Source organism: Strongylocentrotus purpuratus, unplaced genomic scaffold (assembly GCF_000002235.5).
Source record: "Strongylocentrotus purpuratus isolate Spur 01 unplaced genomic scaffold, Spur_5.0 spur5_scaffold_21, whole genome shotgun sequence".
In the NCBI taxonomy this organism is placed as follows: Eukaryota; Metazoa; Echinodermata; class Echinoidea; order Camarodonta; family Strongylocentrotidae; genus Strongylocentrotus; species Strongylocentrotus purpuratus.
In genome coordinates this window covers 10,252,523-10,396,701 of record NW_022145607.1, presented here as the reverse complement: position 1 = coordinate 10,396,701, position 144,179 = coordinate 10,252,523, and the positions used below count along the sequence as shown (strand labels likewise).

The 144,179-nt window shown below is 36.8% G+C and overlaps 2 protein-coding genes across 6 annotated transcripts in view; both read left to right on the top strand.

The window, feature by feature from the left end:
• LOC100890048 overlaps nucleotides 1-47,684 on the top strand; it is a 57,125-nt gene extending 9,441 nt beyond the window's left edge. Inside the window, exons 2-7 of the mRNA XM_030994919.1 lie at nucleotides 12,421-12,607; nucleotides 14,113-14,218; nucleotides 20,089-20,179; nucleotides 31,456-31,501; nucleotides 32,026-32,095; nucleotides 47,353-47,684. Coding sequence (XP_030850779.1) covers nucleotides 12,421-12,607; nucleotides 14,113-14,218; nucleotides 20,089-20,179; nucleotides 31,456-31,501; nucleotides 32,026-32,095; nucleotides 47,353-47,605 — 753 coding nt within the window. The 3' untranslated portion in view covers nucleotides 47,606-47,684. The remainder of the gene's footprint in view (nucleotides 1-12,420; nucleotides 12,608-14,112; nucleotides 14,219-20,088; nucleotides 20,180-31,455; nucleotides 31,502-32,025; nucleotides 32,096-47,352) is intronic.
• Nucleotides 47,685-83,428: 35,744 nt separating this feature from the next.
• LOC582570 lies at nucleotides 83,429-143,090 on the top strand. Of its 5 annotated transcripts, none has more exons than XM_030994913.1 (14): nucleotides 83,429-84,260; nucleotides 103,104-103,226; nucleotides 108,227-108,352; nucleotides 122,279-122,382; nucleotides 130,172-130,411; nucleotides 130,908-131,099; nucleotides 133,268-133,355; nucleotides 134,659-134,806; nucleotides 135,293-135,469; nucleotides 135,876-136,002; nucleotides 136,410-136,632; nucleotides 137,563-137,672; nucleotides 138,156-138,327; nucleotides 138,995-143,090. In XM_030994913.1, exons 1-14 carry the CDS (start codon nucleotides 84,195-84,197, stop codon nucleotides 141,239-141,241), a joined length of 4,143 nt encoding a protein of 1,380 aa, XP_030850773.1. In that variant the 5' UTR covers nucleotides 83,429-84,194; the 3' UTR covers nucleotides 141,242-143,090. The 5 variants fall into 5 exon arrangements, with proteins under 5 accessions (XP_030850773.1, XP_011679665.2, XP_003727558.2 ...); XM_011681363.2 differs by lacking the exon at nucleotides 83,429-84,260 and adding an exon at nucleotides 86,956-87,492; XM_003727510.3 differs by lacking the exon at nucleotides 83,429-84,260 and adding an exon at nucleotides 93,938-94,493.
• The last annotated feature ends 1,089 nt before the right edge of the window (nucleotides 143,091-144,179 follow it).

Genomic DNA, 144,179 nt, shown 5'->3' with positions numbered 1-144,179 from the left:
AATATTGCAATAGCAGGTGCATCCGGTCGAGCTGCCCGGGTATGGAAAAAGTTAACCAAATAACTGTGATCCGCAGACCTTCCTCCCCACAAATGTACAGAATGTACAGAACTGCAAGTTGCGTTGCAGATTTGCAGTACATGCAAACAGGGTCATATACATGGATGACAAACTCTCAATGCACTGGTCCATGAAACTGTTTTTATTCCAAAACCCCAAATCCAGCCTACTCCCAATATTCTTACAATAGCAGCATTAGGCCTTTTGTTTATTACATGGGTTTTAACAACTTTTATGGATGAATTCCTGTTCGGGTTTTCTCACGCCCCTCCCATCCTTTCTTGTGCCCAGTTTCCTTTAGAATTTTAAAGTTAGATGGCTGCATAGGATAAGTAGTGCATGATATTGCAATGTTATTTAATTTCAACTACCGGTATTTCTTTATTTTATGTTAAAGTTTAATGGAATATAAAGGTTTGTATTGTATTCCTCTTTATTGGCCATTATTTCGTCTGGTTTTATGAACCAAAGATCCACCTAATTCGGTTGATGGCAATCAGTCAGCAATGAATAGTGAGCAGAGCACTACATGTAAGTGCCTTGTAGACACAAGTATGAGAAAGCTAAAGGTATTTGTGTCATATTTTGTGTTGGCCAAACAGGCAAGGAAAACAAAGAAATACAAGAGGCAAATTCTTCCTATTCCATGTACATGTACATGTATGTATCTGCTGGAAGCCAGAAGTTTTACCTCACACCTGTAACACAGAGTTAACACCCTTCTACATCTACCTTTTAAATACCATGTTACCCCCCTCCCCCCCCCCCCCCCCCCTCCTCCATCTTTTTTGTTGTTGCTTGAAACCTTCAAAGAAGATTTTAGAAGACATTTCAGGCAAGCCTGAGATATTTTATACTTTCATTTTATATTGAAACCCTGTAACAGTGCCTCTTTAATTTCTTTGTGCAAACATTGTCTGTGAAGAGTCAGAAGGGTATTAACTCATGTAATTTATCAAAGTTACATTACTTCAATGTACATGTACATGTATACACCCTTGAACCTTCTGGTTTTCAGCAGGTGACATTATCAGCCTGTAACTTGCATTCGAGTGTGAACTGCAAACTACAGTAGACAATCATTATTATATGCCTACCGGTTCATGTTATTTTAATGCTAATTACATCCCAGCTAAAATATGCTCGTGATTACATTTATGTTAATACTTTATAGCTTACATTTACATGTAGTACACTACACCAGTCTGTCCTCATCATCCCATTGTAAGGCCTCTTTCCTGCTTTTATTCAATCTCTAGGAAAAGAAGGTTATTCCAATCAAATACTATCAATGGCCAATGGTTGCTCCCCTATCCTCTGCTACATTACCCTGTGCATCTCAACAAGTACACGCTGTTTACAATTGAATAAGCGAACCCTAATTAATAGCCGAAATTGGATCTCTCTGTTCTCATACAATGATCAAATATTCTTATTTTGTGGTTAAAATTCTGAGGCATTGAAGTGACCATTTGATATAGAAATTGAGAAGAAGGCAGGTGCAATTAGGTAGTTGCAGTGTAGTTGTGTTGGTAGATATTTTAATTGATTGCACTTGGGTTGGTCATTGGGGTCAGGTGTATTGTGTGTGCTTCGCTGCTAGCCTGCTACAGAGTGAGCGTCATGATGTCAGGGAGGATGTTTTCATTGGTTGTCATTATCAACAATCGAGTTGTGGCTGGGTGATCATGAATGGCGCATTATGAAATGTTGCTCTACATGTATCTATGTTTTGGTGATGGATGTTCAAGAGTACATCTACTTTATGGGCCCATTTGTAAATGCACAGTGGTGGATTTATTTATTTATTTATTTATTTATTATTATTATTATTTTTTTTTGGGGGGGGGGGGGAGGGGGGGGGGCACAGAGTGTGTCCTCTGGCATGAATTCTTCCTGAGATTGATGCATGTGTTTGGCCCCTCCCCTCAAACACACATACAGCAACAAATTATTTGCCTTTAAATCTTATTTGTTGTATTTGTAAAATTTGTGACACATTAAAATATGAAAATGGGCAACACTGACTGATCAATATATTATGAGGACACCTATGCATTCAATTTGTGTTTCTAAGACTAAATGTTACACAGCTTATATTTTTCTTATTCTGGTAAAGACTGATGGTTAAAATAAAACTGACTGAAATCTACAATGTCCATTTCCTTGCCATAGCTTATCTTAGTCTGACCTGGAGCTTTGAAGGGGTTTGTTATATTTACTTGCAGTCGGCCAAATGCTTTGCTTAAACATTGGCAGCGTGTAAACATTTATCTGGCCCGTTTTTGTTGTTGGTGAAGATGTCCCAAAATAGAAAGAAGCCATTTTTGGACCTTTGTGGACCAGGCGTTGTATCTGTTGTTCTTTCAACCGAGTATATAAATTGCTTGGCAGGCTCTATGGTGGGGATGTTTTTGTACTTTCTCAATGGAAATAACTCAATTCTAATTGAGTTCTGAGTGCATCTATTCTATCCTTCTGCCACTTGATGTGAGAGAGAGAGGGAGAGAAAGAGATAGAGAGGGAGGAAGAGAAAGAGAGGGAGGAAGAGAAAGAGAAAGGGAAAAGGAAAGAGAGAGAGAGAGAGAGAGAACAAAGTCTGTACACCTATACATGTGTACGTGTACAGTATGGCTTCACATATATTGTACATGTAGTCTACTCCTGCCAGGCTTGGTTGAATTTTTCTTCATTGCATGTATTGTGTGTTTTGAGACAGTATGAAAATGTAGCCTGGAATGGAGACTGTCATTGTACATTGTACATGTAAATATACAGTGTAGCCTTTTGACAGTCTTATAAATAGCTGCCTTTTCATACAAACCTCTTTTTTTCTTGCTGTTTACCGTCTGAAGAAAGCTAGAAAGAAAAGGCTTTGGGCTATTTGATTTTGACAATTCTTAAGTTTGCACATGAATTAGAATAGGAGTGGAAAGATTGATATCGTACTGTGAGAAAATAATTTGATTTTGAAGATAACATGCACTTGTGAAGAAAAACCTGGGGTTCAAGCAAAATAGTGAATATGGTTTATTTATTTAAGAATGTATTGTTAAGTGAAAATGTTAACATTCTGATCAATGATTAAATCCATGTTTTTGGGTTGAACTCTTGGAAAGAATGTTGCATTCAGGGGCAAGATACAAAATAGTGAACTACAGTATGTACTTTCTTGAATTGTTCTTTTATGTTCCACACACTTTAATGTTTTCTTTCTTATGTTAGTTCTGTGTGATTCTGTTTTCATACTCCAAATTATATGTTAAATGTAGTTCTCTTTTTAAAGTAATACAGTTATATTTATTAGCACTCACATATTGCTCATGCATCATATTTAGTTGTAGACATACTGTATGCTCACTGAGGAAAAACTCATTCTATTATACTCATAGAGATGACGGAATCATCTTCTCTTATTCAAATTGCCAACACTATCACTTTCTTCTCACAGTACATGCATCATTCTTTCATAGCATACTTAAAGAGATTACTATTTCGTAGGATACTGTGCCAGAACAATCCACTGACTCACTCTTTTAATAGTTGTAATCTCCTTTATACCAATTCTTAGGTGAATTTCCTTGTTTTTGTGAATTTAGATTAAAATTCCACACCAAGGAAACTATTGCTACATGTAACTCGCTAAATTACATTGCATGCAATCGTAATTTTATACAAAGAATAACAATTGAATTCCATCAAAGTGTTTATGCAATTATTGTCAAAAGAAGTTTTTAAAGGGTATTTATATTCAAGAATTGGATTTTATTCCCTTTGTTGATGACATGCAGATCAATATATTCTGGGCAGTGACCCCCAATCAATCACGATACTCCACCCCCCCCCCCTCAATAAAAATAGGGGAGGGGGATGAAAATGAATAAAAAAACTTACACCATGTTAATGTAAGACAAAATACACACAAACATAAACACAGGTACATCCTGTATTACTGAAATTTGTAAATATTTTCTGCTCTTTTTCAATAGTTACACTTGTCAAAGAGATATTAAATATAAGGTAAAATGTCATGTCATGTCATGTCATATCATGTCATGTAAATAAAAACCATCAATTGTATTTAACAAGTTTGAACACCAATTATTTCATTACAAAATACAAGTGCTCTTTTATGTATAATATTTCTTTACAAAATTGTACTTTCTTAGGGATGTCTTTTATTTCAATTTTATACCAAAATTCTTTTCAAATTTCTGAAAACAAAGTGACTCTTTGTTTCTATACAATCTATTTTTTTGGAAGGAAAGGGAATGTCCAATATTAAGAGGAAATCATCAGCGATTGAAAGGAATGGGATGGGATAGGAATGCGTGATGATGAAAGTGACTTCCTCATTCTTTATTTGGTCATGTCAGAGAATGTGACGTACATTTCTTTTTGTATGTTGCAGAATCAAAGTGTGTTCTTCGGGGGGGGGGGGGGGGGGCTGCGTTTCAGCCAAACTGAAGACTTGGCGAGCACTTTCAGGAATTCTACACCTGTATGCACTTTATAATTCAGCTCATTGACCAAATGGGTGGTGAGGGAAGGGGGAGTAGAGGGGAGGGGGGGGGGGTCATTTTATGTACAGAAGCTGTTTGAAATTGAGAGTTTTGTTGATAAATCATCCTGTCTTGAGAATTCACAAATGCCACTCACCTAGTTTTGTTTTATGCAAGCTTCAAGGCCCACCTACTGTAATGATAACGATAAGTAGGCCTACTTTATACAATTAACAACTAAATTATTCATAACCCTTAAAAATTTGATATTTTTGCTGTTTTTAAAATATACAAGGGTTATGAATAATGTGGTTAAATATGAAGGTACCATGATGTAAGGTGCGGATCAAGTGGGTACATGTACATGTGTAGCTAGCGCTACAGAGACTAGGTACGGACCCGATTCTCTCAGCAGTGAATATTTAAACGGTATTTAAGTCCTACTCTGAAGTTCTGGATGAGTGAGATCCTGTGTGTACAGCTCTCTGGTTAAGAAGCTTTATAAACTAAAGACCTGAGGGAACGCAGGCTTTCACTATGGTGGAACAAAGAGAGAGAAGAAGAAAAAAAAAATTGATTTTCCTCAAGAGTTGTTCTCCAGCCAGCTGAATTAGCTCGCTCCCAACCCCGAGGGATAATGGTCCCACAAACGAGGCTTGGGAAGGAGGGCTATCACTCTATGGTGGGCCCATTCATAGTGTTCAGAATCCACATTGATTAAAATAAATTAGAACTTATTAAAATACCTTGGAAGAATTCTTGCTCAACCTAGCAAGACTGTTGTTTGCCCATACAACGTTTCATTGTCAAGAAATGACAGTTGAAGCGTTTGTCACAAAACACTTGTTTGTATTACAGTGTTACAGTAATAGTGTTCTTCTGTATAGGCAGAAGTCATGAATTTATTCTTTTACATTCTGTATGTTTTCCTGCAAATGGTCAATTACTCAATTAGCACATGTTTAATAATAATATTCTGCTGTTAAATAGCACTTTAATACAATGTCTCTAAGTGCATTACAGATATACAGTAATATCAGCCCGGCCATTGGATTCAATGCTTGCCCGCACACAAAGTTTCTCAAGTCTTCTTTAAACTTTTATGATAATTGCAATTTTATACCAAATCGAATGATGCCTATGAAAAGATACATGGTTGAGCTACATTATACGTGTTTGCCGATGTGGATAAAAAGAAGAGAAAAAGTACAAACAAACAAATGAAAATAAATGACTAAACCATATATGATGAATTGACATTGCAAGTTTGCAACATTGTTATTGTCGATTTCTCTGCAATCCTTTTGAAATGGTTGGGATGCTTTATTTTCCATTGTTTGTTTGTTTGTTTCCACATATTTGTTATTGTGAGGTTTACATACCGGTATATGTACATGTAGTTTCAAACTAGTAAATTACTGTTACACCAGAGGGTTTCATTGTTTTGCTTTTTGTGTTAACATATCTACATGTACAGTGTACATATACATAAACAGTGTAATATTTATGAAAAAAGTTCCTGCTTTCGAGGTTTCTCCTCTTCCTCTCGTTCCATTCATCGTGTTGTATTGCCCCTGGTGACTTTGAGTGGTGGAGTTCCTCAGCTACTCGCTGTGTGAAAGGTCAGACCCTCGGTGTGACCTGTCACAAGTCATTCCCACTTTGTCCTAACAATTGACCATGCACTCCGGAGTCTTCATTCAAAAAGTGGGAAAAAGTGCTTGGTTTCTGTGAGCTTGTACCAGGAATGCCCTGCATTTACATGCACCGGACTAGAACTTGACAAATCATATTTGAAAGGGGGGAGTAAACACAAAGAATGTCATTCCATTCCCTTTCCTCTCCAGCATAGACCATGCACTCTTGATTCTTGATTCTTGATTCTTGTTTCAGAAATTGGACAAAAGTACTTGATTTTTTTGAGCCTGTAAACCCGTGAAGTTTAATGTACACTGTATAACATGTTCATAGGCCTACACACTGAAATGGGAAGTAAAGGACAAAGAAATTGAATAGATGGTTCTCTCTATACTTTTTGATAGCCCTGGGGTTAGCTCTGTGTTAGAGTGTGGGCTAATGCCCTTTTGGCTCCAAAGTCCGAACAGATGCTGTTATCTTTAATAAATGGAGGTTGTTTTCATGAGACCTGGGCCTTATACTCAGTCGGTAGCCATTTGTTGTATGATTGATTATAAACTGAAAATTCATATTAATTTCATTGAGGGTAGGTTCTCTAGATTTCTTATCATATGGCATTAATCCCTACAATGCTGTGATGCAATGAATGTACATACATCAAGGAGGGGATGGGGTGAGCTTGTGTCAAAGGGAGGGGGCAGCAACCTTTCTTATTGAACCATTGACCTCTCCATTGGTTGTAAGGAAGGGGAGGGGAGGGTAGTGTGTGATGATGGGAGGTGGGAGGGGGCAAATGATACAATCATATCTCATTCAAACATGTAGGTTACACCCACTACAAGTGAGCAGTCAACTCCTCTGTACACACAGGATATAGAGGAGGGGGACGCTTAGATGAGGGGAGGGTAGCCATCCAACCACTATCCCAAAGCTTTCATACACCCATTGCATACAGGAGGGAGGGGGAAGCTTACGACGGAGGAGGGGGGCAAGCTCGGGGGACCCTTGTGTATACCCCATTGATTTACCTGAATGCACAAAGCGTGGGTATTGATTTGTACTGACCCCACTGGTGTGAACTTTTGTACCTCTTTTCTTACCTACTCTGCTCATCCGTGGACATTGTAGGCATATAATATATTGTACGTTACCCTATACCCTAGGGCTATTCCACTCTTCTTCTTTATTATAATACAAGCAGTCCATACTGCGTCTTTCTTCTACAAATGTTGCTTCATGTGCCTTATTCAATGAATAATTAAAACTCAGACAAACTACATGTATAGTCAGATTAACTTGTCTGTCATCTGTGGAATTAGGTCACATTAACATATTGGTATCAAAATTATTTCATGGTCATACAGGTATATTATTTCAAGGTCTATCGGCACATATGCCTATTCTTTTATGATCACATTTTGCAGTAGTCACACAATGATATGCAAGGCTCAATTTCACATCAGGAAAATTCCCTATTTCTGTCAAACATTATAGGATGATGTGATGTCAGTCAGTCCTTTGGAGGCTGAGGTGTAATAAGATTTATATGACATAGCAAAAATCTCAGAGATATCCAGTAATAAATCAGAACTTTTATGTGACAATTGATTATTCATACATTGTATCTACACATATAAAATAATACCTATATTGTATTAGTAACATAATGGTAGTCTACAAATGTTTATTTAGGAGAGACTTGTTTGCATGGTGATTATGAATTATTACTTAACTTTCCAAGTTTCCTAAGGGATACAATTAGCCACACTAATGATATATCTTGCATTGAACCACAAGCATTAGGTCTCTCTGTAGGCTTATAATAAAGATTACTATTTTACATTTTGACATGGGTAGGTACAAGTTGAATACTGTAAGTCATGTACCGGTATTGATATCGTAACGATTGTAAGGCATTCCCTAAATATTTGCAGAAAAATGGTCCATGCAACCATGTATTTGCAATCAGAAATCAATCATAATGAGATTTTGCTGGGTCTTTGGGCATGTTTACCTGTAAATGGTTGTACTTCATTCAAGGCCTCTCAAGTATTCACGCTAATCCGTTTGCGGTCATTTCAATTCCGAGACCTTTATTGTTTTTCTCTATTGTGCTTCGTAAAGATCTAGGGACCAAGATTTTTGCATGACTGAACCACCTTACATCTTCTGATTGATTTCAGTTGATATAATTTGTGGTATGGTCCATGGTATAATCAACAGTTTGATGTTGTTCTTTGATCTGCCTTCTTGAAGGTAATACAAAGTTTTGGGAAATTTTGAAAATTGGCTGGATAGTGATTCTTTACAATTTTGATATATTTGGATGCCCCTGTGGATGTATTATAAGCACTAGAATATGTAGCCCCTTTTAAATTTCAAGTAGTGCCTACGGCTGTACAATGGTAGCTGCGACCATGAAAATTTCAGAATATGTAGTTTTTATATATTATTTCCAAACAGGAATAGCTAATTGGTCGATTTTAGTCAAGAAACATTGTTTTATAGCTTAATTAATATCTTGACCTTGAGAGGGAGCTACATGTATACAACTTAAAGAGTTTATTATTTACAATTTCTAGACTTGATTTCAACCGCGACAACGATCATTGAATATTGTAGGATCGCATATGCTTCCAATATGTTCATTGAACCAAATTCATGACCCCATACCAAAACTTTGTATTACCTTTAACCAGTTAATTACTACTTGATGGCCTCTGAATCTAACTTGCAATTAAACACATGAGAACAATTGCTCCCAAGAGGTTAATTTAGCTGGGTTTCAAGGGAAGCTTTCTGCTTTTGCTGTGTTAATGTACATGTTGCCGGTAAAAATAGTCCAGGGACCGGACTCACAACTTAGCACCTTCCTCACCTAATGGTGCTACATGCTATTGCTGCACCCTGATGAAAATTACTTGAATATATACAGACCTGTCCAGAGAAAATATGAAAAGTAGTCCGTAGCCATAGCCAACATATTCTACAACACACTTTTCTATTTATTTGGAGAAACATTTGTGCCTGAAAAGACTTTAAAAAGTCAACCTGAGGCGATTCCAGTAGCCTTGTGCAAATATACAATGACACATCACATATTCTGAACACGATTTTTTATTGGCAGTACAAATGTTTTTTTAAATTATTGCCCTTTGGTTGATTTCTCGAAAGTCTTTGCGATCGTTCTAAGAAATGATCGCAAGAAAGAAGTGGCTACTACCACGGAACTGACAGGTGCTCATAAGTCATTGACAGTCTAATAGACAACAGATGACATTGAAGTACTCCTTCTGTTGACATAATACATGTAATCATCATGTATGTTGAAGAAGATGAAAAAATGTAGTTCCGCTCGACTCTGAATGCAAATACCACTTTAGTACAGTGTCCGCATGTAAAGTAAATCATCAGATGTGTACAAACATGTACACAGGGATATTGACATTCCGTATAAGAGACCATAATCTTGGCTCGATAATATTTGACTTGATTTTGTCTTCTCTTGAAAGATGAAGAATTAACCTTGAAAAGCGAGAAGGAAGTCATGTGACCATATTGTCAATATGCTGCAGTCATGGGCCCATACATGTAAAGTGTATTTTCTACTATTAATTTAATCTGACGCCAGTTAAACATTTATTCAAATTTCAAAATCAGGTTTAAGAAAGACAGTTAGTCTAAGTTTTTGTTGTTTTAAATGTTTTCTTAGACCCAGGATCAGGTTTAACTGATTTACATATGTAGTACGGTAGATTCTCTTGCTAACTGGTGTTTGCATGAAGTCAGAGACTTAGCAAAATAGATGTTACATTCTCTGCTAAACAGTGCTGATTACAATCTACAGAGTGAGATATATTTGTATGTAAGATCTTTAAAAACATGGATCTTCTGTAATTTGATGTATGAATAATGCATAAATGGAATTTTGTTATCAGTCCAATACAAATTTTAAAGAGAGAGAGAGACAAAGCCTAATGTACTTGTACTAAAGCAAGTGTCTACTATGTCTACTATGAAACTATTAAAAAGCTTCTAGCGTTTCTTTCACTTTTAAATTGTGCAATTTCACTTAAACGATTATAACAATTATGGATATAATTATGTCAACATACCAAGGATATATGTATGTCTTTAGGCTTCAGGAAAATAACATTTCATTAAAACCAGGAGTCTTATATTAAAGAGCCTATAAATGCTCATGAATAATGGAATTAGACTGAGATAAATCACCTTATTTACTGTCTGATAACCGCAAAATAGAGTGTTTCTCGTCCACCTCCAGCGACAGATAATCCCTCACTCACTTCACGTTTGGTGCGGCCCACAACCTTTGTGTTTCTATCAATTTCACTTTCTATGAAATAGAAATACTAACCAATTTAATGCTTTTGTATTGCCTTTTGAGATGTAAATTTGAATGGCCTGAGTGAATAGAATGGTAGATTACGTTAGATAGTCATCCATCATTACGTTAAAAAAATAGAAAGTCATTGTATTTTTTTAGCATACACGGAGTAGTTGGAACTCGCGGCACAACAAAAGGCTGTGGTGAATGTAGAAATATAAGTTTATATACCCATGGAAAGACTAATAATTGTTTTTTGATAACTGGTAAGAAGAAAAAGGTAACCATTACAAGATGAAAAATATCGTTATGGGAGTATAATATGTCTATCCACAAAAAAAAGGAAAAGGAGTGTTTTGAATTATACTTGTTTCTTTTTCTCCTGCCTGTCTGCATTATTTTACCGATATCTTGATTTTCTTCTTTTACACCTTATTTCCACGAACGTTTTTGTGCTACCAAAGTACATTGCAAATTATTGCGAGAAGGTCTCTGTCCCCCAAGCAGATAAACACCTGTATTTACAATGAATTTGAATTGAGATCAGCATCTCATTAATTATGCTTTTCTCATGGAGGCGCAATGGCTCAGTGGTAGAGCAGTGGCCTCGTAACTCTTGAGCTCCTGGGTTTGAAAGCAAATTGATGTGCTAGTGTCCTTTGGTAAGGCATTAATCCTCATTGCCAAGTCCCTCAGAGAGGACCTAAAGCTGTCAGTCCTCTGGTGGCTTACTTGCAAGCACAAGCACACACATTCTTTCTTAGCAGTCGGGTAAAACAAACAAACCAATGGCAAAAAGTGAGATTATACATGTATGATTATGAATCCAAAATAAATTCAATTTTTGATCTCACTAATTGCTCCCTGTGTGAATGGTACAGAATGTTCATGTAACTGGTTGCCCTTGGGGTGAATATGAAAACCAAAGCCGTTGCAAATATTCTTGAGCCCCAAGCTCTCGAATTATGCATTCCTTTCTCCTTTCTATGCCAGCAAAGTTGATTTACTTACCTTTAGATAATGTTTACTTTACTGGATGTATTTATACACCCTTAGCTTTCTAAAGCTCTTCTCAGAAACTTTGGAAGGAAGTGAACTTTTGGAGACTTTTGTTGAAATTCTACGGTATTTGACCTAATAGCAATTTTAATCTTGAAATTTGTACTCAATGCTAGACAGAAAATTCAAGACTTATTTAACCTGAGACGATATTACAGTGTTTGTTATTGAAATTGCTTAATGGCTAAGTCAAGAAAGACTGAGACAATTCTGAGGTTACTTGTCTGAACTCTTGTTAGGTATCAATCTTCACAATTTAGTTGTTAAAACACCATTATTACTGCATTTCTCAACATTGCTGTGCCTAGAATGTATACTTGTTAGACCTTCCTGTGCTCGCAAATGTGAATGCATCTTTTTTCTATAGAGAATGGGAAGAGGAGGGATATTTGGGGCAGGGTTGAAGCTTGGCTGAGAGTTTTGCTAAGACCCAAAAGATGATAGCTCACATACTTTTACAAAGAGTTGATTCCCTGCTATGGCTCTCATCAAACCTTACACCTGTACATGTATATGAGAGCAAATGTACTTGAGTTTGAGTAAAATAATAACAACTAAAACATAATGTATCAAGCATGATAACATAGATATAACAATACAACAAAAGATGAATAACATTACACATGCCTAAGATAAACAGTGATTTAATTATGAAGTTATACTATTAAAAATCTGATAAGTTTTTGAAGGAAAGTCAAGATAGTGATGCTTCTTTGTAAATCCTAATCTGGAAACTGTTGATGTTGAAATCAAGATGATCCATCAAACTATATGCTCTAAAATTCCACTCATCCTTTTGTTTTATTGCAACAGCTGCAGTGTGTGGACGGCATGCGGGTGCGAGACCTGTTGGCAGCGGCCATCATGGAATACAAGCTTCCAGACTGCAGGGTCCGTCTAGCCTCAACGAGAGCGCTACTCAACGAGGATGCAGAGGCTTTTTTACTCAGGAATAGAGAGATCGAGTTTGAGGAGAGGCTGCTAGAAATACCTGTAGAAGGTAGGTTGTTGTTAAATATTATTAATATCTATAAAGGCTTCTAAGGGGTGCAATAAATCAGTGTATTCAATGTCTGTAGCGCAGTACCCGGATGACTGACCAATATTGTTTTCGTATTGCTCAGTCATCCGGGACCTTCAACTAACGATATCGATATCATATCGATATCACATGAAAACAAAGCCATATTTACATTTTGTTATTTCGCTAGTCAGCCTGATATAGTCTTTTTATAGATAATAATAATAATATAATATGGCTTTGTTTTTGTGTGATAAGAGAATATATTGCTCTCGCTATGACAATATTGGACTTGTCTCCGACTCGTTTAATATTGTCCTAGCTCGAGCAATATATTCTTGTATCACACTCATAGCCATTCTATATAATATAATTATTGCTTGTAAAATATGGTTATCATAATAGGATAGTGACGTAATGAAACAGGTGCTTAATGCCACTTGATCACTGTTGAGTACAAGCTCTAATGATTTTCCATGCACTTGTTAAAAAAAAATTACAAACGAAAAAAACGCCCATTGATCATTATTTTGTTCAAGAATATAAATCATTTTGAGCACATATCAGCATGCTTTATGTGGCCATTTTCGTAATAGTTACAAAATTTAATGCATACTTCTTTGTAAAGTGCCTCGATATAAATGATTTCATCCCACTGTTACAAATAATTGCATCTCAATAGTCAGAACGCGAATTGCATACGTCAGTTGTTGCTAAGTAGAAAAAACATTATGCGTGCAGCCTTGTTCTAATTAACAAAACGTTATATATGCACTTTGTATTCTGAGTACCGAGTATTGAAATACAATTATTCATAAGAGACGACTGAAATACTTGGAATTTGTATTGAGGCAATTCACATACGGTACATGTACTGTATGCATCAAATTTGGTTACATTACGAAAATGGCCTTGTTGTTGAATATATAAATGCCTTAATCATTATTGTTGTTTTTGTTGCTATTTTTATCATCACAATTTTCATGATCCTTTTCTTTGTTGTCATCATGAATAATATTATTTTTCATTGTCCTCCTGCCGTGTTTAAAGGCATCGTTTAACAATGTTAAATCAGAGATGCATGGCCCTACGTGTTATCAGTGTCTGTGATATAGTGTTATATTGAAGCTCTAAAAAAATTGCGCTTCAAAATGATCATGAAGTGCCTCAAAGTAAAAATCTTTGAGCAACTGGTTTTACCATACTCATTTTCCCCAATAGACTGTACAACTGTAGTGTGATAAAAAACCGTTGAAAAAACATTTTTAAATTTAGATTTGCAATCGTAAATATAATGATAATCAGACAGGAGATCGGCTTTTAAAAGTCACTGGGTTCCTGACTTTAATACCTAAAGGTTTATAACTCATTGCAGCATGAGCTAAATCCAGGATTAAGTTAATGCTGTATAAATGTATAGGCCTATATTCTGGAGTAATCATGGATATACACTCAATGTCTCTCTCACTCTCTCTCTCTCCCAGGTACCACCGACCGCTGTCTAGCTCTCCTCCTCAACTTTGTCATCTCTCAACGGGATTACTGTGATCTCCTACGCAGCTACTTCAATACCTATGAAGAACCACTAAGGTGAGCTCCCCATAATTCAGTATTCAATATTGGCCAATTTTGTCTTTGTTATTGTAGGATTACAGTGTATAGTAATATAATCCCAGGTTTTTATTGCCTCTTCTCATTCAGTTTGAGATATTTACACCATTAAAGGCTTTTAAGCCCATTTATGCAAAAAAACAAACTGAAGGTGAGCTCATTGACATTTCATATATTCATTGGCCTATTTTGTCATTGTGATTGTCATTATTATCTGTAGGGTTGCAGTGTAGATTCATAGTAAAGTTATCCCTGTTTTTATCACGGCTTATCACTTATTTAGAGATATTCATTCTACTACCGGTACACTGTATTAAGCCCATTCTTATTAAATGATCCCAGCTTTGCTTCGAGGACAAATGAATTTTTTCTCAAACACAAATTTTTTGAAATAAAAAGAGAGTTTACCTGAAGTCTTAGTCATGTAGACTAAGGGAAGATTCAGTGAGAAAAAAAGAAAGAATTTACTGCATAGTTAAATGCACTAGGAAACTCATTGATAGAGGTTTTAAAGTGGCACTTTTTATTAAAAGGGGCTATTTTAAGAGTTTAGGGGCTAAGTAGTTTGTTGCTTACAGGGTTTACTCCAGTAAATAATGGGATGAAACCAAGTGTTGGTAATAGCTAATATCCAGGGTTATAATGGAAGCACATAAAAAAAGACAAATATATATGCACCTAATGAAATCTATATATTATCAGGCGCGATAGCTCAGTTGGTAGAGCAGTGGTCTCGTAATCCGGTGACCCAGGTTCGAAACCAAGGCGATGCGCTAGTGCCCTATGGTAAGGCATTAATCCTCATTACCAGGTCCCTCGGAGAGGATCTTAAGCCGTCGGCCGTCTGGTTACTTACATGTACTTACAAGCATTTATGCTTTCTTAGCAGTCAGGTAAAATAACCACCACCACCATCATCATTGTTAGTCTACCGTTTGCTACTATATATTCTTTGCTCAATTTGATATTTAATACAAATTCGGTTCCAAAATGTGGCCAATGAAAAGCGTCAAAGTCCATTTTGGTGATAACAACCATGAATTTCTTGACTTTATACTCATATTGTAGACCACTCTTATAAACATATGAGACGTGCATATGAGACGGACAATGAACTCGACAAGTCTCGTTCCTAATGTGACTTAACCTGCGTGCAGTGCATATTCACTAAATGTACTCGCAAACATGTATTATTTATATACTATTAAATAAGGAGAAAATGATTCTTAAGAGAGACTACATGTATAAGAATCAGATTATGTTTTCTCCTGGGTCCACTCTAGGTCTATATACAGAATTCAACAGAAATTCTTAGTTAAAACATATTTAGATTATATCTTTGTCAAAGATTCATAACTCTAGGACCTGAAAAAATGTTGGATTAATACAAGAACACTCTTTCATCTATACACTTCTCGTCCAAATTTGATCAGAAAAAAATAACTGCTGAGAATCAGAATATGAAATTGTTAGCCCTAGGACCTAAAAAAAAGGGTCTAGAATTAATACAAGAATGCTCTTTCATCTATAAACTTCTTGTCAGAATTTGATCAGAAAAAATAACTGCTGAAAATCAAAAGTACTTCAAATGTACATAATGCGTTTGTGGGAAATGAAAACATTGCATTATGGTGCCAGGAATCTGTCATTTCTGATTGGAATGTGATAACTCTACTATAAGTGGAGCTACGATAACATCTCAATAATAAATGGAGCATATAATCTGATGATTTATGATTCAAAAGGAGTGATTTTATAGTTAGTCAATTATATTTATCGGTACAATGTTTGCATTTGATAAAAAACTAATGAGCCAATGTGACAAGTTGTGGTGTTTAGGAGTTAGAGGTGTGGGTTGTTGTTACTTTAAAAGTGGCGGATTATTTTTTATTTCTTATATTGCAAAATTCATGCAGTTTTCTTCATGTCAGGTGAAAGAATTGGCTATAGACTTGGCAGGAAAGCTTTTGAAGGAGTTATTGATACTGCATTTTACAGTCAATGTGAAAAGAATATATTTGATGTTTTACCAGGAAATATGGGAAATAAGTTGTTGATGTTTGGTGTATCATTCAAGTAAATTACAGTTTTTTTTTTATTTTTTTATGTGTTTTATTGGTTTTCAAGATACAAATCAACACATGAATCAAAGAAATCAATTTGAAAAAAAAAAAAAAAAAAAAAAAAAAAAGCAGCAATACAAAAATGTTAACATAGAATTGTCGCCAGAAGAATAAGACAAAATGATTTTCATTCATAAAAAAAGACATGTTAGGTGTTTTCCGCGTTACTTATATAACAAACATGGTACATAGTACATTGTACAGGGTATTTTTTTTTTTTTTTAAAGCATGTTAAAAGCAAAAATACAATTTGCAAAGGAGCTCAAAGGTAACATATTCAAATGTTAAATCTCCATTTCCGAAAATGAATAGGGAGTTTGTTATTTTTTTTGGCAATACAATACTCGAGTTCTTTATTGGCCGTAATATAGCATTTATAACCTTCGAAGTTTGGTGGTTTGCTTTGGAATTTGCATATATAAATATAATATTTAAGTAAAAGAAACAAATATGTAAGGAACCTATCAGATTCGCAACCGAACATTTTTTCAAATGTTGAGACATTTAGAGGTTTATTAGTTTTCTGAATAATAGCTTTAACAGTTTCATCCCAAATAGGCTTAACATTAGGACATTCAACAAAAATGTGACTATATGTCTCAGGGTCAGTATTACAAAATGAACAATTGGGGAGACCTTCCTTTTAATTTTATACAAAAACTCATTCAAACCTATAGCTCTATGAAATAACTTAAAGTAGAAAGAGCGAATACGAGTACTTATAGTGCATTTAAAGTTATTCACATGAGTCTTTTCCCAATCAACTTCGTCAGGTTCTTGGAGGTCATTCCAAAATAAGATTTGACGTTCTGGAGAACATGACTCTAGCATTGTACTGTATGCATATTTTGGAATTTTTAGAGTTTTCAAGAGCTTAGTTTTAACGTCATCAAATATTTTGTCAGGGGTTAAGTCAGAAGTGACTAGCAAGTCATTTGGTATATTTCTCAATAAAAAATTGTATTTCCGCCTGTCTTTTTTACCAATATCATAATCCAGAATAAGCTCTTCAAAAAGTTTATTACCTGGGTGGGGAGGGTTGAGTAAATCACTGATATAGACAATTCCTTTGTCCAACCAATCTTCATATAAAAAATAATGTTTTGATTTTGAACAGATATTTCTGTTAAACCAAATACACTGACAAGAGCCAATTGCGGAAAAGACTGTACCGAACTCAGTTTTAGCAAAATTTTCTCTAAATATATACCATGTTTGAAGGGATTCAGCTAATTGACATGAACCTAATTTGTTTAAAGTAAATTACAGTTAGGATTTCAGCATACATGTAGGACATGTACACTGACATGTATTTTTCAAAGAAGTGTTTTGATCTTCCTTTCAACAAATAATGAAAAAAATGAAGCAATGGAAATTTGCTATTGTACTCTAATCTTTGTACCGTATTTGATCTTAGAGAAATCATTGGCTTGAATTTTGTCGGAGGGGTGAAGAATTATTTTTCTTTCTTCAAGCATGTTTTTTGGTCTTTTTTCTCAAAAATTCAGATATAGTTACATAATTGATTTCTTCCTCTAGCACTCAGATACTAGAAAGGTCTGATATCTGGCAATTCACTGAATGCAGGGCATAATTACAAATACTTTATATAGTTTGTCTGACAGCGTGTCCACACACAAAACAATTTATCCCGAAACTCTATAACGATACGTCGTATAAAGAATCATCGTATAAATTCCAGGATGTCCACACACAGGAAACGTCGTCACTAAAGAATCATCGTATAAAATGCCCCCTGTCCACACACAACATTTTCCGTGATTCTTTATAGAGTTTCGCGATAGTGATAAGAGGTCTGGTCTCATTTCGCTCGAGGTCACGTTAAGCCCCGCCCAGTTAGTTACACTAGTTACACTCCCCCTGTCCACACACAACATTTTCCGTGATTAGGCGTGATTCTTTATCGAGTTTCAGTTCGAAACGATGCCCAAACCTGCGTTTCGTTAGACTAGTTTCGTTATACGACGTATCGTTAGTGAGCGTCCATACCTACAATTTTGGTCGTAAAACTATCGCGAAACGGTATCACTATCGCGAAACGGTATAGCTAATCATGATTAGTCACGGAAAATGTTGTGTGTGGACAGGGGGTAAATTATAGCAGATTTAGTTACAGTACTTTAAATTCTTTCACGTCCCATCCAAACTGTGCTTGACATACATAATGTATCTCTTTCCTATACTGTCAAGTACCACTTGTTAAAGTTTTCACCAAAATATCTCAAAAAGACTTCTTTGTCCCTTGTCCTTCCTCTAAGATAGTTTTCAGATATCAAATGTGACATTTACTCCCAGAATACCACTATTTTTGTTCAGAATTCAAATTTACGAGCGTGGGTCACAGCAAGGAGTGTAGCAAATTAACTTTCCCTGAAACCAAAACCAAGCTGGATGACTCAAAAAGCTGAATCACGATATTAATGTGGAGGAATTCACCAACAATACTCTTCTTTCATGATTTGGGTTCCTTTTCTGGCGCACCAGCTCATCCCTCCTGTAGATATCCACATGCCTTTCAAATGCAGAAATAGGAATGCTTTGTTATGCTTCTTTTGAGTTTTCTCCTTTTGACCCCCTCTCCTTTTGACCCCCTCTCCTTTTGAGCCCTCTCGATCCATACAGCATAGGAAGGGTATGGACATGTAAATTATCTGTCTTTTTTCTTTACAGACTCCATGCTCTCTATTGCGTGTCTGATTCTTTTTATAGAAAATCCTATTGAATATGTAGGTAATGAAAATATCAGTTAACAAACTGGTTGTAAAGTAAATGGGATACACGTCTGCAGATTTGTATTAACTTCTTATTAGTTAAACCTCGATCCCCTCCCCTTGTGACCCTTCTCCATGCAGTATGTGTGTGTATGTGTGTGTGTTTGGGGGGGGGGGTGAATTCTCAATTCTGTGTCTTTTGCTGTAGATACTGCATCCTCTTTTGTGTATCTGATTCTTTTTTCTTTTTTAAAAACTGAATATATCAGTTAACAAACTGGTTCTCAAGCTGATGGAATACAATGCTGAAGACATGCCTTTTTTTTCTCTTTCTCCCTCCTCTTTTGTCCTGCCCTTCCTCTCTCTCGCTCCCTCTCTCTCTCTCTCTTCCTATCTTCATTTTTCTCTCTTCCTCCTTTGCTTTCTCACTCCTTTTCTTTCTCACTCTTTCTCCTGTATTAAATCATGTTAATATCATGGTATGAAGAAAGATATTTTTGAACAAACAAAGATAAACATTTGTTATCTCTGATGTGCTGAATTTCATACTCCTTATCAAAGGCCTAAGTAAAAACCAGTAAGCATCAAACTGTCTGCTAAAGCCAGAAGGGTGTTAACTCATATATAATTTAACACACAATTAATGCCCTTCTGCTTTTGAACAGACAGCATATTATATTTATTTACTATAGACACTATGAACATGACAGACAAAGAAAGCGGACAAAATATACAGTTCCTCAGGTAGACAAAGGAACATCCCTTCACTGCTATTATGTTAAAAGGTGAATATGCATGTGACACCTGTTCTACACATTTTTAAATAATAACAGTGAAGGGATGTTCCTTTGTCTACCTGAGGAACTGTATATTTTGTCCACTTTCTTTGTCAGTCATGTTCATAGTGAGATTTTATGTGCCTGATCTGAGAATGTTTTTTTAAACATGTTTTTAACATTTAACCATTTCATTTTTCATTTGTTCTTCTTTGCAGTCAACTACCTTCATTATCATCGTACCATAAACGATTGTTGTTCTCTAATCTCAGGCCTATTCTACGCTACAGCACACGGTTATTAGCACAGGTGAGTCCAAATTGTAATGCCTACCATTCAACATTTAGTGTTAAATCAGTGGAATAAAGTGAGAAATATGTATAAAAGTCAAAGGAGCCAAAAAGGAGCCAAAAACACAAACCTTAAACAGTAACATATAAGGATAAAAGGAACCACATACATGTAATAGCATGAATGCTAATCGATCCTGGTACCTTCAAACATATGTAAAACACTGTAAGGGTACATGGAATTAAAACAAATTAAAAATGTTTGACATGTGGTAAAGCTAGTCACAAACATAACTACAATACAATTGTATAAATGGATGTAAAGTCAAATATCAAAATTTGATACATACAAGTTTATAATTAAATTTTTACTCTTTTAAGATCTAACTAATCGATCTTGAGGGCACTTATAACAAAAGAAGAAATGTTGTAAATGGTTTGAGGCAGTTGGTACCAATGGTAAGGTCCAGCTTTTGCCAATGACTCTATTTTCTCAAGGAGCAAACACTGAGAATGCACAGTTATTTCCAAAAGTTGTGTGTGCTATTCTTATATAAAATTCATACACACCTGGCAAGTACTCTGTCTTTCATGTGAAGTATACTGCAATACTGCCATCTTGTGTTCAGAGTATACAACTTTCTATTCACCTATGTGCAATGTGTAGGGTGTCTCTGTTTTGAACAGCGCCACCTACTGTTGGTAATCTCTTCATGTTTGAGAGCTCTGCTTTTGATCCGGCTCTTTTAGGTTTTTAGTTATTTTCCAGTGGGTCTGTCATGTAGTGAGTTTTAATCTCACTGATTGTGAAAAGAAAATCAAAATGCCAAATCTGTTATTTCTTTAAACTTGCTTATAAAACCTCAGTCTTTCGACTGATTTTCTTGCGAGGAACCAGTGTTTTATCACATATTGATATTAAAAAGTGAAGAAAAGAAGAAAACACTCTATTACTATTTTTAATATCCATGTAGCATTATTATTCATATCAATTGTCCATCATATCCAATTAATTGTTATACTTCTTTGACCATGTCCTATTTATTGTACCCTGTCTTTTTATCATCCTCCTACATGTAAAAAATTTCATGAGGGTCTTTTGTGTTACATTGGGTCTTTTTATTTGGCTTCTATTATTTCTCTTTATATCTCTTTATTGCTTGGTAACTTGAACTTCACGTAGTGCTTGTTTTTGGTTTTATTCTGTCTTCTGTTTCACTCCTCTCATCCCTGTAACCTGATCATGATAGGAGTGATGTTTGGCACAATGCCAGCTGATGAGGAATGAGATGAAATCGTTTGGATGATGACAGATAATGTAATGATTGGTCTCTAGAGAGATAGGCTCTTATTTATCTCACTGTCTGACATCAAACCAAGCTTGAATTCTAGTCAGTAGGCCATTTACATTTCAGAAAAAACAAGTTGAAAAAACATAAGTTTTATAATTTACCATCTACTGGGTGTTTGATTATTATTATTTTGTGTGTGTGTGTGTGTGTGTGTGTGTGTGAGCTGTGCGCATGCACCACTTTTCCGCTGCTCTGCATGCGATAGCATGGCAGTGAGGACAATTATGTGAGCAAAACCTGAATAATTCATCACTTATATAAAAGAGAACCAGCATTTACACCTTAAAAACTGGCGAGTTTAGGCCGGCACTTTAAAAAAAAAAAAACCCAGAGGTTGATTTGTTTATCCATGTTTTGTTGTGGTGTTTATGGTTAGTTGAGCAACTTCTGACGAAACTCAGGAATGCAGGGAAAACCCTGTGTTTTTTCTTGCAGTGTGAATGCCCACAGTGTGCATGAACTCTATGATGAGATGGCTAAAAATGGCATAAGGGTTATCATGTAGAATACCAAGCACCTGTTGGTGATGAACGTGACACTATTATAGGAGTGTGATAAGAGTTTCTGTACCTGCACAGTATTGAAATTGGTGAAATTAAATTTCAATAAAATCCATGGTTGTGTATATTTTTTTTCAGGATGTGGGGTCAGTTTACATTTAGAGTATAACTTTTTTGACGATTTGATCTTGGCCTAATCAGATGCACCAAGAAAAGTACCAATTTTCTCAATTCCATTTCACTCACCAAGACTGTGTATTACCTCATTTTCATGATGGAACTAGCTACTTGCCAATTCTGTTGTAAACTGGCCAAGTAAGCATTTTCCAAAGGATTTCCAAATGAAGAAGTGACGTACATAAGATCAAAGAAACGAGATGGGAGGTATTATCTATTCCCGCTTTCCTTCTCTTTGTACAAACGAGGAAGTGCATCTTGAGAAGAGCCAATTAGTTGAGATTTGTTGAACTCTTGCCAATTGATTCTTAGCATTCTGAAATACTCTAGATTCTGAATCCAGCATTACTGGCATATTTCCCTCTGCTTACAGTAATCCTAATCCTTGTATTTAAAGCCCCAATACTGGTACTTAAGACCGGATCACTTGCTGAATATCATTGCCATCTCCTTTGTCACTAATGATTAAAGGTGAAGCCCACCTCGTGGTCCCATCCTATTGATTTCACGTCATCTTTGAGTGTTGATAGTGGACACATCTTACCTAATTACAGAAAGGGGTCACGTTTTGATGCAAGGTGGTCGATATCTGCTTGTATCTCAAAATACAAACGACCAGAGGTTCTTTTATCTTGCAATGATAATGAAATGGGTGTTTAGTAGTCTTAAGTGAAAATCAATGAAAAAGTGCAAATACTTGAAAGTCGTGACCCGAATGTGTGTGATCCCTTGGAGTGTTGTCAGCTTCCTTGATCTACTGTAACCTCCATCTTTTAAAGCCCCATTGCACTACTTATAGCTACTTGCGCCCTCTATATAGCAAAGTATGCCTAATCGGTGCCTGTTGGTCCCCCATGGTCCTCTTTTTCTTATGTTAAGTGAGAGCTGATTTGATGAAATAACCACCTGTCAGTGACCTTGTAGGGTGGTCTAATCCCTCCTGTAAACTAGTACAGATGGGCTTTAAGTTCCCTAAATGGTGCTCAATTGCATGGTCTTAAATTACTAGTAGACAATATGTAGAGTACGGTATCTTTTATCTTGTCAACCAAGAAAACGTTTTTCTGATTCAATGAAATTTATTGCTAAAACAGAGGCTGAAACATGCATGTGTTTCAGGAGAATTAGACCTATCATGTATTCTATCTGTTTGGAACCAGAAGGGCATTAAACCTCGTACTTTAACACAGAGTTGATGCCCTTCTGCATGGCTCTGAACAGACCATCTGTCCAATTTGGTGTCTTAATTGGTCCTTATCTATACAAAAAATATGCATGTACACTAGGCTTAATGTACACTAATTTGTAGATACTGTAAATACCCTTTGATTAATGATTTTCTGTAAGATATCTTCAAACCACTTCAGACATACCGGTACATGTATACTCAGACTAGCAGGGATGCCCTCACCATGGGATAGTGCTCTTATAGGAGACACTCTGCCCTCTTCTTCTATAAAAGATATTCTTGGCTTTGTCATCTTCCATAGAACACATGACAATGCTTCAGTACAAGTGAAAGCTGATCCCAACTTGAAAATTGTACATGTACGATGATATGGATTTTTGCTTGTAAAAGCTGAAGAAAGTGAGAGTTTAAGCACCCATTTCTATCTTTTTCTAAAGACCTGTAGACTATCTGTCTCCTGTACTCTTGGCACATGCTGGTCCATGTGGGAAAGATCCAAGATGGGACTTAGACCTAGGACCATTGAGTTTTGCTCACTCAGCATAGAAATAGAATTACCTCCAATGTGGACTTTCACTGAATAGCACCCCTAACGGTCCACCTACCGGTATTCGCGTTTGTAACGGTCTCGCCTTTTCAGGTGCTTTTGATACAAATGACCTGAGGCGACACAATGTCCGTTTCTCAGCAATCTACCTATTTATAAACTAAGTATCTTCAGAGTTTTCCAATAGATATGAACTTTTCAACTGCTTTATAGCTGCATGAGTTTCATTAAAGACACCATTTAACTTTTGTCAGGTAATTCCATACCACCCAAATCGGTTGAACAGACAGTTCATGAATATACACAGAGTTTATGATAGTTTAGAAGGCCTATACCGGTAATATACATTGGAGTTGGCCTTTTTAAACGGAACAATGAATCTTACTCATATGGGAATATATAAGGCAGTCGAAGTCTGAAATCCCAGGCACCAGGCTATAGGGTCATAATCAATTATTTGATTCCATCTCTGCAGTTCTGGTACCTTGTGCACATCACCAGACGTGCCAGTGAACCACTTGTTGGGTTTTAAATCATGGCATGGTTATCGCCAGACATCCTGATAACTATCGTCTTGTAGTTATACCAAGGATCCTTGCATCCCTGGAGAAGTCTTTCAAAGGATGATTTCCTAGAAACCAAGTGCACAACCTTCTTCCAGGCAAGGAGTTAAACATGAGGGCGTGTTTACACGACAGGGAAAATTATTGTATTGAAGAAACGTAAATGAAGAAACAATGGCCGATATGATGATAGTCAGTCATATATTGGCCTACAGTACAGGATGAATATTGTTATATTAAATGCAATCTAGGACAAAAGCATGACAGGGCTCAACACTGGATAATTTAAAAATATGTTTTTAATTTTTTTTTTTTTTTTTTTTTTTGGGGGGGGGGATGTGGATTAAAAAAAAACAAATCTGCTTTAACAGTGTACATGTACAGAGTACATGATACATGTATATTTATTATGGGCATTTAAAATATAAATAATGATTTTGATAATTTCTGTTGCCTACTGTTCATATCCTCTTGATAATCCTTGATCACAGGTGGTTTTCAAAATATGATATCTGCAGAAATTTGACAGAAAGTGCCAGGTGTACTGGGGCCTACAGTATAATGTTTAAAACAAACAAACAAAACAAAATCCCTTTCAATTATAGGAGTCTTCTGTTTAAAGGTAAAGACCAGTATTGGCAACGCCCCAATTTCAAAAAATGAAATGGAAGCTCTCATTACCAATCATGTGAAAGAATATGTTTTGACTAATACATGATGATAAAAAATTTGCCGGGAAACCGCCTACTAATTCATATATTTGGTAAATTTATTTCTCTCATGGTCTGGTGAGAGAGATAGGGTAGTCCCATATACATCTTTCTGTGTATAGTGCTTGTAACTTTACGAAGAATGGGCCAAATTTCTTATCATTTTGATGATTCCAGAACCTTGCAGATGCTAGATGCTAGATGATCAACCTTTTCTGATCGATTCCACAACGTTTCTTTCACAATGCAATCGCATGACCATTACTGGTCTTTACCTTTAATACATATATCAAGATGATGATGCAACCACCAACATAACAGGTTCTCTTGAAAGTATCCTATAGGGAAGGAAAAGTTTTCAACTTCAAAGACCTTCTGGAAGACCTTCTGGAAGCTCCTGTGTTTGTAAATATTGTGATGGACAAGGATGGGCTTGTGTTTAGATTTCTGTGTTGGTTGTAAACATTCCAAGGAAAGGATACAGAAGGATGATAAATTTGAATATGGAAGACTTCAGAATAATACCCCTTTCCCCTGTAGGTACTGGGTGGCAAATCCAAAGATTGGCAATGTTCACCTGTAAGCTTTTGGAAAAAAGGGCCATCTTCTCTTCCTGGAAAAAACCTGGGACCTGTTGCATAAAACTTACCATTATGGTTACTCTGCCATCAATGGTAACTACCATGGTAACATTGCTCAACAGCCAATCAAAATAAAATATTCCATGGAAGTTACCTTTAATAGCAAAGTTATCATCAATGATAAGTCTTTAATATGCAACATACCCCAGATGCAGAATGTTCACCATGAAGGTTGTTTCCAATTAACATACTCAAAGCCAAAGTGAACAGAAAAACAAAGGTTGCAATTTAAGTTTTCACTCTGTCCTCTTTCCTTTTTTCTGATTTAAATATTTGTTTAAATTTGATTTTATTAATTTTGTCCCTCATGGTTTCGGATACAACTTTCCTGTTCTGTTGATGAACTTAGGTCCTCATTGTGATAATAAAAGAATCAAAATGTTTTTTTTTTAAATATCTTTATTGCAATGGTCTTTCCGGTTTTTAAATAAAGGAGTAATCATTTCCTACATGACAACCCCCCCCCCCCCCCCCCCCCCCCCCCGCTCCCACAAATTCTTGACCAATCAGTGGTTAACGCAGGGGTCAAAGAAGAATATGATTAATTCAAAATGAGGTGATAGAATAATGGTGATATATCACATTTCAATATTTCTTTCTTATTGGACTAAATGCCTAAATTGTAGGTCACTTTTCCTACCCCCCCCCCCCCCAAAAAAAAAAAAGAAAAAAAAAAAAGAAAATGAAAATGATAATGAAAATGGAAAAAAATATTGGATGAAAAATCCCAAATCTAATGGCTAAATTATTTGAAAATCATGCTTCTCAGCACCAGTCAAAAAATAATTTTGATTGTGTATGCCTTCTTTATACAAAGAAGTGTCTTGAGAATCTCTTGGAATGAATAAATGCATAAAAGAAGTTAGGTTCTGATTTTCATGAATTTCAGGCAAAAACCGGTGTATTGTATGTTAAGGGACAGAAGGGCGTTGATTCTGTGTTAAAGTAATGCCCTTCTGTCTCAGAACAGATGATACCAAAAGCTAAGTTGACCTCCATTCCACAGCATACTTTTTTTATTTTACAAAAATATCTAAACTAAAGAAACAGCATCAGGAGTTAAGAAATGACAAGATTTCTTGAATTTTGTGCAATAATAGTATTTAAAAAAGTTTGTTGGATTACCGTAGGCACATTCTGGATGATTCGGAGAGGCTTTATGAAAGGAGATTACATATTTTCAGGGTTCCAAGCAGCTACTTTGAATCCCTGTAAAGGTTACAAAACGCCTTAAAACAAAGCAAAACAAGGAATTAGACTTGATACCCCAAAGGTGTAACAAAGGCCATCTTTTGACGTCATAGACCAGACGACCTCCCATCTGAAAGATATGAACTTGGTAGTTGTCTTTGGCCAATAAAGTGCATTGGGAGGTCTTAGAAAGTAACCTTTAAATCACTCCTAAATCAGTGCCATGGGCAGGACGTGCTCCTGGGTATCTAGAGTTCAAGGAGACTGGGTTAAACCCACCTGACTTGGTTGGCTTAAAAGAAAGTGTTTTGTAAGATCTTCTGTGGATTTTTTTGTTTCTTTGTTGATTGAGCTATTTTGATTTGACAGAAAGAATTCAGGTGAAGGATTTCTTTCCCCTCAACTACATGTACCTCTTTCACCATCTTCTTCTCCACCTGCAACACTACTACCACCACCACCACTACCACCACCACCACTACCACCACCACTACCACCACCACCACCACCACCACCACCACCACCACCACCACCAGCATCACTACCATCATTACCACCACTACCACCTGTCCCTGGCCATGTTTCTTCACCCCACCCCTCCTCCAGTCTTCCGCAGGCACCATTACAGATTGACAGTAATATAACTTAAAGGGCTTTTAGCCTTTTACACACATACAGCAACAAGCAAACCACTTAAGCTGGAAATTCAAATTAGAATGGTCATCTACATCACAATAATTATTGTCATCATCTTAATCTTCAATGTTAATGATTTGTTGTCCTGTTCCTTTCCTTTTTCTGAATAGTCTGTCTTATTTTCTGAGCATTTTTTTCTATTCCTAACTGCAAACACAACACTTTACCTTTATAATTACACAGGCCTTGAAAGTTTATCTATACATCGATTAACATACTAATCATCAAAGCAGTGAAACCCAAAATAAAAGTCATTCACACTTCACTTAATAATCAATTAATTTACTTGTCACCTCACCCCTTCCTTAATCGTTTTGTCCTTCTCTCATTGATTCATGTAAAACTGATACCAATACCATCATGGATCCTAGTCTCTAAGCACAACTCTAATTTTCCACCTTATAAAAATTCCTAAAGCCTTGAACAGAGCTTAGATCTGGCCGTTTTTAGCTGTACCAGGAGTAGCTAATGCACAGAGACCAGTGTAGTCTCATATTGCAGACACTGTTAAGCATAACGACTGACAAGGGTTTGTGCAGGCTTGCAAACTACATGGACCCACACCATCCAAATCGATCGTTCAGACCCAGAATGGCGTTAACTGTCTCTAAGTATATTTAATAGTTAACGCCCTTATGGCTCTCAACAGACTGAACCAGGTCACCGGTAGAGCGAAGTTCACCCAATGGTCATTATAGTTCACTCACCTGATTGCCTGATTGGTCCCATATACCCTGATGACCCTTGACCTATTGATTTATGGATCTTTGATTGGTCAGGAGGAACGAACCAGCCCATTGGGTGTCGTAATAGGCACAGATTGCAAATGAAGTGTAATAAAGCTTAGCCAAAGTACCAGATGAAGCAGAAATAATACATGGGCGTTAAGAAATATAGATCACGCAGAGAGAGAGAGAGAGAGAGAGAGAGACAGAGAGAGAGAGAGAGAGAGACAGACAGAGAGAGAGACACAGAGAGAGAGAGTAAGAGAGAGAGAGAGAGAGAGAGAGAGAGAGCAGAGGTCAAATATGAAACAAATTGTACTGTACATGTAGTTACTGTTTCAATTTTATGAATGAACTTTATGAATAAAACAAATGAATAATTTTCTTTTTGTAATACCAGTAAATGGATACCACTATAAAATGTAATCATTGATTTAGATTTTAGAGGTATATTATCATCAGTCATCAATCGTTGTTTCTATACTTCTATACTAGCAGAGATGTTGAGAAGGGCTGTAAGCTTTATTCATAGATGGGAGGGGGGGGGGGTGGATATTCACTTCCTGAAAGTTAATTCAAATAGAAATTTCATATTTTGTTGTTATCTCTGTCATATCAATACAGAATATTCAGACATCAACAGGAAGAAGATGATCAAAATAAAACCTAGATAACATCAGGAAAATGTTTTGGGGAAAATGATAAATGGGTTGTCTTGTCTTTTAGTCCAAAAGGGCATTCCCTCATTGTTGAGGTACATTAGTTATTGACCTTCTGGCGCCAAACAAGTGAAATGTCAGTAACTGATTGCAGAAAGGTTGTACACCTGTTATATGAAGTGTTATCTTACAGGATACTAAAATTTGATCTCTGGCAAATGTGCTTATTTTTTTGTTGAGGAATTGGATTTCTCTTGTGTGCCGTATGTTGCATGTTCATGTACTTCAGCTGGGCAGCTGCATGATTTTGAAGTTTATCCTGATGTGATTCCTTCCAAAGTCGGTTCATGATCAGGTCATGTTCTCGGCTTTGTTACAGCTGCAGGGATATACGAGGGAAATACTCTAAACATAGAAACATATATAGTACATATATGTGCTTGAATGTTTGAACAATAATGTAAGTTAAAAGTTAGCTCCCCAATAGTCACAGGTATCTGACTTGGTTCTTAAACTTCTGGTTTGAAAGACCAGAGATGTTCAACAAAAATCTGGAAAAGGGGAGGAGAATCGTGATTGTTTCCTTAGTCTGTTTTCATGTAGGCTTCCATTTTCTTGTTTTGACGGTGTGTATGGATGGAATGGAGTGCTATAGATTGAAAAATAAAGAACCAATGAACGACAACTATGAGAACTTGAGAAGAACAGAAAAGAAAAGGAATGAGAGAAAGAAAGGAACATATGAATGACATTTATGAGAAGACAATTATGAGAAGAACAGAAAGAAAAGAAACAGTAGAAAGAAAGGAAAGAAGAGAGGAACCTGTAAAGCTGCCAGCACAAAAGTCAACCACTTACAGATGTAGGGATTTGAAAGAGTAAACATTTGTAAAATGGGCCAGTTGAGTTGAACTGCAGGAATACCTAAAATGCATTCCACGAAGCTTCACATTACATCTAATAATGTACATGATGACAGCTTTCAAATGTAGGCATGCTTAGGTTACCATACTCAAGAAGCGTAACCTTGGGGAATTTCTTACAAATATCCACAATTTTTTTGTTTACTTCATAAGAGTCAAATGCCTGTGTATAACTCCATTCATTTTTCTCCAAGTTCACATAAATTAATAGATGAAAAAATGTAGAAAAAAAGGAGTATGTAGTCTTGAAATAGCAGCATAAATCAATGATTTAGGGTTGAAAAGAAGGCAGTCCAGGCTACCAAATGGTAGCCTGAAATGCAGCTTTTCAAGAAATACTACACTGTTGAGTAATATTTGAAATTATATACCTCACTTAAGAAATCCAGCCATCTGATTGGTCGAATTGCATTCATAAACTTCAACTGTTCCTGTAAAATTCCCGGTAACCATGCATAAAACATTTCAATATTTTTAATAACCATGGTTATTAAAAAAATAGGTCAGTCTCCATGGTTACCCCATAGGTTTACATGTTAAAAAATGGTTTGAGCGATGGAGGATACCATACGTGTGCGAAAAATTGGTCGGCAATTTCAATACAATTGAATCTCGATCGATCTTACCGACAATTTTATCTTGCATTGTTGACATGAAGACGAAAATTAACTCTCAAAAACAAAAAAACAACATCTGCCGATAGATCTTGATCTAAGTTCGTGCCAATATGCATTGCAAAAGTAAAAGAAGAGTCCGTATATGGAGCTTTTGCGAAGCATTCATCACACGCGAAGCCGGTTTCAATCCATTTTAATGTATATATAGTACAAAACTGCCAAGCATTTTGATAGCGCGCGATGGCCGAGAGGTCTGAGGCGCTGACTGAAGATACAACACCTTCTGTACGCAAGAGTTCGAATCTCATCTTAGACCAAAAAAAAAGTATTTTTTATTTTTTATTTTTTAGTCTATTTTTTTTCGGCATATAAAAGTATTAATGACTGCTTTAATATTCGAGAAATAGTTGTTTTCATACGCTCTCGGGAAGGTTACAATTGGGCTATTCCCCTCGGCAAGCCTCGGGGAATAGCACAATTCTAACCTTCCCTTGAGCGTAATAAAACAACTATTTCTCTCAAAGCAGTCATTAATACTATATTATTTTTCTGCTTGAATTAGATTTGCGAGTCTGGAATACATCCTTACAAAAGTCATTTACCCGTAAATTTTGTGCATATGAAGTTAATATGTGGAACTGAATGTTTAGGGAAAAAACCAGACACTGATTAGTTGTGAGTTGTGAATCATAATAAAATGTATTTTTATATTGTACATTTCTCATGGAGATTATCAGGGTTAATTGTACCTAATCATTATTGACATTTTCTCTCTACTTTCTTCCCTTTTTTTCTTGCCCCACAGTTAGAGGAGTTAGTCACTAGCTGGAATACGAGGCACAAACCTATAGGTGAGAACAAGTTATTAGTTCTTTTTAGAATATTTTTTAATCTTAATTGTTTTTAATAAACTATATCCCTATTTTGTTATCTTTAAATTTGCTTCTGTACATGCATGAACTCTCTATGAAGTATTTAGTTGGAATTAAAGATAGAATTTCATTAAAAATTGAGGATTTCTCTAATCATAAAGCATTGATAAAAGCAAAATATAAATCTACTCATGCTTTTGACATTGCATAGAGTCATTGTTACTGGCTATTAATAGTGATATGCCTTCTTCAAAACAAAGTACTATCATTATCTAAGCAAATATTGGCAAATCATGTATGTTTTCCACAAATAAGAATAATCCATGCCTGATAATTTCCTGATTTAGATCAATATAAATCCGGTTTAAAATTAGGGGGGGGGGGGGGGGGGGGGGGGGGGGGGTGAGGTGCTGTTTTTCCATGACTTTTTTTAACGTCTCGCTTCATTTGTATTTTTGAATTCTTTTGAATAATCTTTCAATTCTTTACTTTTCTATCAACAGGTGTCATCTTTTCACGTGAGCTGTGGCAGGAACACAGAAAGTATTATAATACCTACAATGAAATCAGGAAGTAAGTCTCTCTTTCATTTCTTTCCCATACTGCCTGTAAGAACACCGGAACTATACTGCTTTATTATATACCAGTCACTGTTAATAATGTTCATGAAGAGAAAAGTGAGGGCAAGATAAATATAATAGCAGTACAAACACAGATATAGTACTGTAGCATGTCAAATTGCAACCCTGAAAAATTGGTGAATTTTTGCAGTGAAAAAGGGAACTTACATGTATGCATCATATTATGCTACATTTCCACTGTAAAAGCATTTTCATAACCTTAATTCTAACCATAATATAATTTTTTTTTGTATCCAATTTTTTTTTTTTTGGGGGGGGGGGGGGAGGGGGGTAAATTTTGAAAAATTAGTAAACCACATCAACATCAATTCGTCCTTGTTTTCACGAAGTGACGGTAGTGAGGAAAATCGTAACGCAAAGTGAATGCAATTTTTTTTTCACTACCGTCACTTCGTGAAAACAGCGACGAATTGTGTACTAAAAACATTTGTTTATCAAAGATAAATTATAGTTTGTTTGCCTTTGGAAAGACCTTTTGACCAGTAATATTCTTTCGAATTGACACAAGAAACAGCTTGGTCCAAAGACTTCTTGGTAGCATTTCAGCCTTCTCTTGAAGTAACTTTTTTATTTTCAAGTTTTGTGCTCCAGGAATCTCCTCTGTAAAGCCATCTTTGCAGGCCATTGACCTGTGGATATTACAGCCTTGTTCACCAGCCCTGGTTGATGTTGAGTAGTTTTAGATGATGTAGCAATGACATTAATTGCGGCTGCGAAGTAGCGACCCTCTAGGGGGAGCTATTCATCATGATATTTCAACACTCTTAATTCCAGCCAATGACATTTACATTTATTGGTAATTTGTTGGATTAGGATTTAATGCCTACAAGAAATTGAAAACCATTTGCAAATGGTTTTCAATTTCTGGTTTAGTGGTTAGAAAATGGTGCTTAAAGATTTGATGGACTGCATTACTACTCCATGAATTACATCTACATTTGTCTCTCCAAAATTAGCTTCAGAATCAAGTAAATAATGATGAGAGTTATAATGATGTTTAGTACCCCATGATCAAAAGTTTGTTTAGAAAATAAAAATCTGCAGGATGGTTTATGAGTTGGTAGAGTAACTCACAAAGAACTGGTGGAGAATTTCAAACCCTTGCCCAGTGCTAAGCTTTAGACTCCTTACACAATGCATTTAATATTTTACTGTTTCTCTCAGCTAAGGTCATTAATAGGTAGAATTCATAAATCAGTTCCTTATTCAGTTATTTGAAGTAGATTTGAATGTAATGAAGGAATCCAATACTTTTGATTTTCATTATCATAATGCATAATGGGATATATTGAGAGCACTATTGCTTCACAGTCATTTGTAGATTGATCTCTTACTTTAACCATGGACCTACCTTTAACCAACCTTAAAATCGTCAAGGTGAATGCATCAGTCATCTATTCATTGACATCAGTCATGAGGTTCAATGAGATTTAAAGACAGAAATTGATGGAGACCATTGAGTTTGTAAAGCGGCAATGTACTCAAGAGAATGCTGGCTATGCACATGACTATCACCTTACATTCTTGGTCTGGCCCTCTATGACGACGATCATCCATCATTTGTGTCTTACCTGGAGGACTTGAGCCTCTTTTACATTAGAGGTAGAAGAGGGTTGAATCCGGACTAAGTCCAGACTCATAAGCTAATATGAATTGGTGTCAGCTAGCATCAGACTGATCCACAATCCACATTCAGTATGGAATTTCTCAACCTGCTTGGAGAGGATGATTGATTCTGGACTGGAAATGGATGCTTTGTTATATGAATGATGTAGGGTATGTGCACTACTCGATGCGGATCGGATCAAGATACCTTCTTGTCATATGCTGTATCTTTTCCCCTCACAATGGCAAGGAAATAAAGCATGGAAATCATCTGTTAAGAGCCAGAAGGGCGTTAAAGAGAAGGTTGAGTTCTGGGAAGATGTAAAAAATAATTTGTGAGCGTTATCATTATTATTATGCAAGGGTAGAAGAACATCAGATTAAACATGTTCCCTGAAAAGCATGGCTCTTCAAATGCCTTCATATTCTAAATACGACATGAAACATCGAAAAACTCGGGGGTAGGTTTTTTTTGCCATGTGCTTGTGTAGTCCCATATACATCATTCTGTGTACAGTGCTTGTAACTTTGCCAAGATTTTGAAAAATTTCTTATAATTTTGATGATTCCAGAACCTTGCAATACACACAAATACTTAGATGATCAACCTTTTCTGATAGATTCCACACCGTTTTTTTCACAATGCAATCACATGACCAGAACTCAACTTTATCTTTAACTCTGTTTCAAGTTGAGTTGGCACCCTTTTGGGTCTCAGTAAATGAAGTATCAATCATAAGATTGAGTGTAACCATGGAACGAAATGCCCATACTTCATATGGCTGCTATGGGTATGAAAGGGAGCATGATTGAATTGGTAGCTATCTCTCAGGACCAAGTCCGGATTCAACCCTCTTTGGCTGTGAATATGAAAACAGCTTATGATGACGATCATTCATCATTCATGCCCTTACCTCTACCTGTGTATAGCTCTGGGACTTTGGATGCTGTCTTCTAGACATGTCTATTTATGGAGACGAATACCGTCTATAATGACTTACAGTGATGTATAGGGGCCATTAGGCCTATTTCATCATCATATCTATCATGATTATCTAGATTGAGACCTGGGGGATATTCTTATGATGATCACATTATTCATTCTTAGACATGAATGTGCCATGAAGATCTCCATCATCACTTAAGTCATTTCTGTGAACATCTAGTCTTCAAGTACAGACTTGAACTGGATACTTAAAAAAAAGCAACTACCACTACCCCCAGTTTCTTCTACCACCTAAACTTTACCATCTGTACCACCCCTTTCACCCCTCCCACCCCCACCACTATAACTACCACATATCATTGGAGCCAACAACCTTTCTTAATGTGCAACAATGACTATCATACGTTCAATTTTGTAATATCAACTTTTGAGGCAATAATTATCTCCAATCGATCATCTTATGCTGATATTATATGACGAGTGACTTCATAAAGATATCTGTCATCTTCTCCAAGTAAATGATTGAAAACTTATGCCCCCCACCAAACAAGTAGTCAACATAAATACAACTGAGAGTTTTAGATTTCCTATGCAATCCCCCCCCCCCCCAAAAAAAAAAAAACCAACAACAAAAAACCCAACAACAACCACCACCAGACTGAAGAAAGAAAAAAAATACATCACATGCATGATTCATGCAAAAAACCTTTGTAGAATTAATTGGTAGACAGTTTGAATTTCTGTTTGACCTCATTATCTCATCCCCTTGCTCCAGTCTGCTTTCTATAATCCAAACAATTTCATACAGCTTAATTTGAAAAACCCTTTCTCAGGAGAAGAACAAAAATCAAAGACAAAGGAGACCAGACATCTCATCTTGATTTTTCACAAGTCTTGGGAGTGCATCTCCTTTCCTCATCTCTCCCGGGGGTGCAAAGGACCGGTTTCATTATGAAGCAGGTGAACGAGGGGGGTATACGTGCTCCGGGAGCGCGATGATGGATCACTCTGTTTTCAGCTCTGATCGGAGAACAAAGCAATATCGTACTCAAATTATCCAATTAGGACAAACAAAACCAATTTGATGATCAGTCTGAATGAAATAAAGATGAACAACATAAAGATGTAGATGACGGCTGCCCAATCCTGCATGCCGCATCATCTGTCCATCCGAAACCCCAAGTTTGTCGGCAAGTTGCCCTTGATGTCTTTATCTGAAAACCAGACAAGAGCGAAGAGAACGTCTCGAAGTTGAACTTGTTTTGTGTTAAAACCGTGTCAAGGAATTTGGAGTAATTTGATCTGGAGGGGTGCGGTGGTGATCGGTGGTTGGTACATGTAAAGGTTTTATAACTTTATGTCTTGACAGAAGAATTATGAGGTTTTTTTATCCATTTTTAAGGATGGAAGGAGAATGCAGGGAGCGTGATTGGCAGAGGTATTTTATTTGTAGCGATGAAAAGCTTAGAAGGATTTATGAAATCATAGAGAGATGACCTTTACAAGGAATCTTTGAGTATCAGATCTAGGTCTCCACATTTAGGCCTTTATGTTGGCCTACTACTAGATAGTCCACCTTAAAGATATTTACTATTATTTCGTAAACAATAACTGTTGAGGTATAGAACTCAATAATCAATTTTGATGGTATAGAAGCATTTTTATATATCTGGTAGGATCCTTTCTTACATGTATACCAATACCAGATTGGCAAATCTTTAAGGTCATGTGGGGAACTTACATGTATAAGGAAAAAATTAAAGTGTCAATTGGGAATTAAGTGGACAGATTTCAAAACTATATTTGGTTCCATTCTTTGCAAACTATCTGTATAAGAAAGTTAGATCTTTTAACTTCTTATTTGATACGCAGGGTCATTAAATTACTTACTGGTAACCTTATTCTTGGGGTTATATTTTCAGAAACAAAATGAAATATTTTGGAGGAGGAGGCCTCGAAAAGTTACTTTTCATCTTTATAGAAGGAAAACAAAAACAAGTCAAACTTTATAATCATATCGTCGCTGTTTTCACGAAGTGACGGTAGTGAAAAAAAATTGCATTCACTTTGCGTTACGATTTTCCTCACTACCGTCACTTCGTGAAAACAAGGACGATATTTGTAAGCATTTGAGGTCATCACAACACAAAAGTCAGTCACTTTGTAGGAAAGGAGGGCATCTATTGGTGGCTGTTTTACCTGTTTTTAGAACTGCTCATACAAGCATGATTTACACCTGTAGCAGGCTACCTTTCAACACATACCTTTACTTCAGGCTTAAACAAACTTGACTTTCAAACTTCATGTTCTTTCTAAGCTCCGCTTTTATTCTTGGGCATTTCCGCCGCTTTTGTGCATTTCCGATGCGTCTGAGCACCACTGGAGGCTTGTTTGGATATGAAACACTTTCGGGAGCCCAGTCAACAAGAATAGAACAATTTTTCAACAGCATTCATGATCCAGGAAGTGGCTTGACATTCTCTTTGTGTAGAAATATTCCCTTTATGTTGCATGTTTGGAGCCAGAAGGGCATTAACTTATATGTTACACAGAGTTAACACCATTCTGGCGCTGAACTAACAATTTTGATGAATGTTCAGCTTTGATGAAAAGTCATAATAAATTTTATGATTGATAAATGGGAAATAAGAGAGCATATGATTGTGACAATTGCATCCATTTGTGGTAAGAATACTACATCATTTGTCATAACTTTTTCTTTCAGACAAGAAAGTAGTTATATTGTAGTATACTATAGGGGAGCCATCCATATATGTAGACTATTTCCATTATATTTTCATGATCCCTAATACTCTACTTTTGATGGACGTTGATCAGCCAAATAAATACAAATCTGATGATAAGAAAAACAAAAAGTAACATTCATATTGGGTTTATTGGACTGTAAAGCTTTCATGTCCATTATTAAAGATGAAGTTGAGTTCTGGTCATGCGATTGCATTGTGAAAGAAACAGTGTGGAACCGACCAGAAAAGGTTGATCATCTAGCATAAGAATTTGTGTGTATTGCAAGGTTTTGGAATCATCAAAATGATAAGAAATTTGGCCAAGTCTTGGTAAAGTTACAAACACTGTACACAGAAAGATGTATATGGGACTACACGAACACGTGGTGTAAAAAGCCGCCCCCCCCCCCCCCGATGTTTACGATGTTACATGCATATTTAGAATATGAAGGCATTTGAAGAGCCATGCTTTTCAGGGAACATGTCTTATCTGATGTTTTTCCACACTTCCATAATAAGAATTAGTAACGCTCACAAATTATTTTTCACCTCTTCCCAGAACTCAACCTTCTCTTTAAGCAGTGATGTTCCTGGCCACCATTCACACACATTTCTCTCAACCAGGGCCCCATTTCACAAAACTTGTCATCAGTGACAAATGACAGTTTTTGTTATAAGCTAGTGAAATCCTTAATTGCTTCTAATTGGTTATCAGCAGATTTGTCACTGATTTTTGTCATTTGTCATTGAAAAAAGGCTTTGTGAAATGTGTCCCTGATATTCCTTCACTATCACTGGGTAGAGAGAAGCAACTAGGATATTTAGCAAGGACTCAAACGTTGAAGATTTTGATTGAAAGTCTGGTCAATGAACCCCCATACCATAGGCATAACAACTATAAAACAGTTGATTTGTATTGTCTTTTAGCTTTGTCTTATGAAGATATCAAAGTAGGTCATTTAAGAACATCAAATGCACATTCTTGTCAAGTTCAGGACCATTATCCTCAATAAATCTTTTTGAATCACCCTCCGACTCACAATAGGGAGGATCAATCAGGTGTGTTGAGAGAAATACAACCTGTATTAGTGAAACAGAGTCTAGATGTTGTCCTATCATGTTTGTTGTAATCCATAAATTGATCATTCAGCTTACTTGATTGATGGTTTCGTACAGTGATCTTTAGTAGAATATAATGAGAATTTAACTTCTGAATTATGAGCTATTGATATGTTGCTGCTGGAACATGATCTTGTTGGAATGATTTATGTGATAATTTGTGAGTAAAATAAAAGATGATATCCCCAAGTTTGTGCTATATCGTCTAGAAAACAGTTTGTAGAAGAATTCAAAACAAATCTGAGCATACCATTATCAGTTGTTGAATGTCAACATATCATATTTTGTGCTTACAACTCTTAAAGAATTTGTAAGGATGTGTAAAACTGTAAAGCAATTTAGTGAAAAGAAAGAAGATCATTTAGAGTACTTGATTGATGGTGCACAGTTTTTATATTTTATTCAATATAATAGAATTTAACTTCTGAATTATGAGCTATTTGTGCCTTGCTGCTTGAACATGATCTTATCAGAATGATTTACGTGATAACTTGTGAGCAAAATAAAAAGATGCATTAACCGAGTTTGCTTTGAGGTAAAGCATATCACCTAGAAAACACATAGAAGGAATCCAATCATATAGAAAATTCAAAACAAATCTTTGCATATCAATAACAGTTGGTGAATCTTAAACCACCCACATTTGTGCTTATAGCTCATACAAAGAATATGTAAGGATTTGTAAATCAATTTATTACAAATACAGAAGTTGTTTTCTATAAAGAGCCAGAAAAGTATTAAACTAATTTTACTGTCTAGTACTATTTAATCAGATTTATGATTATATTTATTTTTATTCTTTGATATTGAGAATAATTATTGGAAGTGGATTAAAGAACATCAACCCGATGAAACAAAAAGAACTTTATATAATCAAATAAATAGATACTATTATATGTTGAAAGGAGTGCTAAGTAATAGAAGGCCAAATCAACATTTATTTATACAACTGTGCTATACTTGAGTCATAAGTTCTGCAAGTGATAGACCAAACTAGGAGTTTATTTGGTGTATAGAGTTGTACAGGGGTTGAATGAAACTGCAGTTTTCAAACACTCTTAAGCTATCAACCATATTCCTATAATATTAATGAGACACCAAGATCCGGCTAAGCTCTGATGAAAAGAAATCATTTGAGACATTTGTGGGTAAACCTGTGACAAACATGATTTGTGCTAAACTGGACTGCCAATATTGAGCGGGAAAGGGAGAGGGAGACTGGAATTATTTTTATTTGGGGGTTGAGCCGTAGTGGAAATCATTCATTACTGGTGGGAAGGAATAGGAATCAACATCTGATCGGCATGACTGACAAAATATTCGGCCAGCTCTGAAGATTTGTAAAGAGGAAAGCTTCGACATTAACTGCCCCCATTCAGGTTTCATCCTATGCTGTAGGTCTGGACGAGGCTGGGCTAGCCAGTTTTATTTCAATGACTAAATATAAATGAATTATTTTCAACATATCAACAATTAAAAATAGATACATGTTCACATTACAGCAGAAGAAGGCTGTCAAAAATATTAGATATTTAGATAAATATTGGTAACCACTCTGTAATAAATCACCATTAAAAAAAAAGAAATATTAAACTTGCGTAATATGGGGCCGATCTTCTGATGGCATCTAGAGGCATGTGTATGTTGTAACTTCTCCTCTCAATGTATTGAGACAGATAGCCTAGTCATCAAAACATCATCTGAGTATGCAAACACTAAGTAAATTATTGCTCCCATATTTGAATACATGATGTACATATAGGTCCAGAAAAGCTCCCCAATTTATTAGATCTGCTTTCAAGTTTCAACATATCAAATGCTCATCTGTTTATTTAAAACCTTGTTCATGTCTTTCGATCGCATCCTCGGAGTAAAGTCCCCATGACAGAAATAAGTGTATGCACACCCACATGTACATGTAGACTCCTTAGGAATCTAAATTCATGGAAAGGGGAAGGGGGAGAAGGGGGGGGGGGGAGGGTGGGCTCCCTTAGCTATAGGATAATGATATTAGAGCGATGGATCTGGGGTTATACATGTATCAGTGAAAGCTCCATCCATACATCATAACAGGAAACCAAACGTTCCATCTTACTGGGGTGCGATGACAAGATAATCTCTGGAAAAGGGGCCGCAGTTTCTACCATTTCTTTACCAGTCTGTACAGCAGATTGAAGCCAACAGTCATCTTTTTGCCTTTATTACCTCTGTAGCTGTCAATACCCATCTTGGTAGAGGTGTTGTATAATCTTTTGAGAGACAGAAGAACAATTACATTAAATCTGCCCAAAATGATATGATTTAATGCCTTTTTGGCACTAAGTGGAGTATTTTTTCTCTCTATTTATTATCTTTTGCTGGGCTGTGAATTAAATGATCCTGGTTTATATCCAGTAGATCAAACCTTTTCCACCATCAAGCTTAATTCATATAGCCACTCCATACCCAGGAGAGAATATGGAAACCATTCAGTCAGGATATATGGAAGTCGTTCTGAAAATATTCTTATAGTGCTTTAATTGCAGGCTAATTGACCTGCAGTGAAAAAAATACACGGGGGCTCGGGCGAATTAGCTCCCAAAATGCCTAAAAGAGCCCCTGAAAATCAGAAAAGAGCCCCTGTAAATTTGCATAGAGTTCAATGCAAAACAAATTTTAGAATTTTATTTTCATGCAGGCAAGCTTGAAAAGTAGCCCCCGAAAATAAATATTAATCTTTTCCCTGTTGACCTGGAATGTTCCTAGGGTGTAGAGATGGTGCGCAACTGCATCTCTATTTAAATAGTGCTTAATGATACCGTGAAGTGTCTCAATCGATGTGGTATTCTATTTGAAGCCAGAAGGGCATTGAACTTATTTGAAGCAGAAATAATGCCTCCTTGCTCTAATCAGACAAAACAGTAAATTGTACATATATACATATTGATGATACAGGAGTGACAATCACTATCACTTTCCTAGGCATGCCACTGAAATATATTTACAATAATTGATGCAAGCCCCAATAATTGCATGTGTATGAATACGAACATGATGAATCACTATGTTTAGTTCACTCCAAGTTCAGGTCTATACCCATTGCATACTATAAGCCTCATTGTAATCTCTCTTGTAACATTTGCTGTGTGCTCTGTTGGTATATATTTGGCATTTGCACAGGTGTTAATATCCTCTTTGACAGCCATTCCCTGGCATTGAATATGCTTTTTGACAATGTTTCCTGAACATGTGAGAGAAAAGCGAACAAGTTTCCAACATCATCAATTATTTTGTCTTTCTGACAAAAACTTATATTAGACAAGTGTTCAAAATTCTAGCTGTGTTGTCTCTCCAGGATGCAACATTTGCCACTGTTTGCATTTATCATTTATGACTTTCTATTTCTGTTTGTAAGCAAAAAAGCTTGGAAACCTTCTATTTCATCAAAGTGTAATTCTCCAAAGACAAGACAAGTTTGTCTAAACTTGTTTCATCAATTTTGTGTGTGAAAGTGTTTAATATGAAAAGGGTGACTAAAAACAGCTGACTGTTCAATCCTGCTTGAATGTTTTTTTTCTGAGATGGTTACACTTAAAAGAGATTCAATGAAATTTAAGCTTCTGTTTGACTATACATGTGCTTAAACCAATTTCAGATTTCTATCAACTCTTTTAGTTTTGATGATTTTCCATATCTGACTAAAAGAGGACTGATTTCACTATCATTCAAAATTTAACTATTTTCATTTTATTTTCAGTTTATGTTTGACTTTTTGAACATTTGGAGTCCAACCAAGACCAATTCCTTTCACATAATCTGAAGAATGAATCCCTGTTTGGAATGATGTCTCACTCAATGTGATCCAGATGTGACATGAAGTTATAAAATATTGGCAGTCCAAGATCAAGCTAATAAACCTTGCCAAGCCATTGCAATGTGCAGTAATCTACAGAAAACAAATGACAGAATCACATGAAATAAACAAAGCATGAGTTTAATGTATTTCTTTAGTCTCCCACTATGTTTGTACTTGATTGCTTTTTCAAGACCACCAGTCTGCCAGGCTGTCATAAAAGTGGTCTCCTGGCAAGGTTTGTGATGTAAGTAGGAATCAAGAGAAAAGGGATGGGAGAACAAAGATATTACAGAGATATACACAAGTCTTTTTCACTGAAAATTTTGTTTGCAATCATTTGTTGTTGTTGCTGTTGTTGTTGTTATTGTAATGAGTAATTTTTCCACTTTCTGTTCCAAGCCAGAAGGTCTGTTTTAAGCTGTATTAGTCATTAACGGCCTTCTGGCTCCAAACAAACGATTTAGAACCTTACAAAAAAGAAAATGTAGAATTTAGAAAAAAGTTGCTAAAGCAATTGCAGTGTAGGAAAAAGGAAACAAAGGGATGACATTACAAAATGTTGACAGGAGATTGAAAAGCCATGTTCAGTGAAAAAACAAAATTTCAGTCATTTTTGGGAGGTATACTCAATGAAAGAGGATGCCATATATGCAACTGTTCCACATAATTGTGTGTGTTAAGAGCCAAAAGGGCAGTACAACCGTGTGTAAGTATATGAGTTAATGCTTTTCTCGCTCCTAACATGATTTAGAGGGACAAAATATGTAGACAAAATTATTGCTTAAGCCATTACAAGGGGGAAAAATAAAACAACTAGAAGCACAAACATCTCAATGTATCATACCAAAATTTGATGCTCAGTGATTTCCTACAAATTTATGGATCTGATTAAAGAAGCGGTCATTTATTTCTTTCTGCTCCAGTTCAACTCCTGGTTCAACCACTTTCCTACCAGAGACCTTATCAAGATCATTATTTAGTAGGCCAAGGCCAACAGTTTCTTATTTACATTCTGGTTTGAAATCTTGGATGACATCCAAGAGATACAGCGGCGTTCTTTCTTTTTCATTAAGCTTGACCTAAATAAGAAAAATGTATGACATAGACCTTTGTAGGAATCTTTTGCATATTTGGAAATATTCACATTACAGCATATTTCACAATTTTGGGGAACTTTTATAAGCTTTTGTATCTTCAAGAAAATTCTTTATTTTCTTGTTTGTTTTCTATCTTCTGGAAGACTCTGGATCTTTTGAAAGATTTTGTATTTCTTGAAAATACTGAAACTTTGGTAGATTCTGTATCTGACTTATGAAGATTTTGTGTTGGATAGTTTGAGAAGATATTGTGATAGTTCACAGATGTAATTCCCTTTTCACATTATGAAATGTTCCAGAAATTGAAATGATGCAGCATATTTGTGGAGTGGCCATGACCACAAGACCTAACTGTGATCTTGTATTACTTCAAGTGCTTCAAGTGTCTGTACTACAGATGTCACACAAGCTGGACACTTGTCCTTAGGAAGTTGGAAACTCATTTTCAGACATTTTCAGAAAACATCCCTCAATATTTTGCTTGGATCTTCTTTAAAATTCTTGTCCACACTTCTCCTTTCTAAAACTTTTTTTTCTTGAACTAAACTTTGGTATAAATGTAAATGCTAGTAGGAGCAGTAGCATAACTAGCATTCCTCATGTTTCAAATTTTTGACCTAGATAGACCTTCAATGTTATACAAGAGATGCCACTGGATCATTGCAAAGAATTCCATATCAAGTTTGACATTAATCTTACTTCTATCCAAGCGATATCCTGGCACCGATTCAATGTTTTTTGCTGGAGGGTAATCACTCCGCATATTTCCATTCTATGAAATAATGACTTTTGACACAACTGTCCATCTTTATGGCTTCTTTCAAAATTAATGTAAATTTGGGTTTTGAGTAGAAGCAGATTGGCACATTGGGTCAAATCGCATCTTATCCTTGATATGTCTAAATGCAATTTGTTCGGCAAATTTGTTTATATTACGGAAAACATACATGCATCATTTGAAGTTAAAGGAGTTAATGATGAAGAAGAGCTGAGACAAGAAAGAGACTGGGATGAGAAGAAGATTGGAAAGAGGAGGAGAAACAAAGAAGAACTTGGAATCTGAGATGAAACGATGAAGAAGAGTAGAAAAATTAAGATTAGAGGAATTTTAATCACAAAACAGACTATATTTTAATGTGAATATAATCAATAGGAATTCTAATCATATTGAACTTTTTGCTAATTGCTTTGTTTTGTAACATTGTTTGTATAGAGCCAGAAGGGCATTAGCTCTTTGTAATAGTCCTTGAGTTGATGGCCTTTTTACTCTCCATACCCCCTGTCCACACACAACATTTTCCGTGATTAGCTATACCGTTTCGCGATAGTGATACCATTTCGCGATAGTTTGTGTGTGTGTGTGTGGACGCTCACTAACGATACATCGTATAACGAAACTAGTCTAACGAAACGCAGGTTTGGGCATCGTTTCGAACTGAAACTCAATAAAGAATCACGCCTAATCACGGAAAATGTTGTGTGTGGACAGGGGGAGTGTAACTAGTGTAACTAACTGGGCGGGGCTTTACGTGACCTCGAGCGAAAGGAGACCAGACTGTAGAGTTTCAGGATTACTTTCTGCTGTTTATGGACATCCTTGAATTTATACGATGATTATTTATATGACGTTTCTTGTGTGTGGACACTTTGAAATTTATACTATGATTCTATATACGACGTTTCGTTATAGAGTTTCGGGATAAATTGTTTTGTGTGTGGACACGCTGAGAGTCTCAAGAGAAAACATGTCAAGTTCGTCATATATACTACCATCATCTTCTGATATGTGACAACAAGATAAATGTTTAAAATCCTCCCAAACCTATCCAATCAAACGGATGACCCTATTATTTTGGCATCCCTGCATTTTAGAGGTGAAAAGGTGATAGAAAGAAAAATTGGGCTTGGCTCCTTGTTTGTAAAGATTTGGGGTTCGTTGTTGACATCAAACTGTTAAACTTCACTGGTCTGTTGCAATAAATAAACCCTGATTATGGAGAGAGGATTTGGAAAAATGACATTAAGTGAAGAGATGATTTATGAAATGCCTTGTCCTAACGAAAGATTTACCTTGCTCTATCTGGGTATGTTTATAAACTGAGAGGAGTGGAAGATGTCTGAAAGTTATGCTAAAACAAGGCAGACCCCAACATTTGTTTTCAGAAAATTGATACAGTCGGTCTCTGATGTGCGCATGCGCCAATCTCTGGTTTATTTTCCAAGCTAGTTTGTGATGAGCGTATATTGGTCTGGTGAAGACGCTATTTTGAGCTACGGAAAAATCTCCCGAGTCTGAAAATAGCGGTTTATTTGGCAAACTCAAGCTGATGAAGACAGGCCTACTTTAGAAAAATTAATTTGAGCTGTATAGTGTGGATATGATGAATTCTTGCAAATATCAGCAGCACACAGACATAATTCCTCCTCCCCCTGCCAAATTCTATGCCAACTTTACCTTTGAAATCTAATGGAGCAGTAATGTTTGTAAAATTGAAATTGTGTATTTCAGATGTGAAAGAATGGTTGTTTTGTAGTTTGATGAGTTTCTGAGCACACAACAACATCACATATAGTTCGGGTTTCTTGACCTCCGGAATGAACGTCTTGTGACGTGGAATGAAGGGCATGGGTCAAAGCGAAGGCTGACCATCCCTTGACCATTCCAGCACAGGTCATTTACCCCCAGCAAGCCTTGCATCAAATCAGACCGATGACAGATTTATCTATGACCAAAGATGGGGAGACTTCAGTTTGCATTACGACTGAAAAATATAAGATAACAAGTATATATCAGGACATAATGGTTTGAAAGACGTGTATATGACTTTGACCGAGATAAGAATTACCTGTGAAATTGTTGAGTGTACCATGTACACGTTTTTGACCCAAATTGACAATGATACAAGGTTGATTTTGTTATTATTTTCTTCATCAGTTGATATATGAATTGGTCAGTGTATTCTGTCAGATAATTGGATTCATTATCTCCCTCGCCCTGTTTTTTGTTATAAACTTATAAATATTTTTACTTTATCTGTTTTCAGCACCTGTTTGGATAGTTCCAAAACCAAAACAAATTTGGAGGATTTTGTTGAAATTTGATAAAATCTGTTGATAAATATTGGATATGAAGCTAATTGGAAAAGAAAGATATAAAAATTAAATTAACAATTAAGGTCTAGGTGATCCAGTTCTGGTAGCTTTTAATCCAACTGGTTCCCATCAGCTTGTAGAGTACACTGTCACTGTCAGCATCTTTATGGATTTTATATCGTCCTTGTTTTCACGAAGTGACGGTAGTGAGGAAAATCGTAACGCAAAGTGAATGCAATTTTGTTCACTACCGTCACTTCGTGAAAACAGCGACGATATCTTTCCTCAGTCTATATTGTACATGATGCATTGATTGAGAGCCAGAAGGGCGTTATTGTATATTTCTATTAATGAATGCCCTTCTTCCTCTCAAAGGGACATCAAGTGACCTGTAGACAACTATACATCAACATTTCCTTTTTTAATTAAAAAAAAACTTGAAAACATAGCATTTGCCTTTTAAAGTAGTTTTTAATGTATTAAAGCTGTTTGAATTGATCCACAAACTACAAGCACTGCTTTTTAGTGGACCCCCCCCCCCCCATTTCTTCATAAATTAAGAATTTCTTGCAATAATTTTATTATGTGCAAAGTGTATTAGTATAATTCCCAGAAAAAAATAATTATGTATGGAAAAATGTAATATCTTTGTTTACCTTTCTGTTGGAAATGAAATAAATATAAATATGAATATGAATATATATGTTCTTATCATTTTCTTTAATTTCACTTCATATTTTTCTTTAGACTTACACATTATCTTCGCCAACACAACCCAGAGTTTATTGAACTATGCCAAGAGCTACGAGGTGCTGCAAGACACTCTTTTGATTCACTCATTCTACTACCGGTAAGTCACGTGATGGTGATGATGATGAAGAATAGCAGGGGTATGGTGGTGGAGGTGATGATGAGGGTGAATGATGGTCTTGAATATAATGATGGTGGTGGTATTGTTGACAATAGTCTTGATGGTGGTGGTAGTTATCTTAGTGAATGATTGGTTAATAGTGTGGTGATGGTGATGATTGTGAAGAAGATGATTACAATGATGGTGATGATAATTACTATAGGAAGACTTGTTTTAAAGGTACTATGTCCCTTTTGCAGCCAACCTCAAATTCTGTAGAACTTTGCAGGAATTATGAATATGTCATGTAAGTCCTATCTGTGAAATTTAAACCTTAGCAGAATCCTCATATTCAAATTATGCAAGGAAACCCGTTTACTTGCTAGACTTAACTGTCAGACACTATAGAGTGACTGACTGGCTTTTTTTTCTTCTTTGGTAATAACATCCATGAAAAGAGTTTTAAAGGGTACATGAGCATTTGTCTACATCAATAAACCACTTCTTGTGATGGCCAAGATTAAACTGATTGAATCTTTGCGCAGCATAAAACGTATGACCATTCGGTACAATTGTCTGAAAATCAAGACTATTACTTTTGGGCTCTATAGCCCTAAAGTCGATTTGACAACTAATAGTCGTTATTTTCCCACTTGAAGACATTTTCAAGCCCCAACTTTTTTAGGGAAGTTCTAAATTAGTATTATCTTTCAAATGCAGTTGGAATTTAACTTTTTCATTTTTTTTTGGCCTGCAAATGGGACATATAGTACCTTTAACTTATAGTTATCAAGATTGTCTATTCAGGTAACTTCATCCTCTTTTACATTACAAACAACTTTTACACCAAATTATCAATTTGTCAGTTTTCCAAACTGAATTTTTAAATTCCATATAAGATTGCTTTAAATCTACTTTTACCAGAAAGTCCATCTTCTAATCTAGAAACAACCAATCTAGATCAGTATGTAACGTTTTGCACGTGCATGAAGCGTGCTTTTTAGGGCGTACTTGATCAAGTTCAACTTCACGACAAAACCGTTTTCAGTCCCAATAAATCTCTGGGAATTGGCTCGTCTACATCGCAAGTTAATTGGGCGGCTTGAAGCTGGACTCTCGTAAAACCCATTCGAATCGAGAGCAGGACTTGGCCCACTTAGCAAAGTCTGGTGACTTTATGACTCCCTCATCTAGCCCAATTCCAAATGAACCTACACGCAATCCTCTACTTAAAAAGACATAATTTCTCTCTGAACAAACTATCGGAAGACGGTCTATGGGATGTTCAGTATGTCAAAGAAGAATGACGTGTGCTGTGAATTTCTGGAATGTTATGACGTAATTATGAGGTGAATTACTACATATGCCTAATTGAAAGTAGTATAAGAATTTCTCTAGAATTTTACAATTTATGAATAGAGTTGTCACTTTCGGGTCAAAGTTCCTTAAAAAACATCTCTTTTAGAAAAAAAATGATATCAATATAGTTGAATGATCAGGACTAGGGTTTGTTAGTGAAGGGACTACCGGTATTTAGATTTAATTTTATAATTGGCATGATGCCGAGCTACAGTGTATACATTTATCAACAAAAATAGTGTTGTGTAATACAGAAAAAAATCTTTAGTTATCCAACTTAAGTTGTTGTTGTAAATTATAGGCATGAAAAGACTGGATATGTTTAAAATATAATCAAGTTGTATATTAAAACAGAACCTAAATATTAAGGTTTTAAGCAATAAATTAAGGTGGTTGTGACCTCTTTATTCTTGATACTGGTTGAGGTCGATGACCCTGTACCTGGTCTTGGTCATTCTGACCTCATTTTACATGTCCAAAGTTGACCTGATTTTGAGTGTTTGATGTTGTCCAGTTCTGTTTTTCATTTCTATTTCCTGCTGTTTGGGAGGGATGTTCATTTATCCTCTAAAAAGCAAATATCACTTTTAAACAAACATGTAGGAAGAAATGTTTGAGACATTCTAGGAGCTCATTCGCACAAAGGTGCATGTCTTAGTGGAGCCAGAAGAGCAACTAGTCATTATACAGTCAAACCTGTCTATAGCGACACCTGTCTAAATCGACCGCCAAAGGGAAACACAAAAAGTGGTCTTTGTAGACAGGTTGCTTTAGTACATGTTTCAATGTGAAACCCTTTTCAAGTGAATCAAAAAATGTGGTTGTTGTAGACAGGTGGTCTTTGTAGACAGATGGTCACTAAAGCAGGCATTAAACAGACGATTTGTTCATTTCATTACACTTTGAGGTATTTAAATTTTCCATTTTCAGGTGTTGGTCAATCGAACAAATAATAAATACAAGATTGAAAGAGTTTTTTTTAATTTTTATATTGGGGAAGTGTCTAGTTCCCTGCTTAATTACAAATCTGATATTTGAAGCCGGACCCATTCCTGTGGTTTGCACTCCCTTGTCCCCGTTCTCATTGACCCAGACTGATTTCCCTTTTTGAAAGTGATGCAAATCCTTCGAAAATCAACCAACATCCTTGCTTTTCTTTGCTTCGAGCCTCTCTATTTCCTTTTCCCTGTTACACCCTTTTCATTATTTTTGTATATTGTAATTTCCTCGTAAAATCAAGCAATGTCCTTGCTTTTCTTTGCTTCGAGCCTCTCTATTTCCCCTCCCCTGCTACACCCTTTCATTTATTAAAAGGTATTTGTAACAGTTTTGCCTTTGATCACAAATTTAAAGGAACTCAAAGTGATGTTTTAGACAGATATGGTGAAAAGATCTTTTAAGGTTTTATTTCAGTTTTTTCATTGAAAATATGATTAGTTCTTGCAGCCAATTATCCACAATATCAAAAGCGAATCTTTTATCTGGTGCCATACTGAAAAAAATGAATAAAGTTGGAAATGACAATGACAATGACAGATCTTGTAATAGGATTATGAATGTCGGTGACAATGACTCTGATTCGATATTCTGTATCATGTTATTTTCATATTGAAGGAAATGGAATGGCTCAACCAGGGAAATGTTCTAGTGGCTCAACAAATGAATGGGCTTCCTCTTACATTTGAAGCGCAAACTGTTAAAAAACATGTGCATATTAGTATACTTCTGTTTGAAAGGGTCATTATATCACTTGATTCTATGTCTTTGTCTTCAAATTATTGTGTGAATGGGGCCTAGTGTGTTCTCCACAGGTTTACGCAGGTTTACTTGAACCCAGTGAACTCATCTTATTAACCACCTGGCTCGTGTGTAAATCGGGCCTCGTGTTTATCAGATGTTCTCCACAGGTTTATACGCAGGTTTACTTGAGCCAAGTAAACTCATCTCATTAAACACCAGGCTCGTGTGTAAATGGGGCCTAGTGTTTATCAGGTATTCTCCACAAGTTTACTTGAACCCAGTGAACTCATCTTATGAAACATCAGGCTTGTGTGTAAATGGGGCCTAGCCTAGTGTTTATAAGGTGTTCTCCACAGGTTTCACACAAGTTTACTTGAAGTCTTGAACCCAGTGAACTTGTCTTATTAAACACCAGGCTTGTGTGTGAATGTGGCCTAGTGTTTATCAGGTGTTCTCCACAGGTTCACACAAGTTTACTTGAACCCAGTGAACTCGTCTTATCAAACACCAGGCTCATGTGTGAATGTGGCCTAGTGTTTATCGGGTGTTCTCCACACATTTACTTGAACCCTGTGAACTCATCTTATTAAGCACCAGGCTTGCATGTGAATGGGGCCTAGTGTTTATCAGGTGTTCTCCACACATTTACTTGAACCCTGTGAACTCATCTTATTAAGCACCAGGCTTGTATGTGAATGGGGCCTAGTGTTTATCAGGTGTTCTCCACAAGTTTACTTGAACCCAGTGAACTCATCTTATTAAGCACCAAGCTTGTGTCATACCTTGACACATCATCTATGTAGGTCAGCTTATGTTCAAGTTTGTCTGTAACACCACATACAATCCCGTGGTGATGAGAGATACAACATACGTGCTAGATTGATGGAGAAATAAAGAAATGCTTCATATAGTGGGAGAGAGTGCAGATTGAGTTTACGAGAGAGGAAAGTTTGATCAGGTGTAGTTACTTTCATACTTGTATTTAGTACTTAGTAGTAATAGGAGAAATATATCTTTTTGAGATGTTGTTTGTAACGAAAAACAATGACACTCACACTGAGGCCCTTTTAGCTCTTAACAGATGATAAAGTGACATTGTTGTCTTCCACCTTGCCCCCATAATGTTTAATTTTCTGTCGTTGTGAGGTCCCTTTTGGACTAGTAACAAAACCCAATATATCCCAACCTCCATTATAGTTGAGCTGTACCCCCTCCCCCCCCCCCCCCCCCAATGAATATGATTCGATACATACCTCAGAGTGTATAACAGATAAGAGTAATATGCTTTATGTAGACGATGAGGAATTGGGATTGGAGAGGGAAGGGGTATGAATTCTTCATGTAACCCAAGTAAAGAAGTCAATGTCAAATCTCAAGTATAGAGGAGGGGTAATACCAGAAGCAAAGAGGTACAATTTCTTTGTAACAGGTACCATTTAGGTTACAACCATAGCAGGTGTGTTGATATACTCACAAATCTGTTTGTTGACAAGCAGTATTGATTTCATAGTAAGATTTTAGCATTGTTTAGAGCAAGTTTAATCAGCTTGAACTACATGTACATGGAGGTTGGGATAGGTTCATGGAAAGGACAGAGTTCATAGGTCAAGTGTAAAGACAAGTTTCAGATGTGGCATTAGTGAAAGTTTTTTTGGGAAAATGACAGCAAATGGAAGCAATAATAGTTGATTTGAAGTTACCAAGAAATAGTTTATTGGATAAGCGAATATTACATATCTAGAAGTGAATGAATCAAACTTATTTACCACTCAAAAATTTGCAAATTGTTTCTTTTTGTAGGTATCAATTAATGCTTTCATGTTTCATTTTGTTTGTACTGAGGTAAATGTCAATAAAGCGATCTTTTAACAGATGGGAAGGGTAAAAATATAAAGTCACAAGATTTTGGCATTTTATATGTGAGTAGTGACACAAATGTCAATTACAATCTGATATGTAGAGAAATGGGCGGGGCTATGAATATCAAGGGTTATTATTGTAAAGACGTGATCATTAATCATTTCGTCATGGGAGAGATCTGATGATGAAAAGTCAGATTGTCGCCAAGAAAATGGCTTTTGTTTGATTTCTTCTTTATCAAAATCCTTGGTCTTATCACAAACAATAAGAATCTCTGCATGTGCTGCATTCCATAACTTGTTGAAATATATTTGATTTGCAGTGTTTTGTTCTTATTGTTGACAAAACCCTTTACTGGTTAGGTGGAAGCGCCTGAATACCAGACAAATAATGCCTTACAGAATTTGGAAAAGATGAACCGCGTTTGTTCAATATATCTTTCTCAAATCGAATTCACCTAGTACCTGAAATATTAGGTTGATGGAGACATCAAATTAATCCATCTTTAGCGATCTAAAATTATTACAAATTTCATTCAAGCTGTACTTTTGATGTGTACCGGTACTTGTTTGGTAGTATTTCGAGGTTAGTCTTTTATGTAAATATGTATTCATTACGGAATGAAATATCCATTTTAGAGGACCTTGAATATTTCCCAGGTCAGCAGATACCCATTAACATCCATTGGTCAATACCTTCATTTTCACATAAAATATTTGGAATTTTTTTACTAATTTGGTCTAGAGTTGACCATTACAGTGTCCTTGTATGGGTTCAAATAGAAATAAATAGTGTAACTAATATGTCCACATATTGTAGGTATTGTCAAATGAAACGCTGCCTATAATCATCAACAAGGGAATCTAAATCTATTAGTCCGAACAATGTACACGACTAATAATAATATGGGGTTTCATTGACATATTTTATGGCCGATTTTGGTAATCTGTTTTTAGAACATCTGTAAAAGTACAGGTCCAATTTTTTGGTTGGTGTGGACAGGTTGTGTAGAATTAGATTTGTAATAATATACTCCAAATCTGGATAATACCAAATACCCAGTGACTGAGTGAAAATGTATCATTATTGGATTAGTAGATGACATAATCCAACTGACCCTACCATTAAGCCTAATCCCAGATTATGTGACCCTTAATTTGCCTATCATCATCAATTCACTTTCCAAACATTCTGTTGAATTTTTTTATTTTATCGCTGTCATGTTTTTGCACCTTCACAATCGGATTTATTTACCTGTAATTTGTTGATGCTTGTCAGATTTATCGTTGTGTATATGTTCCTCTCCTCCCCCACCCCTCCTACCCTGAACAGAAATGACGGCAGCCTTTTATCTGACCTGATCGATTATGTAAGATGAAGTTATTAATGTCCAGTATGTACTATGTTATGACACATGACCTAGGCTAGTAAAAATTGCATCATTATTGGATTTGGGGAGGCGTTAATCCAGCTGATTCCACCCTTCTATGATACATAATCCAGGATTAGTCATAATCTGAGGTTATGTTGCACTTTCATGTTGCCAGATTATATACACATCCCAATGTAAACATCCTGTTGTATTTAAAGACGTATCCTTTTTAATACGTCACTGGAATAATTGCTAGCCTGGCGCTCTATATTGTCCTTTGGCAACACATCAATTCAAATTTGTCATCTTAAACCCAGGTATAGACGGGTACCTGGCAATAAGCGAGTTCGTAATTAGGATTTGCGCATGGGCAGATAAGGTCATTCGGACCCAAATTGTAAAACCATTGAGACGAGTACTCGTATCGTGCTCATGAAAGTTATGTAATTAGAATTCATTTATGTACCGACAGTATCTGATACACAGGTGGAAGTATTCTTCTCAAGAGGCAAACAAAAGGTATTCATGAAGCACCTCCATCACTTTGGCAGGGATTATTGTAAAATGCAAAGGTGGGAAGTATCCATCGTGTCTAAGATCCGTGGATATTTTGGGGTCATGCGGTCCAGAGCTATTTACGAACTCGCTTATTTGATGAGGGTAATAATAAATGCAGGGCTCTCAGGAAGTACAGCATTGTTGCTGATGAAGCATACCTAAGTAAACAAACTATTAGAAGTAGTACTTTTGTAACTATTCTGAGACTGATGTATGAGACCAACTTCTGAAAAATTATTTTATGGTTCAAAAGACTGACAGCCCACAGATCAGACGTGTCATTCTCACGGGCCCTCTGACAACTTTCTCAGGTTCATTCGGCCTATATTGTAAGTCTTTTGGGTTGTTGGTTTACTAAAGGATGTCCCCCCAAAAAAGCACTTTCTTGGCAGTTTACTTCATCACCTGGATGTGTCCTATACACAACGACTAGATTCATTGACCTTGAAAGCACATTACCGCCCTATCAGTGCTGAATTTTATAAAGGGGATACAATGAATTTCCCTTTTTCTTGCTTTCTACCTTCCATCTGAGGAAATGTATCCTTATGTCTCACTTTCGTTTCTTTCTTGAAATCTGTTACGCTTAAATGCTTGACAATGGCCAATCAAACTCTTGGGTCATTGTATCAGCAATATAACTCCTTGGTCTGATAAGCAGGGAGACCGGTGAGACTGCTTTATGTCTCACCTCCCTGGTATAAGCTTCACTGACTGGCGACTGTATAACCACAGAGAGGCAGACGTGGTATTGATGCTATGGGACTACCGGTAAAGGAATGCATTTTTATCCCTTATTGATCCGCTTTCTGTGAGCTGATTAATTAAAAGTTGATTGAGCATGTCAAAGGTTTGTGAAATACTAACAAAGTAACATTTTTTCTTCTTTTACTTATTTGCTTTTTGTCATATATTGACCAGTTATTTCCAGGCTCTCTTCTTACCCATCAATATGGCTTGCCTGTTGCTGTTTTGAAGGATTGGTGATGATGGCCTCTTTCTTGGCCAGTCATGTGCCTAGATATCCAGTTTTGATCACCATACATTTACAGGTTATAGATGATGATAGAAGAAAGCATGAATATGCTTGTACGTAAATAACTAGGGAACCTACAGCTGCAAGACCTATCCGAGGGACTCTGTAATAAGGATTGACGCCTTACTAAAGGGCACAAGCGCATTGACTTGGTTTCAAACGTATGAGCACTGAGCCATCGCGCCTCGTCAATGTTTTGGTTGTATTATATATTCCATTGATCAGTATTGGTCAGTTTTGAAATAACCTCTGTGAAGATATTCAATGACCCCAAGATCCAACGGGCGACTGTCGGGCTTACTTGGTCTGGTGACCATTGCCGCTACATGGGTATGCTATGGGACATGACTTGGCCACAGACAAGATGATGAGTCAGAGATGTTCCCACATACCCACTTTTGCATGGAGCTGATGCATTGCAGACCTGTTCACCCTGTCTTCATAATTTTTAATTTTTTTTTAAGATTGGAAAGTATCTCATTGCTGAAGGCAGTCCAAACATGCCATAAATGTGGCATGAACAGTCAACAGAGCTGGTTTTCTGTTCGAGATAGGATTTAAATCCTGAACCTTTCAGTTCTTCTTGCACCTAGATGAGTGAGGCAACTATAGACTATGGTCACAATCTATCCATTGATTTAAAAATACCTCCCATATCACACATGAATAAGATTACAAAGTGGCGTGGAATCCCTTTCATTTAATTTGGTTCCTTAGGGATAGAGTAGGTGCCTTCTTAGGCCCGCCATGCATTGAAGGAGCCAGCTTAGGACCAATAGGGGGCACTGGGGTGTGGCAGTGTTTGACAACAGTTAGAAAGGGGACAATGGAGATTGGAAAAAGAGGTGTTATTTGGCGCCCCAACAAGGGATTGTTCCACAGACTAGATAATGGGATAGAGAGGATTAGGTCATCAGCTTAGTCTATCAGGCGCTTCTTTAAATATAGTCTGTCTGATGAGGTTAAATAGTCTGATGTAGGTGAGTGGAGATGGGTAGAAAAGAGAGGGGCATTCTTACACCTATCTTGGCTTCAAGTATCTGAACTATGGTCCTTAGAGACCTCTGTCAACTGGTACTGACTATCTACTTTCTGTTTGTGTGTTGTTGTTTTTTTTTGCCAGTGAATTTCTCAAAAGATATCAAAGAATAAGTCATTTGATTGATTTAAGCCGCTGCTGATGGATATTAAAATTAATAAGCTTCTTTAAAAGAAAAGAAAAACAGAATATTTTACTCCTTTCATGTACAGTGATTGTCATGCTCACAATACCAATGTGTGATATTTCTGTGTTTACAGCCTTCTTACCTAGGCTGACTACAAAGGAAGAAACTCTGAGATTTTGTAGGATCATGCGGAATATGTAAGGCTACCCTCCCCCTCCCCCCTCCCCCCCCCCTCCCCCCAAAAAAGGGGAAGAAGGAAGAAAATAAAGCAGGTGGATGTGAATATGTCATATGTTGATAGCCAGATAGGCACTGACACTGTTCTAAAGCGTATCATCTGTTTGGAGCGAGAAGGGCATACACACTTTGACGCAAAGTTAAGCACTTTTGGCTCTGAACACACGATATGACATAACCCCCTTCTTGATCCAAACAGACGATGTGTACACAGTAATGAGGGGTGATCAATGCAAGGAAAGTGAGATTGACAGAAAAGAGGAAGAGGATCGCTCCTCGTTTCCCACCTCTGGTTACCCCTTTCAGGAAGGGTGCCTTGTTGACCCCCTATCATACCAGTGACCTTCACCTTGTACCCCTCTTGAACTCTTGAACCCTCTTCATGCCAAAGCTTAAAGAGGCACTGCCTGCAGTTTCTTTCCACATTGACATTTTGTGACATATCAACCTTTATTCTATTGATTTAATTAATAGAATACCTGTGAGGTCTTTGTTTTATAATTGTTAGAGTTATTTGATTCTGTTACTAGATCTTCTATAGTTTGGACCTTATAGACAACTTTTGTCCCTATTGTATAGATCACCTGTATGGAGCCAAAAAGACATTAAATTATATGCTTGAACACATAGCTAATGCCTATGTAGCTCCAAACACACAATATACTCTAGGTACTGTTAAACTGCTTAAATAGCATTTGAAAAGTTTAATGACAGAGATAAGTCTTTAAATCTCTTATAAATCTCTTGAAAATGTATGGATAAAATTATCCTCGAAAATATATTGGCTACCGTAATAATATTTACACTGCTGTGCATAATGGTTTCAGATAAGATCCTCTAATTCTGAGGTTTTACACAGACAGGGACATATATACATACAAATTATTTTGGGGAAAAGTTTTATGGCACACCAATTTATCTTCATATCTGTGCTTATCTGAACCCACCCTAAAAATAAGAATCAATTCTTTACTTTGATATCTTAGGTAAATCTAAGGATTATGAGAGATGTGAAGGTTCTATCTAATCTTCTATTTCGAGATGCCAATTCAGGACCCTCTTTCAGCTTGTCGGCAGCAGACCATAATCAAAGGCCCGACCTTCTTATCAAATATCTATTGAATGTAAAATAGGAAATCCTACTTGCCTAATCGGATGCACATTATCCTTTACATCCACTCTAGTTTGATATGAAGGCGTGGAAGGATAAATCTAAAAGAGGCATAGCATAAATAAAGAGCTTCTTGACTGATTTTGTAAAAGCTAGAAATGTGAAGGCCTGGAAAAAAAAAGGAAATGAATGGGTTTAGATATCAAATACTTAGCATTCATGAAAGGAATCTAAATATAGTAATATACAGCATTAAACATTATTTTTCTTTCTTCAAACAGGATGTCAGAATTTCTCAGAAATTAAATTAATTGTACAAGTTCATTCATTCATTCAATTGGTTATTTTCCTTTTCACTGGAAGGATCCCCCTCCCCCCCCCCCCTCTCCCTCTCCCTCTCTGAAGCAAAAGCTGACTTCAATAGGGGTCCAAGATCATAATAATTTTACCACAGATATAAATGCATTTGAACATTGAAAAATCACTAATAATTTTTTTTGCTTGATCTGTTTCCTTCTGTTAGAAAAGCACACATATGTATTTATGACCTTGCATTAACCTTTTACTGATCAATTTATTGAAGCATTTGCTTAGATACTGAAGGTTATAAGTGATGTTTACTCTCTTGTTTACCTGTTAAATGTTGACATGAGTGTAATGAATGTTTAATGTCATCGAATTAAAGGATACCATAAATGAATAAGAGTAATCTGTTTGTATCAAGCTCTCGTTAGCAGAGAATGAATGTGAGAGACAACTCGCAAAAACAAAAACAAAGTTTGATACCGGTACCTATTTGTACGTCATTAGGGATTAATTTTGTACTATTTGCATGTCAGACGTAAATGAATCATACCTATGGTTTGGAAAGTATACCGTTGATAAGTAATCAGGCTTAGTTGGTATTTGATGACGAAGTTGTTGCATAATTGTTCTCATTTAATCAACGAGTTCCATATCCTGTTTCTGTAGCTCCAGTTTGTGTAATGGAGAGTGAGAGATGGAAGAGAAAAGGGAAGAGAGCAGAGAGAGAGAGAGAGAAGTGGAAGGAGGAGGAGGAAGAAGAGAATAGAATAGAGAGAGAGAGAGAGAGAGAAAGAGAGAGAAAGAGAGAGCTAGGGAGAGAAGAGGGAAGAGGGGGAATAAAAATTGTTCCAACATACAGAAATAAAACATACTGAGAAAACATATCCATATTAGGGTGCTTAAAAATGTATAGGTTCGGATGGAAGTTTTACTTTCAGGAATGTCAGGGAAATCTTGCTCTTACATGTAAATATCAAAGTCAATAAAGCTTAATGTCACGTTATCATGTTAACGTTGACCCAAGACCAAAGAGGTTAAAATGGATTAGTGGAAAAACCTTACTATTCGGATCCAAATCTCTGCTTGCCCTAAACCTTCAAACGTATCCCCATCCTAATTTCCTTCATAGTCTATCGTCAACATATGTTATTAGCAACCAATTCACACATCAATTCTTTGTTTTGGAAGCTGGCTGATCTGTTTGATTAAGGAGAAAGTGCAATGATGACATCATCAGGTCTCGCACTCATCAACTTCCTCACTCAATGAAAAGATGGACCTCTGACATCCTCAGTGCAGTGGAACCTTTTCCAGTTAAGATACACACTACCTTGTGCCTGTCATCAACGACGGACTGTCCGTCACCGAATGACTATATGCAGCTGTTAGTCAGTGCATGAGGATGGTACCGAGTCCCTCTTGGCGTCATTTATCAGTCTGAGCTGGAGAGGATCACTAGTGCATCTAGAGAGCTCTCACTCTGGCTAGGGAAAGTGCACATCCTGACTGAGTGTGTGTGTGTTCGTGGAAAAGAGTATTATGTGCCCCTGTTACCAGAACTGTGAGCTTATTTTGTTTATTTGCTGCAAAATCAGCCGAGTGCAACATTTGACTTGAAACTCTCTGATCACTTGGTACATTTGTCATTAAATTGTGGAGCTTTTAGGTAGTAGTTTTCTTTTATGCTGAGATCCAAACTTGATGGACATTACAGATTTAGGAACCTAATATGCAGATGATGTTGATTGCAACATTGTTGAAAGTTTGAAATCATCCTAGCTGAACCACCAATGCTGGTGTCTTCTTCTGCTCATCTGAAAGACTGTATCTCCTGCTGGTCCACTCTGTTAGCTTGAGTCTTTATTCTTGTAACTTCTCCAATCCGCAAGACTCACCAGCCTTTTGTTCAGATTACCTTAAATCCCTCAAATTTAGCGGGCTTAGTGGTTTTATATTGCCTTAAATTATTTCAAGCATTTCTAAACGGCCCAAACAACGTGGTGTAGTGTGACTTTGGGAGAGTGAAGTAGAAAGTTTGTTTAACAACACTATTAGTCACAGAAGAGCTTTGAACTTTCCTGAGATTTGCATGTGATTGTGAAATACATCATCTCTAAGTGGTTGATACATTCAATCTCTTTCATTTTAAAGTAACTACTTGAAATACATCATGGACATCTGAAGTGCTTCCAGCAACTCTTTGAATTTTTTTTCCTGTGTGTCTGAGAGTGTTACCGATAACCGACGGGACCGTTCTGTCTGTTCGGGTGACAACATGTTTGGACGTAGGCGGTCGCGACGCTCGCGCTCTCTGGAGCGCAAGCCCCGTCGAAAGTCGGTCCAGGTTCGGTTTGCCGATACCGAGAGCATTCCAGCGAAGATTGAAATCTCTCGTCCGATGCAAGTTCGCAGGCTGAAATCATACTCTGGAGATGGATCTGACTTCATGCAAATACATCCAATCAGAGACGGTGCTGAAGACAATGCTTCGGAGGGTGTCTTCAGTACAGGATCGTGTAATGCAAAGAATGATAAACTTGTGAAGGAGCCAAAGGATAGTAAGAATTTACAGAGGAATAACGAAAGGAGAGGTAGCAAGAATATGGTGAGTTCGATCTTCCCAGATCATTAGTACCGCCTGACAATGCCCGAGGAAGGGACATGATAATGACATATCTCTAAATCAGTCACTTGTCAAAACACAAATATTAACGTTTTTTTCTGTAGAAAAATTGGAAATAGTTGTTTCTTATTTGTACAATTACTTTATCAAAGAACTGCAAATAATTTCATTTCCAAAAATACCCACTATTTGTTTTTGTGGTTTATGTGTTTTCAGCATGACTTTTCCTTAAAGAAAGAAATCCAAATGTTTTCATGTTCAAAATCTTATTTGTATTCTTTTTAATTTGTGGTTTACCGGTAGTGGTTGTTGGGTATTTTTAGCATGACATCTCCTTGAGCAAATTTTTGGAAGAATGTTGTTAATTTTAGTCCAATGTATCACAATTACCCGGATACTGTTCTGTAGGAAGTGCCAATGTTTCTTTGAATGATATGAAACTAATTACATTAGTTTTTACGACTTAATCAAACAAGTAGCATTATAACTCGTTGTAAATTGTGTTTGTACAGTATCGTATCGGATCATTAGTCTTGGGGGAAATCAGTCTTGGAAATCAGTCTTGGTTTCACAATGGCTGTGTTCCTACTACTGCTATCATCTGGAACTGAGTTTATCTAAAGAAATTTCCAGAAGTTGTAAACAGATAGTAAGAGATTCATACAGTACTTTGTTGATTAGCAAGTACTTTTCCAGAACAGGAACAGTAACTAATGGTTTTTCAAATTTTTGTGAGAAAATGTGTTCTTCTGGAGAAGGAACAATCATTTTCATATGTACATGTACATGTATGTTTTGTTTCTGGGAATATTCTACAGTTATGAATTTACCACAATATTTGGCAATGCAAAGATTCAGGAAATTTCTGTAACCACATTTGTAATATTGTATGTTATGTAGGCCTAAAGAACAACTTCCTCATACTCTATAGATTCAAAATATATGTAAAATCATGCAAGTAAACATTAACCTAATAACTTTCTGATTTATTATTTAAAGTTCCTCTTTGCTTATGATATTGCAACATATCCTTCAGTTTTGTATATCATTTGGTTGTGTATTTCCTGTAATGCAACCGGGGACGGTTTTGCGGTAGTGCATATAGCATCCTGGAGTGCTTGAATGCAGGATTTCCCTTCGCACTGAACACGATACAAAGATGGAAAAAGGAAATCAGGAAAATGGCACTTTTCACCGTCACATGGGAAGAAACTTGATCGTTGCCTTGTTAGGGAATGAATCCGTCGAGCGGATTACTGTCGCTCTGATCCCATTCCGAGTGGGCTCCAATCTTAAGCTTTTCTTCTCTTCGCTCAAAAACAATAACAGAAATGACTTTAAAATGTAGGAGAGATGGTCTGTTTGGAGCCAGAAGGGCATTTACCCACACATGTAATGGAGATTGAAGGCCCTTTTGGCCCTGAACAGACGAAATATATCTGAAAGGAATAGGTTTTGGCCATTGCTAATCTCTTAATGTTTGACACCATTAGAAAGACAAAGATTGGTGGTGTCAAACAATTGAAGAAAATTGAAATTCTAAGTTTTGACAATCTGAAACAAAGTGGAATGAAACTGCTAGAAGAAAATGATGTTCACACAAGACACTTGTGTGTAAGAAAACCCTTTTTGGTTTAAATGTTTCTCTTCCAAAGAGGAGAGACTATAAAGAAGTTGATTTATTCTTCCTTATTCTCTAGAATCAAATGAAAACTTGAACGAAACAGCTAGTCCCCTCATCCAATCAATTCAGCTCTCAGTCATTTTTCCATACATTGTTTTGAGTTTCATATCTTATCTCATGTATCATCCCATATGAGTGAGATAAGGAACGGAGGACTCTTCTGAAATGACATTAGCTGAATCCAAAATTCAATTTATTCTGTGAGGCCTCTGTTTCATGGTGGTGTCTATGCATGATGTGAGATAGAAAGCTTGTTGCCAAGAAGTGAATCATATAGGCCTATATTGACAATACAGTGGGATGCTATATTTCTAGCTTTTTTATATTTATTTATGGAGATTATTTAATAACCCAAGTTAGATTCAGAGGAGCCAAGACATATAATTTAGGAATGTAGATAGACTTCGATATAGGTCAATAGCAATTTAGTAAGTGAGTATTATAATGGGTTTGGGCCTTTGGGGATACAAAATAATGCATTCTGATGAAAGAAGAGTCATTGGTATGATTTGTTCATATTTTAACCACTGCTGTTCTGCACAGTAATTACATTAAGGAATATATTTGTGTGAATAAGTAGGCCTAAAATGCTTGATTATAATCCTGTCTTGAATAGTCTTGCTGTAGGCAAATCAAGTTCAGCCTGTTCAGGTATCATTTCATGTTTCTAATAAACTCCCTGTATAAATAGAAGTGGTCAATACTAAGCTTGGTCCAAACAGTATCCTTTTACAGTTTAGTCTATGTTGACTTCCCGTGTTACCATAGCTTATGGATGTGAGGTCTGGCTAGGTGCCTGTCCTGTCTTATCCATCTTGAGTGGCCAGGAAAGTGAAGAATCAAACTTTACACCACCTACATGTGCAATTGAAGAATTCCATTTATTGAATTTCATCTCGTTTTCTATACCAAGTTAGATTATATACAGTTAGAAAGAACTTGTCACAATCAAAGTAAATTACCTTTTTAATTCTTGATCATGCAGTCTATATAATAGACATGGAAGAATCTACTTTTCTTTTTTTGGACTGGAAAATGTAGGCATGTACATCTTGAAAAATTTGCTGAAACCATGAACCATCAACGCTGAAACACACCAAATCTTCACAATTTGTATAAGGAAGCAGACAGTAAAAAACCTTTTTTCTCCCTTTGTAATTAGGCCTACTTAGCATTATTAATTTGGTATCAAATCCATTCTAAGTGGATAGTCATCTATCAATCATATTCCTGTTACATTCACTGTAAAGTTCCATTGGATTCTGGGAATTACTACATGTAGCCAACCAAAAATTTCTTTCAAATCTCATGATCATCTTGTATTCCAGGAGTTTGGGTGTAGTGTGAACGCATGAACCTACTGGTGAAAGTGTCTTGGCCATGGGACAGTTGTAACCAGGTGTGAAACGTAAACATAGGGAGTGTCAAAGTCTGTCTGCTTCGTTACCCCTTCCTTCCCCTTCCTCCTCCTCCTCCTGTTTCATGACCAGTCTGCCTGTCGAGGTTCAGTTTTCATTAGTTTTCAAACTATCCTGCAAATTCTGAACGAGGCAAAAACAACATGATCACAAGTAGTTTGAGCCATTTTGCAATGAAGATGCGGATGGTACACTTTTCAAATTATCTCACTAATTTTGAACAAGGCAAATTAGCTTGATTTCGACTAGTTCAAGCTTATTAGGGCTTGTTTTGAACACAGAAGCCAACCCTTAATTTAGCCAGTCAGGAGACTCATTTTTTGGTGAAGATGCACTCAGACAGTAATTTCAAGCTGGTCCCTGGAGCGAATGGAGATTACTGCCTTTAGGGAACTTTAAATCTCAAACTTGAACTGTTTCCTTGAGAGGTGCTAATTGGTTGAAAATTTAAACTTGAGGTTGCTTGGGCTAATGAGAAGGCATCTTCTGTTTACCTGCCTTGAATAGAATGCAGAATTTGTCCTACTTCCAAGTAATGGATATGCCCCCTGTCTAATGGGAAATTCTTGAACTAGGGGATAATCTTTTAAAACTGGCTATTCTGAACTTGCCCTAGAGGCACAGGATTTGTAAGTGCCTCTTTGCAAAGTATTATGACTTTTTAAAAACTTAGTATTGAGCCTCAATCTTTGACGAAAATGGAATATATTTGGGGTAAAATGATTGGAACCTAGACTAGTTTTCATATAATGAAGTCATGGGAAATTGCAAGATATCTAGTCTTTCTATCTGAACTCAGTCCTCTTGTAATCATTGAGTGAGTATGTTTTAGAATTTTAAAAATTTTATTACTACAAATCAAATTCTGTTGGACATTTCTGAATCCATATTCGTAACTCGAAAATTCCTTTACTTGGGTGCCATTACCAAGTTCAAAGTGCTTGCAGCTTCGCCTAGATTCTATTCTTTAGAAGTTAGTATGAGGGATCAGGGACAAGCAAGCTCTGTCTGTAAGATCCAGACTAGTTTGCCTCTGCAATATTAATTTTCATTAGCTGATGCCCATCCTTGCAGTGAGGTAACAGCTGGGAGCACCCAAACCTAATGGTCCCAGACATGGGCTGTAAATTAAAAAGTCTGGAGGTATGGTTATGTTTCATCATGAATTCCTTTGAGTAACAACAGCCTTCCAGCATTATACACAAAGGCCCCATTCACATTAATGGTCTATCGAAATCACCTTCAAGATGAGTGAGCTGCATGTGCCAGAAACTGTTCCAGGTTGTCTGTCTATTGGCGTAGTTCACATCTGAACGTGGTCCAACATATTGTTTGCTGGGAGCAAGAAGGGAGTTAATTCCCACACTTTAACATGGAGTTAACACCCTTCTGCCTCTCAGCAGATGAATCAAAACAAACAAACTAAAAAGTAATGGACAAGTAACCCACATGAAAAAGTGGGAACAAAGTCCCAAAATATTGCATTTTACCATGGACCTCTGTTACAGGTGCAATTTGGAAAGACAGCATTACTCACTTGTTTTCACCAGAAATGGTTTCATTATTTGAGGACTTAAAGGGACTTCTGGCATTGTCCCAATTACGGACATTATTTTTAGAAGTAGAGGGTAAAAGCAAAAACTGCATTTGTGAAAGCTGAATATTAAAGTCGGCTTATAGTTATAGTTATGACTAGCTTATAGTTATAGCAGCAGCAGTCAGCAGGTGTATGCATGACTGGACATACGTGGTGTATGTTCATTAGGATAAACTGAATGGAAAATTGAATAGATATATCATGAAGATAACAATCATTACATGAGTGAAATCTGCCCATTCCATTTTTTTCTGAAAGTGGATAAAACGCTTGGGAGTCTTTAGGAAGTCTGGATTTTTCGGCTCTAGTGGATGGGCTTCTCTAGTGCTAAATATGATTTTCTACCACCCTGCAATAAATCTTGAAAATGCTTCAAACATGAGACCTTTGACCATGGTTATTAGGATTGAAGCGCTCAGAAACACAGCTTAGAATAGCTGTGGGGATTGCATCACACACAGCAAGGACATGTGACATCTGCCCAACCCATCTCCTGTAAATCTTCTTCCAAGAATCCCATTCCTGAGTGGATCCAGCCTGATTGCTTGATAGCTTTGCCTGTGATTGGGCCAAAGTGCATGGCATGGATGATAAACCGAATCATTGTTTTGGACAAGAGGTTGCAAGGAGAACATTACATTCTTATCCAAGCATGCAAGCCCAAAGCCTGTATGATCTGTATTCTGTAGATACATGAAAGCCATGCTTTCAGGCTACTCATTGATTCGAATCTAAATTAGGCATGAACATCTGTCAAACCAAAAACATTTCTATGTGCAAGAAATCTTTGTAAATTTTGTGAAGAGTCATTCAAATAAATGGTTGAATCACAACTGACGTAACTCCAGAGTTTTTGCAAAATGTATTTTTTTGTGTAAGCGGCCATTGTTGAAATCCTGTAAGTGTCTGGTTACAGTGAAAAACTGCCCCCGCCCCAATTAAAGTACATGTATGCAATGTATTATAGTCTGGAGTAAGAAGTGTCAGAGCCTCAGAGGTGATTCAGGTTTATCTACAAATGGAAAGATACTTCTTCTGATAATACATGAATATGAATTTGTATTGCCTCATTGTGAATACAGCTTTTGAAATACGCTTATGTCAGCATTTTAGGCCTATTCATCAATTTAAAGGGGAAGTACAGATGAGGAATGTGGGAAATTCTACTTTTGTTGTTTCTCAGTAAGATGTTATTGTTTAGACAGCTTGTATGTAGTGAGAGATGTTCCCGATCAATGTTTAGCCAAAAACCTGCTGTAGGTTTTCTTTGATCTTCAGACTGCTTTTCTTTGATAAGAGCCAGATAAGAAATGAATTTGTTATGCAAGGAATGCTACCACTTACCAGAACAAGTCTTTTTGTATCTCCACAATAACATGAAGTGTAATTTAGCATCAAGTTGGCTTTAGTAAAATGAAAGGAAACAAATGAAGAAGAAACAAAACCACAACGGAGCTTTGAAAATGTGAGGATTTTCTATTTTAAGGATTAGAAAATCTAACATTGTTATGAAACTCAGAACCTGATTTCTGCTCTGATGTTAACAATAGTACGGTATGATATTGATATTATACTGTACAAAATACAGTTTTCTTTTTACTCCAGATATGGGTCACACTTCATATAACATAGTTTCCTTGGTCACTAGAAAAGCTATAAAAGATTGAAACCATGTGATTAATGTAATTTCTGTTTATGTTTCAGAAAAATAGCCAGGCTTTTCACTCCATTCTTTTTTATGAAGGGCTTGTTTGGGATAGATTTGACCTTTGATGATATTCTACAACTTACAAAGTACCTGGTAAGCTGGACGGCATTCGGTAAAAATAGGCCTGTAGATGAAATTGATAATTAATCCGGTCAATAAACTAATGGTCAGATGAAAATATGATGGACAGACAAAATTTTGACCAGCTTGACCAGTCCAAGGTGGTAGTAGTGTTCATTCACGCAAAAATGTTTCCATTCATATTTCACAAATTATATCCGATAGGATTTCTGATGGATAAACTCAACTTCATTGAATTTATTCTGACCTTATTTTTTGCTTCATTAAGAAATCTATCCATTGGCTTTAAGTAGTAGTGTTTTAAGTAACAAGAAAACCCTGAGCTTGAGGCATTTTCACATCATTCCTCGTAATAAGCCTGCTGCTGCCACTCCTTGAGAAAAAAATCCTTGAAGCGAGATGGAATCCTGGTTTTCCATCAGATGTCCATCCGGTCAATGTCCCCTCAAACGCTTTATAGATCATGGTGGTCAAGTCAAACTATTATCTTTTCATTTTTATTCTTTGTGGTTGTTCACCATTGCTGTTGTTTGTCCTTCTCAATAAAAGAAGATGGCTGTTCTCCTTATTTAATCACTCTGGTTTGTGGGTTTGGAGAGACAATCCAATCCTCCAGATTTTCTTTGGCAGTGAGGGTAGGCCTATATAGAAAGGGTCTGTTTGGAGCCAGAAGGGCCTTAACTCATACTGTTACACTGAGTTAACTCCCTTCCGGCTCCATACATATGAAAGTCAAAGCATTTTATTAAGGTGGTTAACATTGCTCATTGATATTGAAACTTAGGTTTACAGGAGGTAGATCGAGAAGCAGGAATGACCGTCACATTCAAGCATCAGTCGTTCCTTCAAGTACTGGTGTGTTAACTTTGGCTACTTATAAAGTACAGTAACCCCAGTCTCATTATTCTCATATCATCTGTTTGGAGCTAGAAGGGCATTACCACTGTGTTAAAGTTTGAGTTAATGCCCTTCTGGCTCCAGATGGACGATATACTGGTATGTAAAGCTCTATCAGTAATTTATGACATGACAACCCATAATACTTTGCAAGAATGCCCTAATGAGTTGTCATACTTCTGCATGGATCTCCATGTCATGTGTACGGTAGCTATAAATGTCTGCTGATGGTTTGCTATATATACTAGTAGTGAGTATAGCGGTCAGTTGCAAGTCAAGTTGAATGGCTAATTAGCAGGATGCTAAGATAATGAATGGGGGAAGCCCAGCTCTAATTAGACAACTAAACAAATTTCCTTTCTTCCACAACAGGCTGTCAAGCAACTTTAGCCTACATTTACTCCAACCCCTCCTTATCTCCTCCTCTTCCCTTCGTTAATGAGTCCTAGCTAGTCTCGGTCAGGACATATATATATATATGCCTGCTTATTATACTCTGTGTGTAATTGTGTGTAATGTCTGTAGGATCAGCAATTTCATGTAGCCTAGAGAAGTCATGTCACAACTCACAATAAAATTCTATGGATTAATTCTTCAGAAAAACTTGGCTTGGTGTATTAATATTAGACAAGGACAGGGCTAAGTCTTTGAAATATATGAATTTGCTTCTTAATTAGAATACAAATTACATGTATATTGCACTTTAGGAATACCAGTGAGAGTGGAGATGGTGCACATAAATGCACCGAAACTGCACAGGTGTTGTAAATTGAAGTATTCATACTGTGCGGTTTGTGAGTGCAAAATATCAAGTATTATAGAGACTGTGTATGACAGGATTTTCCTGTATTATGATGCTTGAAGATTAACCCCAACACCCTAGCTGTTTGGAGTAGGATGAGTGTATATCTATGAGTCAGGTTCGTGTCTGATCCTTTCTAGCTTACCTGTGTGTTATGTCGATCATGCTTCTACCCTGACTCATTCTAACAACCTACGTTCACCTCCGCAACAACAACGTTAAAGAGACAGTTGTTAAATTTTTCCTATAGAATAAAGATCAAAATTTATTTATAAGTCTTCTTTTTAGGGCAGTGAAAAAATACACGGGGGCTCTGGGTGAAATAGCCCCTAAAATGCCCAAAAGAGCCCCCGAAAATCAGAAAAGAGCCCCCGTAAATTTGCATAGAGTTCAATGCAAAACAAATTTTAGAATGTTATTTTCATGCAGGCAAGCTTGAAAAGTAGCCCCCGAAAAATAAATATTAATTTTTTTTCCCTGCAGTTTAGGGTATGTCATTTTGGAAGAATATCATGGTAGAAATATCCCCTTAAAAAAATTGCTCTTTGAATGACATTGTGTTGTGAAGTATGATGAGAAATAGCCAAAAAGTAGGACCAAACTCCATAAAAACAAAAAAATTATGTGTGCAGTGGAAGTGACTTTCAAAAAGATTGAGTCGTGTTCATTTTGAGGATCCTAAAACCTCACAGTATACAGTATAGCGGGTATACACACATTTATATGTAATAAAAAATCATCTTCCTCAGTTGCTCTCAGATAGTTTTCTTTCACAATGTAATCACTTATTACCCATAAACCCAATTTTTCTTTTAACCTTGACAGCAAAGTTATGAAAGTTCAACAAAATAGGGGGAGGGGGAGCTGGGGGTGGGGGGATATCCCCTCAATGAGAAATATGCACCCATGTTGGGAAAGGAGGAGGGGGGGGGGGAGTGATATCCCTTGATGAGAAACATGTACCCATGCTCCCTAGCAACCAATCCCTAGATTTGTACCTCATGAAATCCCACTAAGCACCAAACTTCCCCTCTCTCCACCAAAAAAGTGAAAAATGGAAGAAAAATGGGGAGAAGATTACCAAACACGTCATGTGACGTGTGTTTTACAGAAATTGATATATGTTTTCAAACCCTGCATTTTGAGGAATAAGAATGCTATAAAATAAAAAAGCTTCTGAAGTGTTATTAATTTCTAAATCTGCGTACTGTACCATGCAAATAATCTGTCTTTAATTTTTCTCCTATAATTTCCTTAAATCAGATTGAACAATTTTCTTTATTTTATATAAAAATGTGATCTTATTGTTGATTTAATTCCAAATCTAACTAACCTTCGTAAAGTCAGTTTCCAACCTCAACATTCTAAGGAAGTTCCTGTAAACATTATTTAATCTTGTTTCAGTTTCTGCTTTATATAGACACCTACATGTACGCCTGTAAAAGGTGGACACATATCATGTGCTATTTTAAGTACTCCCTGTGTTCGGCATTTGGTCAAATTTGCGGTGAACAGGAATGAAAGGGTATGAAGGTGGAATTAATTTCTAAAGCTGCCCATTTGAATCATTTAATCACATAATCTGTCTGGAAACCTATATTGCCTCAATCAGATCAAACCACAATATCCTCTACCAGAGCCATGGAAACGTACTAATCTAACAGTTTGAAACAGTTTTACAATAATTAGCTTCATGATGTGTGAAATTAAATTCTATTTTCAGAATGGGTTTCTGATTTATATAGATTGCTGACCTGTTTATGTTTGAAATATTATGAAATTAGGGCACTTGTATCTGTTTCTATCTGACATGTATTTTAAATAAATTATATGGACAGAACAAGAATAGATATTTGTTTCCCCCTAGACTACTCTACTGGTTATGTTTGTTTAAAGACAAGGACCTCTGAGTTGAGTTTAATTCCGCTTAAAAGGGTTACAAATAATAGTACATTATCTTCTTCTTCTTTAAAAAAAAAATCTTGTTCAAATTCATAAATTTTATTTTGAATGTCCTGATTTTTGTGCATATGGTCGCATCTTATCCAGAAATCATTTACAGAGAGTCACCCACAAAACTATATCAAAATTTAAAACCCTGTGACAGGACTTCAAACAGAAGGAAACAAGACTTTTTGAGGATGATTTCCGATTTGAATTGATAAAAATCTACATTCAGAAGTATGAAGAAGTATGATAAGGGGGATCATACTTCTTGCACATGCTTTTCACGTGCAAAAATGATGGCTGAGTGGTGTGGGTTCAGACTCGTGTCAAATGAAATTACCAGTCCCTGGGTCTAAATCCAAATTTATGACATATCTGTCTGTTTTATGCCTCAAATTGATATATTTCATCTTCTCTTATGGCACTGCAGAGACACTCAAATATAATGTAGATGTATTTTATTAAAATCATGCACTAGGGAGTATGGTTTTGAAAATGTTTGATGTAACAGTCAGATATTAGTGTCAGGGAAAAGTGAGGGATTTTTCGCTATTCTACCCCTGAGCAGAGTTTTATAGTTCGGATTGAGATAAAATGATCTGCAAGCATGTACATTTGTGAGACATATATCATACTCTATCACATGGCCCATCTTTACTATTCTTGTTTCAGACAAACTGCAGGCCAATTTCGCAAGTATTTTTTAACACTCTCAAGAGAGCATGCACATACTGGTATTTTGAAGTTTTGCTGGTTTAAAAATGCATTAATACTTATGAGAATGATTATCAGGTACACTATGATGCATTTACTACACCTGGGTAAGGAGCTACAATTATGAATAAAATGCTTGACTTGTATAGGGCATGGTTATTGGACCAAGATATGAACCCGCCACGGTACGATTAAGATTGTTAAAACAAAGTGAAAACAAATGACAAAGTGGTGTCCAATTTGTAAATACGTCATACTTTTTCATTTAAGAGAAATTAAGAACGGTACTGATAATTCCACAATGGTCTCGGGATCTTAAATATTGATTCCCAATATATGCTGCAAATAGATGTATGGTCTTGCTGGTCTAAAATAAGCTCTTGGGGGTACGATCAAAAGCATTTATTGGGCTAATTTGCCGGTAGGATTCTCATTGTTGTGAACTTCAATCAATAATTAAGAACCCATATTGAAAGGTCACTGAACTATTGGGCCAGTATCGAGCACTTTCTTCTTTTAATCTGTGACGTATCTTAACCATCCTTAATGCACTGTGGTTTCATCGGTTTAATGTGAGATATATGAGATAATTAAGAACCTGTTTTGGAAGGTCACTGAACTATTAGGCCAGTATCGATCACTTTCTTCTTTTAAACGGTGACGTATCTTAACCATCCGTAATGCACTGTGGTTTCATCGGTTTATCGTGAGATATATGAGTGAAAGGGATGCTTGTAGTTGTAGTTGTATTTGTGAGTCACTAAGTGACACCCTTTGCAAAAACAAATATAAAACAAGGATACATTTGTTTCTTCCTTTGTTTGTGGTAGTAGGATAAGAAAGTGTGAGAATTTATTTTGGTGAGCTCTTTGTCTAAGAGGTAGTGACATTTATTTGTCTGGGATATGTCACTCACAACTGTAAGGTATTAGCAGACAGGAATAGATGAGAAGAAAATAGATACATAACAAGTTCCAAACTATGGACTGTGGACAAGAATACCAGATGAGATATTGAGCGCAGTATTTTGACCCCAGTTCATTTGTTGGTACTAATTGTCTTAGCAATTTGCTGCATCCGATTTATGCTTTCTGATAAGAAACCATCATCACTAAATTTTCTGAATGCTTTTGTTAGCTCTTTGACTATTATTTCAGTAGGTTAATATTACATGACCATTTCATAATTAAATAAAAGATTCAATTTAAGACACAATAACAATCAAATCTTCCGTTTGGAGCCAGAAGGTTGTTAACTCATATACCTTAATACAGTTAGTACCCTTCTGGCTCTGAACAGATAATATTTTTCCATTCTGTGATTGTTGCCTTGAAAAGTCATGAGGAGGCCATATCAGTTGGCATACAAGCCCCCCCCCCCCCTCCCCCCTCCCCCCCCCCCCCCAAAAAATGCTTCATAAGTATTTTTCATCCAAATTTGATATGATTAAATTGGCTTTGAGGGAAGAGCAGGTGCATGTGATTCATTATATTATTCACATTCAGACATTTCAAGGAGGAGTGGAATTTGTTCTCCTTCAATCAAGTTTGTGCTACCAAAGGTTTGTTGGTGTAAGTTTTCAAATTAAAGATATAGGGAAGGGCAGGGAATAGGTACACAAAAGTGTGTGTGTGTTTTTTTTCCTCTATAAGGATTTAAACAAGTCTCAACAGAATAGAATATTTGATTTATCAACAATTTTTTAATAACGAACAATTAAGACAGAACAGGAGAGATCTGAAGAAAAAAATGAATGATAATAGAAAGAAAATAAAACATGCTTGTTGAAATTTAATGAACTAATTGCACATGTAATGATATGCAGCTGAGTGAAATGTTAAATCACAATTATCAATTATCATTTTTTTCATTTTATGATACATGAAAAGTCATAATGGTACCCTGCATGTAGGTGTTAGAATTCCTCATATTCTTGTAATGTCTATGTTTCAATTTTGAACTAAATTGAGAGACACTTTGTAACAGTTGGAGCTCTTTAATATATCAACCACAATGTTGTTGTAGAAGATGTATGATATTTTCTTGGAAGTACAGCTTACAGTTCTTCAAGAGGCAACAAACCACATCAATTTCTAGGGTTTCACTCTCAAATTAGTTTCACTTTACTGAGGGGAATCGATGCCATTCACCTTCCACCGTGTCCCTACCATAGAAACCACCTCCAGGTCTTCCCATTGTTGTCCTGAAATCACTTAATTGTTTCTTTTGTTTCTTTTGTTTCTTGAGGTTAACAGGTGGAATGCCCAAGAAATGATACATCTGTGAGCTTACCAATACGAGTAGAAAGTCTGTCAAACTGTTGACCTTCCAATGTCTTACTTTGATGAATCATCTTGTATTTTAGTATAAATATTCAAGTAAAATACAAATTTGTGGTTTTGTGAATTTTGGGTGAATAGAATCTATTCATGGAGAAGTACTTTAAACTGTTGCACCTGGGGATAGAAAGTAAGATAAGTTTAGACTTTCATCTATTCACAACTGACAGTCTGGGTTTTTCTAATAACATGATTCAAAAGAACTACACAGAGCACAGACACACAGACAGTAACTAAACATAATAAAATAGCCATTCACAAAAAAGTTAAGTCTCATTTTTTTGTGTGAACTTTTTGTTATCTTTTTCAATTCTCAGAAACTTATTTTATTACCACAAACTGATATAATGACTATGCTTAATGTGAAGAATAACAGTTTAGACATGGCTGGAGACTCGCACGTGAATCCCCATGTGCTGCATTTTATGTCTTATTTGTTTCCTTCGCTTCGTCACGGTTAAGAGACGAAAGGAATTGGAACGTGACAGAAATGAAGCCCTACTCCACGCCTGCCTCTCTCCTCTAATTGAATATGTGCCTTATCATGGCCGTAAACACTGTCTTTCGTGTAAACGTCTCTGTCTATGCCTGTCCTATCTGTGCTAAATTAGTTTAGCGACATCCTCGGCTGTGACATGTAAGATCAAGGTCTCGGCATTTCACCAGGTATTCACCAGGCACGGATGGCAACGACTTGACCTATATGTCACTAATAGGGGCCTATAAAATGACAGCTAGACGTGGCAATGTCAGAATTTAGGTTTATTATCCAAGATTTCACTGTAACTGCACATACAAACTGGATTCTCTTCTTTTTTTTCTTTTTCTTTTTTTGGGGGAGGGGTAAATATCAGGCCTAACTGTTTGCCGTTCTACCAATAAACTCTCCCCCCCCCCCCTGACTTTCCCGGTGGTAGACTGGTATAAATTACAAAAGGGGTCAAAAAAGTGCTCTTGCAATGATCATATTTCCCAGGTTCTTCAACAGAAACATAAAGGAGACCCTGGATGGAAGATAGATCTTATATCAAAGCTCTATCCAGGATTGTAGGAGATTGATAAGGCTTACTTCAGCTTGAGATGGATGAAGGACAGAAACGTGAGGATATAGAGGGGGGAGGGATGTTACTCAGGCAAGTCAAGAGCCTGTTACACCAAGATGTAGGGACTAGGGGTAGGGCTTACTGCTTACGAACATTCCCAGGTTCCTTGAGTAGTTCCCAGATTTTCCAACTGACTGATTTAATAACTGGTTCTAGGTCTGGTCTGGTGATTTTGATCTCTTTCTTGACCACTCTTCCAAGGGGTCTTTTGTTCTGAAGGGATCGGTCCAATCGGACTAGTCTCTCCTCGTTGACTCTTCGCACATTTTGAAAAGCAAGGGATTAAACGGATACTATATTGCTTGGTGAGCCAAGGAGCTATTGGCTGTCATCCTGTCATCTAGAAGATGAGCTATTTATCTCATTCCTTAGTTTTTCAAACTACCGTCAGCCACTTAGATGATAAAGAAACATTTAATGTAATTGCTCCTGTTGTAATTTCATTACCGTTGAGTTGCAGTATTATCCCATTAAAAAATGATTCTATATATTAATACTGAAGTCTTGCAGATTAATTCATTAGGATTATTTTAATCCATGTATTAGAGATTTTGAGATTTTCACTCACAGAAATTGATTTCCATTTTTGTTTAAATCTTTAAGAAAAAGGAAAAGCTTATTCTGTGGTCTTCACAGCTTCTTATATTCTGAGAAAGTTAGGCCTAATAGTGATTTATTCTATGAAGGAGCAGTTATATCCCACCATAAGCATTCTTTTATTGTTACGGGAAGCTTATCCTCTCCTTATCTTTTGTGCAGAGTGCAGCAATCTTGAAGTCACACTTGATTTTGTTTGGTTTACAGTCCGGTTCCATTGTATGTTGCATAACAGATATAGCTCAAGATTGTTAACCTCCTTGTAGGGTAGAAAGAGTGTAAGATTTCCTTGTTTGATATGTGTTAACAAGACAGGTAGTATGGAGACATTATTATGTCATTAAAAATAGGTTATTCAGTACATGGCCAGGATTTTAGGAACCAATGACTTAGACAAAATATACTTTTTTTGATATTTTGTTGGCTGTAAGCAAAAGCCGTCTTCTATTCTACAGTCAACCAGTTCGTGTATTCCTTACATGAGCATTTTTTCCTCATCTGTTCCGTTTCTCTTCCCCTTTCCCATTTTACTTCCTTTCCATACTCATCTCTTCTCTCTCCCTTCTCTGTCTCCCCCTCCCCTCTCCTTCCTCTATCCCTCTTTCTATCTCCTCTTTCTATATCCTCTGTCATTCTCTCTCTCTCTCTCTCTCTCTCTCTCTCTCTCTCCTCTCTCTCTCTCTCTCTATCTCTATCTCTCTCTCCTTCTCTCTCTCCCTCTTTCTCTCTCTCTCCCTCTCTCTCTTTCCCCCTCTCTCTCTCTCTCTCTCTCTGTGCATATCTGTAACTATTAAGTAACTTTCTTCTGACCTATTTAACTCATCTTCTCTATAGCCGCTGTATTTGTCATGTTGCCCGTTGTCTCATGTTAAGTCAAACTGAAAAGACCCGTCTTTTTCAGATTCCTTGCCGATTCCCCAAGAAGCCTACATACAACATGGCACCCTACATTAAGCAATCCCATTGGACCGAATACTAGAAAAGTATAACATATTAGTCAAATTAGAAACCAAACCATGGCAATTTTGAAACCTTACGACCTTGACAAGCTTGGTTATTTTTAGTCTGTATATTTAAAAGAAACATCCCAAGAGATGAAAGGAAAGACATTTTGGAGATATAAGGATTCCCTTCCTTCTACTATCATTGTGAATGGATTATAAAGATCTCATGGTGAATACGTTTTATGTTATCGGCTTGGTTGTCATGTGTTCTGTGTATATATATACAAACTGTTGAGTAAATCTTATGTCAATTCTTAGCGACATGATCCTATTTTAAGTCTCAACATTTAATTGGTTCAGTTTTCTTTCACTTTCGCTCCCTTTATGTGAAGTCTATACAAAGCTTTTCATGTGAAAGTCTTCACAAAGATTACTTTTTTATAAATTAATGACCATTCCTAATTTTCTTATACACCTCACTTCAATGGATGAATGTTGTGCAAACCTCATTATAGGGATAAGAATTTGATGATAAGTTTACTAGATCTAGGCCTGAAATGTTTTGTAACTCGGGGGAAAGATGCCCCCCTGTTCAGTCAACCAACATTCATTGGATAGCTATACCAAAATCACATAGTTATGTGATAGGTTATTATTTTGAATACCATAGTCTAAATGTTGAATAACATAATGCAGTATAGCGAAATACATGATTGAGCATTATTTCAAACAAAAACTATTTAAAAAATGAATCAGAGTCCCATTCTTGCCTGAACTTAAAGGAAACTTTGAAGTTCAGCAGGGCTTTAAATATAAATGATATGCACCAATCATTGGCCACCTGTTGCGTTATTTGATCTCTTCAAAATTAGTTTTCTTATATATATTTATAGGCCAATGTTTCATTATGTTATCCAGTGTTTATGATAATAAGATATTTCTATACCGCAAATTGCATATTGCCTCTGAGTCTGAGCGGTTTAGGCTCGCTTTGCTACAGCTAATTCTCTATACAAGTTCCCTATAAATTTTATCTACCGGTAATGTGAACAGACTTCATCCTCTCACTGAGTGTCCTATGTATCATCATCTATCTAAAGCTGTTTGGATCATGGATTATAATTTGGCTGGAATGACAGATATCCTGCCAGGTTTTGTCCAGCACCTAGAGCTAGATCAGTGAGTTATGAACGGCACCATGTGCCAGGACAGGTGGACAGACGTACACCTTGACTAAAGATAGTAGTCTTTAATCTAACCCCATTGACCATTTTGAGTAAATTAACAAGAATTTTAGCTACAGGACGGTAGTTCACTTAATTGGTAAGACAATGATTGCAATTGAATTCATCCTCTTGTGTATATGAATTTCAAATATTACGGACATTCATGAATCCTTTCTTACTTGCCTCTGCACTTTCCAATGAGCTACATGTAAGAACTAACTGTAATTTTATTCATCTTTTATATGAGATGATGTTGATGATTGGCATTTTTTGAGTGACCTACTTGACCGTTTTCAAATAAGCTACCGAATCAGCCACCACTATCCCATGCCTCTTCAGCTTATGTTGACTCTTTACTTCAAATGTTTTCATAGCGTATTGTTTCTTTGAGCTAGATGCTTGTGTTCAGACATATCTTGTCCATTATTAGCACCAAGCTAACATCTTGTTAATTATTAAGTTCTTGACCATTGTGAAGTGGAAGCTGGGTCCGGTCATTTATTCTCCATTTTTGTTTCTCTTTTCACCCAGACTTGACCCTTGAGGAAATATTGAAGGATGTACATATTTGCTAAATGATAAAAGGTGTTAGTTTTCCCTCCTGCTCATTCCAAATATTTGTCCAAGCTTTTTCCATTTTTTATGACTACCCCATCTGGACTCAAAATGTGTGATGTCCCAAAAGGACTTTGAAAATAATAGAAATTATGGAAGTTAGTGACAAAATATGAAATGCAGAAGCTTCATCATTCATGAATAAATGATCTGGATTTTTAAATTATAAACTTGAACAAGTCATTGTCTTTAATACTGAAAAACTAGTCAAAGAAGTCCTTTCAATTCACTTAAACTCTCTTTCTTTGCAATCCACCAGCCTATGCAATTACATTGCCTCGCACATTTATTTCTCTAATATTGACTACAGTACATCACAATTTTGTACTCTTGATCCTTTCTTTTATTGAGATTATTTCAGTGTAACTGATTCGAACCTGTATAGAAATTTTTTGGAGTGAATTTCATTGTGCCAGACGGGATTGCTAAAGCCATTAACCCAAAATGCTCATATTACAGATGAAACATAAAAGCATGGTTAGCAATGCCAGAAGCCAACCAGCCTTTGGTATTAAATCCTGTTGTTTGCCGTCATATTATTGGATTAAACACACTTATCCATTTATCAGGGCATATCGATATAAGAAGGTCAAAAATCACTTGTTCCTGGGTTCCAAAACAGAAAGAAAAAAAAAAAACGGTTGCCCTGCTAAGCTTTCTGAATGTTTAATGGGGCAAAGGTATGTCACTGAACCCCATAATCATGGATTATAAAAGGATTGTAAGTGTTAATTGACTGCATTTTTTTTACCAGCAAAAAAGAAGGACATCATATTGGTCATTTAGAGCGACAATGGTCATAAATATGAATATAACTGTAACCACAAATTGTTTGTTATTGAAAGCTCTTGGACACTTGATAAACAAGCATTAAATAACTTCATTCAGAGATCCGGGCAATTTTGGCTGATTGGAGAAGAAAAAAAACTTTCTATTCTGCAACTTTCATGGTAATATACATCATGAATGTGTGTATTATGATCAACTAAAGTATGAATGCATTTCATCTGATTGGAGGTAGGAGGATGTTAATTCATATTAATTTCCACATAGTTCATGCCCTTCTGGTTCCAAACGGACAATTTATTCAATCCTAATTGAAGAAGAAAAAAGTGTACCAGGTGAAAGTTGATCAGTTTGAATGATGTTAAAAAGATTTGTCAATACTAAAACCATTAATTCTCACCAGAATCCCAGTAAAATCCAACCAATCTGAAATCCAAATGTTTATACACTCATTGTAATGAGAATAGATCTTGAAGTCCTTTCCACATCCTTTCTTCTCTCAAGATGCTTTCCAGTTTACACAAGACAAACTCTTGATTCAACAAATCTCACTTTATAAAATGCTTTCTCATCGGTAGTAGGTCCAATACCGGCACCTGTCTCTATGTCACTCTTTTCTTCAAGTACAATGTGTTTTTTTATCACTGCCCCCCCCCCCCCCCCTCCCTCCTTATTCACTAATCTTTAGCATTTAATTTCAATGACTTAAGAAAGTAAGACAAGCAGGCTATTCAGCAAATTTTTCTGTTTGGAGCATATACTTTCACAGACAAACTCCTGTGTAGTAATGTGTGAGCACTTTTAGGCAATAGTGAGGTCTTGTCTAATTCTGCATTCTTTACAGATTTTCGTAAAACAGAATAATTCTATTTGATGAGTTACAGGTCTACTTGTGTTTGTATGTGATCCTGAGTCAATTTGTGGATCAACTCTGCGACAAGTATAGGTCATCCTATGGCTTTAGGTCAGTTTGCGTAGCTGCACCAGACATTATAAAGGACTTGGATTATACTGGACTTCATGACCTCCATACTTTATATCCACTTCCCATTGTCCCGTTCCTGCCAAAATTACTCACCATTTATCACAATTTCAATGTTTTATTTGGGATGTAGATTACGCAACGTAAATGTACTGATATGAAATGAATTCATGAAGTTTCACATGATTGATACAGCAAAACAAAATCTAACTGAAATATAGGCTATTGATACAATTTTCCTTCCTTGAACTCTGATATGGCACTAAAATACAATTTTGTTTTCACCTTATTTAGGTTAATCATTAAATGATAACCAAAAAACATAACTTTCGCTTGGAAATGGTGAATATCTTCAGTAGTATACAATTATCTAATTGTCTGTGTGGATTTTTTTCTTCAAATTGATAGCTTTCTAGAGCTGAATTATATTATAAAGTGCAGATTGAAAACTGAAAACTATTTATTTTCAATTGAAATTAGATTTTAGGAATTTGTGCTACATCAAATCATATTAAAGTGATGCTGCAGTTGGAAAACAAATTTCCCTTTTGTTTAAAATTTGTTTTCCTTCCTATCAGTTAATTATTTAAACATTCTGAAGTGTTTACATGGTACTACAACAAGGCAACCTTCTTAGAAAAGTCATTACTGGCAAAGTTTTCTGTGTTTTTTCCCCACTGCATTCATTTCATTCTGACTAAAATCAATTAGTTCATCCAAAGTGGGCTATACTCCTGACCATGAAAGTTGACAAGGGTGGAAGAGGTTCGGTGGAAAAGCCAAATCCTTTAGAATCTCAATCAGGCAGAAAATGACTGTGAAAAGGCTAATTCAATGACCTTTCTGTCCTCCCTCCATCAATGAGAAGAATACGTTCAAAGAAAAGTTATGATAACACAGGCCTTCCTAAACTTAAAGGGCTTCAATTGCCCTTCCCTGCCCCCCCCCCTTCCTCCCATAAAAAAAACAAATCAGAACATGATTGATACATGCTATTATAAGACATTGAATCATCCCCAAAACTGTTGTGAGAGATGTATATTTCTAAGGATTAAAGGGTATGAGGGGAAAATAATTTCATATAATAAATATTACACATCAGTCAATTTGAAATCAACCGATTATGCACTATGCACTGGTGTTCTCATACAAGTGTATTGACTGATATACCTTGGAAATTTTAGTATTCAAACTTGCATTATCTCTTTACAGAAGTGGTATTATAAAAGGATATTTTGTATGTAGTATACTGATATAAAACCCTTAAAAAATTCATACGGAGCATAATTTCAATTGACGATAGTTGCCCTTTAACCAAAGTATGAAGTCTCAAGCATTATTGATTGGTACCAAACGGTTCTTGTCACACCTCAAAAGACATTCCCACCTCCAACTTTTAGCGAGCCATGGTGACGAACCTGGGGTCATTTGACGGACACTTGTTTGCGTTCGGAGATCAATTTCCGTATTCCGAGAAACGGAAAGGAAAGGCGTGTTTGTAAGTGGCTTGAATGATCGAGATGAATGTCAAGTTTTTAAACTTTTTTTTCTTTAGTAAAGCTTAAGAGGATAGTATAAGAAGGTCACAGGTGTGTCTTATCTCATTATGTGTCATTGTACTTCCTATTTCTCACATTGTGCTCTCTCTCTCTCTCTTCCTCTCTCCCTTTCTTTCTTAATCTTCTATTTTCTAACTCACTGCATCTTTAACTATTCCAAGAATATGGACCCTCATGATTCAGAGAAGGAAGTAAACCTATTGATTTTGACATTCCAAATAGATTTAAAATTTTAAGAAAACTGCTTTCTACAACATACAAAAAAACAAAAACAAATATGGTACGTGCTCATGTTGGGGCTGACAGGCTTACATGTATATCCTGTGAACAATAATAAACTTATTTATTTTGATTATTCTCTTAAAAGAAACAGAGAATATCCAACAAATATGTCAGATTAGTTATCAATCAGGACAGGACAGGACAATTCATTCAGCATGTCCATGATGTGTAGATAAATTTATATTAAATTCTTTCGAGAAGTTCTTAAACTTTTTGTATTATTGTTTTAATTAAACTTTTTTTTTTTATATCATTGCCAGAGTCAAAGAATTATTTCTGTCAAATTCTTTGAAGGATACATTAAATTTGATTGATTCTGTCCAAAATTTAGATCAGTAGATTCATCTTTGATCATTTCATTTCCTCTCCACTCCCTGATTTCATTGTATCATTGTCTCCATATCAAAAGAAAATAAATAGTGAAGAGTATTCTCAAACATTATGTCTTTTGATTTGAAGGCCAGAGTTACCCCCTTTACAATTGCATCATTATAGGACCCTTTTCAGCAGCGAAACTGTACTATTGTAGTTAGATGTGACGTCAACCGCAGATAACAATGGAGACTTACAATGAATGGACTGTGGCTAGTCTTCAAAACAGACTTGTCATAAGCATGATATTCTGGTTTGTTCGATAGAATAATTTTATTTCCAATGTCAACTGAATAGCTTCATTCATCAGATTGAAAGCTTAGACATATCAGCAGCAGCATAGGAGAGGTTGAAGAAAAATTATTTTCTATCTTTTGAAAGTTGTGTGAAAGTTGGAGAAATGATGAAGTGTAGCTGAATAATGAGACTACATTCTGAGATGGAGTGGCTGGAGTTTGTACTCATCTTTTGTACTCAGGTGAGCAATAGTGTGGAAGAGTTGACTCTGAGAAAAGGGGTGCATAGCGTCTGATTGCCAAAATATAGAATCGTCAGCTGTAAATTGATAATCAAGATTGTTGTAAATAGTAGGTTGTGAAAGAAGGGATGAATAAGGTTGGTAAAATCAAGGATGAAACTAATCAATATGACACTGAAATTGTTTATTAAGCAAATAGAGCATTAATTTCGAGCTATATTTGTTTTCATATTCATGGAATGAATGAGGAATGACGTAAATCTCAATTCAGAATTTTTTGGGAAAATTTTCTTCTGCAGTTCCTCTTTCAAGACCTTTCATAATCGCAACCCATCCATTTATTTTATTTGCCATTGATATCGATGTGTAGTATCTTATTGATTACAATGTCAAAAAAGTTGTGTCAATAGACTTTTCACAACAGAGGTTGATTCCTTCGATTCGATAAATTCAATATTAAAATAAAGAACATGGCTTGAGTAGTCATGCAGTTATTGCAACACCTCTATTTGTAGAATGGACCCATCCAGCTACTGTTATGCTGATGGAGTTAAATGGGCAGTAGCACATGGTTGAAAGGAGTCAATGTAGTATAGGATCTACCATTCAGTTGAATAGTGCATCTATCTACGAAAGTGGCATGGATGAGTGGTTCATAATAACACTTTGCTTGGAAGGATCCACTGGAGCATGTCCCTCTACATAATCAGACCAAAACAGAAAACAGAAATTTTCTCAGCTACTGGAAATGGAATCATGATTTCTTGAAAACATAGTGGGTAGAAACATCCACTAGGCTCTTGGATAGATCAAGACTTGAATGGTGCGAACTGAAGATGCCACAGACTCTGCGGGTGACTTGTTCAACAGATTTCTTAGCGGAATGTGTTCTATTTTGGATCATTTCTTAAATCTGTAAAACTTGCATATGAAATATTGACTACTCAACATTTTAACCTGTGAAGTTTGGACTTTCTGATTTGTAATTTGAATGTTTGGATGGACTCCCCTCAAACTGATGAGAATCTGACAACTCCTATAGAACATTCTTCTGTAATAACTCCTTTGCCGGACAGTGCTGAGTGCTCAACTTTCAACTCTTTCCTGGACAGAGTCAATTCTGAAATAGAAAACTTGAACCCTAACTGATGAGGATGCAATCACCTAGTGATTGTGAATGATTTGAGTAGTTTGATCTGGTGAAATCTGTGGGATATTGACTGCTCTTGATCAGCTAGATATGCGTGAATATCTTCCAACTATGCTTCATGCCAAAGATGAGTTTTTTGGCGGGTTGTCCTCAAAGGTAAAAAAGCATGTTCATCTTATTTATCTTTTTGTGACTTAAAAAGGCAATAAATATCCCATTTATATTATGATGATAATCATGATATTAAAGTTTCAAATGATAGTTTATGCTATAACATGGTGTAATTTCTCATTACCAGTAGTATTTAGGTTTCACTTCTAGTGTTTTGCAGGGGAAACCCTATACGACACTAAAGTAAAAGAAAACATACAATGTCTGTCCAGTTGAGGGTGTGATTACAAACGTGACTAAGAACGTCTTGTATAACGGAAGAAAATTACAGTACTACACTGTAGTAAGGTCTCTTTGCGTAGTTAATTGTATTCTTTTCTACAAGGACTGCTTTGTGTATTATCAGACTATGCCTATAAATAGTTAACTTTAATTATTCTGGTGTTGATGGGAGAAAGCAGAAGTAGGTCTTCCTCTTGTAAAATAATATAGGCCTACCCGTTTTGCATCTATCTTTAGATTTTCACTTTTATTTATGTATATGGGGGTGTGTTTGTCTTGTCCATGGTCAGATGTTTTTTGCTGGGAAAAACTGAACTGGACTCCTCTCAGCCCAGGAATCGTTTTCATGCAAGACACTACTGTAATTTATGGAGACCCTAGATGTTCTCTGATCAGAAAGGTTTGAACAAATATTAGGATATTCTTTTGAAACAGCATTCTTTGCCATCTCGAATAATCTTGAACACTCAATGCAATGAAAAATCATCTTTAGCAATTAGCACTAAGTCCAAGAGAAGCTGAAATAAAGGATAATTGATTGATGGATATTTACCTCTGTACAGAGTAAAATGACTGTATATTGCTCCCAACATTTTTTTTTTAAACTTTTTTTTTAGGGGGGGGGGGGGAGGTATTTTAATATTGCCTATTGTTTATCTAATGTAATTAGGACCTAGGGTTTATAGTGCTTGCTGCTGTTCTTGATTAGATTATGCAGTGATAATTACTTGAACTGGTCCTCCATTATGTGTCTATTTTTAGCCGCTAAATTGTAGGTACCTTCAGAAGCAGCCTTTTGTCAGTTGATTTGTTTGTTGGTGAACATGTTTTATGATGTGTATTCATGCTATCATGGTCCTTATAAAACAAACCTTGTTTGGACTACACTATTATGCCTGATGTTCAAACAGATACCCACACTGGTCAGCAGAGAGAGAGGTTGCTTGTTTTAATAGAGGGGGGGGGGGGGGCAACCCCCATATATTTTATATTTCTCTGTTGGGCTCTTTCACATTTTCTTCAACAAACAAAATGTATTCTCAAGATGGAGCACTTTGGGGCTACTCCATTTAATAATTACCTTGAGCAGAAAGCAGACTGTGCAGACCCTACCCCTTTCAAGATTCCTTGAGCAAAAATCAGGTTGAGCAGCCCCCCCCCCCCCCCACCCCCTCTGCGTCCTTATGACATTAATTTGATTTAAGCTTTGAGGGAAACAGAACATGATTTATCACCCTGTCCCTGCATATAACTTCAGTTGAATCATAGCATCTGTGGCAGGCAGGATCCCTTTCGAAAATTTGTGATCCTTATGGTGAAGCCCTTTGATGTATGTGTTATCTTGTTTGCAATGCTGCATCACAATGCCCTCATTGATAACATTCAAGATCCTGTATATTCATGGGGTAATATTACTTGCTCTATTATGTAATGTAGACCCCTGTTACCAAATAGGCTGATCCATGTGAATTGAAAGGAAAGGGGCTGATTCAATATCTTCTTCTAAAAGGTCCTTAAGAAATGATAAGATTATAAGATAGCCTTCATTAACGAGATCAGACTTCAGTTATGTTAGCATAGGTTTGGATTGAATGGTACATGAAGCTCTGTTTAGTTGATAAATAATGAGATTAATGAAAGGGAGTCGTAAAATGTGTAAATCCCTGACAAAAAGATTTGAAATCCCAATGAGATTGTAAACATTCCTCCTCCTCCTCTCTCTCTCTCCGTTCTTTGTATTCTCATCTTTCACTTTTTCAATCTATCCTTCCATCAACTGAGGTTATTGTAATATCAGGAAGAACACGATTATGTTGTTATTAAGCCAAAAGACATCCTTTTTATTATCTAGGACTTGATTTTATTAGATGTGTAACCAGCCCTGCAAAGTGCAAGTCTTTTAATTAGTATTCTTGCCAAGATCACATCCTTTCCCTGTAAACCAGATGAACCTGCAGGAAGTGTTAAAGAGTTGTATGTCCATCTAAATCATCCATTCAAAGCCAGAAGGATGGTTAACCCTGTGAGTCAGCATCCTTCTGGCTCTGAACAAGTGATCAGGGAAAAAATACACGAGGGCTAGGGCGAAGTAGCCCCCTAAATGCCAAAAAGAGCCCCCGAAAGTAAAAAAAGAGCCCCCAAAATGTGCAAAGAGTTCAATGCAAAACATATTAAAAATGTTATTTTCATGCATGGTGTAGACACTTTGTCATGACAGGAACTCTGAGGAACTTATGTCTAAGATCTGTAGGAAAATTGGCATCATATGCAGTCCCCTGCAGAATACCATCTGATGAATATCTGTAAAGCATTATTTTGCACAGTGATTTATGTATTGATTTTAGAATATCATCTCATCAATATCTGTAAAGCATTATTTTGCACAGTGATCTATATATTGATTTTAGATCAGCATTGAACTTGAAGCTCTGCTCTGAAGCCAACATGGGTGAAACCCCTTCCCGCCTTGTTAGCACCTGATGACGAAAGATCCAAAGGAATCGTTTAATTATATCCTGTTTGCTTGCCCACTTGTTATTGAAACCCACAGGGCTTGTGTATTGTCCACTCACTTCCACTGGTCAAGTTTATTGTCCACTGGTCATTCATTGACCAAACCTCATTCATGATATGAATAATAGATGGTTTTACAGTGGTCATTGAATGGTCAAATATTACCTAAGGGTGTGGATTCAAGCACAGAGTATTCCATAAGGTTCCCAGACGGTCGGTCCCTTTGATTTGGTTTGAGATGCGGACATTCCCGATGTCCACTACTGGTCGGTCAAAGGATATTGTGTGGTTTGTGACTAGACATCATGTGAGGTAACTGACCATGTCACATGGTGTTACTGACTACAGTCACGGAGGCCCATATTGCTATTTGGCCGCGATATTCATTTTTAAATGATCATCCTTTGGTGAGGGTTAAAGCTGTTTGTTGGGATCATCTTCAAATTTACAATTTTCTCAGGATTGGCTTTGGCAGAAAATGGTATGCTAACAGTAATATTGATAACCTTTGTTTTTTTGTATAATGGTGTACATAGGCCTACATGAAAGTATTTGTTTTTAGCTATATAGTATACTTTTGTACTTTGAGCTACAAGGGTAATTAAGCAAATTATTATGTAAAATGATCTTTTAGCCTCCAGCAAATGACCATTATGTTGAAATGCAATGATTATTTAATTATGTTATTTATGGTGATTGAAATCGTTCATGTTCAAAGCTAATCTAATATTATAAGTGATGTACATGTAAATGTATTTGGTAATGAAATCTGGAAAATGCTTTTTTACACAAAGTTTCGAATGAAATTAGATAAATAGGGGCGGACCAATACGTTCACATTGTGAGAGCCTTTTCATATTTGGTTATATCTGAGTCACCAAAGACATACAAACTACCCTACGGTAGTAGAACAACATAGTTATCCCTGAACTTGAATAAGGTTTGCTTTAGTAGTTTGTTTTCACAGACAACTTTTGCACAATCGCTCTTTCATTGGAACTCTGTCTGGTCACGTAGAAGTCGTCCATTCATGGGAGAAAGTTCCAGATCTTCAAAGAAATGAACACAGTTGTAAAGAATATGTGGTTTGACTGTGTTAGTATGTGAGAAAGTCATGTGTGTTCATATGGTTAATTGTGTTGATTTTCAGTGGTATAGTTTCACACCTTGAGAAACATATTTTTGTTTTCAAACAAAAAATTGAGTCTCTTGGTACATTTGTAATATGGGCAGTTGGGCACAGACATAAACTTCAGTATAGCAATAATTGTGTGTTACCATTACCGTATTTACAATTATTAGTGTATCGCTCTATCTATTAGGAGATTTAACCATCTTGGGTATGAAACAAGTGTCAAGAAGAGCATACCAATGTCATGTAAATTATGCAATGATATTGATTAAGAAATATAAAATATGTATACAAGATACCTTGGCAAGCAATTTGCCATTAATATGTAATGTTCTCGTATTCCAAATCCTGCATCAATCAAGCATGCCCTTTATGATATACCTGAACAGCCCTTTTTGTGAATGTGAAGGTGACACTTGGAGAATGTCAATATGTCATCATAGCTTGTATTAGACAATAGAACATGGATGTGACTCCATTCAAATAAAGAATGTGTCCTTCCCTTTTCCTCAGAAAGCGGAAGACGAGCCTTATTTACTTTCCTTTTTTTTTCATTCAACATTTCTTCTGTGCATGCTGGTGATATGGTTCTTGATTAGGGTTGTATTTACCCATGGCATGTATGTATTGGCAATGTCAACAACAGGTACCATCCCACGCATTCCTCTTGGCAGTCAAGACAGTTCAGTTTCTCAGAAAATAGACAACTTCCTTTCTTATCTGGTTCAAACCCAACGTGTGTGTGTGTGTGTGTGTGCGTAATTGGGTTTTTACAGACATGTATCAATCAGATATGATTAATTACATCTGTAAGGTTTAGTTAGCTTTGACTCAAGGAATGTGTAATTTTCACACTTGACAGTATGCTAGACAGAAAATGGGAAGTGATTGAAATATTGTTCTTAGATTGATGGGGATTTATTTATAATTTCGTACAATCTTTATCATATACTGCTTGGTCATAATTTGTCCCCGTTTTCACGAAGTGACGGTAGTGAAAAAAAATTGCATTCACTTTGCGTTACGATTTTCCTCACTACCGTCACTTCGTGAAAATAGGGACGATATAGTATACGGTCTCTTGTAAAGCGAATATAATCTGTTGACTTGAAAATTTAGGAGGTTTATTTTAACCAAAAAATTAAAAGGATTCAAGCTGAGCAGGAGACTAGCACAGTTATCCCGTTCACATGACAATGACCAATTTTACTTTTTTTCTGAAGACTTTTTTTTGTTGTACGTCATCCCCTTTTCTTAAGTCATGTACAATATACAGTAGTTCTCCATGTCCAACAAGTCTGGAATTTAACCTGACAATCTGGTCCTATTGTCCCGTGTTAAAGACCTCTGAAAACCTCTCAGAAATCCTCCCACATAATAGAGATTATCTTGAAGCTTGTTAGACTGAATTGATCAAGTTCAACAGAGCGGCAATCCCACAAGGTCCAGTTTGATGGTTCTTTTGTTACCTCTGGTTGTACGAAGAGACGGTTACTGATCAAGTACCTGGTATTACCTTCTTCACATCATTGTGTTAATCCCTGTAGTGTATCCCATTATGTGCTAAACCTTCACTTCTTATATTAAGTAGGCATACATGTACATATCAAAGAAACTTCTACTGTAATGAGCAATCGCATTTTCACAGAAGGGCAGTCTTTACGTCTATTTAACAAAAAATGATGGTTAGAAGTTCCCCAGTCATAGCTGATACAATAAGTGTGCCTTCAAACTGTATAGACTCATGCCATTGAGGGCGCATATCAAAGAGGTAGTGGAATAATAATCAAGACAGCATCACAGTCCTCATGGCTGAGTTTCAGTGTGCTGAAATGGATATTGATTTTTCTTTAAAAAAATGAATGAGTGGCTGATTGTCATCAATCAAATGTCGATCTCTCTTCAAAACTTCTTGCTGACCCTCGGCCTACTCCCTTATGCATACCCATAGCCATTTTAACAGTTGTAAGATGCTCTTTTACATAATCCGTTACATTGTAATTGGTGACAAATTTTGATAAAACACTGCATTACTGAATCAATATATTTTTAAGACTGAAAATTATTCACAAAGGCATTAATTTGATAGGAACATAGTAGATCGATTTTCCCAATCAGTTAAATTGTAATGAGTGACACATTTTGATATAGCAGAGAAGCACTGGATCCATTATTGGTTTCATCTGATTGATGCGATGTTAACTGGGAGACGGTCCTTTTCAAGCAATCAGCTAGATTGTAGTTGGTGCAAATGGGTAGTGACAAAGTTTGATCCATGACTCTGCATCCATCAATGTTGAGAAGATGAATGCACCTGTATGTCAGCCATCAGATCATTTGATCCATTAAAGCTTTAATCCCTTCTTCAAGTCCATAGAAGTGGTATAAAGCCACACCCTCGTATTAAACTATTCATTCATTCATAAAAACTTTCGCATTGTCAATGGGTCACTCATAATCCTGCATTTTAAAGCTTGTGGTCTGATGTTAAAGTGGATGCACTGTGTTGGGGCTTCTTTCATGTGCACGATGCCTCCTTTGATGAGGAAGGGCTGGAGGAAAGTTTCCATGGCAGGCCTTTTGAGGATGAAGATTTAAACTGTCTACTTCTTAACATTTTCTTTTCAGTATTTATAAAGGATTTTCTTTCCGTATGCACTTCATAATCAAGTAAGAAGGAAGGGATGGATAAATGAGAAAAGCTTTTTGATTGGGGAGAGTTTAGACAATTGGACAGGGAAACCCACCATTCATCTCAAGAAAGAAAGGGTTAAGAAACTTCCTCTTGGATATTAAAAGGCCTTATGCACTTGATTTTAAACACCATTGGTGAGTGCATGTAGGCGGCTACAAGAACCAGAAACTTGGAAACTCCATGTAGGAGAAGGAAATGTCAGTGTATGTTTATAGTTTATAGCCTACTGTTTTTTTAGTGAAAATTGTGAATCTGTGAAAGAAAGTAACAGAAATGGACACTTTGTATTAAGTAAAACAAGCATTAAATCTAATACTTCAGGTTTAACAAAATAGGCTGTATTTCTAGTCAAAGTATGTAAATGACCTTGTGGTTCCTTGCAGTTCATTTTAGTGGAACAATTCTCACAAAATACTCAAGATTTTCATTAATACTTTAATAGTAGGGCAATGCTTGTTTGCTTGGGGAGAGTAAGACATTATACACAATTGAATGGGTGAAAGTGTGATGGATGCAATCAACAAGTTTTATAATGAGGATTAATTTGATTTATTGCCATACTTTCAGGCCTTGAAAAGCCCTGAGAAACATGTTCAAGAATGAAAAATTAATCTGAATGAGAAATTTATAGCTATTAATTTTTAGAGCATGTACTTCCTTGCTAGTCTCAGTAATAAAGTGTAAGAGATTGATGTTGTTTTCCTTGACCTCATTCCACTTGTTTGTGAAGGAATAGAGTCCAGAACAGTCACCTGGAATTGACCCTAAGAATGTTACCCTTGTCACCTCTACCCATTCCACTTCAATCACCTTCTTTCTTTCAAATTAGTCTGCCTCAACAATTTCCTTTAAATCAATCACGTTTCACCGGACTTCAAAGACAGTCACCTTTTCCAGAAAACCTGAATGAAACGTGAAGGCTCAAATAAACCTTCAAGTTTGTTGGGATGTATGAGAATGTGTATTTAACACATTGTGAATAGGCCAGTCACGACGATTGCGATTGGACCGCTAGTGATCGGGCTATCAATGGGATTGGCGGTCATGAAAAAGTACAGGTTCGGTGTGACGCAAACCTGAGAAAAACAAGCAAGAGGCAGAGCTGTTTGTCTATTCTGCTCTGTGTTCGTCTTCAGTAGAGTGTAGTGTAATGAAAGGTAAAAATTGATTTCAGAAATAGCTGCACCAGAGCGCTTAATGCCCTATCAGCATTCCTGGGGACAATAGGCACTTGTTTATCGCCAAAATATAAACGTTTCATACTGAGCTTGAATCCTCATGCAACATGTAATGCTGGTCTTCCAGTCGATTACCAACTCACCATTTAGCGAAAAAACCACAATAGGGTTAACAGCCTAACGCCTGATGGTCTAAGGGGGCAATTAAACTATTTTGTTATGATCTTCTATTCATCTCGTTAGCATCCACAAGGGCAATGGGCTGATGCAATGATAAGATGCTTGATATGATATTGTTGTGATGAAATGGTATTTGCGCACCCTATTTTCTATCTGGTGAAGTGGTTTGTCTATGATCAATACTTGGTATTGTTGGCCCCTTAGCCCAAGGAAACTGCTCCTAACTATCATTCAAAGAGATCAATAGGAGGGCACCAGAAAAAAACAGCAGGCGCAAATAACCGCAAACCTCCTTCAGCCGGCATTGAGCTTAATTGCCAGATTTGTTCCTCTGGTACAATCGGCAATTAACAATTATTGATAACACGTCAATGCATGTTATTTTTCCCCCCTCAAAATTACTATAATCATGGGAAAACGTCGCAGAGAGTACCACTCACCTTATTTGTTTTAAGAAATAAAATTAGGTGATGAAGACCCATTACATGTACTAGCACATAAATACATTAAATGAGGACAGATTGGAAACAAGGAAGTAAATGAATTTTTTCTCCATTACGTGAATTGAGTCAAAATTATCAGAGATGTCTCTAACTGTTATCATCATAGCTCTCTGTGATGATGTAGCAAATTTACTTTCATCAGTTTTGTCAATTTTTTATGTTTTTCTTCTGAATAATCAGAAAGTGAAAGTTGGCTCTCTCACAAATGAAGTGAAAGGAATTGCAGATAAGAAGCCACAGTATATTCATTGTTGCGTTGCGAGCATGAGAGTATGGAGTTACGTGTTTGTTGGTGTGATAAGTAGAGTAGAATTAGGGCGTGTTCATGCTTCACTTTTTCTGGCCAGAATCAGGCATCTGTTACGCGTTTAGTTTAAAACACGGTTGCGTCCATGCTTACTTTTGTAGAATCACCGAAAAACGGCGATCACGATCGCCGATCGTAAACTCACAAAAAGATGCGTTTACAATTTGTAAACGCGTTTAAATGGGGTCAACGCACTGACCTCTAGTGGGTCTACGTAGCATGCACAGTGAAGGTTTGCGAATCCAGCTGGAAGACCAATTAAGGCCACACACGGAGAATTGCCTAGGGAGCCAGAGAAGTAAGCATGAACACTACATCGTGGAACTGCGATCACGATGAGCGTTTACGATGAGCGTTTCAGATCGCTCATTCTGCCTTCAAAATTTAAGCATGAACGCAGCCAAAGAGAGAGTTAAATGCTTGAAGCTGCAGCCTTCATGACAACAATAAATGGGACAATGCACATATTTCATTTGGGTTAATAAGAACGAAAGTGAAAGTTTTTGAGGAGTTATGAGGAATCATACTCATAGGGGCAGGTATTTGAGAGAAAGGAGGGGGGAAAACAGTCATATTGTGTGCAAGGTTGACTCATTATTCTATTTAGTTTTCTGTAATCTTACTTGAGAGTTAGAACTGTGAATTATCTCATTGACTAAGAGCTGGGTTGAATAGGACATTGAAAGGCTTTCGGAAGTCTGTAAAGACTGGAACCGAAATAAATATTTGAAGTACCGGTAGATTGTTATCTTGGGAGTCCATCCTAATACCTTTCTTCACCCTTTTGTAGTATCTTGGATAATTAATTAACATCACAGTGGTCTAAAGGAGCAGGCTTAGCTCCTCAACAGGGTCACTCAACCGAGCTTAGCACCCCCCCCCCCCTCCTCCCTCCTTCACTTGGCCCCCTCTCAGACATGGGTCATAGGCTAATCCCCTTGCCCTAAACTCCTATTGTAAAGGAGGTCTTTTACCCCCAATCAAGCATCCCAGGGCTTGGTTGTGCAACTCTAGTGGAGTACACCTAAGCAGCTTGGTGAATGCCTTGAGGCACTGGACCAGTCTAATGGTAGGGGTGGACTAGTAGTTCCACCTGTATACCTGGGGCTTAGCATCATTCAGTCATGGTCCATGCTGCCATGACTCTCAACTTGTAGGGCTACTCATAGTACACTACACACAGGCAGGAGGCCTATAGAGTGGGAAAGATGGATGTTGCAGCTCTTTGTATTCATCATGATGCTTGGATTATGATCTTGGAGCTCATGTGATAACTGGTTCTGCATTTCTTCAATTTATGACATGGATCATGCTTGGAAATGATATGTGTACTATCCAAATGGAAAAGACAAGGGATTATCAAAACAAATCACAAGTGTGTTTGTGGATGTGATAAATTATTAGCTTGATAAATATTTCAAGCAGATTTTAAAAGGAACACTACTCGTCTTCCTAGAATGACTCCTATGATCATGATGATAAGCAAGGTGAGTCTCAAAAGACATCAAACTTTTATTTTAAATTTATTTCATGGATTCTGCCCTGTCCGTCCCCCTCCCCATGAACAAAATAAACCTGGTTCCCTTTAAAAGGGAAGCAACATTTTGCATTGTCATGTAGAAAGTTGTAATGTGATATCATGAGAGGGCACTGTGAAATCCAATATATTGTCTTTACTATCTTCCTGTTAATATCACGCTATCAATCTCACGCTATCACAGTGTTATGACATGGTGTTTTTCTTGTTGTGACGAATGTGAGAAAACTCAGCTTATATTATCATATCTCTTTGTTGATGGATATGTAATCCCATGTTTTGATCCACGATAAAGTACTTTCGGGTGCACATACAATGGTATCAGATGTTCATAGCCTCATAGAAGGTTGTATCACATCAGTCTTCTGAAGATACTCGTCAAGATCGAACCGCATTGTTTGGGATCTCTTTGGGAGTAAATTGAAAAGGTTTCATCAGACCAAAATGACTTGTGTTGTGAGTATGTGTGATTTAATAAATAAGCTACCTTATTTTGATCCTTATTGACTTTATTTTATTGCCTAATTCATATTTGATTTCATCACTCCAAAGGTTTTGTTTGTTTGCATGGAACACGTTGGATTGATTTAATTTGTGCATCTTGTAAGCCATTAAATTGTCTGGCAGGCTATATGAATAGATCAAATTTATCAACTTATGGTTTAATATGTGACAGTCATTTGGAGAAGAACTTGCAATGTTTTTAAAATCATGCATCACAACAAAGGTGCCTTAATTTTGGCAAGTACTTTATTCCAAATGCTAGTCTCCCTCTCATCACTGTGAGAAATAATAACAGAAGCTTAGTGTTTGAAAAAGCACTTATGAAGGATAGAGTAGAGATGAGATGGGATGAGAGGGTTTTACAATGTTGAAGTTGTTTCACATAAAAGGTAGGAAACCTTAGAAATGTCGGCTTGCCAATCAAAGAATAGATAGCTCGGCTTTTCATGAATAAATAGTCAAACTTATCAATTCTCTGTGCTGCTGTTGTATGGTTTCCATAGGGATTGGGGAGTCAAGCTGTGATGCCTTCTTACATTAATTCTATCCTTCCTTTCTTTTATGTTGAGCCGATTTTTCACCCCTAAAATTATATCAAGGTCTGCCAATTGAGCAATGTGAAACTACATCGCTGTGTTTACTTTTCAAATAGGGCGATTTTTGTTTCTTGAAGAGTACCAACCACTTAAAGAAATAATTTGTGCACAGCTATAATGTTCAATAATTAACTACTAAAAGAAAAGCACCTCACCTGGCATTCTATGGGCTTAAGGTTAAGGGATATATGCAGAAAATAAAGGAAAACATTGAATCCAGCGTGGGCATGCAGGTCCATTGAGTGCTTTACTCACAAGTCACTTATAATTGAGAGGGTATTTAAACTTGGAACATCTCTTTGTAGAAGTAACATTTTAAGCTCATATTTTGAATATAGTGTAGCGACATGGAACCCTGAGCATACATTTCACAATTATTTTTTGGCGATCAGTCCACTTTAAAGTTAGACTTTAACTACACTTTATTGTTAGGACTGTCAAATAAAAAAGCTGCCGCCCAAAAGTAGAAATGATGTTGGATCCATGCCAATTTCAGAATTTTGTACAGTTGGTCATTCTATATTGACCATTAGGACAGAGAAGACCATTGATTTCACTGCTCTTTTATTCTGGTTTTTGTTCATCATGAGCAGCAATTTTAAGCTTTACGTCAAAGGGTCTCCTGGCTTCACTCTCTTGAGAGGCAATTACTAGAAGGTGGAAAATTATCAAGACACTTCTTTGGTCTCTTGGGCTCTTCACCTTATTACTGTACTCCTTCGCTCTCTTTCTCTACACTCTCCTCCCTCAACACAAACTATCATCACCTGTTCATTGATAAAATTTGTATTATGAATTGATCATATAGTGCGTTATACATCTACAATGTTTTTATTACTGTAAGCATGCCACAGATATATTATAACCCTGGTCTTGGGATTCAGGCTTGCCCGCACACAATGCCTGCACCTTCTCCACTCCCTGGGGAGCACTCCAGCCAGGTGCCTAATTTAGACTTTAAGTTAGATAGATGCTCACAATGTTGGACAAATGATGACTTTCTCATCTTACTATATGTATCCATACCTAATAAGCCTTTACATGTAGCTTATTGTTATGTTGCTCAATTTTCTCTACTGCAATATGCATGCTAATGTACAGTACCTGGGGTTAGATCGTATTTCGGCCTAGAGAATAAACTTAAATTAAATTAAGATGTGGAGAACAGATCCACACAACAAAAATATATTGATTCAGGATCTAATTGGATCCTTCATGAGGTGGCATGAGACTTACGTTCATACAAAGACTGGCATTATTATCACCTTCATCGCAATGTAGTTTCTTTGATTTGCTGGATCACACATGCAGGGTCATGGCGGACAATAGCCGCCGAGAATAGGGAACAGGAACATGTTTGATCAACAATGCGCCCATCCCAGGAATAGCCAAAGGCACTGCTGATTGACTCATTCTTCAGTACAGAAACCTTTTCTTGTTTAGTCCTATATATGTAGAGGCCATCTTACCATCGGATACAAAGTTATCTCAGGAGATAGATCATTTATCATCAAGTGATTTGATGGTGTGGGGAGTCATCTTGTTTGATTGTATTTTTAGAAAACTACATGGGGTATGGACTATGTTGCGTGTTAACTAGTAATCCCACATAATTCCCTTTTTTAATTAAACTACTAAAAAGCAGTATCCCTCCAGACAAGAAAACACTTAATAAATGATCACATCCAGACAAATTGATTATGGTTAAAAACTGGTTCTATATTCTATAATTTCACATAAGATACAATGATTACAGAATTATCAGAAACCTCTTCTGTCTATCTCAACAGTGACAGACAATTAAACTATCACTAGGCCCTTGGTAGTTACTATTAATAATCAATAGATAACTTCCAACAGCACATTAATGTAAAGGAGACTCAACTTAGTCACTATGGTATTAATGATTACCGCTGAATACAAGTCTCGAAATATCAGGAGTCTAGCTGTTCAGTACAACTTAAAACAGTACTAAAACAAGTCAGTTAAATATCATTCCCACTGCATGAATAATAACAGTCAAGAAAATACTACTCAAATCTAAGCTAGACAGCGTTTAGATTTACTTACATAGGCACGAAATATTGTGGTTCAAGAAACCGCTAAACAAATCTCTACTTGTGTATGTGTACGGAATGCACAACACGAGAATACAACAATATATCGGTGGATCTAGACTATAGCAGATCTAGATCAGTAGACCAGGCATAGGCCTAGAACTAGTGCAATTATAAACATGTAAAATATGTGTTAGTAAGCGTACGCACTCAACAACAGGCACTCAGTCAGTCAAAATAAGGCCTCACAATGATAAACAATGCAAAGCATAAATCACAATATAATTAACGTTACGTGAGTCATTGGAGTTGAATTCAAAGTAGATCTTCTTCAAGTTCTAGGTAGATGTAGAAACTAGCTAGTCGAAAACAGTGGTCGACGAGCTGGTTGTCGATCGCGTAGGATATGCAGACGATGATCGACGCTAGGTGAATACCACGATGTTGAAGACAACGATGATGACAACAATGATGAAGACGACGCTGGTGAAGACAGCGATGATGAAGTCGACGATGAAGACGACGCTGGTGAAGACAGCGATGATGAAGACAACGGTGATGAAGACAACGATGATGAATCAGTTAACAGATGAATACAATGATGATGCAGTCAATGTCAATAGATCAACTTCAGTGACTTGCGATGCAGGTCGAAGAATCAAATGTCGAGACAATATATATGAAGTCGATGATAAAAGGTTGTCAAACAATAATGCAGGTGAGAAAAACGTTAGATCATATTAAATGTTCTATTCTCACTGCTGGTGAATTAAAGTGTCGTCAATGTTGAACATCGAGAGAGTCAAAATATATCTTGCAAAACGTACAAGATGTAAATAGGTGAGCACGTCCACCGGGAATGGTCCGGGGACGTAGCAGTTCAATCCTCGTTGGATACAATTTTCTAGGTACAAATATCAACACAATAACAGCATGTGTGTATACCAATATTAAAACAGCTCACTGATTCCCGCACAGGAAAATCAGAAGAGCGCCAATCAACTACAGCGCGATTGGTTCAAAACAAGCGCACATGTATGTTAATAAGGCACGTGATCTAAATACTTATGAATAAATACGCGTACATCTATGTTAATTGGTCATGTGATCAAAATACTAATGAATAAACATCGTTATATAATAAATCGAGTTAAAACCAGTTCTGAGGACATGGCGTAATACCAAATCCTCGAACTCTCAATGACTTCTAAAGCGGCCATTTTGGATTAAAAAACACAATATGTATACCAGTGAATTATAAATGAATGCACTGTAACATTTGTCGCTACATATTCATAGGTATGGTTTGGTCTTTGTACTTCTGTTGAGTTCATTAGGGCTTTACTGGTACCTGCGTGTTCACTTTGTCAGGTGAATGGAAGTATTTAATCATGTGACGTCAGAAGCCAATTGATGACTTATGTATGAAGTTGCATTCAAAGGAATTGAGGAGAAAGTGATTATTAAACAGAAAAGGGAGAGATTAAGAGGGAGGGAGGGAAGAAAGAGAGCCCCCCCCCCCCCAAACAACAAAATAAAAAATAAATAATTAACAAATAATATTTAAAAATAAAGAGAGAAAGATTTTGCGATAGTGTTAATGATATAAGTGAGGAAATACATAGGTGCAGTTGGTTGTCTTGAAGTGTTAGACAAGAAAATTTAGCAGAAAATAAAGGTAGGCAGCTCCTTGCTATTCAGGAGAGGCGTATAACTACTGTAGTAACTGTCTATGTACTGATTTTCTCATACCGGTAAGTTGTTATGATCATTACGCCAAGAGTCTGGCATATGAAGTACCTTGACTCACCAACACCATCTGTTGGTAATGAACCCAAGCCGCATCATGTATGCCTTGAAGAAAGACATCCAAACTTAGGAACCACACACTGTTTGCTATAAAAACAGGATTAGACACCCAGTAAAGTATTAGTCCTAAATACATCAATAGTAATCTTCTTGCTCAATGGATCTAGCCCAACATACAAAAAGGACCTACCACAGTAACTTATTCAAACCAAGAGACCTATTATCCCCAACATGAATTGAGTTAATCTCAAAAATTTGTGGATGTAAAAATAGGCATTTGATGTCCATTGTATGTGATGTTGATCAATGGAATTTTTTTACGTTTAGGATACTTTTTAAGCTAGTTTAATCCCCATAACAGAACATCATCATTAAATGGACTTTGTTTGAAGTCTTAAGGGGATAACTGTTAAAACTACAAGTTTGCAGAGTCTGTATGTCTCTTGCCTTAAATAAGCGCTTGTTTAGTGCAGGCATTTAGAAGATTATGGTCTTTTAAGGAGATCAATACGCAATAGTACATTGTTAAAAAGAGTATCAATATTGCCAAAGGAAAAAATCAAGGGAAATGTACAGAAAAGGAAGAATCCAAAAATTATGTTAATTCCTACAAAGTCTGGATTTCAAACAATCCCTCATGCAAATTGCAAAGGCAGACATTTTAATCTTGATTTATGTAACACTCAATAAGAGATTTTGACTCATCGTGATACATTTCACGTTGCTTTATTCTTTGATTTTCTTGTTTTGGCATTGCCTGTAATATATGGATATTGACTATTGATATATGCACTCAATAAAAGACTAGCGATTTCATCAGTACTGAATATAATTGTGGAAGAGTTGTATCAATAGGCAAGTTCAGAGGTTCATTCTGTGGTCTGGAATTCCTTCACCAAGCTTAGCACTAAATCTGATTTATTGGTGGGTATCGGCTCAGTTTTGCTTCAGTTTTTGCGGCCGCGCTGATCCTCCTATAACACCCCTCTGTTATGGCCCATGGGGCATAGTCCGTATTATCGGTCTTCCATGCATCTATACACCCCCATGCTCTTGTGTACCGATTCAAATGTGGTTTACCCCGTCTCTGTTGGTGGCTCTCTCTCTCTCTCTCTCCGTTGGGAGTGCATTGATGTGATAAGCATCAGTTGAGTACATAGCAGCAGAAGCTGTGGTAGTATCGTAGCACTCGCTCACTCCACTAGCATTCACTCTGCGATTGTTCACCAGAGCTCTGACTTTACTACAGTCTAGTATTTGTTTAGCGGAGGACCTATGTCAATGGAAAGCGTTCTGTTTTTTCTTCTCCGTCCTTTCCTGCCGAGTATTTGCTGAAACGATAACCCCAGAGCTTACCATTCTTGTCCGAGTGTTTGCTCTGACCAAGTTGGTAGTTTGATAAAAAGAGAGAAGACTTCCATTAACGGTCCAGCATAATAAGGTGGTCTAATTATAGCGGTCAGTCGGCCGTGATGAGTGGTCAAGAGTGGATAACTTCCTTGAGGGTCTTCTAGAGTTACGGCTAATTCCAAAGAGTGAAGCACTGCACAGTCTATATACAGAGACCAGACGTCCATGCTAATCAGCCAGTCTCAGCCAGCTCTTGTAAAAGACTTCTTTTCCTTTAGAATTCAGGAACTATTTTCACTTTCATCATTTTGCACCAGGATTCTTCCAAGATGAGACTCAAGATGTAGTGTAGACATACATCATTGGACATACATTTTATGATATCGATCCAACATCTATATTTTACTACAATGCAAATGGATTAAAGACATTCTGTGGATACTGAATTAATTGAATATTCGCCCCCACTTGATTGGCTTCACTTAGTTTGTTTACATTCAACTCGAAGCTGGAGAAGAGGAAGAGAATTATAAGTTGATAGCAAGAGTGTGAGACATCCCGTTACTTTCTAAAGGAATCATTGTGATGCAGGAATAGATGGTTCTCTCAAAAGACTGACAGCTACAAAGGACCCGTTTGTCTGGAAGGTGAAATCTCTGCCTTGGATCTAGAATTTTTGTAATAGCCTGAAACTTGAAAGAGGAATGAGTAAAATGCCATAATGGATACAGACATGCAGATGGAGACCTATGCTATGGATCTACAAATGTGTAAGATCCAGGAAGAGCGCACTCGGAGGAAGGGGGTGCATGAAATGAGAGGAGGGATAGAAGGTGTGAAGGAGGGCTCTCCAAGCTCTTGGTACCTGTTTAGAGGCGGTCCAGTCATGACCAAACAAAGGCGACATTCCGAGGGTTCAAGGCCTAACGATCAGGTCTGTCTATTCATAAGCCCATACTTGGCCTGAACACCCCAGCCCCAGCCCCAGGCTACGTACCTTAATGAAGGGGAAGCCATACTTATCACTATTCACCGCTTATTTATTACGCAGAATGTCAATGGGAAACTCTACGAGTTGCAGTCACACATTTTGATTTTATAAAATAGAACTGGAATAACAACATGTTTTTCAGTTTTATGAAATATTTCCCTAGCATTGAATGCGCATTTTCTTTGATGTCATTATGGAAATCTTGCGTATTAATACAGTAACAACTGCTGTTTTCATAATGTATTATTGCTGCCATTTATTGGATTAAATCATTTCAAATGTTTCAAAGCAGTGATATTTGTACCCTCCAACAATGTTTTGAAGGTTAGGAGAGAATAATTTAAAAAGTGTTTGTCAAATTTATATGTTTAACGAGTCCCTTTTTACGAAATAATTCCTACCATTTATTTCGATTCTCACAGACCTTGCTGAGGAAGCAAACTGGTTCAATTCAAAATATAGCTTTTCAGTTTATTTCTGAAGCAATACAAGTAGATCTATAATTATATACACCCAATATAGTAATGGCAGGGTTTAGGTTTGATTCCTATAATTATAGATATAATTACTATACATCTATGGTTTTCATACAATAATCTTGTGTTGGTGCTTGTAATGGATGCAAAGGTTTGTTGAGTGGATTGTGAGCTGACTGAAAGTGTTGATGACATAAACGTAATTCATTCAGTTTCAACTTTTCCGTCATCTGAGCAGGACTTGTGAGATCTGAGAATATTTTTGTGAAAAGAGTTTTCATCATTGCTTTAATTGTTTTCGAATGTGGATTTGCGGATGTAATCTGTGATCAGTATGATTATGTGCAAACATATTTTTATGGTAACCACCGCAATGGTTTTTCCCTCTTCTCTATTTCTGTGAAATTGACTACTTATTAATATTTACTAATCAATGATGTGTGATATGTTTGGTTGTTTTTTTGTTGGACTAGAGGATGTAATCAGGGAGATGTCAGTGACATTGCCCTGGTGTAGTGCAGGAATTATAGTATATGTGCATTGAGCAAACTAAACATAAATGTACATATATTGACTGTTTTGTTGTTGTTGTTGCTGCAGATATCTTTTTTTTAATCGCACAGTTCATTTTGTTTACGCTGTATATCATCTATTTGTACTTTAACACAGAGTAAATGCCCTTCTGGCTCCAAACCAATGGTATTATAAATTTTTGTTGACTGTGCTTTTGTTGCTGTTTATACATTAACTCTTTGTTTATGTTGTTGTTTACTACAGGTACAGCGTGTGTCACAGTATGACAAAGTGTTACATAATCTGCTTGAAGACAGCTCCAAGTCTAGGACCGGACATCCCCGGGACCATGAGAGTCTACTAGACCCGGAACAAACCGTTAGAGAGGTAGGTCTATCATTTCCTTGGACCTAGGCCAAGCAGGGCTCCCAACTAACTTTTTTTGTGGTAGGGGCCCCTGATTTCAGTGTTTAGGGTTGTATACATGAGCCCTATGCATTTTTTTCTTATGTTGGGCATCAGGATTACTGACAAGAACTTAGCCATTATGAATTATAAGAATTTGATCAGTCCATTTTTTATTCTCATGTTTGTCTTGTCAATGTGGCTAAGATATAAGAATGAATTAAGGTGAGTCTGGTAAAATAGTTCCAGACTAACCTAGCTTGCCTCCCTAAGTACTACTTGTACTTAGCATAGAGAAGGTGGTTATGATGGGGAAGTCTGCATAAATCCAGTGAACTCTTTGTATGTAAAAGGAAATACTTCCATGTAGAAATCGGCTAATCTTTCTTGTATGGATTGATGAAAGTCCTTCCATGATATTCCCTTTATGATGCAAATGTATTCTATGATAAAGCAGAATTTTTTTTCAAACCCTTTATTTTTACCCTAGCTTGTTCTTGACTAGAAACTGAAAGCACAATCCTCTTCAAGTCCGATAAGTAAATATTTAATCCTTCCTGGTTACATTTAAAGAGAGCATACACACCCCTTTCTTCTCTGGTCAACTTTTAGACCCAATTGAGTATTTGATGGGACCCCCCTGGGCCCCTTAGGTCTGCTGGGCATTGTCCGAGAGAGAGCCAGACCCAGTCCTAGATTTTGACATGTTAGTATAAAGCTATATCAACTATAGAAACGGAGTAGTGTTTGAATCAATAGAAACTAGGAAACAAATCATTGACTTTATACGTCAATCATTCTATCGACCATTTCCTTTTTACAATTCAGATTATAATATTGTTGTACAGTGACTCTAGTCAAATATTGAGGTTACATGCCTTTTTATCTACCCAATTGTAATAAATAATATAATACCTGTATTATTGATTTTATCCATCCTAAAACATCATCATTAATTTTAAAAAAATGTACAAGTTTATTTTATGAACTTTTTTTATTCTCTTTAAGATCAAACCATCTTCCTTTTCTATCGTTTATCACTATTATTACAAAATATTATTGTGAATTAAGCCAAGGATATTGTGAGTTACAAACAATATAGACCCTACAATGTAATTCAATTTGTTGGTGATGACTCAAGGAACTGTTGTACAAACTAGCTCATGCCAATGTGTAACAACAGAACTTCTCATCCTTTCCCAAAAGTTATTAGGAAGTAAAAAAGAATCCCATCAGCTGAGCATTACGATTTGAAATATTCTGATACGGTCTATCGATTCTGCATAGGTTTATTACTGTTGAATCATCTTCAATCATAGAGAGGCTTTTGTTCTCGATGGTTGTTTGTGGCAGAGATAAATGTCCAAGCCTTTTGTGGTGCGTTCACAGAAAGAAAATAGACCACATGCTATTTCCTGTCCCTTACACTAACAGACAGTCTGTGTCTTATATTGTGGGCAATTACTTGGAAATAAGCAATGAAATGTTTGTATATCTACCATCGAGTACATATTTCTCACAATTAGAATGGATTACTTAAAGCGAAACTACTTTGCAAAAGTTAACAAACTAATAGCAAAGCAAACAAGGCTATTGTAGATGTATCATTATGGAAAGACAGAGAGTTGTATTGTAGATTTGTAAATATGTCATTGTATTATCCATTGAACGGAAATATTTAACTCAAGCTGACTCATTTGAGAGAAGTCATTTAGCCAATTTGAGGATATGGTAACAATTTATCTCTATTACAAAATAGTATGTAAACCTACTTTGTAAACCAACGAGTGTAGATGTGCTGGATAAGGTAAAGTTTGGGTCAAATAGAGACACATGGCCTCTCAGATTCCAAGTCTTGACCTCCCCCCCCCCCCCCCCCCCCAACAACAACAACAACAAAAACCAAAATTACATGGGGGCTCATACATAGACTCTTCAAATTTGAATCCAGACCCAGTTCAAAAAAGAAAATTCAGTGTGGAGCCCTTCTTAAACAGAATTGGCTCGAATTATTTGTAGTTCCTAGTAGTAGTAGTAGTAGTAGTAGTAGTATAGCACAGCCACAAATTTTATGATTGGGACTAATTAAAGATCAAAGGGAATGGCTAGTGTTACTTTGCCTTATTTTATTGGTTAATGATGATTACTTGTGGCATATCAACTTGGACCCAAAGTGGGACATTCCAAGGTGGTAATTGGTTCCTTGGTTCCGAAGATTTCAAACCAAAATGGATCAGCAGTTAAATATATGGACAACTTACGTTCAAGCCGATAAAATGCATATTGCATACCAATAAAACGGTTTGGGCTTTTCATTCCTGAATTGTTAAAATATGGTTAGCACCTACTAGGAAATAATTACTACAAAAATAAAAGATTTTCCCCCTTTTTCTGTGTGTTTTCATGCACAAGTTCAATAGATAATTATAATGCTTGCAAAGGTAAATACAATTCATGAACTAAGTTTTATGTGCTATTTTTAATCATAATTACTCAGTTTTTGTATGGTGCACTAATCTGCCTGAAAGAGGCAACCTTGAATTAAAGATAATAATTTTTAATGGCCAAAAGAAGAATTGTAAAAATTGTATTGTTCTTGTTTGTGAGTTTATGTAATAAAGAAAGCCATGACCTGTATTTCCTGTAGCTAGGTTCATTACCAAGAGATATATAATTGTCTTCTCGGTTCGTTGCTATATTTGAAAGGATTTTCCTCTCTTTAAACTTGACCCTCTTGACATGGCTTAATAATCTTAATTACAAACAATAAAATGCAATAGATATGTGTTTACACACTGCTTCATTGCTCAGGAATCAGGATAGCTTTTAATCGATATAAACAATCTTTTCATCAAGTATTAAGAATTTCTTGTGCGATGTAGGTCAATGCACTGCAATGGAAAGATTTATTCTATTGGTTGTCAAATGATAAGGATGACCTGTTATTCTTGACTCCACAGATCGTGGAATTCAAATTTGTGAAAAGGTTGACCACATCTAGTTCATCTGACTAGATTGGTCACCTCTAAAATTGACCATAAGCACTGAGAAGCGAGATTTTATTTTTTGATTATCTCGTCTGTATAATTGCTTTGAAGAAAAGAAATGTTTTGAAGTGGTCATTTATTTTTTTAATCCAGAAATTACCCCAACGGAGAGGTAAGATTTGATTTGTTAATTATCTCATCTGTTTAAATGATCTGAAGAGAAGGAATTTAAAGATGATAATATTGGGTACTGTTTTGATCGAAAAGGTAATATTAAAACTTAAGCTTTTTTTAATGTTGCCTTTTCGAGGCATAACTGAGTGATAATGTTTTTAATTACCAGTATCTCATCAACTGGTGTACTTATTTGTTGAGAGGCAATATTCAAATTAGGTAAAACGGGGGCAGATTGATTTTAAAAAAAAGGGGGGGCAATATTAAGGTCCATATGGGATGGGGTGTCCTTCTAGAATCTAGACCCCAGCATAGAAGATGTTGATGTAACTCCTTCATTACTACACAATGTTGATAATCCTTGAATACTGTGTATGTTTTACAATCTCCTTGTTGATATTTCTCTCCTAGTGATCTCTGAGCCATATTTATTTTGATATCCCTGGTCATTAGAAGATAACCCTAGACCTTTGTATCTAATTTGACAAGGTTTTAGTGATAACAATACATTATAATTCAAGGTTCTACTAGAAAACAAACATTTTATGACTTAAGTATATCTACATGTATCTGATTAGGATAATATTAGCTAACTTTATTAGAGTAGCGTTATCTAAAATATTGTTCCCATTTAACTCTTGAGCAAAAGCATAACAAACGAAATAAACAGAAATGAGGGATCACATTTGTATTATGGATGCTAAATCTACATGTAATAATATAACAAATTAAAGAGATCAATTGCATTTCTAATCATTATAAATAACAACTGCAATACTGTGATCATGTAATAGGGTCCCATATACGTCCCGGATCGTCCCGGACCATCCCGGACCCCATCCGGATGAGATTGCATGAAAACAAATATAAGTTCAGATACTGCCCTAAATTAAATTAAGTTTATTGCGTTGTCATCTTTCAACAGCCATTTGAAATCTATGTTGTATGACAGGAACCTCCCGCAGTGTTTCATATATAATTCAGACAAGATTTTAAAACGGATAACCAAAAATCATATTTAGCGAAGCTATGAATTCAGAAATCTGACAACAATGGCCGGAATGTTATCAGCAAATCTGTAGTAGATCAAGGAACCATGAAAAGTGATTTTCGAGAGATAGGAGATCAAAAATAAACAAGTTATGATAAAAGAGGGATCTATCCCAGACTGAGTTTGATTTCAATCTATTTGTTTGTGATGAGCGATCCATATTGTATGCTTTATGGAGTATAGATCTGTGAAAGGGGCAAACATAGTTTAACCTTGTGTTTTGATTGTTGTCATCAAATGTTTTAGATCTTAAGGAATTTTTTTCTTATGAACTGCCCACCACACCCACTAACTGATTTGGGTCTAGTCTATATTTGATATTAAAGCAAGTAGAAACAATATAATGAAACATTTATTACGTAGAAATTTAAAACATACAAAATGCATAATGATGCATTTGACATTTGCTGCCCCTATTTCGTTTATGTTTATGTGAAATCAGCAGAAAACAAGGTGAAAAAGCTTGAAGATAATCTCACTACATTTTGAAGCATCATTTTCATGACCTCATGTTTTCTTTTCAATAGAAGACTATAAATGAATGATATACACTTTTTGTAGATATGTTATGATGAATTATAAAATATGTTTCTCTTTTCATTGTTATATTGACTGTATTAAAGCAAGAAAGGGATGATGATTTAGTTGACTATCAATACAGGTTTGATTTCTAATTGAAATTTGCACATATAGAAATTTGACATGTGACGGGCTAATCCAGAATGGACATTATTATTATATTACTCTATCTTTCCTTCCCTCTATCATAGATTGTGAAGGAGCGAGAAGAGGAGATGTGCCAGGCTGAGAATGAATCAAAGCTCCTCCAGATCCAGGAACGTTTCACCCATGATGACCTGAACCTGTTTGGGGCCAAAGAGATGACAAAAGCACAGGTAAGTCAATTTTTCTTTTCTTTCTCACTAGATATCATCTGTTCAAAGCCGGAAGGGTGTTAACTCATTTGCTGAAGTATATGAGTTAATGGCCTTCTGGGTCCGATCAGCAAATATTATCAGTCAGTCATTTCTTCCCATGCTGTTGTAATGAGGCCACACATAATTTGTTTTTCTTTGATCATGCATGTGCACCACACAACATTGATGATGTGTATCTGCGATGAAGGGAGGGGGTGAGGGCACTTTCTATTTATTTATTTTTTGTAGAGGGGACATGACAGTGTATAGGCCTATCAATCGATTTACCTTTTTCCTTCTTTTATTTATTTTTAAACTGTATCACAGAGTGTAATGTAACTGTCTTCAAACTATAAGACTGCAACTAGTCTTTGAGTTTTAGTTCCATGGTAGATCTAAACATTGCTCCTACTTTTCAAAAGAACTCTCTGTCAAACCAATGACTTTTGTAGGGCCATCGTTTGCTTTTTCAGTCAATTACATGTATTTCTGATGTGCATGAGGAGAAAAGACCATCTGGATCTCAGTAAAGATTCCATCTAAATTGTTTCCTTGTGATTTTTCTTTGTCTGAGATATCATTAAATTTCTCAGAAGCCAACCCAAAATGAGAGATAACAACATGTAGGCCTTGGGAATGCATCTTGAACTCATCATGTGTTATTCATCATCAGTGTACTTCTGCCTCGAAAGAAGATCTCTTCTTGAAAACTTCCGCAGAAAAGTTCAAAGTTTATGAACATTGTAGATGCCATCCTCCCTCCGTCTCCCTCCTTATTCGGAGATACATCCGATTGCTTCTAGATATCTCTTGTCCCGTGAACATCTCAGCGGGTCGGAGGAGGATCATCAAATATTGATTTGTCTGGTCAGTTTCACGAGGACCTCCACGACCAGCATGTGGGCACCAATTAGGCCATCTGTCTGTCTGCTTGATCTTCTGCGGTCTTGACAGATAGCGGCATTGAAGAGGGTTTTTGTAGGGAAAGCTCTTCAAGGCTAGATCAGTTCTATTATTTTTTGTTTAATGTTGTTTGCGCCGATAGCCAGAAAGGTGTTACTTGGTACACTTCTTTACACAGTCACATACCCTGTAGCTTTCAAAAGATGACATGAGATATCTCTTTCGTCTTAATATGAAAAGTTTTACCTCTGATAGTGACATACAGCTTTCCCAGGGTTTTGCACACTGTTACTTGTCCTCAACTAGAATTTCACATTTGCACCAATTTCTCAGAATTTGATCACCCGAGTAACTAGCTGGTAGTATATTCATCACTTTATTATCTTCGGTATAATTTAGCTGGTGCCACGTCAATTTTGTATTGTCAGTGGGGTACCTGTTATAGTCATATACCTTGGCTGTTACTTCATCGCTAAATTTTACAATCTACACATTTTTTTTAATTCATAGAGGGGATTTTGGCACATAATATGAACTGAAATTTACTTTGAAAAAAATGTAGTATTGTCCCCCAATATTCTGTGTGAATTTGTTAGTTTTTATTTTTTGAAATAATTCTGTTTCCAACTTGTTAGCTTTTCTTTTCCAGAGCAACCAGGTAAATGGCCTCTGTACATGTTGTTCTTGTTATATTTTGTTCCTGCTGCAAACAGTTGCCCCTCTGTTTATGGTTCCATCTCCAATTTAAAATCATTGAAATAGAGTGTTGTCCTAGAGCAGTGCATTGATGAATCTATATGATTGTGTACAATCACTACCACATAATTGTTATGAGAAGGGCATAGAATTGATACCCCTCCTACCCCCTCCCATAGTCCAACGAACCCCACCTCCATTGTCTCCTGTATTCATGATAACAAACCTTATCATGGACCCATCCCATTTGTCTTGGTACGCCCAGGGCTACCTTATTGATTCACACTCAATGGTGACGTTCACACAACTTTAAGTTCAGAACGTAGCTTTAAACATTGAAGTTAGGGCCTATGCAGATGCACGTGTGGTTTAATGAAACTTTAAGCTAACTCGAAGTTTTAATCTACAAGGGATATTTAACGATAACTACAAGCAGTCCTCACTTGAAGTTATGTGCCGTGCGGACGCAAATGACTTCAAGGTTACGCCAGCTCGGATTAAAAATGCTTAAAAACGCTTGCCCGGCTTATAGTTTCAAATTCCAAAAACTTCCCATGCAAACCCTCATCATTTTTTATGGAACGTTGTACCATAACTTGAAGGTTTCGCTAACTTAAAGTTTAAAATGATAATGTCCATGTGTGAAAACTTCCCATGCAAACCCTCATCATTTTTCATGGAACGTTGTACCATAACTTGAAGGTTTCGCTAACTTAAAGTTTAAAGTGACAATGTTCCTGTGTAAACATAGCTAATGATAGGGAGTGATGGGAGGATGGAGATGACATGAACAGATTGTTATTGCAAATGACTTGTACTCCTCTGAACCCCACGAAGGAATGCGTTAGGTTAATAGAGCATTGTGACGTTTTATTACGATAATCAACAGAGAACATATGAACACATTTTATAGATTGGAGGGATTGCAATAAATTTAATTCTTTAAAGGAATGTAATCAAATGAATCAATACCTACATGTAGTTAGCTACATTAAAATTCATTCATATATTGGTTTAGCTATCATTGGAAGAGAAAATATGAATAAGCCATCAAAGAACAAATTATGTGCACTGTAATTTGAAGGTAAAAAAGTCCATGAAGATTAATTGGAAGGGGGTTGGTTGATCGATCAGAAGTTTTTGTAACAAGACGCAAATCATTTATTACATCTTTAGCATGTATGTGCGAAGTAGGACGTTGTTCGAGTCATGTCAGGAGAATGTTAGCTAGGGCCTACTCATAAAATGGAATAAGAAATTCAAAAAGAAAAAACTGGAGAAAAAACAGGGGAATTGGATCTTATAGTTCTGCATAATGGTAAGTGTACATGTAACTTATTGAGGCTTTATAGAGAATAATGAATGAGAGAAAAGGCCAGGATTTGAATGCTCAATGTTTTCTTTCCTTTGCATTATTTACAAATGGGCTAAGTAGTGTTAGCATAAAGGATTTAGCATGGTAACAAATGGGTGAAGAACAGTAGTCCCATGTACAGCTTCCCGTGTTTGCTGTTCACTTCTCGATGCATTGTGAAATTTTGTAGATACCGGAGAGTCCTGTAATTGTTTTTCTTCCAAAGTTTTCACAATATGTCATGTAAAAGTAGGTTGAAGAAAAGAGCAATAGTGCATAAAGATTTGGATCATCCATGGGAGGCCAGTCTCTTCAAGATATATGCGATTGATCAGGATTATACGTATTGAATCTAGGTCTTCCAATCAATCGAAAACTTACAAATGTCTACCTCTTTACTACTTTAGTAAAGAGTTAAGATCAAATTGAAGAAATCACCCCTATCTACTTACTGTCCACGAGATTAGGCCCAAAATTATCTATACTGTTACTATGTAAAGAGTAATCTCAAAAAATCTATGAATCAGATGGAAAAGCATCCCTTAATTTGCCTTAAACATCTTCTATTTTCATTGAATATGACTGTTTAGTTTTATTTCATGCTCATTGACTTTTAAGCTGAACGAAATGTACACAATTCTTTAATGATTTCAGCTTTGCCAAGTCATTTATTAGCTTTTCAGGCACCATGCAATCTATAAGTCTATATTCTACTCAATGAATTACTAATGCCAAAAAAAAATAAAAAATGAAAACTTCATTAGGTATCTGAAATCATATATTGTGATTGACATTTGTCCTCGTTGTAAATACAACTCTTATCAGGTGTAAAATCTAACATGAAAAATGCCCAATATTGCGATGATTGTTTGATGTTTTACACAATAGCAGATTTTGTAGATAACGATCTCTGAGGAAATCATCCGTGAAGTGACGTAAGGCGGTAATTGTCCATGAAAAGTGGACCAAGCAGGCATAGATCATGTCCATGGATTTGACAGCTGGCATATATGCTGATTGCTTCATCATGACGTATTTCTTGAAGTTAGATCACATATTTGGAGGACTATCTGTAATTTTATTTAATCCTCATATAAAGATTAAATGTCATGCATCATAAATTTTCATAAAATAGAAATGGCGGTCTTTCATACCTAATATTATAATAATAGATGGAATTGGACTACAAGAAGAATGGAGAACCATCAGCCTTTTGAACCACCCCAGACAATTAAATAAATAGGAACACAATGATTTTCGGATGAATTACAAGTGATTGCCATTGTTAGTTCCTGCTTCTGGGCGGACTTTGCATTAGTTTTGTCCTTATTTCAGAGCTAAAATGGTAGGTCTGCAGTTTTTGAAACCTTATCGCAATCTGAAATGTTTTTATTTCTGCAGTATTTTCTCACTTTAAAATCCATGTTCTAGAATTATCCCCTGAAATCTATTTATAGACTTGCAGATGTAATTTGAGCCAGTCCCATTTCTTCATGGGCTTACATTTTTTTAAATGAAGGATTCTATTTTTTACACCTTCTTCAAGATCTGTTTCAGAGTTTTGGTTTGATATTTGATCATGAATCAATTACTTTGGTGCAGAAATCCAGACACCATGTGGAGAATTTATATCCAGCTCTCGGCTAGACACCCCAGAAATTTCAACGTGATTCAATCAGGGAGAAAACAAATCATCATCATTGGGAGAAACATGAAATTTGCTTTAGATTTCTACTTTCTAGGTGTACACTCCACAAAAATAAAGCAAAGAATTTGATTGAAAGTGGCAGTTTGTGACTCAGGTTGCACCTTTGACCTTTGACCTGGGCAGGTATCTTGGTGACAAGACTTCAAATTTGACACCCTGCCCTGTCAGCTTATCCCTAGTTATGCTCGCGCTCAAACATGGGTAAAAAGCTTTAATCTTTGTGATCTTTGGCTAACAGGTTCCGAAATTGTTTGAAAACAGAGCGTGATCGTATTCCAACTCTGATATTGATCGCAGGATTCGGAGGCATTTAACGGCATGGACATTGATGGAAACCATTCAAGATTTCTTGAAGATTTTGATTGGTAGATTCCATTTTCAAGAAGGGTTATAGTAATGAATTATGTTCGGAGTGAAGGTTCATCACTGTTTAGGAAGAATGTTTGCTGGATTATTTTGTTGTTGTCTGAATTTGCCTCATTAAGCATCCATTTCGTGGTTGATGAATGTTCTTTTGTCATTCTAGTTTCTCTTCTTATATTTGTTGTGTTTTACTCCTGAAATATACACATGAAAGCAAAACAAAACAGATTGGCATGTTAGTATGAAACATAATACTTGGATGGTCAAATCTTTGTTTTGACATCATCTGCAATGACAATACTTCAGTTGGAATTGTTATCTTGTCATTTTTGAGAGAGAGAGAGAGAGAGAGAGAGAGAGAGATGAATGATTCGTGTTTCTAATTGTGAAATGAGAGTCCATCCATGACACACTTGTAAGTCCTCTAGACATTGAAAGCTGGGTCAAGATACCTTGTGATAGATCATTGTAATCCTATACACTCCCATCGTTTTACCAGGGATCTAAACACATCCCTGGTACTCACTGGTAGAACGAGCAAGGTGATAATGGGCCTATTCACACTCAAGGAAAGAGCGGGATTTGCATCGCATTTCAATTTCATTTAAGCCCGTTATTGGCACCAGTTCACACTAGGGGTGAATGAAATCATTTTTCTTATCTCACTTGCACTACTCAAACTTGTTCTATATGTGAACAGTTCTTCTGTGGACCTTTGATGGTATGCCACTAGCAACCAGTCACCCCTCACCATCTCTCCAATCCCCCCCCCCCCCTCTCCCTCCCTCTCTCTCTCTCTTTCTATTCTCGTACTCACTCTCTCTTTTCACTTCTCACTCTCTCTTTCCCCCTCTACTCTCTCTTACTCTCTCTCTCTCTCTCTCTCTCTCTCTCTCTCTCTCTATTACCACCCCTCATCTTCCCCCTCCCCCTGCTCTCACTATTCACTATGCACACACTCTTTACAAGTTAGAATCAAACCCCGCAAGAGTCACATCCATTGCTAGTGATCACCCTCATTCAAATCAGCGACTCCAAGAGCTAATCCCTCCCCCCTGAGCAGAGCAGAGCTGAGCAGCCAGTGAAAGTGGCTTGCTTACTTTGGAGTTATTCAGCTTCCAACTCCCGAGCCCGCCTGACGTAGGAGTGTGATACTTACTGCTGGTAGATGGTATCGCTTGACCAACGGTCAGCCGGTCAGTCGTGAAGTCATTTTGTAGTTCTCTCTCTTCACAAGCGACATCGTGTGTAAATGACTTGAACAACTGACTTGAAAGTGAATGATGCATTGGTGGAACAGTTTGGAATTTCGGATATCCATCTGATTTAACAAAGTTTGTCTTGTTTGATCCTGACTGGCCAGAAGTTTGCCAAATAGCAGTTGGAGTGCGTGCGGGAAGCAGTCGATTCTCGTACCTGGATATATATGTATCTATTGTGCTTTTGAACTTGTGTGGCAACTTCTGGTCTAAATTTAAGATATTTGTGACATGTTGCACTGTGTTTCAAATGTAGATGACTAAACAGACATGTACATGAATTCTAATAGGGATGTGTAGTGTGTGCACAGGATTTACAGCATATTGACTACTACGGAAGGTTTGTGATATTAGTTTGATCATCATGTTTTGCCAATCGAACCGTCAGAAGAGATCATTAATTAAACTGATAAACGTGATGCCCCAGGTGTCCAGTTGATTATTTTCGCCTTGCCAATTTGACGGGTTGCACCATGCCATTACAGGGGGAAAGCTTAAGCAACTCACTGCCCCGCTATCTATCTACATGGGTAAGTTTCTTTGGTATTTCTGGTCCGAGTGGGTTTTATTACTACTGAATACATAGCGGAGAGCTTGTACAAGCAGATTGCACAACTGTGTATACACATCAAACCTCAAGTCCTATCATGAATACAAGTGCATGTACCTGTGATGAAGAAATAGTTATTTGATCAAAAATCTAGAAGCCCTTTGACCTACTTTCAGTTTACGGATCTTCAAATACTTGCTTTGAGGATTATTACCTCAGCACATGTCTAAAAGAGAAATCATGAATGAAATAAAAACAACAACAAAACTAGAAGTAATGCAGGCCATCACATAAAGGTATTATACGCTTTTATGACTTTTTTCTTTTTTTAATCTATGTTTATGTAGCTGGGAAGTTTTGGAACACAACAACGATTCTTCACACTCTTGGTGTAGTCAGCACTTATATTATTGAGTGATAGAGAAAGAGAGAAAAGGAGAGAGAGAGAGAGAGAGAGAGAGAGAGAAAGGAGAGAGAGAGAGAGAGAGAGAGAGGGGGTAATTGTAATTTATCATCCAAAGCAATGAAAGCATGACTTGTGTAGTTGTAGTGAATCTTTTTACTCCAATGCATGCTCCAATTGATGAATGCTGTCAGTTGTTCAAACTCCAGGCAGTCTTCCGGATTTACACAAGCACTTTTGGGGCTCTTTCATCCTTTTTTGACATTCTCGGCACTTCAAAAGTACTGATGCCGGGCATTGTAGACTGTGTTGAGAGCAAATACGGTTGAGCCATAGAAAGTTACAATTGGCACACGGATTCCCAAACCACAGTGATGTTGTTCCTATTGTTGCCTATATAGTGTTGCCCGAGGAGACTTTGTAGGCTTGAGAGAAAGTTATGCATGTGTGGAAGAAGTTGTTTATTTTCCAGATTTGAATCCTGATGTTTGGGTTTATAATAGAAATGAAAAGTGGAACTAAATTAATGTTTATGCTGCCATGCAACCTTCATAGTATTTTTTTGTTGGAGAGTTATACATTCAAATCTGATAATGATCTATCTGTGATTCAATGGTTTTTGCGACTAAAATCTTCCATTGTATCGATTTATCAATTTCACAGCATGAAATTTTCTTGAAACTTGACTGGACCCTTCATGAAATTTATCAAAAATGACATATTTTATATATACCGGTATATATATATATATATATATAATATAATATGTCAAATTGTCAATACACTGGTAGAACTTTCAATTTTACCAAGGCTGTAGTGATTTTATTTCTGAATGCTGTCATATTTTTAGCCTTTTTGTCATTGAATCTGAGTTATTGTGCTGGTACATGTTCAGTCTACTCTGCTGAATCAGTAAACATGGTTTATTTAACTAGAATCTGGATCAATTTTTTTTCTCTGGTGTCTCAAAAAGGAGATCACAAGTAAAAAAAAAAAATAAAAAAAAAAAAAAAAATTGACTATATGATTTGGATGATATTTAATTCTGATAACTTGCATTGTTATTTTTGAGGTGTCGAATGAAATTTAATTGGAACGGTTTATGTATTAAGATTTAATTACAGGCAATGGCTGAATTGCAAATTTGTTTTACTTTCTTTTTTTCTTTTTCTTTCTCTCTTCCTTGCATTTTCACTTTCTTCTCATATCCTCCCTATATCTGTCTGAGAATAATTCCACCCTCCCCCTCTATTCATCCCCTCATCATCATCTCCCTCTCTCTCTCTCTTTCTCTCTCTCTCTCATATATTCCCACCTACCCCTACAAATTGAAAGCCCATACTTCACCGTTTATTGCATATGAATGTGAAAAGAGACAAGAAATAGAGAATCCTCGTCCCTTTCTTCTCACTTGATGAGAAAACTTTTAAATCTTATCTAAATCTGTAATCTCCGCCCCACTGAGCTCTATTGAAAGAAGATGATTGAGAATGGGACTGAAAAGAAAGGAAACAAACCAAGGACAAGACGGCATTGTCCTGATAAGTTCTTCAAACAGAGCAGTGTTGACGCTTTCCTTTTGCTGGAGGAGATGGGCCATGGCACTATGAATAGAAAGCGTTATTTATATATCCCTTTTTATCAGTCACATAATGCGCATATATTCATACTCGTGTGATGTATGTGTGCGCAATCTACGTGTGGTCATTGTACTGGATCTAAAGCGTTCTAAAGAGAGAGTTATAATGATTAGACGAATAACTGACACAAACAGAATAAAATGCTCTCATCCTAAATCAGTATTATAAAACACATTTAGCAATTCAATGCAAGGTTAAAACGTTCTATTTAAATCTAGATTTCATAATAAGGCTTAGATTACTGAGCTTTTACTAGCTGCAGTGTACCAGGATTATCAAGATATTTGTGTACAATGCCAGGCCTATATTTTATTAGTTTGTTATTGTTAATAATGATAGACATATCTTTAGGTATTGTATGTGACTTTGGGGAGCAATACCCATATATTCACATCTCCATTTACACATCATTTATGGCCTCATTATTTCATGATGTAACAGGCATTGATAACCATTTTTAACTTAGGGACCAATATTGGGTTACACAACTTGTTATCATTCAACAAATGCTCCATGGTCAATATACCCTATGCTATAAATGAATTCCTAACTTCAACCCTGGATGAAACTCTACCTAATCCTAACCCTAAACCTCCCCTGAAAGCCAATCGTAAAGTCAACCCTAACTTTATATCCTTGACGAAATAAAGCCTGGAACAGTTGCCTCAGGAGCATGTGACAGTGCACTTCATGACGTTATCTTTTTTGAAGTGCAATAGATATGTAGAACCAGATTAAAGGGACCAATATCCTTATCATTCTGTAGTAGAAGCAATAATCACCCATCCCAGAGTGGAGATTAAGATAAATGGTTTGTAAGTTATCTTTGTCTTGAAGTAACAAGTTTGGTTTGTTTATCGATGAAATCCCATTAAATGTAAACAGTTATTATGCAAAGGATGTACCAAGCCCACCCATTATTTCGACCGCAAAACCATTGACCCAGTCCATTCTAAAAGCAATTATCAGCAAGATAGTTATGACAGCGCGAGTCGCAAAGAGTTTTAAAACATCAACCGTAGGCAAGTTCGAAAGCCTTGTTCATGACCTATTGAAATCTGCATACATGACAATGGTGCACATGTATTTATCAGAACATTATTTCTATGGGCGATACGATTGGTATTGAAATTGGCTTAACTTTGATTTCTTGAGAGTCTTCACAATCCTGTTTGATTTATCGGTAGAGAGATGACATAAATTTTTTATTCATTATTAAAAGCAACTAGGATGTGTCTTGTGAGGCTATGAATGATATAGGTTAATAGTAGAATAGTAAATGAAACTCTGAGATCTAGTTTTGAATTCTTCTTTGCTAAACTCTGAAATCTAGTTTTGAATTCTTCTTTGCTCTGCATGTAGTTACGACATGATACTACTCCTTATCAAGTTTTGCATGAATGATGAAGTCCTTCGTTCTTGGTATAAGCAATATCAGTGAAGATGCAGTCAGTCACCTCATGCCCTCTTCTACCTTCTTTGAAATCAGAATGGAATTCCAAGTATTACTCATTGTTTACCAGTTATGATGCACGTTATGAATGGTTACAAGACAAGATTGGAGCGCATGCATGATGATGGTATTTCTATATCAAGTGGAAAGATCATCGTGGTCATAATCAAAGACTCACAATCTACTTCATTAATCAGCTGGTAAATTATCAGCAAGGAGATTACAAATTTGTTCGCATATCGATGGACTTTGAAATTTACCATTTGATTCAAAAGTAGGAGGTGACTTGCATGTCTTGTAGTATTATTATTATGACACAATAAGTGTCTTTTACATTCAAGTGTCGCGTTCAAAGGTGTCCTCTGGTTGTCGAAGTGGATACATACTTTTTGTCTCTGATTTGATTCATTTTACTTGGATTTAAAAAAAGGGATCAAATATGGATAATGCTTTTAGCACGGATTGGGATCTCAATAGGAGAAGACATCTTCATGTGAGTTTTTGTTATATTCCATCTGTATAGAGCCAGGAGGGCGTTAACCATGGACCTAACTATTGCACTAGGTCCATGGTCAAAGTATACAAGTTAACGCCCTTCTGGATCCAAACAGACAAATTGGTCAATCTTTCTGTCCCTCAATATTCATTTTTGTCATGGTTGCTTACAACTATTTTCAGGAAATCTTTATCAAAAGCTTTGAAATATACTTATATTACAAAAGCATATTGCATAATATATGGATGCTTTAAAATATACAAAATGATTATCACTAACATTCATAAACCAGGCTTATTGTTAGTGTGAGAATCTATAGCCATTATTCATTCTAAATATTTCTCAAATAGTTTTTTTTTTTAATTAGCAAACCATTTGAGCTCACAAATTCCTAACACAATGATATCTGTATTTCTCTTGCATAATGATATGTGTACATACTACAGACCTACATGTTTGATAAATTGGGTTATTCTTGGCTATTGCCTATGACAATGACAAGCTTATTAGTATCATTTGAACAGTATATCCCTACCTGCATTTAAATATATGGGTATTACCAAAGCAAAATCATACACCATGGTCTGAAGATATTTGATCCTACTATCGAGGTACTTCATAGTGCCTTGCATGTTATCTATACCAGTCTGGCGCCAGTATTAGGCAAGGCTGAGTCCAAAAATCCCGCCAACATATATACCAATTATATCAAACCAACCAGAAGTTTAGAACATTGTAGAAAGTTCCTTGGTGAAATGGACGCGTAAAGCATGATGTAACTTTTTGAATAGGTTTTTTTTCTTCCCCCTATCTTATTTTTCTTGGTGTAGTACAATGTCATGGGACCTTTTTACAAATTGTACTAAATTCAGAGTGGTTTTGGCTTTTTACTTCAAAACATTTTGATGATTTTCAGATCTCTTTGCTTTTTTTGTAAGTTTCTTAATATTGCAAAATGTCACAAAGAGCTTTCGGATTATGTTGTACCGGTGATCAGATATTAATCTACATGTAAGAAGCTTTATATGTGTTTACTTGTTCAGACATGCTTCAAGTTCAATTCTGAAAGAAAATCAAAATCCCCGGCAGATTGTTGCTTCGCTGTCAAGAAAACATCGATTTTATTATCGCAAAAAGAAGGCTTATATTGCAAACTTGTCTTTGGACTCTGTACTTGGTTCTTTATGAGTTTGAAAAGGGTATAGATTGTCCAAAAAATCCTCTGAACACTAGCTGATTTCCAGGGATCTGATTGGTAATGTCAAATAAATACATTCCGTATCCACTTTTTAAAGAATCAATTTCCCTTCCTTTAGCAGTGATATTAGGGTTCACTTCATGGAAATTTAATCACTAGTATGTCAATCAAATAAACTAAATGACCTGAGATCCAGGGGGAGGGGATCAAAATGATACTTTTCTGAAGTTATTCTCTTCATAGCTTTCGCTTTTTGGGCTATATTGGTATACAGAGACACATCAGGGACCCGTTTCACAAAGCCTTTTTTTAATGACAAAAATCAATGACAAATCTGCCTATAACCAATCAGAAGCAAGGATTTTACTAGCTTATAACTAAAACTATCATTTACCACTGATGACAAATTTTGTGAAATGAGGCCCAGATGATGAATTTGATATTTTGAAGAGATACTCATGACTTGGTGTGCAGTTACCTCACGAGTTAGACCAATACCTGATATTCAATACTCTCGGAAGCACCAGTAAAACTCATTGGATAGCAAGACAAGTTTGAAATGATGCAAAAATCATTTTGAACCCGTTTGTCATGCATGGTGGTATTTTCACTCTCTGATATGCTGGTATATATTTTCTGGTTTAGATCCAAGCAAAATTCCCATATTTTGAAATCGCATTTCATTATTTGATAGTCATTGGAGGATATTACGACAGTATGGCAATCTCTCACATGCCTAAGTTCTTATTACAACTCTCAAATAGTGTGGTATATATCTATGAATCGAACCTGTGGCAGCATTTCTTCAGTCAAAAACTCTAGACCTTCAAACTTATCGGTTGAATCTGATTAAGAGTCTCAGCAAACCACTCAGCAGATATCGACACCTATATATTGAGAATGTTCGTGCAATTTGTAAATATATGGGTAAGCTACATATATTTTCTTGAATAATTCATAACCGTCATACTGCACTGAAGTAACACATTTATGAACACTGTTTACCTTTCTCTCTCATCTAGAGTAGCATGTACAAAGGTCTACAATCCTATATTTTTTGTGTTTTTAACCTGAAAAGGAAGATGCATACAAAGAGGCTTTGGTTTGATTAGACAAGATTTAATATAATGACCCTTTTACTATTTTCCTTTGTATGAATACGAAGTGTGAGGTTGACACAGAGGCACCAAGGTTGTTTTCCTTTATGGAGGATTTTTGTTTGATTGCACAGTATGTGGTGTGGAATGATGACAGATATTTGCATTTATGGTTCAATTGGTTCAAACTTCAAAGTGCATTAATGGAACTAAAATGCAACCACCACAATAAATATTGATTTTAAAAAAGTTGGCAAGAGCAAATATAGTGTGTCAACTTGTTCAATGTTTTTTTTTTCATTCTATATTTGAGAATAAAATGAATGTATGATATTTTTGAGGAAGAACTCTTGTTAAACAGGAATTTGATGTAAAGAGAACCAACACAAAAATAAATTTGTAGCTTGAGAGGTTATGTGGGTGGCATGTTGACTTAAAATTAAAAGAATTGTGGTATTTGATTGATCATGTACACATTACAACATAACACTTAAGGACAATTTTTATTTATTTAGGAATGAGTAGAATCTTTTTTACTTCCGTATTTGATAATGCAGAATGTTAGTTATGATTTAAAGAGAGTTAAAGGGAGGATTAAATCATACTATCTCCAGAATGATTGACTTTATAATGTATTGCCTTTGCCTTTTACTTATGTAAACTTGTATCAATGATGAATACAAAATCATATTTTCAAGAATTTAGTATAAGTTGTTATTACACTTTCCAGTATGTAAGACATCCTTCATATTTAATTATGTTTCCCTTTCATTTTTTCTTTATAGAAATTCAAAGCCCTGTCGACGAGGCGGCGGTCAGCCCCCGTGATGGTCATCAGGAGTGCGTTAGCCACCTCTGGCTCTAAACTCAAGACAATCCAGGATAAGAGGTAATTAACATGTTATTAGATTATTAATACATATAAAATCTGTGCCTCCTGTATAGAGTGCATTTTGTGAATCCATTTATATTCATCATTTGTTTATATAAATTAATGTATGTTCATCTCTCGAGCTGACTTTCTAATCCTCATCATGTCTGTCTGTTGTTCCTGTCTCTTCCCCATATGCTGCTCAACTGCTCTCTCTCTCCCTCTCCCTCTCCCTCTCCCTCCCTCTCTCCCTCCCTCCCTCTGTTCCTCTGTCTCCCTTCTCCTGCTGCTCTTTAATTGCATGCTAATATTTTCACATCAAGTTTTTAAATCTATTGTTTAGGCTTCAGTCTCAAAATGACTCTGTACTTCCTCATTTTCCAAGTCAATGACCATAACCTTTATCACAGTTTCATGTACTAATAATACCACCCTTGCATATTGCCAAAAACATGATGGTAGCTTGTTTACTGAATTCATATTAGGAAATAATAAGGTTCCTTGTCAATGTCATGGAAGAAAAGAATTTCATACAAGAAGATGTAACCGCAACATGTTTATTTAAATCGTGCAGATTGTCATGTCGGCTCTACTGATAAGCAAGACTCTTTGATAGCTCTATTTACATTCCAAGGCGGCTTCTTACTTGTTAGTGCCAAAAAATCGGCTATTCAAATAGAGATAAGTAGAATTATTATTGATGAGTGCGTGCCTGTGGGGTTAAAGATCAATGTAGATCAACAAGACTCCTTGCTATTAATCATTCCCGGTCTTCATTTCAGAGTTATTGATATTATATTGCTATATATACCCAGGGACCCTCGAGCAAGCTATGAATATATTGTCTCTTTCAGCCATTCCACAGCTCAGCTCTGTATTTTTTATATTTGATCTACTTTTGACGATGTTGTGATGGAAATTCATACCTGCATAATTATATTTGCGGAAGATGAAAATGTCACAACAAAGCCACTTTTTATTTGTATCTTGTTCTGAATTTTGAACATTAAGTTTTGACTTGCATTGATGTACCAACTGCACTTTGATGGAAAATAAGAGGCAAGGCTTGGGAAACATTTAAAAATAGTCTGCAGTTATGGATATATAAGGTTTTTATTAAACAAGCATTATAAAGATAGGCCTAAATGCCTGCGGACTGATGCATATATTTCATATATTCTGAAAAAGATATATTTTTGCAGTCATGCACAGCTTGATGAGAAGTTAAACCAGGCACTTTAGGCCTAGATCTCATCGACCGATACTGGAAGATGCAAGAGTTATCCCTTTCTGTTTGAAATTTAGGATTCATGAAGCCATCGAAAGTATTTACCCTCTCTTTCAACTCTCTAGCTCTTTCACAAGGGTGAAAAACATAATACTTTGCAAATAAATGAAAACATTCCATTTTTGGTACCTGGGAGAACTTGTTGATGAAGCTGCTAATCACTATTGTCCTCAATATCTGCTTTTCTCTTTTTTTGTGATATTCATTTCTATCACTCCCTTTTAATGTTTTCCATGCACAGAAATGCTATTTCAACAACAACTAATTCCCTTCAAAAATTATCTTTCCCCTTCCTGCTTTTCACAAGTACTTGTTTTTAAAAGCTTGTTTTTAAAAGCATGTTTTTGTATTTCCATTGAGCCTAGCTGAAAGGTGTACAAGTATGTGTGTCCAAAGCCCCCTAGATATAACACAACAGGATCCTCATTATACCCCCTCCAATGAACCCCTCTTTTTCGCTCATATTTTTCATTCAACCACAAGAATGTAGCGAGTTTGTAGTGCAGCGTCATAGCCATGGAAAGCTGAGCAAAGTCACACAATAATCCACTTCATCTTCACACAATCAGGCAGTGTTTGAATAATATATGGGAAAAACAAAATTTTTGGAAAAACAGCCATGAGATATTTGTACAGACTCTAAAGGGATCCAAAAAAATGTATTTATAAATGATATGAAATTGTTGAAAATCATCCAGCGTTATGGCCTGAGGGTACTTTTTTCAGACTGGTTACTTTAGTTAAGAATTAAATATGAGTTCATCTGATATTTAAGAATGTTTCTGTTTGGGTTTGTAAACAGAAAGGTGTCTTGCACTTTTATGCATTGTTCTTGGGCGCACTGTTTGGTTACACTGAACTCAAAATATCTGGTGCAGGGTTAATATGTGATGTTTCCTTTATTTACAAACTGTAAGAGAGTTACCTGCGTTAAAGTTAATATTTTATTATAGTATTGTCTTAGTCCATGTCTTTGTGTTGGAAATGTTGTGCTTGGAGAACTATAACTATCAAATTACTGAAAATACATGTAGGAACAGATGCATTGCTGAACTATTTTGAAGGAGACAACATCTTACCATTTTTTTTTAAATTAAGAAAGCAGAAATTATTCCAACCAGCATTTAAAAATAGCAGTTGTCACTTTTTGAGTTAAGCCCACAGCCTATAAAAATATTTGAAATTTGCTGACAGAAATTTGTTAACGACGGGTGTCACCTTTCCCCCACCCCTTCTAGCGACACCCCTGAATCAAGGGGAGATATGAAAGTAATAAACAAGCATTTTTTTGGATGAGCTGAAATACGAAAAATGAATATTCAAGGTATCGGGTTTCCAACTTTTTTTTCTTCCTAATTATGGGTCACCATGGTTGATCTTTGTACATTTCTCAGCTCACCACCACACACCCTCCACCCTCAAGCATTAACCTTAGCCTGAACTATCGTCATTTTTACACTGAATTTCATTTATCTAGTTAATCGTGTCTTTATGATTGAAGCTACTTTGTATGGCAGAAGGCTAAACGATGACCTGTATATATCTTTCATATGATATGACATCTATTTAAACTGTCACTATTGTTATAATTCAGCATATTGTCATGGGACTATTTTGTATCATTGAAGTAGGTTTACTTTATTTACCGTTAATTCATTGAACTATTGATTGAGGCCTTTCAATTTATCAGATGGGCTTTTCAACATATGATTTCTATAATACAATATTAAGAGAAATAATGAGTAATATAGGCTTACATGTAGCTTTATCCTGTGATGCTATTGATAACATTCTTAGACAATTTACTTTTTTAACACCAGTTTACCCAATTCATTTCCACCTTGGCTATTGTATGGGAGATAATAATGATTTCTTCTTCATGTAGTTCTTTCAATTTATTTATTAGCACTGTTGCTTCTGAAATCAACCATACATACTTTACTGCCTGCTTCAAATATCAATTATAATGGTAAAATCGTCAATTGGCAAGGCAACCAGTTCTGTTGGGTACTATACAAAGTGATTTTCGGTGATTTGTAAGGAATGTCGCCCGATGCGTGTCACCCTTGTCACCTTTCCCTATCGTCGTGACAGTGCAGAAAGATGCGAGGACTGTCAACACAGCAAGGGCACAATAGAGCTTCTCTCTGCCTCCCTACCTGTAGCTTTTGAAATCGGTCTGACTTTGTATGGGCAGAATAGATCCCATGATTGATGGAGCGGAATAGTGATGTCATGAAAACTACTATAGAGGAACCCCAACAAAACTGGCAAGAGAGAGATATAGAGAGGGAGAGAGAGAGAGAGAGAGAGAGAGAGAGAACAAACACAAAACAGGAAGAGATATAAAGAAATGAATAGAGAGAGAGAGAAAGAGAGAGCGAAAGAGAGAAAGAGAAATGAAGGTAATGAGCTGAGAAGAATGTATTATTTGGGGGATTATTGAGAACAACCCACAAATGTGATTTTAGTATCATGCCATTTCTGTGTATACGGAAGATCTGTTATTGCAGCTTAAAGGATTCATGCATGTTAGACGTACAGTGTATTCCATGTGGAAAATTTCTTTAATTTTGTCTAAGCAGAACTATAGGACTTCTGAAGGCTCAAGTAAAGGACTTCTTTTACCTTCTGCTTGTTTTTCTGATGAAACCATTACTAGAAGTCTGGGCCCTATTATGGTGTCTGTTATTGGCAAGTTTGGAACATATCACCCAGAATACAGAGTAGAGCGTGTTGTCAACATGGTTATGTGATATGTCTTTGGGAAGCCTCCACCTCCATATGGGTACAGATTTATATGGAGAGTTGGAAGTCGTTATTGAAGAGGGGGACTTGTAAGGTACTACAGGAGATCTTGCGTTGTCACTTGGATTCATCACACTTCCAATGTGCATGTGATGTGGACACAGGATTCGCAGCATCTTGGAAGAACCATGGACCTACTGAAGAACCTGACAGGGACCGTGGTCTGATCTGAATGTTTCTACCATGGTCCCCATCTTGGGATGTTTCTTTAATAGGATATTGTGTGAATTGTAATTCTGATATGGATATTTGAGTGGCAGATGCATATGCTGCAAGCTAATGTCTGTATGAACATATACATGTATACCGTGTTTGATCGGTATCATGTCATAACCTACCCTAGAGGGCTTTCTTTAGACTTCAAATGAGATGAGTTATCCTCAACACTTATTAGGCAATTGGATGGATTAATATTTCACCATGTCTAGGGAATACATCAACAAACATCGAAGGTGAATAGTATTACTTTGCAGATTTTGTTGTTGTTGTAAATAACCATATTTGAAGATTCTCCATTGGATATTGTTTCCTTTTTTCAATAATTTCCTTCTCAATTTCACATCCTCTTGAAAACAAAATATGTATAAAATGTAAACAAATTATGATACATTTATTTCCTGCTATAGAGGCAAAAGGATACTACTTCTATAAAGTTGGAGTATATTAAATAAACATCTTCTTGGAATCCAGCAGATGGTTCTCTGCTTGCGTTCAGGTACATTCTATGTTTTTTCTGTACACCAGATATATTATGACAACTTTGTTCACGTTTATCAGTAATACGTGACAGTTGGATACTTCCTGTTTTGATGAGTTGAAATCATAAAGCTATGTCTGTCTATCTGAATTCAATACCATCCTTCTTTTCAAATCGTAAAATATTTTGGGTTGAAGGTGTCAAAAAGGTTGCTTGGATTGATAGGGAGTCTATCAAATATGCTATGCATGCTGGGATATCAATGTGGAGCCCGTCGAATGTGATGCTGTGCATGATGGGATACCACTCTAGGTCTGGTGTGACATTTGTTATGAGAAAAAAGGATTGTATTTCAGAAGGGGAAGTGGCTCTGAAAAAATGTTGTGAATATTTGACGATTGTAGGACAACCTCTCTTTATCAAAAAATCTCCATGATATCAGTTTTAAGGCATAGACCTATGTCTGCTACATAATTACATGAGTATTTCAGTCTATGGATCTTCCTTGTTTGGCCATAATAATAGTTTAGCCATCGATCCCTGTATAAATGATTAAAACTGTCATAGTATTTACAATTTATTTAATCATACATACTTTTCATCCTGGAACTCTTGAAGGAGATGTGCATATTAAATTGCTTCTTAGAAGTAAAAAGAGCATGAACTATCCCCCAATTTTTTTTTAATACTGCCACATTTGTTGTACTTTGGCCGAGTTCTGGTTCTATCTCTCTCTCTCATCGAATCGGGCAGTGTGTGAGAAATCAACGCAGCTCGCCTGCATACCAATCAACGACCTTTTGACCTTGTACAGTCACACAGATAGTGCTCCTCATTGGAGCGATTCATCCTCAAAGCTTTTCACTGGTGGAGCTGGTGGCCATATTGTGTATGCGATTTGGTTTATTTATTCAAAATGGGAAGATTTGTCGAAGTTGGGAGAGTACTAGCTTTTCATTTGAAAATAGTTTTGTTTTAAGTTTCGTTAAGTAAAGTTATGTTGGTTCTTCTGAAACTAAATAAAAGGAAAGGAAAGAGAGAAAATAGTGTACATAATACATATAAGATGAAGAAGAATGAGTACAAGAGAGAAAGAAGGAAACAGAGAGTCCCGACTACAAGCAGTCTTGCTTCTCAGGGACCCTGACCATTATTACTTTTGTATGTTGTTGTTATTTGATATCATTCTTCTATTGTATTGTTGTTTTGTATATTTTGTTGTTTTAAATGGTCAATAAATGAAGGGACTTCCTTCCTATTCAATTCAAAGAGAGAGAGAGAGAGAGATAGAGACAGGGAATATTACAAAATGTGTTGTGTTATCAGAAGCATTATGCATAACATTCATGAACAACTAAGGGGTCGAACTCAAGAAGGAAGAAGATGAGAAAGATGGGTAATGAATGACAGAGAAAGATAGACAGAAGGAGAGTGAAACATTAGACATGAAATCATTTAGTGGTGTCAGAAGTATTATTCATAACATTCATGAATGATGATGTGGTCATACTTGACAGTTCATGGCCCCCAGTCATTCTTCTCGGATGAAAAGGGTTAACAGGGGTCAGCCTGAAATACCTGCTCCAATCCTTAAAACAGAACTTCTTCCATTCTTTTGGACATGTCATACTGTGAAATGGCACAGACGATATTTGTCTTCATCCTCCATTTGATACGTTTCAGAAACCACGATCACCTCACAGACCTCGCCCTCGCCCAATTTCTCCTTCCAAATATCGTTCTAGTTCTCGTTACCACTAATCAAATTTTCGATTTCACATTCCTCTTCTCGGAAAATGGGAGTGAAGTGTGGAGTATTTCCTTACATTCAAGCAATGGGCATCTTGACTGACAAATTACTGAAAAGCATTCAAATAGTTTGTGACATTACTCATACTCGAAGGAGATATGCATCAGGCTCTTGGAGTCATTCATTTCCTAAATGATTCATCATATGTTGCAATGGTTGCCTATAGACCATGCCATATCGATATCTCCATTCTTTCTTGATTACTTGTTTCAATTTTTTTCTTCTTTTTCTTTGTTTTCTCTTTTGTCACTCTGAATATGTCGATCATATCTCATCATCATAATTATACTCATCTCTCTCTCTCTCTCTCTCTTTCTCTCTCTCTCTCTCTCTCTCTCTTTCCTCTCACCCAGTTGAGCACTTTATCATAACTTGTGACTCGTCATGTTTATTTTTCTTTCTCGTTCTTGAATATCTGTTTCTCCTCCCTGTACCTCGTTCACCTGATAATAACTCCTGATAATAACTGCTCCAGTATACTCTAGCTATTTTGTGTTTGGTATGTGTTATTTCTGGAGCCTTTTACTGCTTGTCATCCCATCTGTGCTCTCCTCTTCCCTCTGTTCTTGTCTTCCAATATAAATAACCCAAGACAGCAACCTTGTCTCCCTCCCTCCCTCAACGCCAGCCCTCCTCCGGCTACCACTTGACATGTTTACCCGTGTCACTCAACCCATATCCATACTCCGGAGCTAGCCCAGATAGGGTTAAACACTTGCACCCCTCGGCAGCCACCAAGCCCTCCATCTCACACCCCTCGAGCCACCTGTATGGTGGTCCTGCCTGGGGTTACTTCGCCCCTTCAACCTTTCCTCTACACCTCTGTCCAGGACCCATACAATGTACAACCTTCTTCTCCTAACCCATTTTGCTCTACAGTACATGTTGTGAAAGAATATTATTTGCTTTAATGATCATCAATATCAGCCTTATCATTCCCATGTAGCATGTTGATGAAACTGTATCAAGACATAGTATTCAACTAAATCTTTTAGCCCTGTAAAATCCTTTTTTAAATGTATGATCTGGAAGGCATTGTATATATGTCCGCAACCATCAGAAAGCAGTGGCAATTCTGGCAATTCACTTGTATTTTTATTTAAATGTCTGTACCATAAATAAGCAATCATGATAACATGATGATCTACTTCTTCATTCAATTCAATCATAATTTATTTCTACTTTTGTCTCTTCTCTTCAACAGCAACAACAATAACAGTCCTCCAGGCAGCATGATGGCCCTGGAACTGGGCGCACTATCGCTATCAACCAGCCTGAACATCCCCGGCGTTGGGTCCAGGGATCTCCCCTCTCCTACGGCTGAAGCACCCCCCTGCAAGAGGCTCTACATCATGGAGGGACCTGTACAGATCTCCATTGGACCACAGATCCAGAACAGATACCTGGTCCTCATGAATGATACTCTGCTCATCGCCAAACCAAAGTAAGGATCTTCTGTTTTTTGCACATTCTTGAAATTTGTGGGACACTTTGGTAAACCAAAGTAAGGATATTTTGCTTGCACATTCTTCAAAGTTTTGGGACTCTTTGGTGAAAATAAACATAAGCAATCAAGCAAAGAGATGAAGAAACAAAGCATAGAAGCATTAACCAAAGTAAGGATTTTTTTTTTTTTGCGCATTCTTCAAAGTTTTGGGACTCTTTGGTGAAAATAAACAAATGCAAACAGGCAAAGAAGTAAAGAAACAAAGCATAGAAATAAAATTGTGATTCTTTCACAGTCCTCTCAGGTCAAGGCAGTTTGGCTTACATCAGAGTCTGTTCCAGATGTATCGCACCTGTGGGTCTCTTGTGAGCCTATGAAGTTGGACTAGTGATTAATTTCCTTACTCATTTCTATTCTGCAGGCTGTACCACAAAGTTCTTGTTCAATACTTTTTATTCATCAACCATCTTCTTGCCTCTTTCTTTGTGATCAGGTCAGCCACATCCCTCAGACTGAAACACAGGTTAAGGGTCGGGGAGCTCTGGCTTAACACCTGTATCGACGAGGTCAGTGAGGTCATCAAGTCACATGACTGTTCTTTCGTCCTCGGTTGGCCGACCAACAACGTGGTGCTCACGTTTGCATCCAATCAAGAGAGGGAGCTGTGGTGGCAGAAACTTAGCACGTAAGAAAATATTTCTTATTTTTCACCATGTCTCTCCGTGTCTAGGATAGTTCTCTGACAAGCATGTACATGTATGCTCTGGTGAAAATTGCTCTGAGCTTTATTTTGTCGAAGATATAAGGTTAGGGTTAGGGTTGTTATCAGTTGGGTTTTAGGTTAAGTTAGGGTTTGGGTTAGATATAGTGTTTGGTCCAGGGTTGAAGTTCATAATTCATTATGTGTAGGATAGTGACTGTTGGCCCATATTTTCCGCAGCTCCTGTTACGCAACCTCTCAGAACAGCGTAGCGTGCTGTACCATACCTTTCAGTGTACTAGTGTTTTCAATCGCAAGGAGAAATTAGAGTTCCTTTCTTACAAACAACATTTTTTTTTCAAAGAAGTGTCTGGTGCCATTAGGGAGAGGTACTCGATAGTTTGGAGTGTAACAGTCAATATTGAATAGTGTAGAATACACAGCATCAAGGACATGCCGGCTCCTCTTCAAAACATTTCTTCTTGTTTGGAGTTTCTCAGTACATTCCCTGTCTGCCTGTAATTGATGTCTTTCAGTATTCTTCTAGGATACCATTTAAATCAAAATCAATTCACCGCCAATTCAGCTACATCTGCCATATGGAAGGCTTATCAATACTTTTTGACTTATGTTTATTTGATTAAAAAGCGAGGGGGAATTTGTTTAAGATGGGTTAGCGTGAGGTCTGTTTGAGTTGAACACACAGAGAGATAGTGACTGAGAGAGAGAGAGAGAGACTCACAATGGGATTCCAAACCAAATGTCATTATGTGACTTCCGATCCACCTCTCTCGTGTACACGGCGGCGGCATTGACGTTCTTCATAGAATGAAATAAGAAAAACGTGGTATTCCTCTATTGGATCTGTTCACACAGGATCATGTTACAAACCACCCCACACACACACAACAAATCACATCAGCATGGTAGGCCATGTTCATATTAAACGTTACTTGAATCGTCTCCAAGGTTTCAATTGGATGATTTTCTGATCGCACCGTAGTCTTGTTTAAAGGGATGTTTTACCCTGTCAATCAGAAATATTTTACTTGTAGGCGTGTGAGGGGCTCATTCAAATAGGATTCCATCTGTACATTTTTTTTCATAAAATAACACCGAGTGTCTTTTGTGAAATGATATTGGGAAGCTTCAGTGATGCATTTACATTTTGTAAAATATCCTTTTCAGTGTCCATTTAGCTTGCCGTATAAAAGCTTGTCATGTAGAAATACCAGGGTAGTTTAGATGTATGATGATAAGAACCAACTCCTAGGCCATTTAATGGGACAGTTCACAAACTACATGTATACTCTTGGTAGGAATGCCTTACAAGTTTAACAGAAACATACCAACTTGAAGAAGAAAAAAATAGAGAGGAAGTTTTGAGATTTGTTTTTGGCTTACTCCTTGTTAGACTTCCCTCAAATTTTCATCTCGTGAGACCTGAAACTTGAAAGATATGAACCAACCTTCACCCCTCGCATCAAACACACTCTCTCCCTCTGGCTAGGGTGAATTAGCAACCAATTTGTACTTGTGATTTCAAATGGATACTGAGAGCCCCAGATTTATAATGGGTACCAGATTTGACCCTTTTCTAGACTAGATGAAAAATAATGTATACAGCTGGGTGAATATTTGCCTTCTCTATTGAATGTTTTATTAAGTTAAGCTGTTACCTTTTAGCATCCCTTAACACATTATCCGGAAGTTGAAAAGGGTGTATGCTTTTTTCCCTGAATACTGATCTTAAAAGGGTACTTCTACCTACACTGTAACAAAGGTTGTGGTAACAGCAAAGACATATAATTTGAACAGGGTAAACTCTATCATACATGGAAGTAACATTGTCCAAACTCTAATGAACATTGAATCTTTCAGACCACTAAGTGTTGGTCAATTTATATTTTATTGTTTCTTGGAGATCACCAAGCACTTTGTGTCAGTTTTGTTTTAATCACAAAATGAATCATAAAAGTCTCAAATAAACATGTTCAGACCTGACCACAATAGTGTTAAATATCTCAGACTCATATATCCACCCTGTTTCTTTTCTTTTTTTTAATAGTATACATGTCGAATAGATTCACCAGATAGTAAATGATGAATCTGTTATATTTTCATTGATTTCATGTTTTTCATTTTGTTTCTAGGCACATTGAGGTGAAGAGGAAAGAAGACGAAGGCAAGACTGTACAAGTCAGGGTTCTCAATAGAGACCAAGAGTACTCCGCATTTCCGGTAAGAATTAACATGGATTATTAACAAATCCGACGGGCTTATTGACCAAATCTAGCAAGGGCTCGTAGGAGAAATGAAATAGTATACTCTTCCCTAAACCAACCCCCTCCTCTTCTCTCAGTTTCTCTCTTACTTTCCAGATTATTGATGGTTTGAGTTTTATAAAATGAAATTGCAAAAATTACCCATGTCTTGATGCATAGATTCCCATCATGTAAAATAGAAGGAACAATGATTTATATCAAGTATATACCATGCATGAGAGACAGAGAGGAAGTTTTCAGTCAACCTTCTCTGAAACCCCTCCCCAAACTATTCGAAGAATCTCATCTGCATCACAAAGATGAACTTTTCACCTGTCCCGACCACTTCCCTATTAGATCACGTCAGAAAACTCCCCACTGATTTGTGAATCTGCAGTCTTCATGTCTCCTTCTCAGACGGTGACTAAAAATCCAAGATTTGTTGTCATACAAACTTCCCCCTGGCTTACATGTAGCTCAGTTTTGTCTAGTTGTAGCACAAGCTCTACATATTGTATCATCAAAGTTTATGCTTCTCTTACCTCATAGTTACATGGAGCTGTTTTTATTTACTTTCATTTATTTACATGTCTAAATGAATATATCAAGCAGTGGGGAACTAGTCATTTATTGAATATGTTTTTGGCATCAAAGTAATTTAGCATCATTGTGAGAGATCCTTTCTAAGATGTTCAAGATTGTTATTGTATAATGATCATAGAGACATTCAAATTCTAGCCTTCTTAGTAGAGACTAGATGTCTCGCATGTCTTGGCTGTTACAGAGGGATCTCACAAACCAAATTATGAGTTTTAGCCTCTGATGATGTCATTTCTGATGATTATCTTTGCTTCCGCTTTGGCGCTAAGGGAAAGCTGTAAGTTGTGTGGGATAGAAGCTAATTGGCTGTCAGTCTTATCCTTGCCCTATTTGGTCAACACAGACTTGCAACTTGTCGCTGTGTGTGCTGGCACTCGATCGCAGAGAAGTTGCTCTGGCAGTAGCAGTGTAACTCTAGAAGGACTTTGTTTAAGGAAATTATACTCTTTCTGATGTGATCTTTTTGTCATGCCAAACAAAATGGGCAAGTATTTGCTGACATGCTGTCAGATATCTTCTACCGGTATATTTATATATTGTTGAATAACACAAATCTGCATTATTTTTGTTATATACCAGTATCTTTGTTACCAAAATGGCATACTCTATATTCTAAAATACAGATGTGCATGATTAACACGTAATGTAATGTTTCTGTTTTTTTGTTCTTTGTTCCCCAGTCCAAAACCTTGCAGATTGGTAACCATCAGCATTCAAGCAACCTGCTTGATATGGCCATGCAGGAGTTTGGTATGCCAGAAGAAGCGAGAAATGATTACCAGCTCTGGGTTCAGTCAGGCAGGGAAGACTCGCTCTATCCTCTCATAGGTAAGTCATGTCGATGATTAATTTGTATCCATGAGTTGAAGGGGAGTGGGTTAATGTAAAGCATTAAACAGATGCATGCTTGTACAGCGCATTACATGTACGTACGTATGCATGTATGTATGTATGTATAATGTCAAGCCACTCCTGACACTCAAGCTTGTATATTCACCTTTAGTCATAATAGGAAGTTAGGAACCAAATGTGTGAAAAAAATAGTTTGATGAAACAATCTCCTTCTCCTCTGATCTACAACAAATGAACTCTTTTTTAAAAAAACTATATGAAATTTATGTAAAACTCTAGTGTAAGAAAAGAGGAATAGTATATTGCAGTTGTGGATAAATATTAACAAGTAAAATTGATTTGGTTTAACAGATGCTTAATTCAAACAACGATGAAATAACCTGTTGTTGTTGTTGTTGATAGATAAAAGATTAATGTGAAACTGTTGTATAGATAAATGTGGAATTGCCTCTTCTTTTGCAGGTCACGAGTATCCATATGCAATCAAGATGAGCCACATACGTGATGCACAAGACAAACCAAGTGATGTGGTGTTTAGTTCTGAGATGGAGCACCTCTCCTCCGCTGAGAACGAACTGAGAGAACATCAGTGTCAGTTCATTATCAGGAGGAAGGGAAAGACGGGTTCAGGAGGAATTGGTAAATACCAAGGCCCTGTTTCATAAAACTTGTTAACAATGATAAGCTGCGGTAACTGTTAAAGCCTGTCTGTACTAGTTTGGCCAGGGGGATTAGACCTCCCTGCAAGGTCACTGACAGGTGGTTATCTCATCAAATCAGCTCTCAATTAACATAAAGAAAAGGGGATCCTGGGGGACCAACAGGCACAGATTAGGTATTGTTTGTTTTATAAGGGGCACAAGTAGCTATAAGTAGTACAGTGGGGCTTTAAAAGCTACTGAAATCATCAAATTTAATTGGCTGAGAGCAAATTGGAGGTATGGAATTTTTCTGAAAAAAGAGCAGATGCAATTATTTGTAGTTAGTTGTGATGATGTGATGGCAAGATGATTTACCAGCTCGACCCTTTCTTTTCCATGTATAGACTCCTCAGCTATCCAGAGAAGACTGAAAAAAGGGCGTAAGTCTCCGTTCAAGCTCTCCTTCAAGAGGAGTATCTCAAATAAAGATGGGTCATCACCGGGATCATCACCGATCTCGCCTCATGCAAGGTAATATTTTTAGCAAACTCACTGTATGTCTTTCTCTTTCTGTCTGTCTCTCTCTCTCTCTCTCTCTCTCTCTCCTTTTTCCCCTGCCCTAATCTCTGTATCTCTTTCTCTCTGTTTCTCTGTCTCTCTATCTCTCTCTATCTTTCTCTCTTGTAGTCTCTTCTATTGTATCATGCTTTATATTTGTCACTCTCAGTATGTCTGTCTCTATACTTCTGTTTGTCTTTCGATCTTTGCTCCATCTCTTTTCCGTCTTTCCTCCCCCCCCCCCCCCCCCCCCTCCCCCTTCTCCCTCTCTCCCTTATTTCTCTCTCCCTCCCTTATCCCTCTCTCTCTCTAAATTTCATACCACAAACAGCACTATAAATAACTAGGTCTCTTCCAATCTCTCTCTCCATCTCCTGCAGGTTATTTGGTCTCCCGCTGAGCATGGTGTGCCCTGATAACACCCTGCCCAAGCCCGTAATGGACCTCCTCACCACCCTCTACCACCAGGCCCCGTTTGTGACGGGCATCTTCAGAAAGTCTGCCAACGCCAGGGTGTGTCGTGAGCTACGGGAGGCCCTCGATGCTGGGGAGCAGTGCAGTCTGGACGATGTGTCCATCCATGTTGCTGCATCGGTTCTAAAGGTATGCACCGACTCACCGCTTGGTGATATCTTATCGCAGATAATTGAGGCAATTCTTTTCCAAAAGATATGGTTGTTCATGTATAAATATATTGATGATCACTAACTCATTTCAATGACTCACCACTTTGTGATCTTATTGCAGATAATTGGGGCATAATTTCATTGAAATGAGTAAAGGATCATCGATATATTTATACAACCACAGCTTTTGGAAAAGAATTGTTAAAAACCTCCAACTTGAGCAAAGCAAACAAACCATCTTTATCAATTCAGACTTCAACCTATTTACAACATAGATATGAAATTTATGTTACATTTCAGCAGTGGTTCTTGATTTCAAAGGTTTAAAAACTGTTAAAAAATGACTCTCTGCCACCATAGCAAATACATACTACATGCACTACATATACATACAAGCAAAAATCAAGTTGACCGTTTGCAAAAGACACAACAGCTGATTGGTTAACATGCTGATGCCTTGCCGGTCAGAGGCAACGATTCGCTGGTCAGAGTCGCTGATTTCCTGCGACCATTTCCTGGAGTCGCCAGAATTATCGCCCCCGAGTTGTTAGAAATGTCAGCTGCCTGTGTAGGTTGGATAGGGAGTCATTAAGTGACCAGGCCAAGGGTTATCTTTGAGATATGATTGAGGAAGGAGGGGAAAAGGACAAATTTTAATAAGAGCTCATGAGAAGTCACATGGCATAGGGCTATAATAAAGTATTTTGATGTGAAAACACTCTTTTTTCTTTCTGTTATATATTCCTTAGCGGTATTGGGTTCAGTGTATTTGAATGTTGTTGAATACATGTTTTCTTTGAAAAAGTGCCAAAGATTGCTCACCCCCCCCCCCCCCCACCCCGCCCCATATTGACCTAACCAAAATTTACTCATATTTTGATGACATTTGTCTCTTTTTTTTCCCCAGGACTTTCTTCGGAGTCTGCCAGACAGTTTACTGGTGTGCAGTCAGTGTGAGGAATGGATCAACACGATAGATATTGCAGACAAGGAGGAGAGACTACAGGCCATCAAAAGGTGAGTTGAAACCCCCTAGAAATCACAATGGATTCATCCTGGTACATGTTACTGCAACAAGAGAGGGTTGTACCATTGAGAAAAGCAGGGGTTTGGAATCCATAGAGATATGAGGGAGTGATTCCACCTCCCCGGGGTTTGGTTGACTGATGAAACAAACATGTGCAGTCTACATGTACTATTTGTACCCATAACCATGTGTTAGTTGATCCATATAGTGTCATAGAGTATTTCCAGAAATGGTTAACATATGTTTCAATAAAACTGCCATTTTATTGTTGCAGAGCTCGAAACATGTTGCAATGCAAAGCTTATCTTATGGGTTATTCATTAATTGACTTTATTAGTATACTTGTTTTCTGTCATTATTTTTGTTATAATTACTATTATTTGTGTTGTTGTTGCTGTTGTTGTTATGTATTTTAAGCATTGTTATAATAATATATGATATTTACTATATTTCTATAATTATCTTCATTGTAGCTTGCTTGATCAACTGCTGGACATCAACCAGGTCTTGCTACGGCACCTGTTCAACGTGCTCCACTATGTCTCTCTTCATATGGATGAGAACAACATGAACAGCTACAACCTGTCTATCTGTGTGGCACCAAGCATGCTCTGGTCTCTAGCCAACGCTGGGCCTGTCACTCAGGTGTGTAACAATCCTCCCTCCGTAGCTAGTCACGAATCGGTTGCTCTCCTGACAGCATTGTATTTATGTTTGACATATAGCAGTTCATTCAAACCTGTACAGAAAGACCACAATTGTTGTTTCTCTTGATTATGGTTTCTCATTGAAACCTGTACTAAACAATCCTCCCTAGCTAGTCACAAATCTTTTGCTCTTCTGACAGCGATTGCTCCAACCCTTTTTTGGGGGTCCAACATAAAGCAGTACAGTCAAACCTACTTTAGCGACCATCTTTCTACAAATACCACACTTTTTGTTTCTCTTGAATATGGTTTCTCATTGAAACCTGTACTAAAGGAACCTGTACATAAACACCACCTGTCTATAAAGACCACACGTTTTGTTTCCCTTGAATATGGTTTCTCATTGAGACCTACAGTACTAAAGGAACCTATACATGATACTACCTGCTTATAAAGACCACTTTTCATGTTTTCTTAGAGCAGTCTTTATATACAGGTTTCACTGTACTAAGGTCAATGTACACACGCTTGTTTTAGCTAATATGTGATGCTTTTTATCAGATTGTTCTGAAATTTGTAGTGATTTTATGTGGCTATATTACTAAATAGTAACACCTTTTATGTAACAATATTTATTAAATGGTTCATCCTTTTTATGTTTGCAGGCTATGGCCACTAAGAAGATTCCTGCAGTGGTCGAGTTCATGATTGACAACGTGAAGGAAGTGTTTGGTGATGATGTCTTGACTCTCTTTGGAGATCCTCCTGTCCAGGTGACAGAGCGCAGGAGACACGACTCCAGCGGCGACTCTGATAGTTTGAACGAGATCTCGCCATACATCAAGCGCGATGACTCCTCTATGGACAGTATTGAGAAAGAGTTCTTTGCAAATGACAGTGAACAGGAGCCTATCGGTGCCATCCATAAGTGGCATTACGGGAACACGCCGGTCTTATCACCATCGACCTTGAGCAGGGACTCTGGCATTACGTCCAGTGATAATCAGTTGTACCCTGATTCTGATAACACTGATACAACAGACTCTGGCATGGATTCCAAGGAGAAACCGAGTGTGGTGTCGAATGCTGGTGGGAGACCGGCTAAGACATCCTCGCAGTTCAGTGATGAATTGTTTTGGAGGCAGAGGAGAGGTTCCGAGCCTGCCCCTATCTCGAAGGAAGCAGCAAGGCATCGCATGGCCCTGCTTGCAAGCTCAGCCAACAATACAGCAGACAATAGCCCAGACATCTCCGATCAGGAATACAATCTCAGTGAGGACACTTTAAAGTTGATTAAAGATTTAAGCAAGGACTGTTCATCTAATTTGTTGAGTGCGATGTTACCGGAGGACATGCGATCCAACTCGAGGAAATCCAGTGCAAATGGCTCTGGCTTGCTAATAAATGAGAAAGGACTCATTCCAAGTAATACCCAAGGGGGGAATTCTATGCCTACAACTCCTACAGAAGAAGTGCCTCCCATCATGTCATATGGACGTAGACAATCTGTTCCTTCCATTGGATCAGGGTCACCTACATTCCCCCGTCGACTGACGTCCAGTCGGCGCAGTGCTTCCTCAATGTCATCTTCATCATCAGAGAGAATGAGCGATGCACAGTCTTCTAGTTCCTCTGAGAGACTGCATTCATCTAAACTGGGTATGAAACCCCAGAGGACTGAGATAGACATGACTAAAACATTGCAGGCTGCCAGCTCTAATGCTGGACGCTTGTCGCCTCGCAGTGGGCCCAACGTAGGACAGCATGGCTTCCAGCCAACCTACAAGAAACAGTTTATGAACTCTGACACGCGAGGCTTGCCTTCTCGTCCAACTGCTTTACCTGTGCGACCTAGGCACCACAATTTAAGACCATCGCAAGTCAAAGAAGCAACTCCTCCTAGGGAGTTCTTCCCAAAAGATGCTACAACTCGATCCACCACCTTGTCCCAGAGTCCACGTAGTCTTCCCACTCATCAAGAGCAGACGGAGAAAAGGGCACCTTCTCCCATCAAGCGTAATAACAGTCCTTCCATCGCGATTGGTCAGCACACCAAACAGCGTGTCAGTAAGACCCAATCAGATTCCTCTCAATGCAGAACAACTCCACCCACTTACCAGGAAGCCATGAACAGACGAGCATTGCTCCAGAAAAGCACAAAGAGTTTGGACAGTGAATCATTGACTCTGGCCACTGACCAGAGTCCAAGGAGGAGATCAGGTGATGTCAACGTGGCAAAACATCGACATGAAGATCGTTCAGGCAAACCTAAACGTCATCTCACTGCTGGAGGTATCATCTTCCTGGACTCTGATACCGATTCTAGTGATGATGATGATGAGTATAGGAATGGTTATGGATCTAGCAAAAGTCGCGGAGTGAGGCGAACATCTAGTGATAGCGTCGCCACAAATCGCAAAGGGTCTACTTCCACGTCTGTCCAGCGCAGCAGTAGCGATACAGCCAAGCCTGCAGGAAATGAGGTACGGACCAAACACCAGCAACGCAATGCTGAGAACACACGCAGGTCAAGCCAGCCGGTACCCCCTAGGAGACGGCATCATAATGGAGAAGTACCTCGTAGAACCTCTGCTGGTAACCATCCCGGCAGAAGACAACAAGAACCTACCAACTCATCCAACTCTGCTGACCCCGCCCCTGGACGCAGCACTGCCCTACACTTCCCCTTTCCCGACCCTCATGCAGAACCCCCCTCTTCACCCCTCGCCTCTCCTCGCTCCAAATCAATCGTGGATGCAAAGAATGGACTTAAGAAGGTATCCGACAATGCGCAGACAGTGAGTCAAGCACGCAGTGATTGGCAAAGAATAAAGACAGTGGTTGGCAAAGACTTGAAAATGACTGTAAAGAATCTTGAAAGCATTGATTATACAGATGAATCCTACGTATGATCTGTTCCTTTCAAATGTCTGTGAACTTTGACCTATTTTTAACCTTTGGATTTCAATGTAATTATCTGCTGTACTTGTTCTGTCAAACTGAATAGCTTTTGGTCAGAATGAAACACAGAATGTATTCAGGTAACCAGGTAATTTACCGTTGCCATTCCTTATCAATGTTTGTAACTAAAGTGTATGGTACGTTTATATGATTTTATATATTTCCATGTGGTCCATATGCATATTGTGACTTACATGTAGGATCAATGGAGCTGTTTGTGTTTTCTAAATTTGGAGTAAATCTTGTCAATTTTACTTCCTAGAAAAACACTAGAATTATTAACCATAACCCATGTGTTTGACTTCTATAGATTGTAGAATAGATATTGACCTTCTGTGGTAAATCTTCCAGTCTCTGTCTTCATAAAATGAGCTAAATTTTGCAGTCTACTTTCTGTTATATTGTTGTAACACGTGGATGAGTGCATAGCATGGATGAACCATTGCAGAGGGTCGCCCGGTAACATAACTATCTCACTCAAGTTTTTAATGTGTGCTAAGCTTGGCTGATAAGGAGCTCATTTCTATAATATGTTATAACGTCTGTTCAGAGCCGGAAGGGCGTGAACTCATCTTCAACAGAGAGTTAGCTCCCTCCATCATCAGACGATCAACAGGAGGCTAATGTGATAGAGAACAATTTATGCTTAGTGATCTCACCTTGTTGTAAGTTCATAGACTACATGTCATTAATTGCAAGTTGAATTATTATTGGATCGTCTAGGCGATGCTGCATTTATATAGCTAACATTCTGTAACATTTAGTGTGTGTAATGAAGCACCAATGATGGTAACAAAAAGAACTGGCAGAATCCAAAAAAGAGAGATATGCATAATATATACAACAATCTTATTTTGATAAATTCAAATGTAAACAGCATAGGAAAAATACAGAAACTAGCTCTGTGGACAAAGATGGGTTTTCGTTTTGTATGAGGATTGATTTTCTATTTATTACCATTTATGCTGCAAACCCAGTCATTTATAGAAGGGGTGGGATATTTCTTTCCCATGGAGAAATAAAGAGAATTCTTTAGGCAGTTAAAATTTAATAGATAGAAACTACATAAGATGTAAAGAATAATAAATACCAACTACCTCATTCTCCTTAAGCTCGTGTGGTCTTTTTATACCAGTGACCATGATGTATGTATGAACAACGTTCCTAATTGCTCAAAGATCTCTTTTTGGTCATAAACCATGACAATATTCTGATTTCTTTAGATGTGTACATGTCAATAGGAAATTGCTACTGTTTTGATATATCAGATAGTTTTTAAGCATAGAATAGCAGTAAAGAAATATATACTTCATGATGATACAGTTCTTACATGTAATTCATTATTGTCAAATACAAATTCATTTGTGATAGATAGCTTACGTTTTTAAAGATATCGTCAGTCCTCTATGAATTGAAATAATGACGGTAAATATCATACTCCTTGTAAAGATGAAATAATATATCAAATCCTTTTTACACGAAGATACTAGAAGTTTAAATATTTGAGAAGCAACTTATGAAAGGAGATGTTTTTGTTTTTTGAGGAAATTTAAGACAGGATGATGTGCTCTTCCTGTTGACCTATACAACCATTTGTAGTCATTGAATAATATACAACTCTTCCACGTGTGGAAAGCAATATGCAAAGTTGGCCTGGAAAAAAAACCTTCCAACTAGTTCTTCAACTTTAAAGGTTGGATGCATGGTTTCAATAACTGTTCTAAAAGTTTGTTGGACACCTTGGAAAGGCAAAGATCAAATATTCAGAAAAATCATATTTTTTATAAGGACTGTTGTGTGGAGTATGTGAAAAGATGGTAAATTCAATGTATGTAATACAGAGATGCCAACCCTCCCGATTTTATCGGGAGGCTCCCGATAATTCACCCCAACTCCCGACCTTACGATCACCATCCTTATCCTCCCGATTTATTAAAAAAAAAAAAAAAAAAAAAAATGATTTTTTTTTTTTTTTTTTTTTTTTTTTTTTTTTTTTATGATTTTTTTTTGGAGGGCGCTTATCAGTATATATATCTGTGAATTGAAAGAGAAATATCATCTGCTAACTTAGGCATGTAATAATTCCACTATGTTAAAAGACAAATTAAGAGTAGCGAAAGATTGTTTCAGCATATGGATCGCCGTAACCAATGCGTGGATATTGCCACAGAATCCAAATGGCGGAAAATCAGCAAAATAAGACCAGGAAATGGTCTCGGAAGTATAAGACCGAATACAGTATCAAGTACCTGTGTAATCGGAAGTCTGAAAGTAATTCATCATGCATTTTGTACAATTTTTATGTTATTTAAAAAAAAAGGGGGAATTATTTAACTAAATACACATGTAAAATGCTCCAAAATAAGGCTCAGATTGCACCAGAGAGCATCTAGAACCCCAGAGCTTCCAGGGCCCTAAGGCGGGCCCTGGACCCCGGCCGCATGTGTCGGGCGCTACGCGCTCGAGATGTGCGCTACGCGCACATTAATTGGTGTCGATTACAAATCCTCCCTATTTCTGATTTCCAAAAGTTGGCATCTCTGGTAATACATTGTATTTCCAAATCTTCTCATGTTCAACACAAACTTGACAAGTTGACGTAAGAATGACTTGCAAGTTTGTTCATTGCTCAATGATACAACCAGCTGTGTTGGATAAAAAAAATATATTCAGATATGAATTTCAAGATTTAAAAAAAAAAAATCTGTTAATTCTTTTTCCTTCCTTCATACAATTTTATTGCAAAAAATGCAGAGGGGAAAATATAGTTTCAACTTTCAAGACAAATTGTTTTCTTTTTATCGTTATTATCCATGTCAGTTCATGCTTTGAATGAACAGAGAAATTTGTGATTTTTATCCCTCAATTGTCATTTTTCTTGTGATCATG

Coding starts and splice junctions, on each gene's coding strand:
- LOC582570 (XM_011681362.2), top strand. CDS start 101,581: ATGGATACAGACATGCAGATGGAGACCTATGCTATGGATCTACAAATG. Junction 135,470..135,875: donor GACGGGTTCAGGAGGAATTG/GTAAATACCAAG, acceptor TTCCATGTATAG/ACTCCTCAGCTATCCAGAGA. Junction 137,673..138,155: donor AGACTACAGGCCATCAAAAG/GTGAGTTGAAAC, acceptor TCTTCATTGTAG/CTTGCTTGATCAACTGCTGG.